General features: G+C 36.8%; 5 protein-coding genes and 1 long non-coding RNA gene across 14 annotated transcripts; 4 read left to right on the forward strand and 2 right to left on the reverse strand.

The window, feature by feature from the left end:
- The first annotated feature begins 2,177 nt into the window (after positions 1-2,177).
- On the forward strand, positions 2,178-36,787 carry LOC121423659 (peroxiredoxin-1-like). The gene is made up of 7 exons (XM_041619075.1): positions 2,178-2,273; positions 4,969-5,103; positions 8,093-8,129; positions 28,182-28,298; positions 30,433-30,555; positions 31,877-32,007; positions 34,626-36,787. Exons 2-7 carry the CDS (start codon positions 4,995-4,997, stop codon positions 34,706-34,708), a joined length of 600 nt encoding a protein of 199 aa, XP_041475009.1. The 5' UTR covers positions 2,178-2,273; positions 4,969-4,994; the 3' UTR covers positions 34,709-36,787.
- Positions 36,788-42,070: 5,283 nt separating this feature from the next.
- On the reverse strand, positions 42,071-54,014 carry LOC121423720. Of its 5 annotated transcripts, none has more exons than XM_041619154.1 (10): positions 53,917-54,014; positions 51,828-52,076; positions 50,092-50,276; positions 49,273-49,340; positions 48,909-49,004; positions 47,888-48,163; positions 47,180-47,339; positions 46,063-46,267; positions 45,479-45,652; positions 42,071-44,097 (listed from the first exon to the last, which is right to left on the reverse strand). In XM_041619154.1, the coding sequence occupies exons 2-10, from the start codon at positions 51,903-51,905 to the stop codon at positions 42,586-42,588; spliced, it is 2,754 nt and encodes a 917-aa protein (XP_041475088.1). In that variant the 5' UTR covers positions 51,906-52,076; positions 53,917-54,014; the 3' UTR covers positions 42,071-42,585. The 5 variants fall into 5 exon arrangements, with proteins under 5 accessions (XP_041475088.1, XP_041475089.1, XP_041475090.1 ...); XM_041619155.1 differs by lacking the exon at positions 53,917-54,014 and adding an exon at positions 53,702-53,903; XM_041619156.1 differs by lacking the exon at positions 53,917-54,014 and adding an exon at positions 53,580-53,903 and having other exon boundaries at positions 46,063-46,264.
- Positions 54,015-56,813: 2,799 nt separating this feature from the next.
- Positions 56,814-80,972, forward strand: LOC121423592 (mitogen-activated protein kinase kinase kinase 1-like). Of its 3 annotated transcripts, none has more exons than XM_041618964.1 (18): positions 56,814-57,542; positions 65,520-65,658; positions 67,104-67,274; positions 68,378-68,446; positions 68,889-69,101; positions 70,377-70,493; positions 70,629-70,792; positions 71,263-71,375; positions 71,907-72,115; positions 72,599-72,850; positions 73,317-73,438; positions 73,764-73,855; positions 74,250-75,193; positions 75,801-75,959; positions 76,368-76,662; positions 77,387-77,529; positions 78,007-78,138; positions 78,745-80,972. In XM_041618964.1, exons 1-18 carry the CDS (start codon positions 57,277-57,279, stop codon positions 78,895-78,897), a joined length of 3,753 nt encoding a protein of 1,250 aa, XP_041474898.1. In that variant the 5' UTR covers positions 56,814-57,276; the 3' UTR covers positions 78,898-80,972. The 3 variants fall into 3 exon arrangements, with proteins under 3 accessions (XP_041474898.1, XP_041474901.1, XP_041474899.1); XM_041618967.1 differs by lacking the exon at positions 56,814-57,542 and adding an exon at positions 61,310-61,578; XM_041618965.1 differs by lacking the exon at positions 56,814-57,542 and adding an exon at positions 64,744-64,942.
- Positions 80,973-84,599: 3,627 nt separating this feature from the next.
- Positions 84,600-114,254, reverse strand: LOC121423570 (NAD kinase 2, mitochondrial-like). 2 transcript variants are annotated; one of them, XM_041618931.1, is made up of 11 exons: positions 113,793-114,254; positions 112,394-112,482; positions 110,109-110,360; positions 109,122-109,346; positions 107,846-107,941; positions 107,228-107,283; positions 105,862-106,039; positions 103,152-103,254; positions 102,314-102,413; positions 101,549-101,629; positions 100,649-101,100 (listed from the first exon to the last, which is right to left on the reverse strand). In XM_041618931.1, exons 1-11 carry the CDS (start codon positions 114,186-114,188, stop codon positions 101,036-101,038), a joined length of 1,641 nt encoding a protein of 546 aa, XP_041474865.1. In that variant the 5' UTR covers positions 114,189-114,254; the 3' UTR covers positions 100,649-101,035. The 2 variants fall into 2 exon arrangements, with proteins under 2 accessions (XP_041474866.1, XP_041474865.1); XM_041618932.1 differs by lacking the exons at positions 100,649-101,100; positions 101,549-101,629; positions 102,314-102,413; positions 103,152-103,254 and adding an exon at positions 84,600-85,578.
- Positions 89,930-92,987, forward strand: LOC121423572 (trichohyalin-like). 2 transcript variants are annotated; one of them, XM_041618934.1, is made up of 3 exons: positions 89,930-90,058; positions 91,158-91,445; positions 91,920-92,987. In XM_041618934.1, exons 2-3 carry the CDS (start codon positions 91,164-91,166, stop codon positions 92,454-92,456), a joined length of 819 nt encoding a protein of 272 aa, XP_041474868.1. In that variant the 5' UTR covers positions 89,930-90,058; positions 91,158-91,163; the 3' UTR covers positions 92,457-92,987. The 2 variants fall into 2 exon arrangements, with proteins under 2 accessions (XP_041474868.1, XP_041474867.1); XM_041618933.1 differs by having other exon boundaries at positions 89,930-90,054.
- LOC121423573 lies at positions 93,661-94,941 on the forward strand. The gene is made up of 2 exons (XR_005971296.1): positions 93,661-93,788; positions 94,255-94,941. It is a non-coding gene; the product is annotated as an uncharacterized LOC121423573 (long non-coding RNA).
- Positions 114,255-121,896: the final 7,642 nt, after the last annotated feature.

A 121,896-nucleotide genomic window follows, 5' to 3' on the forward strand; every position in this document is an offset into this window, starting at 1 on the left:
GTCTTCCCCTCACATTATTTCATTCACTCGTCTTCCTCCTCTCATTTTCCTCTTCTTTTTTCTTCTGTCTTCTTCTTTTCCTTTTTTCTTTCTTCTTTCTCTCTCTCTTTTTTGGCTCTGCCAATTCTTTCTGGGGGGGGGGCACACCAAATCTCAGGGGGGGGGGGACGTGCACCCAGGCCCCCCTTTTCTTTTTTCTTGCGTAAGAAGGGCAATTTTTCAGTGCTTCAAGAAGTGGGGGTCCCTTCTCCCCCCCCCTCCAGGATCGCCGTCCCTGCAATGACGTCACCTTTCTGTCACCTCCGACATAACGTATTCTTTATGGTGCCGCCCCTGGTGCCGCCCACGGAATAGAATATTCTGTTCAACTAAGCAGATAGCCACTGGTTCCACTGAATCACGGGCGTAAATCCTAGAGGATGGGGCCGGGATACACCCCTCACTTTTCGGAGAGGGGGGATGGCATGTATAATCATCTTATATACCCCCCACTTTTCAAGACAGAAACGATGCATGGATTTATCTTTAAATGCGGTCAAGGTGTTTAAATTTGCCCCGAAATTTGCATTCTAAAAATCTAATCTTTCAAGATTTTTGCCATGACAAATCCCCGCGTCCCCAAAATGTTGAATTTTCAAATCAATATATTGCTATCACCCCCCCCCCACTGTACCGGATTTAGGCAGTGAACTTTCTTTTTATGTTTCAGTATGTCTTGAGGCTTGTCAAATATAAATCAGTCAATCATCCACTTTCAAAGATCAAACAGTCAGTCAATCAATCTATCAATCAATAACAAACAATCAATCTATCACTAAATCAACAGCCCTAAATCATAATTATATCTGGTTTTACGGCTTCAGTATACAGCACCGTTAATCGCGTCCGATACAAATCCGAGTAACCGTCCGGGGAGTCCGGGGGATTGACCCTACATGAAGCCCATCAAATTCTCCTGCCCCGCTTGCTACCAAAATCGACTGTGATTATCATAATTTTTATTACTTGATAAAAACTTTCATTTTCTTTGAAAATAACTGTAAAGAAAAGGTCTGGAAAAGTCAGACAAGCATGCAGGTAAGGGAAAAATTGTGAAAACTCGGGCTAAACGATCAAGGGGACATTAAAGCCAGGGGTAGGGCTACAAACCCTAGGAAAGGTGATATCCCATGCAGATGACTGACATTTTAATAAATATTATGTCAAGCCATTAAAAAAAGCAACTTTGAGCAAAGCAACCATGCTCACCAGAAGCCGGACTTTTTTTTCATTTTTATTGCTGAAAGTTTAAAGTATTTGTTGAAAAAATTTGTAATTTATTAAACGCTTCCCTATTTTAATAATTTATTGATTGATTAATCAATTGACTATTCATTTATTTATTGACTCATTTATTTTTCTTTATTTTCGATATTTATTCATTTAATTTTATTTCTTTTTCTCATTCTTCTTTTCTTCTGCTTTTTCTTGTTCTTGTTCTTCTTCTTTTTTTTCTTTTTCCTTCTCTATCTGTTTCTGCTTCTAATTCTTCTTCTTCAAGTTTCATTATCTTCATCTTCTATATGCTTCGTCTAAATCAAGCAGTCAATCAACCGAATTCAAAATAATTTTTGAGGGATTCGTTTAAAAAAAAAGAATCGTATTTGAGGTTTCTAATCTTTCGCTATTCTTATTTGTGGCTTCATACATAAAATACATCAGTCTGTTTTTATCAATTGATTTTCATTCATTTCATAGTATAGTCGCATGTTCATTATAAGAAAAAAAAATGCTTTCCGAATGAGCTCTATATAATTCTACAAAAAACAACAACAATGAATGTATTGAATCAATCAACTACAAAAAACAACAACAATGAATGAATTGAATCAATCAAACCCTTTAAATAAGCTTTCGTATGTTTATTTTTGGAAATATGTTGAATATAAATAATTTAAATTCTGTTCAAGGTCTCTTGATATTCATTTGTCGTTGTATTTTGTCAATCAATCAACTTTTATTGAACAATGAATGAGAGAAGTCTAGCGCCATCTACTGGTATACTACAATTTTGTGGACGTGCTCGCTGATATGCTGCATGCATTGATTGCTGGGCAAACAGACGAAATTGCCAAGCGCTCGGCATCCCATCGCTACTACATCACCCACCGCGCCGCTCGCCGCCCGGCGGCCGTATATATATTTAGAACGAGAATTTTCATTCCGACTTCATTCGAGCACTGCTGCAGGGCTGAAGAAAGTAACAACAGTCTTACATTTCTTCTTTTGAAACCGTGAGTACCGGTATTCTACTTTTCTATGTTTAAACGGCTGGTAAAATTCAATCTTCAAGAAGATAAAAATTGAGGAATGGATGGTGACTTGGGCATTTGATTAAAAAACGCGAAGTTTGTTTGTGAGAGGGTGAACGAAAAGTTGACTCATTTCAATTTTTACTTGCATAAGATGTGTGTTGCACGTGGGTGACAATGCCGGGTTGTCGTGTTTCAAGTGCATTCGGGCATTATTTTTCTTTGTTGGGTCCAATTCATGTTCTTTTGTGTGAGGCATAACGTTAGATTTCATGGGATTCCGATGCATTTTAAATTCAGAATTTGATTTTTTTCTAGATCTACATTTACTACCAACGTTAGCAGAGATGCCAAGTTCAAAAAAATGTTATGTTTGAGATTTTCATGACTCAACGTCTCTGTGCGCGCGAGGCCAGTACGTTGCGAAAAGGCGCGCGCGCTCATGAGATATGGGCTTCAAAACCATGCGATGCACGCACGCGATTCATCATATCACGTACTAGCTGTGCGCTGACTGCACTCTCGATTCGTCTCGCGTGCCGGGCTAGACGCGAAGGCGGTCGGCCAGTCGTATAATCTGGTGAATAATGCTACTTTTTCTCTTTTTTTTCTGTCGGGTCCCGATGCGTGAGAAAAATGGGTGCCATGCGTGAGATCGTGAGACGGACCCTGAATGCGTGAGTCTCACGCACAATGCGTGAGACATGGAAGCTCTGCGTTAGAGCAGCTGGCAGCCGTCTGTTTAATTTTGAGCCGTTGAGGATTTAAAAAAAAGATAAAAAAAAAATTCTTTTACACAGACGGCCCACTATGGTGCAGCCACCGGGGTTAACGATGCAAAATCCCCCCGACGGGGCTCATCGATTTTTGTCTTTATTCCACAAAAATATAGAATATGAAGCACGTTTGTCAATTTGAGGATCCACATCCATGCACATAGGCCCAGTAAGAACAACAAGACTTTTTAATCGTCCATAACTTGCTTATTTCATAACCGATTTTGATGAAACTTTTTTAAAATTGTTCCTCTCGTTTTACTCTTTCCAATAAGATTGCTTCTCTTCTTGGGTTTTGGTTTCCTTTAAAGACAAGCAGACTAAGGCAATTGGCATCTGTGATGCGTGGTTTGTGCCTGAGCCTGTGGTCTGTGGAAAGATAACTCAGTTTTTATTTTTATTTTTGATACAAGTAGTTTTTTTATTTTGATTATTATTATTTCTTGTTCGGGGGGTGGGGGGGGATCACATGTACTGCTTGTGCTAGTCCATTGCCATTGCTGTATTGCTGTTGAGTCATGCATTTTCAGATCCTGCCCCTTTCTAAATGCCAAATACATAGGCCCGATACCATAGCCATCAGTGTTTCAAATCTTCCAGAAATTTTGGAATTTTTGAAAAACTTTCCAGGAAAGGTTCTGGAAATGAAAAAATTCCAGGAAATTGTGGGAAATCTGAAAATTACAATTAAACAATTACATGTCTAGCAACTTTTAATATTCATGTTATATTCATTGTTAACCTCAATACGTAGCTCAAAGTTTCTCGCGCGGAGCATTCATTGTAATTTTGTTCCTATTTTTAAAGAGGGCGTGAACAAAAATATGCTAAATTCCTTGATTTGTGTCGCATGGATCAATTTAGGCTTGTAGTATTATTGCCCATTTTTTTTAAATCCTACTTGCAAATTCCAGGAAATGTCAATGAATTTCGGGAAATTTATTTTGGATCTGTGGAAACACTGGCCATCATGTACAAATTGTCCATTATTCTTACTGAATTTCACCTTTTCACCTTGAGGGGAACATCAATTATGTCGCCCGCAACAGAATCATATTGGCCCGAGTCTTTAGACGAGGGCAATTATGGTCCTTTTAAGGGCGACATATTTGATGTTTCCCGAAAGAAGAGGCAGTCAATATTATTATTATTACCTATAACTATAAGGCTGTACAACATGTAATTCAATCTACTACATGTATTTTGAACAATTTATATGCCTGTTTGCTTATCACTACTTCTGATTTCAGGTTTTTCACTATCTTAGCGAAGTAACCCTTGATAAGCACTCGTGACGTAATTGTTACTTTGCAGTCGCGCATCATGCATGGCGCCCACATACACTCAACGTGTAAAAATCTTGGGTACACTGGCTGCGCTGCGCATTATCTACAATGCATTGGTTTATATACTGGTTCTAGTCAGATTTCTGAAATACTGAAATTAGCGATCGAAATTGGCTCTTATTGCGCAAGCGCACCTTTTTAGCAGAAATATGGCCAATATTGCCATCTACAGGATTTCTATGGGCAAAGCCCGGGGAGGGCAACATGGCAAATGTTTACCTCGTCGGTCTCGGATTGAAAGTAGTGAGCAAAATATGACTTTTATTCATCTCCTAAAATGCCTCGTGTAATCAAGAATATTTAGAAAGTCAATATTTTACAATCTGCATACATGTACGGCAGGATGATAATATTGGCAGAATATTATTTCTGGTTGCAGATAAAAAGTAGCCCTTCAAATGAAAGAATTCACCCCCAAATATAGCAATATCCCCAAAATGACAAAAATAGCCCCTTAAACAAAATTCTTCCCCAGGCCCAATGTCTTGACTTTGTTGTGTTTAATTGGCTTTACACTGTGACCATACCAATCTTTTTTTTCAATCTCATTCACAGGAAAGAAGCTGTAATATAAATCAAAGATGGCAGGTAAGGCACGTGTACAAGATCCAGCTCCTTACTTTGAGGGTACAGCAGTCAGCGCAGGCCCGGATAGTGACTTTGTCACAATCAAATTATCAGATTACAAAGGTAACTAACAATTAATTCCAATTCTTGAGTTAGTTCAGAGCCTTTTTTTTCCCGCAATATCAATTCATGTTTTGAAGTTACTGCATTGTTATGTGGGTATTCGACTTGCCAAGTGGCGGCATATTGTCAGATTATTACAGGTAACAACTAATTCTGGTTTTTGTTACCTTCCCTAAAATGAAAAAAAAATAGCCCTCAAAATTCTGCAATCTACCCAATGTGGAAAAAAAGATAGCCCCTAAAATTAACAAAATGCTAATTATTTCCTATCCTGTTTGGAATGTTACTTTTTCATTTGAAAGAGTTCAAACCAGAACCAAGATGGAGTCATCGGTCAAGGAAAAACAATGAACTTTTGTTTTACCCACGATTCCCTATAACTCTGTCTTTTGGTCTCGAGCCTAGTGCACATTATGCGATCTGATGTGACATGATTTTTTTTAATAAATGGTATTTTGCCTTAAAATGAAACTTCCAAGAAGTGAAATTCTTTCATCTAAAGTTGGGCGAAATGTTGGGAATATTGAAGTCATAATTTTGATTCGCGGCAAGCCCTGTGGTCTGAGTAAAGTCGGCTTCAAATCGCAGCCAATGAAGACGTCATTACGATTTGGATTTGAATTTGCTTTTATTCCTATAGGGAGACTTGAACTAGACTAATTTTTATTTCAGTAATCCTACCAACCACTATTCTGAACTCTGATGGCTACGATTTCATCGGTTGGAATATTCATATAAAATGTTATTACAATTTCTTTGTAATTCTGATCCAAATGTATTGCATAGTGTGCGCCAGGCTTTATACAGTCCTTTTCTCTTCAAGCAGAGAAAAGGAGCTCAAGAGCATATCCGTTAAAAATCAATGGTTGTATTCTTGGATTATCCTAGCATATATTGTATATTACACATAGATTGACAAAGGTTTGTTGACTAACGTCTCGCCAGAATGTGGTCCCCTGTCCCATTTAAGTCCCGCATCAACCACCAACTGAAATTGCCATACATAGATCTTTGAGAGTGGAGAGGGTTTATTCCTTATAAAATCTTAAGAAAATATGGAAATTGGAGACTTATGCGTGTTTTTTGGCTATAGGCCTGTAGATGAAAAAAGAAATTTCAGCATTTATTTCGCAATGTGCTCCACAACTTTTTAAGACTGCTACATAAGAATCTTTTGTGGAGCAGATATTTTCATAGGACTGTACAGAATCTAGTTTTAAAGTTTTTTTTCAAACATATGTCATTGAATCTGGCAAAATTAATCCCTGTAGCCCTTAGAACTTCCCAAACAATTTAGAAAATAATTTATGATATTTGCATATACTGCATCAATTGCTTGTTGCAGAAAAAGTACCCCTTGAAATGAAAGAAATAGCCCAAAATTCAGCATTCACCCCAATGTGAATGAAAAAAATAGCCCCTAAAAAATGAAAACGATTTTCATCCTGGACTGATACCTTGTATCACTTCAAAAGATGCCTCTATTTGAAATTGAAACTACCTTCCTGGAGAAGAATGTCCTACAGTTTTGGTGTATTTATTTTCAGTGTGAGAGATGAAAGTATCGTACAAGAAATGTGAACTTTGACTTTAGTCCCATTGCTGTTATGTTTGATAACATGAAAATATCTAGAGTTTACAGAACTTTTTTACAGGTGTTTTTTGTGGGTACCACTCTTTTCTTTTGTAATGTAGTTTCATCCCCCAAAAGCTGACAAGAAAGAAAATATAATAAAGGTTACCACCCCCAAATTGGTCCAAATTTCCCTTATTGCTCTCCTACATAACATTATTATGTTCCACTTACATTATCACTTGCAAGTAGTGCTGTTGTCGGGAACAAAAATCCATGTCGACATGTCGCTTAAAAATTAATCCCGACATCGACAATGTCGACATGAAAAAGGGACCGTAATTTAGCCTAGGCTCCCTAACAAAAAAAATCATTCGATCGTGGAACATAACACTCTCAATCAAACGTATTCACCTTGACACGAAGAATATCCCCACACTAGATCTAGATCTATATAATACAGGCTCAGTTCGGGAAAACATATTTTCACTAAGCTAGACTGAATTCACTTTCAAAATCACCGATTTAATCCACATCTTTTTCTGGAGAATCAAGTTTTGTACCACGATCCGGTCTCGAAAGCATTGCGCAATAACACTCGGAGCCAATTTGAGAATCACCAATTACAATAGTGATCATTGCGTATTACACACTGGTACACGTGCTCCAAACGCAAGCTCCTCAAATTGACAGTAAAAAATAATGAAAATCGACCGATAATTTCAGTATCACTTCCGCGGCGATCCGTGCAACGATCTCCAAACGAAGGAAGGGAAGTTTTCTGTGACTTCGTGATTTGAATTAAGCGCTCAATTGCGGCGGTCACAAGTTTGACAAAAACGTTTATGTGAAAAGTAATGCATTGAGGAGCAACGTATTATCAAGCACGGTGAATAGCCATGGATACATACATATGGATGGGTACGTGAATGCTACTACGGCTACGCTACGCTCGCGATCGTCGAGGGGCGCGGCGCGGCAGCTCGATCGGGCAGGCCAGCCCACACTCGACTCAGGCACTGACGTATTTCTGCTGCCGCGCAGCTCGCAGGTATTCTTTTTTCATTTAATGTGCCGCTTTGTAGCTGAATAAACCTTTTAATCGCGCCACTTACTGTGGATAAAAGCTTCCAACTTTTCAGCTAAGCTTTATACTCGTGACTATAGCCTTAGGCTAGACCCCTTTTTATTTTATGTTTGCATGTCGATGTGGGTGCGTGCATGTCGACATGTCGGAAACATTGAAAATCCTTCGTATGTCGACATCAATGTCGATATGAGGCCTATCGACAACAGCACTACTTGCAAGGATAACAAATATCAAAAGTTTTCTTCACAAGAATTTATATAATGAAAAAATCAACATGTATGCTTTATGTTTTGTTATATAGACATGTTTTTTTTTTTCTTTTTCAGGAAAATACCTTGTTTTCTTCTTCTATCCATTGGATTTGTAAGTATATTAGATTTTTCTCTTGTTTCATATGAACATTTTCTGGGGTAAAATAAAGTGCTGTTTTCTAAAACATTCCACATGTACGGCTCTATTCATGATTATTGCAATCGTTGCAACAAATGATATTGAAGTGAATCATTTTATAACTATGAATTGAATCGGACATTGCATTTTTGACTATTATATATTTTGAAAAATTAATTTTAAAGATCAATTGTTTTTTTTTCAATACTGTCAAATTGTTGCGAATAAGTTTAGTCCCTTGCGGTCTTTGGTTGACATTTTGAACTCGCTTTTTACCAGGGCAGTCAGGAAAGGATTGTTGAGATGTGATGGTCAGTCAGGATTACAGGATGCATGCCTGACATACCTACCCCAGAGAGGGGTCCATACATGTCCGTTTTGACTACTACCATGATACAAACAGGCGTATGAATGTGTCATAATGCTTTGATTGTAATTCCCAAGTCACTTGGAGAGCATCATGAAACAAACTGATTGTGATTTTCACTGACTATGGTATTGTTATAAGCTACTAATATCCTTGCTTCTGATTGGCTCAGAGACATTTTGTCAGTAAATGTTACTATCTGTTTCATGAGATGCTCTCCTGCTTTCTGCCTTGTGTTTTAAAGGAGAACTGAACTCCATGGAGATCAATGCAATGTGATTGATCTCCATCCTTGGGAAGCAACCCTGGATAATTTCAGTAGTTGTGATCTTGAGATGATGCTGTACAGACTACCTGAGTGGATGTGTTGAATTGGCTTTACAGTTGGGTGTTTGCAGATAGAGAAAAATGACAAGTGGGTGGGGCAGACAAGAATGAAAAATCTGAAAAACTGAATGGGCTTGCTGATTTGATATTGATAATGATATTGAAGTGCTGTAAACAAAAAGTATTTTTGCTGCATGAAATTTTCAATGTTTTATTGCATTAAATTCGTGTTAATGCTTTTTGTCTTTGTAAGGTTCATAAAATAACAGTATTTGTGAATTTTCATTTTGAAAAGATCAATACATTTTTATTAGCTCATCCGGCCCGAAGGGCCAGATGTCAATGAACGTAGTATTGTATCTTTATATGAATGGTGTTTTTTTGTGACTAATTTAATAGTTTATAGTAGTTTTCAAAGTCAACACTGCTGCTATATCGAATCGCGTGATGCAGGTGAGACTGCCAGAGGCATTCCACCTGTTTTTCTTCCATCTGGTAGAGCTTCATGAGGTTCACTGAATTTCTACACAGAATTTTGAAATTTGAAGTAGAAAATTATACTAATTTATTCGAAATTCATAAATTATGGAAGATGCCTCTTTTTTATTTGTTGACTGAATTTCAAAATGCTTCGTCTTCATCATTTCAAGTCTGTTTTCAATTCTGTTTACTTTATATGATAGCATTAGGTGGGGGATTCAAAACTTCTACACAGAATTCTGAAACTTATTAAATATGCTATATGTGTATTTTTAAAAATTCACATAAAATGCTTCTATTAATTGTTGACCGATTTGATTTTTTTTCTTCCATCTGGTAGAACTTCATGAGGTTCACCAAAACTTTAACAAAGCATTTTGAAATTTTGTTTAGTAGATTATTTATGCTAATTTATGCGAAATTTATTCATAAATCACAAAGAATGTTTTTCTTCATTTGTTGATCAATTTCAATTTTGTTTGCTTTATATGATAGCTCAAGGTGGTGAGGCAAAATTTCAACACAGAATTTTGAAACTCATTAAATATGCTAACTTATTCATATATTTTCAAAACTCACTAAAAAATAATTATTCATTTGTTGATTGATTTTGATTATTTTTGTTCCATCTGAGAGCTATATGAGGTTCACCAAGGTTCTACATGGAGTTTAGAAATTTTGATTAGAAAATGATTTCTGCTTAATTTATATGAAATTTTTTCATAGATCACAAAAAATGCTTAGAACTATGTAATTTCTTCATCAATTTCAATTCTATATTCTCAATTTATGTCACCAATATAATTTGCTACAGTGTCAACTGGGCTGAAATTAAAATTGTGTTTAATTTTGTTGCGAAATGCCGGATGAGCTCCACATCATTGATGTGCTCGTCCTCTTTGTCAATGGAAAGTTGTCATGTCACAGAATGCATACTGTTGATCTTTTTTTTTGGTGGGGGGGGGGGTGAGGGGCCTCTTGTTTGTGGCTTTACATCCTTGACAAATGCCATACTCTACATCGTTACTCTGCCAAGACAAGGCCTGATATCGCATATGTTCACTGAAAACTGGGAATTTTGCACTTTTCCTGACCTTGTACGTGTACACGTCTGCATCTGTACATGTAGATGATACATGAAATAACTCGTGCATTAATTTTGAGACCATATTGTAAAAGAAGACCATGTTTTATTTTGTCATTTTATATTGCTTTGCTCATTTGAAGCACATTGTTTTGAGTTGTTGCAGGTACATCACGAATAGAATTTAAACAAATAACAGCATGTATTTTTTTTGCTATTGACAATTTGTATTTCTGATTTGTAATCTCTTTTCTTTTCCATTGCTAAGAAAGAATTTTATTTGTATTTTGGGAGGTAATTTTTTGTATTTTATTCCTTTCACTCCCCAACAGCATCAGATATCAATCTGTAAAAATATATATATGAATAAATGGAGCAGATTCTCTTTGATAAATTTAATTTTATTATGCTTCTGTACACTCTTTTCATGAAAACTATTTTTTGTGTAATTTTGAACAGATCTTGCTTTGAAAAAATATATTCTTGCTTGCACCAGGATTTTGATTTACTATTTAATCCAAATTACACAAAGATGTTTAATAGGAGATTCTTAAAATTCTGAAATGAATACTCTAAGAAATATTCATTCAAATTTCCTTTTAAGACTCTTCCCTTACACCTGTATGCGTACAACACCCAGTAGCATTAATATGTCCCTTCTCTGCCAATAATTTGGTTATGGTTTTAGTGCCTCACTTTCTTTCACCTAGACACGTACATGTACGTGTGCTTTGGAAGGAGGTATACACCCCTCGTTAATAACCTCAGCTATTGGATTAGAAATGGTATTAAACCCCCTTTGAGGGATGAGTTCATACTCGCGAGAGTTGGGAACGTATCTATAGAAATCTCAGTGGAAATCGTTGTCTTGGCAACTTAAATTGCATCGGGCATGCTCAAACATCAATTCTTGTAAATGCATCTTCTTTTAATAGATATGTTCATACTGGAGGAATGGGGATGGGAATTTTCCTGGTGGAAAATGGACATCTATATCGTGTACATGTAGTATCCAGGCATCCTTGATTTGTATCAGGCATTTTTTAGGTTTGTTTTGTATTGAGGTAAATGCAATCTCTTCCTAGTTGTGATCAGACTTGATGAATAGGAACACGCTCTCCTGAAAATCATGGAAATCACAGTTTTATATTTTGGCAACCTACATTACATGTGTAGATTGTATCCAGCATGTTTAAACTTTATTTGGGGGGTATTCTCTATTTATTTGCTGTTCGTAAATTTGGTTCAGGGGAGCTTTTTTTAAAAAAAAAAAGAGTAGTCTGTGATTGTCACTGACTTTGTTATAAGCTACCAAAATCCTTGCATCTGATTGGCTAACAACAAATTTTCAGTGAAAATGAAATGACGAGATCACATGGTTCGTGAAACATTCCCTAAACTTCAGACATGTCATTAGAAATGCATCTTTTAATGTAGGACCATTATCCTTGGAAATCTTGATAGAAATGGAGATAATCTTGGGAACCTTTATCGTGTAAAAGCACATTTACAGCTTTATAGGCATCGATATTTAATAGTGTGCTTCATTTCTGAGATGCGTTCAGACTGGTACTACATGTAGTTCAGACAAAATTCATATAATAGAGAACACCTTTAAAATTTGTGGAAAATTTTATAGCTTGGCAACCTTGATTAGTTGATTTGTATCGAGCATGATTGAAAGCTTTTAGTATATTCATCCAAATGCATCAGCAGTATCATATCTGCATGGCATTGATATCGTTCAAGCTGAGATTGCCAATTTGAGTTTCTAATTCTAAAGTTTTCTTTCACAGTGTAGAGATGATAATTGGTTTATTTGCATCCATTCACAAATTCTAGAGAGCATTTCATGGAATATTTTGTCAGTGATTTTTTTTTACAGAGAAACTGGTATAAGCTTCTGAAATCTTTGCATCTGATTGGTCAAGGGCAAATTCAGTACTGACAAGATTTGATGAAACACTGCCTTGGAACACAAACATCCATTCGTCATGAGGTTGATGTCTGTTTGTACAGTGTACATTACAAAGTGAAATGTACCTGCAATTATTTGCTGAAAAAATATTGTGAAAATTAATTACTTTGATTGATAGTATCTTTATGTATACGTGAAGGAGTGTTTCTGTATTTGCCAGTGCTATTGGTCTTCATATGAATATTAATCCTTACCATATACTGTAGGAGCTGTTATTTTCGCGAGGGTTTTATTTTCGCGGATTTCGCGAATTGCCGATCGGCCGCGAATTTAACAACACGCGAAAATATTGACACATTTCTTAGTCAGCGCCAATGCCCCCAACAGCAAAGCTTTGCTATAGAAAACATCCTACATGGTGAGAAAATGGAGATATGCACCTCTATATGTACAAAAAATAGGCTTAGAAAGTACAGTTAGTGATTCAAAAAGTTAGCTACAATTTCACTTTTTTTAATTTCTCAAACAAAATCAGGGCCTAAACTATTTTCTAACATTACTTTATCAATATTTATACACTCACTGTAATATTAAAATGTATTTTCCATGAAACAATTTGATTTTATTGTCATCTGATTGACTCTATACACACGTATTGGTAGCTATTTGCATACTCATTAATATTCATAAGTCACATGACCAGAATTTTGAAGGTAAACATTCTGTTCACAAAATTCCACAATTTTGCACTTTTTACCAACTTTTTGAAAAATGAATCGAACCAAACACAAATTCAAAAGATTGCTTAACCCTATAGATCCTGTGGCATGATGAATTTTTAGATCTAAAGGTTAAAAAAGTGAAATTTAAGCCACTTTTTCCACAATTTGTAACTGTTTTTACAGGGACATATTTATGTACAAAAGACATATCAGCATGGTGACTTTGAGGAGTGTAGATTTGCACATGAATTGCACTAGTTTTACTTCTTTGAAATGCTGTGGAAATGTATCGTACATCTTCCGATCGCGAATTTAACAACCCGCGAAAATGTCGGGACCCCCGCGATTCGCGAAAAATTCTGTACGCGAAAATAACAGCTTTTACAGTATTAGTGTCATCTCTAATGACTTTTTCAATTAAGTTTTTGCATGGGAGGATCGTTTTCACCATCACCACAATATTATTTGCAATTATACCATTTCCTCACCATCATGATTATTCTTATATCTTTCCATGGCACGCATCACCTCTATTTTGACCACCGCTCTTGTCACCAACACCAAATTATTATGTTCTTTGTAATAATCATCATTTTCGTCACTATCATCATCACCAACATAACTTTAATCACCATCATCATTTTTTCATTTTCATTTTCAGCATCGTCATGTAGTGATCACCATCATCCTTATCATTTTTTTTCTTCAACACCAAATCATCATTACCACCACTGTCTTCACCACTTACCCGCCACCAACAAATATTCATAATCCCCACCTTGATCACACTACCGTCATCGAAACGTATTTAATGTACCAGTGAGAACCCACTTCATGTGCATATTTCTTTGAGTGATTGGGGGCATGGCTGTGAACTGCAACTGTTCCTCAGGCCCTGCAGCTTTGACGATCTCACAATAGCTGCATCTTCCTTCAATGAAAAGCCTATTCACAATATTTCTGGAGCAAGTAAATTAACGAAGAAGGCAGGCTCTATGCAGTGTTAGATCCTGTAGGGAGGGGGGGGATGCCCCTTTTCTACGAAATAGACAGACATGGTGTCTTGACTTTTCTACAGTGCCCCTTCCCTTTAACCAACTGCTTCACCCTTTTTTTGCATGTCAGATTTTTTCAAGCAGAAGTTGCTTTCTCACATTTTAGAGTGACCCTTGTGAGAGATTCTAATCCCCCTCTTTTCTGAAATCCTGGATCCACTTGTGTTTTAAGGGTCCATCCTGTTTAAATAAGTGGCAGCAAATTTTGACATTAGCTCTTGCACAATGTAAACCTATCCTTGGGAGATGATGTGGAGTGGTGGATAGGCAGCATGCATAGAAATGTGTAATTTTGTAAATGTGAAACATATGCCTGTATCAGGAAAAAAAATACAAAAATACTCAAGAAAATTAAATAAGAACTAATGTGGAGTTGAGGAAAATTATTTCAAATAATCTAATTACACAAATTTGTGTGCAACTTGTTATAGAGTGATTAAAATACATTGTTGGATAAGCTACCGACATAATTGTTCAATTGGGGAGTGAGAGAAATATATACCAAAGATTTCTGAAAAATATATTCTTTCATAGAATAGCCCAGTTCTTGCATTTGATTTCACATAGCTAAAGTGCTGTTCTTGATTGGATTTTATCAAATCTTTGTTAAGAATATTTCTCTAGTTTTCTGATTTTACAGAAACTGACTCGATTTGGGGGATGAATTTCTCCTCTTGGGGGCTCTTTTCACAGATTTGGGCAACCTCCATATGTATTACACAGGGATGGAAGAAGAGGCAGGCTTTGCTTCTCTAGTACATTTTCTTGCATAAAAAAACTAATTCAATAAAGATGCTGGGGTATGATGTACTTTGGGCTTTGAATGACAAAATAAATGTACAATCACTGCATGATAACCGACATATTATCTGCTCATATGGGCATCTTGTGTCCCACGTACTTTAATACTCTACATTAAGCCTGAGTCACATCGATTATTTTGAAAACCGGTGTTCGACAGCTCTAATTCGATCGAACATCGATGCATCGAATATTGAAGGCGGGGAATTTTTGCGTCGATGCGATGCGCTTTGCATATGCACTATACGCACTGACGGTCTGCGCTGGCGTTGGCCGGGTGAGCGTTGCACAAGCAGATGACAGAGCAAAGTTCGTTTGTATTTCCCATGATCACAAAACACACAAAAAAGGCCGGGGACCAAAGCAGAATTCTTCCCAAAATATCTTCAACAATGATATTTGCAGATGACAACATATAAGTTTAAAATGAAACAATAATAAAGACATGAATCACGCAGAGTCGATCCGAATGATTTTCGGTCAACTAGCATTCGCAGTCCATTCACCAGCCCCGTCTGCAGCTCCGTACACTCACTCTCCCGAAACGACAGGCGTGCTTGACGTCAGCGCCAGCAAACAAGTGCAATCAACGGAGAGCGCTGTAACTTGCCTGAGATTGTGTAGTTGGATCCAAAATGAGCTCCAAATAAATTTATGGGAATAAATACGTAATTTTCTCTGGATGGTCATTTGAATTGCTATTCAATGCTGATATAACGATTGTGAGGAAAGATTGTGGAATATGAGTTATGACGATGTTCGAGAATTAATCCTGATATGACAATCCAGTTTTTTAGACGCAATTGAGCATGCGATCAAAATAAATACGAATGGTTCGAATCGAGCCCTAAATTCATCTAAATTAATACGATTTAACAAGATTTTATGGTCATACTAAGAATATTGACGATGTCAGCAAAGTATGTTATGTTCATATGGAAGAATTAATACTGGGATTATTTCTATGATTCCATTTCTGGACGTCTCCTCCAAGCTCCGAGAAAATAAGCACAATGCGCATGCGTGTTCGATGACGTATGACATATTTTCCCATTCATGAAATCAGAGCCCAAAGTTGGGCACAAACTAGCTTCAAATTGATGGGAAAAAATCAAACGCAATTTTCTCTGTTTTGTCATGTAAAATGTTATTATATGGTGATATTACGAACTTGAACAGAGTTTTTGCATGTAGACAATGTTCGAGAATCAATCCTGACGTGATGATTATTTTTTTTAGACAAGTGCACTAGCTCGACTCATTAATTTTGTCAAGTCGATCGTCATGAGATGTCCGCCATTGAAAATTGAAACGAAATACAAACATTTCACATCAAGCTCTAAATTCATATTAATGATTATCATATGCAAATTATTGTTAAATATTACGATTAAATAATGTTCTATGGTCATGATATTAATATTGTTCATGAAAGCAAGATTTATTTTATGTTGATCGCGTCAATTTCCGGCCATTTAAAGAACAGTACTGCGCATGCACGATCGATGGCCATGACTTCCATTCATGAATTCATCGTGCATAAATTATCTCGGCACGAGCAGACGAGTAAGACTCGAACTATGATCGAAATAAACTTCAAATTAATGGTGAATAGCATCATAATTACTCAATCGGTTTCATTTTGGGGGCAATAGAAATCAAGTAAGTGGTAGTAAAGTTGGACATTTCTGATATTTTGATGATTGTGTAAACCAAACGAATCGGCCGGCCGACGTTTTTTTTTTTTTTTCGATGCACCGATTTTGCAAAATCTGCACCGGTGTTCGATGACATCGATCGAACACCGATTTTAAAATCGATTCGACTCAGGAGACAGGTATGATGATGATGACAAACTGCTGAATTTGAAGTGATTTTGGAAGTGCCATCAATGACAGAGGAGTGCGTGGTGATTAATCGAATGAGAGATATATGCAAGGAAAGATGAAGAGAGGGATAGGCTGGGAGAGATGGGTAGATACATGGATGGATAGATAGGTAGATAGATAGATGAATAGATAAAGGAGAAAGTGGGGTGAATGGGAGAGAGAGGAAGAAAAGGGTGGCAATCAAGGAGAGAGAAAGAGAAAGAGTGTGTGTATGTTTTAGAGAAAGAAAGAGTAAAAGAGAGGGAAGGGTTTGGGAAGGGGAGGGACAAGAAGGGAAAGTAAAAGGGAAGCGCTCATAATTAGAAAGAGACATATTGGGAGCAAAAAAAAATTAATCAAAAATAGGCATTATGCTATTTTCTTTTAAGAACACGACTAATAAACAAAAGAGTGAAAGGGGTATTTTGAATCGGAGGAAGCGGAAAGGATTAATAATTGGTCTGAAATGATCTGAGTGCTGTACATAAAATATACTGTATATCATAAAATCACCCACTGTTTTCTATAAAAGTCAAGAATGAGATATAGATTAATAAGTAGCACACCCTCTGTGTGAATAATGTTTTTTTTAATGTGAAGGCCATTGAATCAATTATGGTGGAATCTTCGGCTAGATCTCTTCAGGCTCTTTTCAATTTATAATATTGAAGCATTTCTTATGCTGAATCATTGTAAGACGAATGAGATGAAGCTGTACATGTATGCACAGTGTCAAGCCATTGCACCCCATTAAAAATAATTGTGAAAAACAAATCAGCAAGCCAAAATTAATTCATTGAATCTCTGATGTTAATGAAGGATCTTCTTCCAAAGTCAATATTAGATGAAGACATTCTGTAAAAAATGTTATTGATTGCGTTTGCAATATGTGAAATACACCATGTAAACTAATGAATCTGATAGTTCCATTTGAAGATGGGGGTGGGGGGGGGGGGCAGCTAGAGAGGGCACTTCATAAATTATTCAAGAAATCAAAATAAAACAGAGAAGGGGGGGGGGGTATCATCACATGATAGCGACATTGCACTGAAATTTCTCTCAATCCCACATCTGATTCTGTTTTTTCCTTCAAAACAATTATTTGTTCACTATTCATTTATTTTTGCCACCAGGGTTTTAATGTGAGCGTTTGTTAGTCAGAATACATTATATAGTACAGATGCTTGTACCATGTCATTCCACAGCCTAATTTCATGCTGGAATTGGGTTACAGTAATGCAATAAAATCCCAGACATTTTGCGTCAGAACTGAGAACTATAGTGGTATGCGTACGACTAATGCATGTTGAATGCCAATAAAAACAGGGAACTCTTTTAAACTAAGTACAGGTAGTACTCAAATGCTTTCTTGCTTTTGATTGTAAACCAAACCATTCGAGTATCAATAAAGCAGTGAATGAATTTACTACTTTATAACAGTGCTACAAGCCTACATGTAAAGTACATCTTTACTTTGCCACTACTAAAATCAATTCATCTAAATTAGAGTCTTTGGTCTTTGTAGGAAATGTTTTATCAATGGGAAGTGAGCTTGCTTTCTATGTCTGGACCATAACATTTCCTTATCAACCCGATTTCCTTATTTCTGTATAATATGAGCTCTCTTTTTATCTTGTAGTGCATAGGCCTACATGTACATACATGTATAGATGCACATTCAAAGCTGAAAACCTCTTTTTTGGCATGGATTTTCAGTGGTATTTTCAAATATTCTTGACACAGTTCAAATATATGTGGGCAATTCACCATAATATTGAAAAAGTATTCATTGCGAGTGGAAGGATTAAATTGTTAAATGAAAGCTCTTGAATGACAATGATTATACATTAATTTTATATTTTTTCAGAACTGAACTTGACCTTAAAACTAAAAAAGTGTATACAGTCCATAATGGCAGGTCAAGAGTATGGATGAAATCTTGGATTATCAGATTACACCTGTGAGGTATCCAAGGTTAATTTAATTTTTATATATGATCTACACCTGCATGTACTTAGGGCAAGTACATGTATGCACTTTTATGGTGCCCTTCAGCATCCAATATGAAAATAAAATATTGGCCATGGAATACATGATGTGAAGTTGAAATGCTCTATTCACTATAGGACACAGAGGCCGCATTTGAAGGTTAAAAATAATTTCGAGAACTTGTCAGAGAAAAATCAGACAAACTTTGTTAGGATACAGATTGGATGTTTAAAGGCCACCGCACACCTTACGACTGTTTGCGATCCGATTTTGGAACAAAGAGCATTTTGCTCATTTTCTGAAAATGTGAATGGAACATATCATTTTATTTGAGGTTGAAATCAATTGAAAGAATACTAAAATAACCATTTTGAAAGATTGCAAGCCTTTATTTTGGAGCAAAAGCCAAATTAGTTTCAAATGGTAGCCAATTTTGCTATGACGTCATTATGACTAGACATTAAAAGTCAGGTCCACCTCAGAAAAATGTTGATTTGAATCATTAGAGAAAAATCAGACAAGCACAATGCTGAAAATTTCATCAAAATCGGATGTAAAATAAAAAAGTTATGACATTTCATTGTTTCGCTTATTTTTAACAAAATAGTTGTATGAACGAGCCAGTTACATCCAAATGAGAGAGTTGATGATGTCACTCACTATTTCTTTTGTTTTTATTGTTTGAATTATACAATATTTCAATTTTTACAAAATTGGTGATTAGGACCTTGCCTGCAGCACAAAATGTTAAAATAATGGAATTCCATGTATTTAGGGAGGAACAATACTTCATTTCACATGACAATGATGAGAAAATAAAAACATTTCATATTTCATATAATCAAATACAAAAGAAATAGTGAGTGAGTGATGTCATCAGTTCCCTCATTTGCATACCGACCAAGATGTGCATATTAAACTGTTTGTGAAATTAAGCAAAACTTTAAAATGTCATAACTTTCTTATTTTACATCCGTTTTTGATGAAATTTTCAGTGTTATGCTTGTTGAATTTTTCTCTTTTTATTCAAATCAAGTTTTTGTTGGGGTGGACTTGTCCTTTAAATTTGCTTTTATCCTACAAATGATGATGACATAGTCACAGATTTGAACAAAGGTATTCGTACGATGATTTAGAACATTACACAATGAGATACCGGTATTCCAAGTCTCAATATTAGCATCAAATTCTACTACATTTTATTCTGAAATCTGGTCGCAGACCACTCGTAAGGTGTGCGGTCGCCTTAACACAACACAGTTTCTGCAAATATATGTACATGAAAGTAAGTTTATATAAACTTTTGGGAAAAGATGAAATGATTTGATAGTACAGTATTCTTTTAAAAGAGAAATAGCCTTGCTACTGATCAGTATTACATTATAACTATGATAAACAGTAAATCTATTTCAAAACCCCCTTTTGGGGTGGAAAGTAGAGGTTGGGCAAATATTGAACAACTTGACAGTGTGTTTTAGGGGGGATTTAGTTTGATAAATCTCCACCAACCTCTTGGACAAGTATTTTTCAGCTTGAATTTGGACTTCTATGAAGATTGTACATTCCATGAGATGTACATGTTTCTTTGGGTAAACTGTGATGTAGATCTTGATTAGATATGAAATGATTATAATTTCTATTGGGTCTCATCGATTATGTCCTCCCTTCTCTTGTATGTTTGGTATCATGAACGGAAGGTCCAATAGGCCTTATACATATTTCATAATTTCATAGCGCCCTCTCTCATAGGATATAGGAATATGTGTAAATGGAGTTGTCAGAGATGCGCCAGTTGCAGATCAACCGTGCATGCAAGACAATAGGTCCAGCCTCAGATGGTGGTGCGATGATGTCATTGCATATTATAGGTCTATATTTATCATCTCAGCACTGATCCACAGGATCTATGTGTAAGTCGGTCTAAGCCCAGATTTACTCTACATGCAGATCCAGATTTAGGTCTGTATGTGTGTTGTGACTAGAATAATCATGTTTGGGTGTACGCAGAAACATTTTCCAACATCAGCTCTAATACTCCGTAATAATTATCAACAAGTTGAACAATAATTTTGAGTGAAAGAGAGGCTTTTACAATCATATTGTTACTAGGCATTCGTAGATACAGATCAAGTCAGCTAAATGTACGACTTAAATATGTGTAGCTAAAAGTTTTTAGCTAAAACCAATCACTATGAAATGATGGGAGCTATTAAACTGAAATAAATAAAAGCTGAAAATCATTGACATATATTAAGTGGGAAAAAAACATGTCAACCCAACAGAATACCATACTTATTTTGCCCATAAATAGCAATTACTCACTTGCCTCCAGGGTCATTTGACACATATGTTTTACTCTTAATTTTTAGCAACCACAATCAAGCAGCTGATGAGAATGTCACTATGAAGGATTTCAGTGTTGTATGTTGCAGTGGTTGTTTCCATTTATAAATTGGGTGTCTGTTTTGTTGGATCTGTCAGAAACTTCAAGTCCATATTGTGATCATTGCTACAAGTGAATGTTTAAAGATAAATACCGGTTCTGGTAGCGATCTCAAATTACCACACAAGTGTTTATTATTTGCTTGGCGTCACCTGTGCCTGGGAGGCGAAAAAGTGAACTGAATCACTGTGACCCACAGGTCTCTCTCCCCGATATAACTGTTTGTATATACGAGTGGCTCTGAAAGAAAATGCATAATATTAATTGCTGAGAAATGAGCAAAATAAGCATGGAATTCCATCAAATGTCTGGTATTTTTCCGAGCAATATTAATACGCTGTCCCACATATGGTTTCCTGTGTTAGTGATCATCAGAATTAGCAGTTTTGGGATAAGGTTTCATGATTTCACAAAGATACATGTAATACCCTTTTCATAAACCCATCCTCCAATTAGCCGCCTAAGAGTAATGCGGATAATTCAATAAAAATTGCGTTCATAAACTCCGAAAATAAGCCGCATTATTTTTACGAGCGCCCGTCCTGAAAAAGGCGGATAATCGCCATGACAACTGGACACGCCCCCTCCGATGCGGTTGTGTTGGAAAAGGGTGACCTTGTGACCGCACCATGGCAATTAGCCGCATTATTTGGAAATGCGTTCATAAACTCAAAATCTTATCCCGATGCCGCTATTATGCGGATAATAGCAGCATCAGAGTAATGCGGATAACTCTTGTCCTCCTCCAATTTTACGACCAAATTATGCTGCTATTAGCCGCCTAATTCATTTTAATTGGGTTTATGAAAGGGGTATAAGTTTAAATTAATGTACCAGGGACAATTACCCTTGATTTTAAAGACTTTTCCTGAAATAATTTTTTGCTGCAACTAAACTATCTTTTACCTTTAAATGGTAAACTCAACTGTGTTTAAACTGAACATCGTCAAATACTTCAGTTGAGTTGAGGCCTGATATGGTTGCTTGATATTCAGACATTCAATTTCATGGCAGGTGTACTTATAGTGACAATCTCACTGTAGTTTTAATGAGCTCACATTGTCACCCAGCGGCATGGATTGTCACAATTTAAATTGATTGATCAAATCAAGGCACTTACCAGTGGTAAGCTACTTGTACGTCTAATTCAAGAAAGAGTGTATTTTCACAGCTTCTTCAAAATTCTAGTTTTCACTCAGACAAGGTTTTTCTGAAAATGGCAGTGCCATTTTCACATAAACTGACCAGACAAGACCTTTTAATTTCAAGAATCAATATTTTATGTCCATTTTTGTCCTCTGCTCCTTTGTCATGGTAGTGATGGAGGCAAAATATGGTGCAGGGCTTGTCTTTTTGGTCAATTGAGATGACCTCCAAGCATTGTCTTCAACACCTGAAACTGTCTAGGGTGGGGATATCCTTCATACCTCAAGCATTCATATCAGCGTATAGGTGAAGGGGGGGGGGGGGGGATGTGAACAAAAGGCCTACCAAAATCAGATGTCATGGGTGGGGATATCATATCGCAAGCATTCATATCAGGGTATGGGGGGGGGGGGTGGTGAACAAAGGTCCTACCAAAATCGACAGTAAATTTATGTATTCTGCTTGTGGGACCATCACATATTGTACAAATTTACCTGAGGACTGTGTCATAAAGCTGTTCATAAACTACACATGACTTTACACATGATTGGTGACTATTTGGATAAATGTTTTGTACCCAAAATTACCATTGGTTTTGATTTCGCTCCTAAGAAAGGGTTATCATCAGCACATGAAGTTGTTTGCAACTTACAAATAACTTTATGAAACCCCCACCTGGGGCCTGTTGCATGAAACTTTTCATAAATAAAAAAAGGCAAATAAAGGAAACTGGCAAACCAAATTATGTCATTGATAATAACACATTGGAAAAAAACTCTGACAACAAAAAAAATCCAGAGTTTTTTTTATGCAACAGGTCCATGGTCTAACATCAGTGCACATACACCCTTCTTATTTGAACCTACTTTTCACTACCAGTATCACTGAGGCTATCTAGTTCAATTTCCGTGATGGCCGTCATACGAGAAATAATTGAAAAGTGCTGATTAAAATGAGAGAATCAGACATTAATCCACCAAATTAAAATAATTGCAATGAGGATATGTGTATGTGCCTTGGCAAGGACATTTTGTTTTTCAATTAGGTTTTTTTTTTCAGATCATTTTTTGAATGTGAGCTTTGGTGGCAATTTGTGAGTGACTTGCATTATGATTACTGAAATTAAAATTTCAAACTCATGTGGAATGAAAAATTATGAAATTATGATAGGCATTGCATCTGTTTCATTGACAAATGGATAGGACTTCGTAAAAATGTGTTCTATCTTTCGTGCATCTTGCAGATATATGTGCTGATTTTGTCCAGATAATAATGATAATAGCTGGATTTATATAGTGCTTTTTGCCTGAGGATACAAGCACTTGCTCTTATTACTCGGCTTTAGCTCGAGCTACAAAATGTACCATCACTGGTGCTCAGTGCATGCAAGGAATTAATCCTGCCGCGTACCCATTCACCTCACCTGGGTCGAGTGTGGATGAATTTCTTGCTGAAGGAAAACAAGCCATGGCTAGGATCAAACCCACAACCCTCTGTTTGAAAGGCGAGAGTCAGAACCAATAGACCATGACGCGCCCACTAATGTGGGCAATGTAATTTGATGTAATTTGAAAAAAAATAAATGGTCATATCCTTTTATTTTCTATATATACCTTGGAGAGAAAATAAGGCTAGAGAGAAAAAAATGTGACAAATGGCCTACATGTACATTACATTATAAAGTGAATATTTAACTTTCCTGAAAAGCAGATAAAATTGAGTATGATTAGATTACATGTATTTCCTCTAAAAATGTAAAAATTCATATTGAATGATTTCCAAGTGATATGATGAAAAGTAGGGAATGTGCTAATTACCAACCCTGAATTTCTTACCTTCAATTTCAAGAAAAAAAACTTAGGGCAAACCACATTGCTATAGGGGGCATGAGTTGTTCAGATGGGGGAAATTAAAAAAAAGGATACCTACCAAGGCCAATAACATGATTTTAGCCAGTCAGCAGGGCATCTATAGCTCTGGACCTTGGTGGCCTTCAATTATTGAATTGTCAAAAGTAAGTTGCAAAAAAAGAAAAAAATCTATATTAGGATACAATATTTAATATCACTGCTGCTATAGTATTTTGAATGGTGTAATGCAGTTAAGACTGCCAGGGGTGTTCCATTTGATTCAATTATTATTCATTTATTTTTCTGAAGGAAATGGCAATCTTTGAGTGATTTCCATTGAGAATGGAAATTGAAATGAATCCGCCAAGCAAGATTGGCTTGGGAATGGGTTGGCTTTTTCTCCTATGAAGGTTTTGTAATGCTTGACTTCCACCAGACAGTGTATCGTTTCATCACTGTGTTTACCCATTTGTGGTGGTGATTATTTGTTCACTTTATTGGTAACTTGGATTAATAAAGAAAAAGGATTCCTCTCTGATTCAGAGTGAGATTAAAAATATGAATCCCCTGCCCTTAAAGGGATCGTTTTCACTTTGTGAGCAGCCGATTTAAAGGGATGGTCCAGGCTGAAAGTATTTATAGCTTAATGAATAGGGTAGAATTCACTGAGCAAAATGCCGAAAATGTCATAAAAATCGGATAAAAATAACAAAGTTATTGAATTTTAAAGTTGATCAATATTTTGTGAAAACAGTGGTCATGAATATTCATTAGGTGGGCTGATGATGTCACATCTCCACTTCTAAATTGTATTTTATTATATGAAATTTGGTTTATTCAATTTCAACTAGAAAATTGGATTGACAACTGATGTACATGTAGTGCATTAGATATTTATTACTGCAACTTATTTCATTATAAGGGAGACATATTCACACAAGTATGAAATAATGATAAAAATATGATTTTATGTAATAACATAAGAAAACGGGAAAGTGGAGATGTGACATCATCAGCCCACCTAATGAATATTCATGACCACTGTTTTCACAAAATATTGCTAAACTTAAAACTTCAATAACTTTATTATTTGTTATCCAATTTTGATGAAATTTTCGGCATTTTGCTCAGTGAGTTCTACTCTATGTATTAACCCTTTGAACCCAGAACTATTAGGGGCGGCCGTGACCTATACCCTGAATTATTTGCACATAAATGACTTATAAATCTACCACATTCACACAATCCCCCATGATTTCAAGACCCAACTAGTACCCGGACCGAGCCAGCTTAAGTTGTTTGGCTTCTCGTAGACCTAGTCTACAAACAGAAATATCAAATTTAGTGTCTGTTTTGGGCTCAAAATCATTTTTTTCACCAAAGTCAGATATACCAATTGCTTCCCCATAGTAAGCATGTGACTCGCCGCGTATTACACCGTGTGTTACCGCACATATGACACAAGCAACCACAAAAAAGTGGCATATTTTGGCCATTTAAGAAGCTAAGTCCTTCCGAAATCATTGCCGATATTGACTGAAATTATCGACTAAATATTCCTACACATACTAGAAAGATGACATCATTTCAGAAGATCACCTGATATCTAGAATCCATGCTTTCGAAGTCACATGGCTGTAGGCCAGTATTCCGGCCTATGGGGTATTTGCGCGTTTACGGTTCAAAGGGTTAAGATATAAATATTTTCAGCCCAGACCATCCCTTTAAAAAATTCTCAAACTGAGATGAAACATGTGTATGAGTGCCTGTGTTTGTCCTCAAAGACCATGAAGCAGACCACCATATAGGATGAAAAACTCAAATTTAGATAAAGAAGCAATTCATTAGCCTGATTTTGAGAACTGTCTGGTAGATGGGTTAAGCTTATGACCAGTTTTCTCCAATTCAAATAGTGCGTTGGCTGTGTTGACTGCCGTCTGCTGTGTGTATCTCCTATACGTACACTATTATTAGCTGTGCTGTACATTCACTGTACACTTTGTACACACTACAGTAGGTCATGTTGTGTTCATATAAAGTTCATTTGAGAGCTTTCGTTTTCTGAGACGAGCCATGTGGACGTACGAGATTAAGGGATTTTGGGAGCACTGCGCATGCGCGAAGTATTCTGTGACGAGCCTTCTCGTTCACTGCCCAAATCTGTGACTCGTATTTGAAGGTTTTGACGTTCGCTGTCATAGTGCTCGAACGAGTGCTTGTTCGTGCATGATGACGTCATCCAAGCTTAGCAAATATGAATGAAGCCGCATCAACACTAGACTTTCGTTGATTCAGCAAGGCTGGTAAACTGCAAATTACTGCTTGTTACCAGCTTTTCCACTACATTTAGTGTGTCCTGTTTTCAGACACTACATATCCGATAGGTAATTGATGTTCTATTTAAAAAAAAATGGGTTTTTTTTTCTGGGGGGGGGGGGTTGCGCAAGAGTGCAAGTGTTGCACCCTCAGTCGCCCCACTGGTTCGTAGGGTGATGCTGCGCCTGACTCTCCGGCCGAGCATCGGCCCACGGCCCGCTCGCTATCACGCTGGTATATGCTGTGGTCTGGTACGGGCCCAGTACGGGTACGTCGATTAAGTCGAAACTGTTTTCATCAATGTACGAACGTGATACTGAACGAGCGGTGTCACCACTTCCGGTGAACTAGGAATACATTGCAGTCGCAGACAATCGAAATCTCTCTATTGTGCACAGATTCGCTGTATACACAGTCATTGAAACCAACCCCCAATTATTTTCAAACTTTGGTTTACATCTCCAAAGTTTTAACTTTAAGATAGTTCCTGTAGATAGGCTTGAAACTTTTGGGATGGTATTTTTACACCATAAGCCTAATGTTTATCCCATTTTTAAGAACCAAAATGAGATTTAAGAACCAATATGAGAATTTTTAAAATCAGAACAAAGTGAATTGATCTCTTCAAGATCTAATGGTATTTGTCCATTTTAAAAAGCAGAGTGTGCTATTCATAGCTGAATGTGAAGTTCCGAAATAATGGTGATCAGACCAGGACCCTGTCTTGGGCTAATGCAGGCCTTGTCAATGGACGCGAAATAACTTTGCCATTTTCTTCTTGTCTAGATATGACTTTATAAATATACATAGAAAAGCTTTTAAAAAAAATATAGATTACCTGAACACATGACAGAGGGCGAGGCTGAAGCTGACAACATATGGCCTTAATGTTGTCAAACTTTGCACACATGACAGAGGCCAGGGCCCCGTCTTACAAATAGTTACTATTGATCCGATCAATCTCAAGTTTATGGAAATCCATCAATGTTTTTTTTTCTCTAGGAAATTTACTCATTATCCTCTGAAAACAAAGAGAAACATACTGTATTGTCAACAAAACAGTGAATATATGAATTATGGTCATTCATAAAGAATATTTTGAACACACATGTATTTTAGATGTTGATGTGGCTTGGGTTTCCACAGTTGCGATTGATCGGATCAATCGTAACTCTTCATAAGATAGCCTGGTTATCATTACGCAACATTTCCATCTAAAAAAAAAAATGCCAGTAGTTGCAGTAAACACTGATTTCATGAGAAAGTCTGTAAAACCAGGCTTAATTGTCAGTATACACTGTATCATTGAGGATCTAGATACAGTTACATAAACTGAACTTTGTGAAATCTTGAAATCTACGCTGAAAAATGTTCACACTGAAGATCGCCAACACAGACAGGCACACGTGGGACAGTGTATTATTATTGCTGGAATAAAGACCTGACGGAAGTGACTGAATCCCCGCTTATTTTGCTTATTTCTCAGCAATTACACAATTTCTTCCAGAATCCTTTGGCACATATTTTTTATTCATAGAAACAGACACTTGGGTGGTCATTATATTAGATTCTGTAAAAAGTAATTTTGAGATCGTTAACAGAACTGGAATTTATCTTTAATGATTTCTTTGCACATCTCTTCTTTGTTCTTTTCTGCAGCACGTTTGTATGCCCGACTGAGATCCTTGCTTTCAGCGACAGGTCAGATGAATTCAGGAAAATCGGATGTGAGGTCCTCGCTGCATCCTGCGACTCTCACTTCTGTCATTTAGCATGGTGAGTATGCATGATATCTGAATCTACCCAGGCTGTGTCAAGTCTATGCATCACACAAAACAAAGTAAAAGAACATTCTTTAAGGAAAAAAAAATATGTAAGCTCCCCCCCCCCCAAATTAAACACATGAAGGCCTAGTTATCACTGGGGCGGTTGAGATAGGTTCAAACCAAAGTCAGCTAGTGTTAAAATACCCTATCTCTGAAATCGATTGCAATTGAGATTAAGATTGATTTGAGTGTTTTGTAACGCTTTTTAGAGTGATGGGTTTATATGGCCCCTTTAACCCTTATTACAAAGCCCTGTTTAAGATTACAAGTAATTTTGATCTACTTCAATTGTGTTTTCAAATTCTATTCTTTTTTTATGGATAATAAATGTCTCAAGAAAACTGTCCAAGAGTCAAACCATATTTTACTTAATTGGAACAGAAATAATATCACGAAGTTGTGATTTCATTTAGACATTGCTTTGTCAATGCCAAGGGTAGGTGCTAGTTGTAATCAATATTTCATTATCATTTTGAAAAAAATGTACTTGGTGACTTCACACCTGCCTAGTCCATAATTTTTTTTTTATGTCCCTGCAGACGAAGTCCCGATGGGGCATTAAGCGTTTCCTCTTTCTGTCCGTCCGTCTGTCCCCCACTTGGTTTCTGCGCAATATCTCGAAAAATTTTCAATTGATTTAAAGAAAATTTGGTGTGTAGGTAGATGACACCAAAATACAGGCTAAGTTCGAATTTGGAGTCTGCAGGTCAAAGGTCACAGCTCATTATATATGTGAGTTGGTTCAAAGGTCTAAATTTGTTCATTATACATGTATATATGCATCTTGGTTTCTGCATGATATTAAGTTCAGTCATATTAAATGAATTTCTGATCCTGTTAAGCGGGGGTATCTGTGTCATTTTGGATACTTCAAATTTCTAGTTTTCAATTATGGAAGCGTAGTCCCTGTATTGTCCTAAAAATACCTTCAAATTTGCAGGCGTATGGAATTAGGAGAACATTCAGAGGGATTCCTCCAACCAATGTCTAGGGACTTTTGTTTATGAAAGTGAATTGAAAATACAAATGTGCATCCCTATTGGGTATTAAAACAGTTCTGTTGCTGGCTCGTATACCACGAGAACTGAAGGGACAAGGGACTTGACTGCAAAATACATGTAAATTATCAGGTATTTTGAATGCTGAAAAAGTTCTCGGATAACTCACCTTCTGATCAAGTGGGTATGAAAACACATTTTGAAGCCTGAAAAGACCGGTTCTGAGATACTTGCTCAGCGCCAATTGCTCCGCTCTAAATCCCACACAATAATCTAATGACCAACTTCATCCCTAGGTTTGACAATATACCTATCCTAAACCTAACGTAAAACCCTATTGCAACCCTAACCCTACATCGTAGACAAATTAAGCCTGGAGCAATTGTCGTAGGAGCAAATGTCGTGTCTCCGTAGAGACTGCTGTGCATGTAATTAATGGGTATTTTTCCAATACGGGCAGGTGTGAAAATACCTTAACAGGTCTCTGTAGTTACCAGATGGTCCATTGTCACCAGGTACATGTAGACATGTGGTGGAGCTCAAATATTTGCTTTCAGATAGAGACATGCAGTGTCATAGTTGCCTTGCAGTATTGATTTTTACTATTTTTACTATTCGGTGCCTTCAGTTTTTCAACTTTAAAAAGCCTATTAACTTTTATTTAAAGTTCTAAACAAAAAGATAGAAAGAACTATGACATTTTAACCGAAATCTATTTATTTTAAGATTCTAAGAAAAGTTGAGTTATTGAGATAATTATGGCTACTTACATGCAGTAGATCTTATTTTCACTACTGAAAATATGTTTTGGGCATAATTCCCCCCCACCTTCAATCAGCAGAACAATTTGTACAAAAATAAAAAAAAATTAATAGATTACAAAATTTAAAAAAAAGGACAGGAAAGAAGAAATTTAGCCCATGGGCCAGGCCTGGCTCACAGAATTCTAAAATTGTATCATATCTTCCATCAAAGGCAAGTTATGTGCATTGAACTGCCTTTCACATTCACTTCAAGACAGTTCCCTCAAAGTCACCTTAATGTTGTTATTTGATTTTTCTCATGTTTCTTTATCATTTTATTCAGGACTAATACTTCAAAGAAGATGGGTGGAGTTGGTGAACTCAAGATCCCCCTTCTCTCTGATATGAATGGTGCCATTGCCAGAGACTATGGAATCATGCTTGAGAAGGAGGGAGTCTCACTCAGGTATGTATTGCGTGGAGCATTGTGGCCCAGTGGATTAGTCTCCGGACTCTGAAACAGAGGGTCGTGGGTTTGAATCCCAACCATGGCGTGATTTCCTTCAGCAAGAAATTGATCCACAATGTGCTGCACTCAACCCAGGTGAGGTAAATGGGTACCTGGCAGGAATTTATTCCTTGAAACGCAGCGCGCGTAACAGCTGCACTGCTAAAGCCAGGGTAATTATGCTGCATATATACTGTAGAGCGCTTAGAGACTTCTGACAAAATAAGTATTAAGCGCTATATAAGCAAGTATAATTATAGGCACTAGTGAATGGGCGGGGGGGGGGGGGGTGGGGTTGGGGGTGGCACTAGACCCCAGAAAGAACTATGAGCAAGGGGAAAAATAGAAAACAGAAAGAAAAGGGAAGGAAATGGGTGATATATCATTTTTCTGAACAATGTGTCAAAATCTATCATATAATTAGATGTTCATTTTTAAAGGGCAACAATTTTGCTTGATTGCTTTGGTCGCTTTTGACATTTTAGAAAAATGGCTGATTTTTATGCTTCGTGACGCCAGACCCCAGAAAGAACTATGAGCAAGGGGAAAAGTAGAAAACAGAAAGAAAAGGGAAGGAAATGGGTGATATATCATTTTTCTGAACATTGTGTCAAAATCTCTTATAAAATTAGATTTTCATTTTCAAATTAGGGCAACAATTTTGCTTGATTGCTTTGCTTGCATGTGACATTTTAGAAAAATGGCCGATTTGTATGCTCGGTGATCCTATGGATCCACAGTACAATCAAGCACTATTGAGGAGGTGCGATAGCTCAGTCGGTAGATCAAGAGTTTTGTATTTTGGTGACCTGGGTTCGATTCACACGTGGTGCGCAAGTGCCCTTTGGTAAGGCATTTAATTCCTTATTAATAGGTCCCTTGGAAAGGACCTAAATTACAGTAGCTGCAGTAAAACACTGATTTCGTGAGAAAGTCTGTAAAACCAAGGTCAAGTATTACGGTACTATATCATCGTCGATATAGATCTGGTACAGTTACATAAACTGCACTTTGTGAAATCATAAAATCTAAGCTGAAAAACAATCACACTGAAGATCGCCAACACAGATAGGCACATGTGGGACGTATTATATTGCTGGAAAAAAGACCTGATGGAAGTGCCCGAATCCACGCTTTTGTTTGCGTACTGCTTTCATAGCAGTCAGGTAAAATAATCACTACCAAATTACCTAATCTCTATGCCTTGTGTAAGAGACCCCCTCCCTTTTCCCCTGGATGCATTATGTCATGGTTTTTACCCTATCGCCTTTTATTACAGAGGCCTGTTTATCATTGACGATAAGGGCATCCTGCGTCAGATTACAATCAACGATCTCCCGGTCGGTCGCTCTGTTGATGAGGTTCTTCGTCTGGTCCAAGCTTTCCAGTTCACGGACAAACACGGAGAAGGTAAGGACAAAGGAACAACAGAGGGGGCCATTTCACATCAGATTTATCTTTGTATTTCATCGTCTGATTGATGTTTTTTAAAGGACAAGTCCACCCCAACAGAAAGTTGATTTGAATAAAAAGAGAAAAATCCAACAAGCATAACACTGAAAATTTCATCAAAATCGGATGTAAAGTAAGAAAGTTATGACATTTTAAAATTGCGCTTACTTTCACAAAACAGTAATATGCATCCTGGCTGGTATGCAATTGAGGAGACCTAGACGTCATCCACTCACTATTTCTTTTCTTTTTTTTCATAAAGAAATATTTTATTTTTCTCATTGTCAAGTGATACAATGATTAATTCCTCCCTGAACATGTGAAATTATCATTAATACAATATGGTTCAGTCAAGATGGTCCTTATTGTCAAATCTATGAAAAGTAAAATATTGTTCAATTCAAACAATATAAAACAAAAGAAATAGTGAGTGATGGACATCATGGACTGACTCACCTAGTTGTGCATTTAACTGTTTTGTGAAAAATAAGCGAAACTTTAAAATGTCATAACTTTCTTATTTTACGTCCGATTTTGATGAAATTTTCAGCACTATGCTAGTTTGATATTTCTGTTTATTCAAGTGAGCATTTTTCTGGGGTAGACTTGACCTTTAAGCATTTTTATTGGAATGTAGTTAAAAATCCATCTTTGTGAAGCATCTTTGAGGAAAAATAGAAAAGAAAATAGATCTCTTTTCTTTTATCTCATAGCAGTAACAAAAAAAGTTTTCAGGTTCAAAATTTGAAATTTAGAGTAAAATTATTTGATTTTCGTACATTCACTGTAAAAACACCAGAAATTTATTTGTGAGCATTTTCACATTTTGTTCACCCATGTTGTCAAGTTAGCAGCAGTTTAGTAAATCTGTCACAAGAGACACAAAGGATGATGATTAGTGACTGCAATTTTCAACAACATATTAAAGACCGTATGTTGTTTTCCATGGAGAAGCAATCATGATCTATAAACAGAGTTAGAGTTGTTATTCTGTTATTCCAGAAAATATGCCATATTGCATCATAATTAGTAAAAAACTATGCAGTGCAAAAGATTTTTTTTATTCCAACAAAGTAAACAGAAAATTACAGACAAATTGAAATATATTTAAGAAAGAATGTGTTGATCTATAGAAAGAGAGAGAAAAAAAGAAAGCAGGACTGAAGAGTACATGCAGTTTATGTGCCAATGATGTATATGCTGTGTGTTATGGGTCAAAAGAAGCAGTATAGTTTTTCATGGCATTTTTTTTTTGTCTTAAATCAAATTCTTATTTTTTTCTTGTTTGTTTCCTGTGGAAGCCATCAACACATTGACTTGTTGGTCATGTTGAATTGAAGGGCTTCAGCATCAAAGCATAATTAGTGAAAAAATATTAATGAGAATATGTAGTTAATCATGGAAAGGGGACAGGATATTTTGGATGGTTTCTTGTTCAAAACAAGAAAAAGAGGCTGTTTCATGGTTCCACTTTTTTTCTTTTGCATCCAATCTTTTTATTATTTACAATTCAGAGGCAATTATTTTTTTTGTGTCTGATGTCATTCCTGTTGGCTTGAAGAGTTTCATGTTGAGATCATAATTTCAACTTATTATTTAAAAAAAAACAATTTCATGTTGAGATCATAATTTCAACTTATTATTTAAAAAAAAACCAATATGTTGTGAAAATCAAGGTATATCAAGGCTCCTTTTTCAAAAAAAAAAAAAAAGAAGAACATATTTTTCATGGCAGTCAAGTCCTTTTTCTGTTTTTTTCTTTTTTTTTTGGGGGGGGGGGATGATGAAAGATAATTCATGATTTCTGTGAAGTTATTTTTACACATTTCAAGGCTCAATTGTTTATGTGTAATTTTATTCAGATTAAGGGATAAAAAAAATTAAAGTTGCTGAATTGATTGAATTAATGTTCTGAATTAATTAAAGTAATAAACCAGATTATTTCAAACTGGAAAAGATGCAATTAGTCTGATGAGCTTTGCATTATATTTATTTCTTTGAGACAAAAATATGAACTAATGATGAAAAAATAATTAGTTTTAAATATATTTCACAAGAGTCATTGATGATAGAGACATCAAGATTTTTTCTGATGATTTCTTTTTCGAGGGGGGGGTGATGGAAGTTTAATGAATTATTTCTGCAAAGGAACTTTACACATTTCAAGGCTCTATTGTTTACATCATAGTTACGTTTGATGTCTAGTTGCTGAAGTTATCTTAAATTAGATTTTTTTTCCAAGCTAAGAAAGATGCAATTGGTTTAATGAGCTTTGTGTGATGTCTTTCAAGACAAATATCTAAAGAATAATAAAAAAAAAAAACCCTTCACATGTAGTGTAATAACCCGTGACTGACAAAAGTTTGAAGTTAGCAAGACATTCTATGCTCTTTATTGTTCAAATCAAGATATTTTATTTCTAGAATGACGAGTTTCAAATATATTAAGTTCAAAACAAATTTGCGTTCTCTCATTATTTTGTTGGTAGAAATGAATCTTTCTCAGTGTGGCCATTATCAATAGGGATATCTAATCAGGGCTTTTTTCCCCCTTTCATTTTGTTTCTTTTCTTTCAGTTTGTCCTGCCGGTTGGAAACCTGGTGATGATACTATCAAGCCTGATGTCAAAGAGAGCAAGGAGTTCTTTGGAAAGAAATAATTCAGCAATCCCCATTCCCCCTCTTTTTTTCTCCTTCCAACCACACCCCTATTATTACAATGGTTTCATCCATTCTCTGTAACAATGTTTGACATACTCGACCAAAATACATTTGATAAAGGGTTTGCAGAATATTTTGTTGCTGCCTTCACATCGATCATCTGATGGAGTAAATTGTTGTGTACTCTGAATATGTCACATATGAAGTATATTTAGTAATTGCATGACTAAATAACACAAAATCCTGATATTGATTTGTAATAAGAAGGAAATCACACTAAAATCCTGAAAATAAAACTTTTGGATGTCCTAACTAAAAAATATTATGAATGCATACACGCAAGTCAATCTCTGAGATGTTAGAGAGAATGGGAGACTCCATTGTTATTGTAGGGGAGTGAATGCATTCACTGTGCTTTCTACAGAGCACAGTTGAATAATGGAAGTTGGACAAGTCAAGAAAATACTAAAGCATTATTTAGAGACAAATATACACCTTGGAATTCTAAGAAATTATTTGGGCAAGTATTGTAAATTTTGGGTAAATTTCATTGTGAGGAAAGTGTGAATCTGTGTCGACATTTGATCGTGTTCTTATTGCGAACAAAATCTGGCATAAACCAGCTTGTGTATTGGTTGTAGATGAAGACTGGTGTACTATAATTCATTGCAATGGAAAGTTGTTTTTTGTGTCTTAAAAAAAAAATCGAGTTTAGAAAGTTAATTTGTATACTTGGTGTTCTAAGTCATCGAGCAGTATTGTTTTAATTTGTGAGTTTTGTTTTCTTCTTCAAGTGAGCTTTTAGTAAAACAAAAACATCATTGAAGTTCCTCAATCTACTATGTGTAGGAATGCATGTTTGAATTGTACTATTTTGTTTGTATAGCTAAGCTTAATATTTTATTTATGTGCTGATATGTGTCATATGTTGCCCTTGACTGAATATTTGATATCAGAAAAACAAGAGGTTATATACTACGAAAGAAGAAAAACAGCAGCTCTGAAAATTTTGTATTCCAGCCATTTTATGTGTTGACTTGTACAATCCCATTTTTACCTCGTATTCCTCTTGTGTTAGGAATTAAAGCCCATCAGACTTTTTTTTATTTAATCCAGGACATTAAAATGCTCCTTGTATACAATTATGTCCAATACTTTATTCTCTTTAATATTTTTAATGAAATATAATATATCAAAACCATAACAGAATACTGTACTTTGACATGAAATGTCTGCATTTACATACATGTACATGTATCTACGGTATGTATATGTATCTACGGTATGTTCAAACAACACTAAAGCAATTCCAAGAAAGTATATTGTCAAAGATAGCTTGTAGGTATTTTTGTCTCTATTTTACTACACATGTACCTCAATCCTTGTAACCGCATATATGTGTTAAGTCAATGAGCTTATGTGTGCCAGGTATCAGTTCTATGCATGTTGGAAATTATTGTTAATATCTTTTATGTTTCAAGGACAATTGTGACTCTCAAACTTAGAACTGAGAGAGAAAACCTGTTGGAACTGTAAACGCTTTGAGAAAATAAGTTCTGATATGCTGTATAAACTGCATCTTTAGTGCAGGAATCCCACAAGTATTTTTTTTAATTTCCTCACAATCTCACTTAAATGAAGCAGTGGTGAATGCAGAAAGGCGGCTGTCAAGGACGTACTGCTCAAGATACATTGTGCCTTGAAAGCACAATTTTATTATGGTTTTTATCAAAAGATAATGTAGATTATGAAGAAAGATCTTCCCTTATTCTAAACCCTTCAAAAATTAGCTTTCTAAAGCACACAACCAATTCATGAGCACACAATTTTTAAGTTCCCCATGAATTTGCCTGTATTCATCATGCATACACTGTATTATGGTACTATAAAGAACATCTTTATTTGGTTGAAGTTTTACAGATTAGAAATGTGCCATGTGGGATGCAGCTAACATATCATTAACCTTGGTGTTTCGAAAGTACTTTTTGTACTCATGGTCTCTGATGTTTTAGCCTACATCGTTGAAAGAGAAAAGTTCCCATGCATAATATGTGTGTGAAAGAATAAATGTTTGATTAGCAACTTAGAAAAGCTATTTTTGTTGATTTTTTTAAAATGATTACTTGCTTGTTTTGATATCTGTGCATGTTGACCTTGAGCTGTTTCTTAAAGTGTTCCATCAAGTCATGCTTAAGATTATGAGTGGTAATTGATGGTATCTATGATGATGATGATGATAATGGTGATGGTAATGATGGTGCTGTTGATGATGGTGGTGTTGGTGGTGATGATGATGATGATGTCGATGATGATGATGGTGGTGTGGTGATGATGATGGTGGTGGTGGTGATGGTGATGATGATAATGGTGGTGGTGATGATGATGGTGATGATGATGGTGTGGTGATGATGATGGTGGTGATGATGATGGTGTGGTGATGATGATGGTGGTGGTGGTGATGGTGATGATGATAATGGTGGTGGTGGTGGTGATGATGATGGTGTGATGATGATGGTGGTGATGATGATGATGATGATGATAATGGTGATGGTAATGATGGTGCTGTTGATGATGGTGGTGTTGGTGGTGATGATGATGATGATGTCGATGATGATGATGGTGGTGTGGTGATGATGATGGTGGTGGTGGTGATGGTGATGATAATGGTGGTGGTGGTGGTGATGATGATGGTGATGATGATGGTGTGGTGATGATGATGGTGGTGATGATGATGGTGGTGGTGATGGTGATGATAATGGTGGTGGTGGTGGTGATGATGATGGTGATGATGATGGTGTGGTGATGATGATGGTGGTGATGATGATGGTGGTGGTGATGGTGGTGGTGGTGATGACGATGATGATGATGATAATGGTGATGGTAATGATGGTCCTGCTGATGGTGTTGGTGGTGGTGATGATTGTGATGATGATGGTGATGATAAAATTGGAAGTTGATAGTGACAATGATGAATGATGATTAGTGATTATGTTAACGATTGTGATAATTATGACACCTGCTGGGGATGGCGATCTATCTTATTTTTTATGGTAGTGGTGATAATGGTAATGACTTGATGGTTGTGATGGTTATGGTGGTGCCTTAGGGACGATGATTACTATAATTTATTATTCTGGTGTCGATGATGACAAAGATGATTTTGGTGATAGTGGCAATGATGGTGGTGGTGAAAAGAATGAAAGTGATAATTGTTTAGGATGTCTTGTAACATTTTCCAAATTCATAATTTTGTGCCATATTCTCGTCCAAATTAGTTCCCACTATTTATCTATAATCAAAGAGAAACATAGTTTATCTATCACCATGTACCACCCTTTCATTTTGACAAGGGAAATAATAAATGTTTCTCAGAAAATGCCAAGTATAAAAAGTAACCTTTTCCCAACTCTACTCTCCCATTTGGATTCAATTAAATTTGTTACGGAAATAATTACCTGTATTGGAAATCTGAAGATCAAGTGGTGGTGATGTTTTTACGTGATTGCTATTACATGTAAAGAGAAAGCATGAATGCTTGTAAGCAAGCAACCAGAGGACAGATGGCTCAAAGTCCTCTCCGAGAGACCTGGTAATTAGGATAAATGCCTTACCAAAGCGCACCAAGTGGGAATCGGACCCGAATCAGTGGAATCCAATACCACTGCTCTACCAACTGAGCTATCACCCCTCCAAGTCAAACTAAATACCTCCCCTCACCACAGCTCAATCATTATCTTCATAACATACTGATCTAAAGACCCTATCACAAACACCATAATGAGTCATCAGGACTGGATGTAAAATAATCAAGTTTCAACATTCAAACCTTTTTGCTTCTTTTACATGCTCATTGGTGTTAAGATACCCCCCTTCCTTCTTTCAAACTCCCTATGTCAAGCTACCCCTTTTCTTCTCACCAGCTTGTCTTCTTTCTTGCTTCCTCTACCCCACACCTCCCCCCATCTTTTAATCTCATTTTCTCTTCCCCCTCTCTCTCATTTTCTCTCTCACACTCCAAATCTGTTACACTGCCAATGTACTACATCTCTTATGGTTGTATTGTACCAATATTCATCAATGTCGATGATCATATACATTTAATTTATGTATTGCTATTTCTTGTCTGCCATTTTATATATGTATATACATTGTTGTTTATTGTGCAGGGCCCTCAGTGATAGCAGTTTGTCATCTGAAGTGTCTACCCTGTTCCAAGAAAACTGGAAATGAATAAGCCAATGAGAGTAGATGATGTCGCACATTCACATATTCTATATTATATTGGTACGAAATAAAAAAAATAATAATTAAACAAAATTTCTCCAATAATGTAAAACTGAGCTTGATTCCACATGGCATACTTATCAAAATAAATATATTTTTTGTGATTAATAATGAAGACCTTATTTATCCTCAAATTAATAACAAAATGGAACATTTCATTCAATTAGAAATAAAAGGAATAGTGAGCTCATTCGCACTCGGGAAAAGATGTGCAGACAATTGATTTGTGAAAATATGAGATAATTTTTAAATTATAAATATTTCTTATTTCACATCAGATTTCGATGAAATTTTCAGTGCTATTTGTTCAGATCGACTTGATGTTGGAATGGACTTGGCCCATAACTTATGTTTGTATCAAAAAATCTCTTAATGTTTGTAATTATGTAATGAATTGCTTGCTTCAAGTTAAAGGGTCACAAATATTTAATTTCATAGCAAACTGAAGAAAAAGAAAGCAGACACGATATAGATACAAAATGAATAATGCTCATAGCATTTTAATGAAAATAAACATTCCATTGAATTGCAATGGATATTTAAATAGATTGTTTTCTTCAAATTTACAATTAATCTTTACATTAGAAATTGTGAATACATACTTGCATAATTTGTGAAAAAGCGCTTTAGATATAAAATAGGGAATTAAAAATTAATTTTATAAAACGGGGAGAGGGGAAATTCATAAGATTTTGACGTACCTACTTTTCTCATAGTTGAATTAAATGATGCACAGCAAAGATGAAATTATATTTTGATTCCCAAGGCTGTTTTATGAAGTTCTTTGTCAATTGATTATAGCTGTTACATGTTTTTGGGTGCTAAAACAGATTATAAAACATTTCAAACTCTAATATTTGATAAATTTGATGTTAAGTATATTGGAGACTCATCTAACTTTCCAATCTTATAAAAAAGTGATGACTCTCTGTAAAAATTCATATTTTACATTTGAGGAAATCAAGATCTCCCTCTCTGGTTTTTATCTTTCTTTAAAATAGGCCCTCCAAACTCTTATCTAAAAGTTAAAAAAAAATTATACCCTGGAATTTTCAGCCACTTACACCCTTGAGAAATTCTTATTTTGGTGGGGATCATGATACCGCCCCCTTAAAAAAATGTAAAATTGCAAAATACATCCACTTAAACATTTAAAATTAGACATTAATTTCATAACAAAATTATTTTTAAGGACAAATACATAGGCCTAATCATGTAATGTAGTTCTTCGCTGGACGCTGGCATAGCCATAAGCACTTTTGAAAAGAATTCTCATCAGTAATAAATAAAACAAGATATTCATGGATTAAAATGTTGTTCTCCACAATCGTTGAATGCAAAGTTTACTCTTTGTCAAAAATTCTGTTAGAGACAAAACATTCAGTCTTAAAGATAGGGGTATCTAATTTAGGACAGGAAGACATCCGGGCAAAAAGTAAAGCCACATGTCAATTTCCAAACAGCTATATGGTACAGCACCTTTGATGGTGGGAGCCATTGGCAAATCAACAAATTTTATGATCATGATCCACATCATTGATATTTCTGTCAAAAACATTCAAAAATGCAGACAACACATCTGCTGAAATAAGTGAGTTTTGAGGGACGATTGGGAGACTGAAATAGATATAAAGCAGATGGATAATTCAATGACATAGAATATTACTTGTACTCCAGTTTGTTCAAATGAGTGTATGTACAATTCACTTCATATATAAATTTACAAGATTAAAAAAAATCAATGATTTACTGTACATGTATATGATATATTTCATCAAAATGGACGGATTTCATTAGCACTGCAATTTTTGGTCTTTGATATAATGTCATCACATGAGGTACACCTAATAACAATCAACACAAATATACCCATCATCATTAATCAAACAGAAAATGCAATTTTAAGAGCAGGATTGTTGTTTTCTGAGCAATGGCATACACAGTATCATCATATCAAGCAATATCAGGGATGAGTTAAGATTGTAAAAAATGGAAAACTGCTTGTTTCTGATAGAATGAAAGGAATACTGAATTTCTACCGACTGGGGCCGTTTCATAAAGCTATTCATAAGTTAAGAACAACTTAAGGAACGACTGGTGATCCTTTCTTACACGCTAAACCATCGCCAATGAATATATCTTATACCATAAAAAAAGGATCACCAGTCGTGCGTAAAGTCGCTCTTAACTTACTAAAAGCTTTATGAAACACCCACCTAGTGGGTTATTTCATAAGGCTGTTTGTAAGTTATGACTTTACGCAACTGGTGATCCTTTTTTGTGCCAAATGATGTATCCCTGTGACTTAGAACCTAAGAACATGTCCCAGTTATGTGTATATTTACAAACAGCTTCATGAAAACACCAATCTGAACTTTAGAGATGAAAAAGAAGTCACTATCTGGGGGCCCTTTCATAAGGAGTTACAACTGTTGTAACTTTGCCATTATGGCAACTACCATGGTAGCCTTGATTTTGACTGGCTGATGAGCCCCGTTGCCATGGTAGTTGCCATTATGGAAAAGTTACAACAGTTGCAACTCTTTATGAAATGGGGCCCATCTTACAAAGAGTTGCGATTGATCTGATCAATCGCAACTATGGAAAGCCAGGAAAGTCAACTAATAAAAAACATGTTTGTTCAAAATTTGTTCTAGATACGAATGTATATCCATAAATTCATTGATTTCTTGGCAATTTGGTGTGTTCTCGTTTGTTTACAAAGACATTTCATAAATTTCCTGTAGAAAAATTATGACACTGATGGGTTTCCATAGAGTTACGATTGATTGGATCAATCTCTTTGTAAGACGGGGGCCCAGAAGTGACAAATATTCACTGTTGGCCCTGCACCATGCCTGAGAGCACCCAACAGCTAGACCACATGGGTGGGGTGGCCTGGCATAGCAGCATGGAGACCAAGTCTGTGCAAGTACCTAATATAGATCAACCAAAACTATGGAAAGCCAACAATGCCAACAGGTAAAATGCATATTTTGTTCAAAATATTTTCAGATTATGATATATATACTCGTACATTCATCATTTTCTTGACAACAAAGCATAGAGCTATGGTATACAAAAAAAAATTATGACGCTGATGGATTTCCATATGGTTGAGATTGATTGGATCAATCACAACTCTTTGTAAGACAGGACCCTAATGAATGAATGACTAATTGGCTTATAAAGCTATGACCATTGCTATCCGATCGAGAGGATTGCAATTATGATTGAATTGGCAGCAGAATCAGTGATTTGTGAGTTACTAAACTGCCTTCAAAATGAAATATTTGCATTTCCTACATTAGAAAACATATCACCCCCCCCACCAAAAATGGATCAATACAAAGCATAATACATGTAACTCTGGTGAACACCTTTCGTGGGTAAAATGCATTAAAATAGCAGTTTCTTCTCCATTCCATTTCCTTTTCCTCATTTAAATCTAAACTGCCCCTGTCTGAAAATGGATACTTTGTGAACTGTTTTAATAGACAAAGGTTCAACCAATATAAAAAGATGAGTTCATACAGATCAAATGTTCTTAACAATGTACAAAGCATAAAATAGGAAACAAGAAACCATCCCTTCAAACAGCAGGTGCTGGAGATTTCATCTCCCGCAGATCCTGTTCCGTTTCAGCTTGTGACTTCTGCAAGTCTGCCTTAATCTTGGCTCTCAGTTCGTTCAGCTCTTCAGCAGCCTCTCCCGACATCTTACCGGAGGCGGTCAGATCTGGGCGGTTGTCAGCATGAACAAACTCTCCCGAGTGAAGACTGCCCTCCGCTGACCCAGGGTGATGAGGATCCCTTGGGGTGGAGATTGGCGAGGTGTATGGTACAAATGGCTCGTCGACTTCGTCGGAGAACTTGACGGTGCGCTTCTTGCCGGCAGAGCGAGGGGGCGTGATCCCAAGGGAATCAAGACCATCGTGTCTGTTGATGACGATCTCTTTGGATGGTGTAGGCGAGCTTACTTCAGTGACTCCAGGGCCATGATCACCACTCTCTGCTACCTGGCCACCCTCATCGAAGGACGATTCCTTCCAATCTTCCTCACCCAAAGATGCTCTGCGGAATGAAGACGTTGAGGACAGAGGATCCATGTCAGAGAGAGAGTTTCTATCGGAGTCAGTTGGAGTCATCGGGGCTGTCGGAATATTGATGACAGAGTGATCAGCCGAGACATGAGACATTGCAGAGAGGGCAGCAGACATGACACGCTTGGCTTCAGGAGAACAGGTGCACTTGGTGCCGTCTTCATGATAGTGGGCTTTCTCTTGGTGAGGATCTCCCCGATGCACATTCATACTGTCTACTGATCCTCCTTCATCCATGCTACTTATGGAGGGATCTCTGTTTCCAAACTGTCCCTGGGTAAAGTCTGAGATCTGTGCTATCATTCCTACATCACGATCCTGGCCATCACCTGGTTTCAAGATCTGTTGCGAGATCTTGATGTACTCAGCATCACCTTCTTGTGGACCTGTACTGATGCTGGACACCTTGGTACGAGGAAGGTGCCCTGGTCTGGCCAGGTTGGGTCTTGGACTGTGGGCATTTCTTGGGGTCACCTTCTGGTCAAACGAGTACTTAATCCTGCTGGAGGCACTAGACAGTGCCCTCTGTGAGCCAGCAGATCTGGCTCCTAGTCTCTGACTGGTACTGTCTATAGGTGGTTGTATCCTTTGTGATCCTGCAGATCGGATCATGCTTCTAGGAGGTGCCGTCAACTGTGCATCGTTTGAACGAGCTTGTCTCATACCAGGCATCGCACTTGCAACTTGCCGGACGTATGGCTTCTCCGCACGAGAGCTTATCTGCGTTACACCTATAATATCTGTCGATCCCTGGGGTCTAGCTGATGCAGGCTTCTCTACAGTAAGTCCTGATGCTTCACTTTCCTTGCCAATGCTGCATATGGATGCTGCCTCCCGCACATCCTCAGCAACCCTTCTAGGACTGACACTTTCCAAGATTGCATCATCCTCTTCATTGTCTTCCGAGTCTGCTTCCATACTGACCGATCTTAGTTTCTCCTTCAGAAGGTTCTCATAGTCAGCATCGGTTAGTTCTCTGTACTCGCTATCAGCTCTATCAATCTGTGTTCAAGAAAATGCAAAAATATGAATCAGCGAGTTTTACTCCTAATTTTTTCATTTCTCTCTCTAAATAAAGCCTGAAGAAATTGTCACCAGAGCAAATTTTGTTTCCCCAGTCAGGAAGGTTTTAAATCCTCTCAAATGATGTCTCAGATACAGCGGAATGTTCTAATTTATTGCCTAAATATCAAGTATTGTCTTAGAAGTTTTCCTTCATCGGATATTTCATTGTTAAAGTGCACAATGGGATTAGATCCACTTGGTCGGACTCCACTTCGTTAAATGAAAATTTGGTACATGTACAGTTTATCAAATCATATAAGCTATTAAAGTTGTGTTAGACCCCTGGGGAGCCACTTCCATTCACGAGTGGACACCATGCGCGACCATGAGATCTCAAAAAGCACCCTAAACACGTATTTTCCATATTCTGAAAATGCACCCCTTAACAAGTATTGGCGTGTGAAGCTCTACCCTTAACAAGTATTGGAAACAAAACGATACTATTGGCAAGTATTCCCTGAATTGGACCCCTAACCAAGTACAGCGATATTAACATGTGACATCGGACGTCGGTTTTACCTTTACCAACATCATTGGGTTTAGTACAGCCCAACTCGTGCAAATCGTACTCTGAACACGTAGTGTTTACTCCTGGGGCAAAAAACACATCCTTTATAAAAAAAATTCAGTCTTGATTTTTTATACCCTTAACACGTAGCTTTCCTAGCGAAATAGATACCTTTTTTCATTATTTTACTGTTTTTGACACCCTCATTACGCTACGTACGTACCCTAACTTGAAAAAGACATCCTTTATACATGTTTTTTGGGTTGCCCATTGTATCCACTCGTCAATGTAAGTGGCCCCCCCCTCCCCCGGTTAGACCAAGTGGATGTAAGATGTCTACTTTCAATTTGGTCTACAGTAAAGCACTAAATAAATGCCAAATTCCACATGGTCTAATCCAAATTTGCCTACAACCAGTTTGTTTATTAATCATATAGTCTAATTATATTGACTTCAATTTCCAGTTAGTTTATATCCATTTTGTGCAATATGCAATTGGTCTCTACAAATGTTTTAAGAACCAAATTTCACAACACGTAGACGACATGGAAATGACATCATCTTTGAATTATACTACATTGCAATTAAACCAAGTTGTATTAAACTACCAGGTAAGTGATGGTTAGACCAAACAGTAATTAACTTAAGTGACAGTAGACCATGATGTTTTACCCATGATAGTGTTAGATGATCCGAGAATTGAACCATCTGCTAATAGACCAACAGGGGTTTGCCATAATGATAGATGATCTGATAATTTGACTATAATATTGTGGACCAAGTGATTTCAAGCCACTCTAGCATTCATACCTGATCAATGGTGACATGGGTGATCCTGTTATTGAGGCTCTGAGCTCCGTCGATGCCGATCTTAGATCTGCTCTGTTGGTTGATGCGGTACTTGCCAAGCTTGATGCCGCGCTGTGGTTTGCTGCCGTCCTTCATCAGGGGATGAAACACCACAGGATGACGTTCTGAGAGGTCCTACAGACAAAAACAAATCCAGAGCATTTTATGAATAGACGTTTCAGTGATCTCACTGACTAATGTTATAAGCTACTGAAATCCTTGCATATGGTTGGCCGAGTGCAAATTAATGGGTAAAAATCAATGAACATCTGAGAATATGACTGTTGGTTGGTATCCCTTTTTCCCTCAAAAGAGTGGACAAGAGAGAGAAAAAAAGGAAGAGAGAAAGACAGAGTTAGAGCGAGAGAGAACAGGAAAGCAAGAGAGAGAAAAAGAGTAATGAAGAGAGAAAGACAGACAGAGTTCGAGCAAGAGATAAGAAGTGCAGAAGAGAGCAAAAGAAAGATAGAGCAAAGAGAGGAAAGGGAAAGAAGGAGAGAGGGGAGGGGAGAGAGGAGCACAGAAGGTTTTCTTGTTCAACTTACAGGTTTTGCAGGTGGAGTGCTTGCTTCAATCAATTCCATGACCTTGACATTAGGCTTAGCAACTTGTTCTGTCCAGGATAGCGGTACCAGGTCCTCGGCTGCTCTGGTCCTGACCTTCCCTTCAGTCTCTTTCTGGAACGGCACTGGACTTGGCGCCCTCGCCCGAGCTTCCCGAAAGATGTCTTCCACCGTCTGGTCCTTGCTGCTAGAAGAACGTGGATGAATAAGATCAAAATATGAACAAACCTGAAATAATGTCTATCGTGGGATTTGGGGATTATTTGATCAATATAGAATAAAAAAAAATAACCAAAAACAACAACAGCAACAACAACAAAATAACATTACCGCCACGCAGAACTCCCAAAGCAAATAAAAATGGTATGTACGACAGTGGTAATAATTAGATAGACAGCATTTCATACAGGAGTATGTAGTTAATTTACAAAGACACATGGGGAAATGATATCAAAAGAGGAACTGAGAGTTGCCAACATATTTGTTCTGAATTCTGAATGGTTAAGGCTCACCAATATGGGCCAGTTGTACTGCCAACAGAACAGTCTATTAGACAGGACCACACTACACTGATCCTGTCTGTCTAGTCCATTCTTATTTTCAGATACGCTAGACTACACAGAATACAATAAACAATAGAGTAGTAAAAACCATCGTAAATAATGCTAATGGATTCTCACTTTATTATCCATCAATAGCAGTCAAGTTTTAGAAAAGTATAAAAACCCTTTTAAAATCAAAATGAGAATAACAAAATTTCAAGGATGAAAATAGCTGACTATATGTTGAATGTAATGAGAACTATCACAACCATGCACAACATTGCAAAAATATAAAATATGAAGGCCCTAACTTAGGTGATGTTACACCCGAAATCGAATTCCTTCAATTTAAATGAACTCTGCAAAAAAGAGCTCCCTGAAAAACTCCACTAAATGTCAAAACCTGAAAAAGTAAAAATTTTCAGATACATTGTTTTGCCATGTGACGGCCGTGAGGGTGTCTGAACAGCGTGGTAGCCAATGTAATATGGTACTTATAAGAGAAAGAGACAGACTGACAGACAGAAAGAGAGTGAGAGTTCAAAGGTCAAACTCACGTTGTATCTGGGTCATTCTTCCACTTCTTAACCCTGAGGCTGTCTGACTGCAGGGTGCCGTTGACTCCAACCCGCACCTTGTTGCCTTTCTTAAGTTGAGTTGCTACGCTGGCTCCTACTCGGCTCTCGATGCTGTAGAATTCATCCTTGGGTACCTTGCCTGTCATAGCAATGAAATAAGAATTCAACTTGTGAATAAGTTCAGTGCAATGTTTTCATTTTCTTTTTCAAAGAGCAAATTACTACTACTACTACTACTTCTACTACTACTACTACTACTACTACTACTACTACTACTACCTTTACTTCTACTACCTTTACTACTACTACTACAACAACTAATTATATTACTACTGCAACTACTATTCAATTTAATTAAATTAAATTTTATTTGGCAAATTAAAACAATCAAGTTACAAAATAAACAAATACATAAGAATGAGCCAGGACCTCTGTAAAAGCATCCTGTGCTTATATTTGAGGCCCTAAATGACAAATAAGAAATACAATAATGCAGTACTTGCCACTACTACCACTACTATTAATTCTACTACTATTACTGCTGCTGCTGCTATTACTCTTACTATCAATGTGATTATTCTAATTAAAAAAATCTAAAGAAAGTTTTTCACAAGTGGAATTGCCACACTCTCTCGCTCTACCGACCCTGCACCTTTCTCTTCCATTATCACTTCCCTAGTTTCTCACCTGTAAAGGCTTCTATGACCCCTTCCGACTCCTCGTTTTCTCCAGCGAAGCTCAGCCACTGTCCCGCGAACGAGTCATACCGCTTCAGGTTCTGACTATGAGCCTTGCGCGCCTTCTCGCGTTGTTTCTTATCATCCTCCTCCCACCACTCTCGTATCTCCTGGGTAACGCTCTTGAAGCCCATGTTCTTGATGGAACCGTCTGGTTTCATCTTGACCAGCATGAATCCTGATGGGTGGGGAGGCTTCCGGGACGGGGTGCGCTGATTCCGGTTCCCTGGTTTGAGAGTAACATAAAATATATCAAATATGTATTGAATGGAGGGTATCTCTAACTACAAATTTTAGCCATTAATACGAGGAGCCTGTTTCATAAAGGACTTACAACTGTTGTAACTTTGCCATTATGGCAACTACCATTAGGCCAACTACCATGGTAACATAGCTCAGCAGCCAATCAAAATCCAGCTTTCCAAGGCAATTGCCATAATTGTAAAGCAACTATAGTTGTAGCTCTTTATGAAACGGGCCCCTGATGATTTTAGATTGAATCTTTCACCCAATTTAAGTTCTATGATAATAATAGGCATTTATATAGCGCCATCTATCTAGAAATATTCTATTCCAAGGCGCACAAGAAAAGAAAGAATGAGAAAGTTTGGATGAGTGTCAAAGTGCCAATAACTAATACTGTTAGAAAAGATAAGATTTCAGTTTGGATTTAAAGGTCTCCGGTGATTGTATAATTCTTAAATTTAATGGCAAATTATTCCAGAGAGAAGGTGCTGAGGCAGAGAAAGCCTGCGCACCATATGCTACACCTGTCTTGGGAGTCTTAAGAAGTTGCTGGTGTGATGATCTCAGGCTTCTAGCTGGTGCATACGCTCTTTCATTTTATTTGACAATGAATTGAGTGCTTTACAATGAATAATCTTTAGTTTAAATCTACCAAAACTAAATACACACTTTTAAAAAGAGATAAGATATTGTAATGTGTCCTAAGGTTAACTTTGATCATTTACCTGTTGTGTGAGGTCTGCTGTTGTTATTGTTGATTCTATTATTGACCTGAGGCTGCAGATCATGTAAAGAGTCAGGGGCAGTCTGAGGTCGATTGTCTGTGTGAAAGAAAAACAGAGAAAATTAATAAAAGTGCAAAATTCAATGAAAAGCTAAAACTTAATGGAAATACTTTTTTCTTCAATAAATCTAATTGAAGCCAGGGCAGTGCCTGGACATTTCTTAAAGTATTTTTGTAAACCATTATCTTCTGTTTTATATTTTATTTACATCCCTTTCCTATTGTCTTAGAGCAAAAAAGGGGGTTAATCATTCATACAGTAAATTGTTAAATGAAAACCATGTAAAAAAATGATTAATATTTACCTAAACTGCTGTATGGTCTATTCTCCACAGAAGACTCTGGGCGGCTCCATGCATCCAATGTTGATGCCCTAATACACGATCAAAACAAATATAAGTGATATTTAAAATGAACAGACTGTATGATAGCTAAAGCTCCATGTAAATCAGTCACTTGAAATCAATACTGCCATCTATGTTCAGGGGAATGTTTCATATAGCAAGCTTCTTGTTTGTGATTTTCACTGAAAAATACTTAAAACCAATTAGATACCTTTCATATTGAAGCCATGGTGACTGATGGGGGGCCATTTTGGACCTTTTGAAGAGGGTAGGAAGCTCTAAATAGCAATCAGACCCCCCCCCCCCCCGATTATCGTGTCACTAAAAAGTCCACAATAGAATAAGAGACATTGATTTACTAAATCCATCCAAAAGTATTAAGTCTGTTTTGTCATGTTTTTGGTTTCCTTTGTTTTGTTTGCACCTGCACTCAGCGAATGTCATTGTGGTTTTTCCTTTGTATTCTTTCCAGGGGTGCCAAAGACAAATGGCTCCAGCGGAGGGAAAAAGTTCGTGAGCCTGCCTGGAAATTTCATGGGCCAGCTTTGACATTTGTTATTTTATTCATTTATTTACTTATAATTCATTCATTCGTTTGTTTGTTCATTCATCCATTATTTTTTTGGAGGGGGTGGGTGGGAGCTAAATTGCCCTGAGGACCAGTCCAAGTCTATATTTAACAATAAAATCTAAAAAGGCTGATTCAGCCTTCAGTCTTTGAAAGCGTGAAAACAAATAGCTCAACACATGTAGTTTTTTTTCTGTTGGCAACCAAAATACCTGAATGTCTTCTGGTAAGTGTTCCTGATCTGCTGGCTCTGATCTGAGATGATGGCGTTGGCGGACTTGGTGTTGATGGCCCTCGTTTCAGGGAAGTCCAGATTGATCAGCGAACCCATCACACTTGACGTCTGCTGAGGCGCATGGTAACGGTACTTCCCGTTCACGTCGCCGAGGCTGCGTTTCTGAGGATAAAAAAAAAATTATGTAAAGCATTTCTACATGTGGGTACATGTATAAAAACTATTGAAAAATTGTCATGAACATGTATAGGCAGGTTGAAGTTCTAACGTAACTTGGATAAATATAACGGGCGTATACTTATATCTACATCTTTTTAACATCAAGAAAAAATATGTATAATTGAAAGAAGATTTGAACATAACACAGTCAGAATATGCAATATATGCATGAATGCATGGTGAAAGCAGCCATAACTCTCATTACAGCACATTTAAACACATATTCCAGATGTTATACAAATGTTGTACAACATATTGAAGCAGAACCAGCATTTTCATCTACAATTAACTATAAACTAAGTTTGCAGAAACATTACAATATACCAGACCTGAATACAGATATTGATCTTTTTTTAAACCTCCAATAATGATTTTTTTTTCAACAACAATAGCAGCAAGTCATCTGACAAGAAAATTTTCAATCTTAAAAAGAAACAAGGAAAGAAACCACAGTAATCAGTTGAACGCACACAGAGAATGGATAGAGGCTCTTTGCATGTCACTTTGCTTCAAACTTTGAAAGGCTTGTTAGATGCTATTATTTTCTTACATAAGATTTCTTTGAATGTAACACAACTGTTTGTCCCTGTATACAAACAAGATTCAGCCACAATTTTTCTCCGATATACACTGATGAAGGGCACACTTTGCTTGGTCTATAAACCATTTGGCATAATCAATTATTGAAATCTACACATAGTCTAATTTCATTTTATCTACCACAACCATTTCGTCTATTACTTGCAAGGACCATACATTAAGTTTTCCCACATCAAAATTCAAGGATTAGAATATCGAGTATTATATGATTTTGAATATAAGATTAATTAAGAAACCTTTCTGTATAGATGATCTGCTCAAGGAGATTACTTATCCTTAATCCCTGTTAGTGGTCTTTAAATATAAAGACTCTTTTATAGAGGCCTATATGTTTCACTGTACCTTACTACATGTATCTTGCCTGACAACACCATCAATTTTACTTTATTTGGGTCCATCTCCACTTTATTTTCATCAGTATTTTCAACTCAATATAGTGATATTGACTAATAGAACATAGTACAAGAAGCTTATAATTTCAAATAAAGAGGAAATTCCTAAGTGTAGTGCAAATCCTTTGGTTAATAATAGCAAAATTTGAAGTTAATTTGCATTCAGTTGCAAATCAACTCTCTTGAAACTTCCTATTCCATTTCTTTTTGGAGCTTACTAGTAAGTTGGTCACATTTGCTCAACGGCGGCCGTACAGCGAGTTGAAAACAGCCATTTTATCAATTTTAATTCAAACCATCTCTATGCAATTGGTACAAAAAATGTTAAAATGGCTGTTTTCGACTCGCCGTACGGCTGCCGTAGAGCAAATGTCACCAAGGTAATACCGGTACTGTTTTCTTGATTCTCAATGGAACCATGGATCCTACATTGAGGTTTCTTGCAATGCCTCACACCAAATGTCATCAGTTTTACCACATCAAATAATGTACTCATACAAACCTTTCCATGTTTCCGGATGAGCTGCCTGTTCTTCAAATTGACATAATCATACACAAAGAGACTTTTATCCTCCATCATTTTTTTGTCAGGTTAGTCCATTTTTAAACACGCGAACTGATGAGGGTGATCCATTTTTCTAGACTAGGACATGACCCAGTTCTTTATTTCTCAGCCAGAATGTGGCATCTTTTTGCCATTAAGTTTACAGGAGGAAGGAATGTTCAGTCCTGAGATGACAAGCCCAACTTCCTGTGAATGTGAAGGGGTAAAAAAAACATTTTTATCAATATCATACATGTAGGCCTAATTTCAAATTTGGAGACTACATTGACAGATACAGACAGAGGTTAGCTAAGGAGTATTACATCTTTCACAAAATGAAAAATCAAAGTGAAACAATAGGCCTGACCCTTGAACTGCTTTGTTATTGTAATAATTATTTATAATCATAAATTTTAGTATTTGTTAAATAATAATTTCTATCTATAAATTGTTCTTCAAACTGCATTTTGTAACATCACTAATCGAAGGTACGTCATAACGAAGCGGTTCAAAGGTCAGGCCTATTGTATTTGCTTTGTTGACAAACGGATCGAGGGATCTACACGAGATCAGTCTGGTAAAAAACCTCTCATTTTTGCCATTTGTAGTGAAATAATTTTCATCTCTTTATACACATTAGGCGTACAAAGGTTTATAAATAAATAAAATTCAACTGTACAAACCGATTTCACCCTGTAAATGTGGATTTCCTAGGGAAATCCATCCGGGTATGTAGGTGTCTCTTATGGCTGTAATCCTGTATGGACCAAGTTTCAAGGCTCCATGATGAAAGTATATGTCAAAATATTAAAAAATATCATCATGGAGTCCTCAAGGCTAAGTCAAACATATATATACTCTCCACAATGGGGTAGAATGGGGTCGCAATAGCACTCCAAATAAAAGGGTAAAATTACCTCGAATATATGGATGAAGGTCTATCGTGACACAGAATCCTGACATCGAGGCACAAATTTGACCCTCAAAAAAGGGAAAAGTTAGACGTCTATGTCGCGTTCGCTTTGGTATCGATCGGCCATTTTGTTTTCAATTTTGACAGGAGAACGAACAAGACAGAACTTTTCCTTTTTTGAGGGTCCAGTTTGTGCCTCGATATCAGGATTCTGTAACCCTATAGACCTTCATCACCACATATTCGAGGTATTAGTGCATAATTTATTTTTCCCCTATTATTTGGAGTGCTAATTGTGACCCCATTCTACCCCATTTTGGAAAGTATATGTTTCACTAGTCATGCTAGTAATTACACTGACAAGTCCTGGGCTCCGGCCTGCAAAATCTGGCAGGAGCTCCTTGGGTTAGGCCTAGCCAGGGGAACCATTTTTTGTTCAATCTGAAAATGACTGCCCAAGCCAAGTTTTTTTCATAGAAAATCATAGGGCCTACCGGTATATTTCGTTCACATTTTCATGAGATATTTGGCACACTCTAAACTCACAATGACGTATTTATCAACTGAAATTGAAACTAGTGTGAAATAAAAAGAAATTCATGTTAAAATCTTAACTCAAATTGTCAGGTGCGCAGACTTGGAAAACCATCATAAAAATTCATTGGATCAGATTGATTCATACATTTATCTACTAAGTTACGCTTAGGCCTATGTTAAACTATTTTTTTTTAGTGTTACAATTACATGTTACAAATGTTAGTGTTGCACTTCAGAGGCTGGCCTGTAAACTTACCTACCTTACTCGTTTTACTTGCTAACTTGGGAGAGTTAGATCAGATAATCCACCATCATGATCATGACAAAATACAAGGTCTCATATCCATGACTACCATCCACTTTTTATTGCTAAGTTTCTCACCGTAGTTTCTTCTCACTCAAGTTGCATTTTTACTCTTGCTAGCATACCGACGGGCTGGTCGTTCTGAACTTTGACCAGAGAGGGTTTGTGTCCTGGGTTGTGTGGGTACGGTAGCTATACGAATATGTACATGTATTCTTCCATCGAACAATATAACTTACAGACTACGCTACACAATAGAGGATTCTAAATTCGACAAGCACCGGCATACTTACGAGCTTACGGTAGACAGTCGAAGTCTAGTCGGGCATACATAGATCCGCTGGAAGCGAGCTTTGTTGTTGTCACGTCAACGCCAAGCTGCACAGTGGATGTACAGCGCCATGTTGCACCCGTTAATTGCATATCGCGGGGCGATTTCATTCGTAAGAGGGGTGTCTTTTTACTTTGTAAAAGAAAGTCGAATAGTCGTAATGTTGACAGATGGGGGGGGGGGGGGTACTACTTTATTAGTTTAGTTTACTCCAACGATGTTGTAGGACTATGCCTGCTCATGGATCAAAATAGAATATCTAAATGCTGCTCTCCTTCAGACAAAATTAATGTGTCAGGTGTATCGTGGACAGCAAAAAATTCCATGAACAACACAAAATCGAAATAGCTCAATCTTCTCCCCCCCCAAAAAAAATATAAATTCTGGTAACTTTTAAGAAAATGTTAAAATGAAACTACTTAAGTTCCAGACAATTTTGGGGGGAGGGGTAACTTGAAGTAGGATAAGCAATTTCATCAGTGAAATCTGGTGCTAAATATTAGAAAGTCGAAGTTTTGCTAAAACAGGGACCCAATAGAATACGGTCATTGCCATACGCACATTTTGTTCCCATGGGGGCAAGAAGCATATTTTTTTTAAAGGAGTTGTCATGGGGTGCTTTGGCATTTCCTATAGTACAATTGAAGTATTTCATGCGAAGTTTTGAAGAAAATTTTGGAAATTTAAAGTAAAAAAATATAAGTTTTCAATTTGGGGACCCTAGCTCGCTAGTATGGCCTGCCTGTATAGTATGGTGCATCTTTCACGGTACACCTGGCTCAGCAGCCAATCAAGAATTCCTACTTTTAGTAGGCTTATTGTAATGAGCCCGGTCTATTTCTGTTCTGTTTTGAAATTCTTTCAAGATTTAGGCCTATAGAATTGATATAAAAAAGCTCAGTTCTCCCCCCGGAAAAGATATGAAATCATGAATTAGATGCATGTCTCCCATGCAGTCAAGATGTCCCGTATATTTTCACGTATACGTCGATATGTATTTATAACCGATATTAGACACAAACACATATAATTAAAGGCCGAAAGATCTTGGGGCACTTAGCCCCCATAAAAACCCCACGGCCAAGAAAAAAAATATGAGGAGAAAAGGAAATAAAAGGGAAATTGGCTCTGAACTATGTCAAACTCAATCAGAAAAAAAATCAAATAAGAGGTCAGCATTTTCTCTCGCTCGTTCGGACATTTTTTAGATCAGAATTTTGTACTGTATAATGCCATGTTCTACCCGCTCAATATAATTTATGCCCCTCTTCTATATGATCGTGAGATTTGCTCGGAGATCAAGAACAATTTGGAATAATGTAGAATTTACAATGAATGTAATGAGTGATCGAGCAAACTTTATCAACATTATATTTTGTTTAAAAAATCAAGAAAATAGGCCTATGTGCCCTTTGTATGGATCATTGACCGATTTACAAATCTAATTAATTTACATTTTATTTCATTTCTTGGGGTTAATAAAGATTGGCTAAAATTGCCCCCAGCCCCGAATGCCCTACTTTATATGCATATAATAAAAAAAATATATATATTTTAACTTGAGCTCAAGTCCCGCCCCACCAGAGTTGAGTTGATTAGCCAACCAGGGGCGGATCCAGGATTTTCCAAGGGGGGGGGGCACATTTTTCCGAGGAAAATTTGACAAGTTAAAAAAAAAGCTATTCGTAATTCACGTAAAATTTGACAAGCAAAAAAATGAAATAAAATAGCTAGGTCCTCGCTTTCAAGGGGGGCACACTTCTGTCAGAACAGCATATTTGTATTTTTGTAAAATTTATTATCCGTCTCTCAAGGGGATGGGGGCATGGGCCGGATGTGCCCCCTGGATTCGCCATTCAGTAGCCAACGATATAACAATGAAATTTTCATGATCATGGATGTAAAAATAAAATGAAATATGGCATTTTTACTTATTTTTTTCAAACATATTGGTATGCAATGCCAAGGCCCCAGGAACGATTTTGAAAGAGGGGGTGGGGCTGGTTTTGAAAAAAAAAATGACAAACCAAAAAAGGGCTTTGGTTCCAAAATGAAGCCGATTTCGGTCAGAAAAAATTACAAGCAAATAAAAAAAGAAGAAATCAAAAAGATGATTTTGTGATGAAAATTATGGATTTCATTTTTCCAAAACTGGTTCCAGCCGGGTTGCTACCTATGCTGAAAAAACAGAATAGGCCTAAGCACCATCCCCGCTTCCCAGGCCATGCCCATGATCACACACAACTATTTTTTAAAATATTTGTTTGAAATAACTAAAAGCTTATAATTTTTATTCATTAATGAAATAAAATGTGATTATTGTAATTCAGGGCAGAAGAGCTTCTTTGTCATCAAATCTCAGTTAAAAAAAGAACTTTGATATTTATTTGGATATACTTGGAGCCACTGACAAAAAGTACCAAAAAAAGGGGGAGAGAAAGGCCCGGGGGAATTTTGAGAGTCAACAACTGAAAAAAGTGGCCCAAGATTCTCTACCGAAATATCCTGCCGCCCCGAGTGTTTGGCATAATCAGTTCCATCTCATTTCCAACGTATGCATGTTTCTATTGTGAAATTTTTATTGTCTTTCTTTCTTCATTTTACTAAACCTTCATCTTTGTTAGCCCATATGTATCGGGCGTGTATCACATCTTCTCTATCCACATTAACCATTCATGCAAAATAGTCGGCAATAGTCTTCGAGCTGTTTGCTAAAATATTTATTGAATTATTGATTATTGTAATTTTGCCATGAGTCACCGCGGCACCCCTCCCAGATTGGCTTTCATTGGGGTGCGCACTTACCACCCCTTTGCTCAATTTGGAGTTTTCCACCAACAAAAATACTCCGATGATGTCATATACACGCTGCTATTGTTATGGGGAACATTCCCGCTGGTAGCATCTCCACTGCGGTGCTGGCCCACTGACTTTATGCGTAGGCGACACCAGAGTTTTGGACTTTGTTACTGGGTAAACTCCTTGGTAATATTCTCACCACAAAACGATTGATGCAGAAATTTAGTTTGAACAATGCAAAGTCTGACTGAGTATATTGTTATTGTGCTGGCGGGGTCATGAAACCACGTGAATTTTCAGCGCGAAAACTAGAAAAGGATTAAGAAATCTGACTTGAGTTGGACAGGTACAGGTGGTTTCTCCGGATTGTTTTTTTTTTTTTTTACTTTATTAACGTTCATCTCCGATCGATTTTTCGAAGTAAATTTGGATACAGTAAAGACTGGGTAATGGTACAATACAATCTGCTGTAAGATTTTTTCTTTTCTCATCTTGAACTGTTCCTCAAAATTGGATTTATACCATGGAAAAAACGGGAGAACAAAGACCTCACAAGTCGCGATCAAAACGTGGCGAATCTGGATCTGAAAGTACGCGAGAACGGGAAGGCTCAAGTTCTGGATCGGGGGCCATTCGCAAGTCTCGCCGAAGGTCGGGGGAGCGATCACGTTCTCGCAACAGGAGGAGGAGTGGAAGCTCGGGTTCTCAGAAATCACCGACTGATGATGGGGGCTCTGTCGCCAAACATCTCCCGGGAAACTCTACTTCAGTTGAGCCTAAACAAAATGGGTAAGCCTAATTTTTTTTTCATTTAATAAACTTGATATTTCTTATATTATTTATCAATAAATGATTGTTAATAAATAATGTTTTACTGTAGATCTCTGGACAGTCATTACCAGTATTTGCACGTAACACAGTTTACAATAAAGGAAATTCACCATTATTATAATATAATTTATGAACTAAGAAATTTATACACTTTATTCTACAATTTTTATAACAACAATAATTTGTAAAATATGCTTCAATGAAAATCTTAATCAAATACATGTATTAACTTGAAGGTACATGTAGGTTTTATTAATGTAAGGTTTTATTTACAAGTGTATTAAACGTTAGGCATACAATATAGGCTAGCTGAAGAGTATAATTCCAAAGACTAAGAGCTCTCAGTCATGAAGTGGGCTGAAAATATCAGGATAAACTTTCATTTATTTCTTTGTACTTGGGGGAAGTTGAACTGAAGTCATTGGTTTAATTATTATGTATTGTTTTGTTTGGACCCAAAGATGCCCTGCCCCCTCAACAAAGCATGTGTTATCTAGACCAAAAGCTTTGGTCTCTGTTATGTTTGTTGTTCCGCTGAACTCTGTTGGCTTCACTCACCAAATACGAGAGACATTTCAAAAATTGAAAATGTTAAAAAACTCCTCGAAACAGACGGCTGCTGTCTAGTGTTCTCAACTCCTCAAGAGGATTAATTGATCAAATTCTATTGAAGCATGATATACATTGTAACCATGGTAACCCCATAATGTTCAGATAGACTGATAAACCTTGTAAAGGTCAGACCCAATCAGAAAAAGTGCTTTAAAGAGAAATTCCAGTAGTTGCAGTAAACACTGATTTCATGAGAAAGTCTGTAAAACAAAGCTTAATTGTCAGTATATCATCGAGGATCTAGATCTGGTACAGTTACATTAACTGAACGTTGTGAAATCTTGAAATCTACGCTGAAAAATGTTCACACCGAAGATCCCCAACACAGATAAGCGCACGTGGGACAATGTATAATTATTGCTTAGAGCGTCGGGCCCGACGCTCTTCCCGAATCCTGTGCTTATCTGCTGATTTCTCAGCAATTACACAAATTCTTCCAGAATCCTTTGGCACATGCGTTTTATTTATACAGACACTTTGGTGGTCATTTCATTGGATTCTGTACGAACTTATTTTGATATCGTTACCAAAACTAGCATTTACCTTTAAAGTTTTTTGCTTGTTTGTTAACGGTTTTATTAAAGTGTGACAGTGTTGTGCACATGTAGGTCAGAGCATACATGTAACACCTTATCCACTTTCCCTAAAAAAGGGAGTTAAAGCGTGGCCATACAGTAGGCCTATACTCTAATATGGGGCAGTTTGTCTTCTGTTCAACAATGGGCTTTAAACGATCACAAGCATTTCTTGTGATACTGATCTTGTAAACAAGTCTTTAAATCACCAATTTATATCAGCTCACTATCAAGTTTCTGACAAGAGTATTTGTTATGCAAATGCTCCTTGTATTGAGTTCATTGAAGATATGGTCTAGATAAACAGGTCACCTATGTTTGTTAATCTCTCTGAATTAAGTACTCCTTTTTTCCCATTCAGCCCAACAACAATGATAAAACTGTTTCTATTGAAGTAGAAAGATTGTCTGGGCCTTTTTGTTTTCTTGGCAGTTGTATCTGGTGATACTTTTAGTTTTCAAATATATTATTTGATTATTACAGTACTGTACATGTTCATTGTACAAATTTGCCCCTCTTTGGCTTGTGATATTCTTTGTGTGAAAAATTCTTTTAACTTTCATTAGACTGTTTTCTTATTTGGTCATGTGTCATAAGGTCGCCTACTTTTACATGGTGATTTTTGCTATTGCATCTCCTTAAACTTGAAAGTCTCTATTTCCTATCCTATATTTTCTGAAAGGATTTTGCTCAATGAATCCAAATAAGCACTCAGAATTAGCATTTTATGTCAGGCATAAGTGTCATATTGTGTTGAATAGAAAAAGATTAATCATTATTTTAACCTCATACATGTAATTGTGATTATAATACTTTGTATCAGACCCCCTATGACCAATATCATCATATTTCTGAACAGTAAAGAGTCAGATCTTTTTAACAATGTTTAATTTTATTAGGTTTATGGTCAAGAAATTACTTCAAAATCAACAACAACCAAACAAAATAAATAAAGAAATGTAGGCCTATGTATTGTGTGTGCTATTTTGCCTGCATTACCATTACATGGTGGGTATATCTGTTTTGTTCATCTGGGGAGCGTTTCATGAAAGGACTTGTCGGACGTTTTATCCGACAAGTCCTGTTTTATCCGACAGTTACCATAGTAACAGTGCTTCTCAGCCAATCAGAATCAAGGAAAGATGTCAGATCTGACAACTTGTCAGACGAAAATGTTGATGAAATGCCCCCCTGATTTAATGTATAAAATATTAGCTTGAAGATTCTTCACATATTAGTCTGAATATCTCTGACAATTTGACCTTAAGATCTGTAACAAAACTTTCATCCTACAGATTAGCTATTACAGAATACATGTAGTAGAAATAACATTTTCTGGTTTTTACACAAAAACTACATTTTAATTAAAAATAACTGAAGAAAATTTGTGCCAATATGGAAGATTTGTTGTGAAAAGTGAACAATTTCGACAATATTTCTATTTCTTTTACATTTCAATGTTTTTACCTTGTTTTTTTTATGACAATGACGCTGCCAAACTTATTTTTCAATCAAGTATTAAACAGTAAAAAAAAAAGAATGCTCTAGCTTTAATATGATACCAGATTTGTTGTTAGAATTGGAAGTAAAGTTTTACCCAAAATAATGTACATGTAGCACAAAATATTGAGAATCCCCATTGACTTTGTACAGGTTGCACTGCTTTTGGCACCACCCGTAGTGCTCTGTCATTACAGATGTGTGTACATGTACATGTACTGTAACTCAAGTTCTGTTTATCCTAGCCATGAACCTTCTTGAATTTTAGCCAATGAATTCAGCTTCAAAATGATACTAAATTGGTTGACATAGCACATTTGGTTTTTAAAATACCAATGAATATTAACTCAAGAAATTAACCAAAATATGTAAACAGCATCACCCTTTTTTGGTGGGCAACCTCATGACACATGGCCATTTTCAAAAGTAACAAATGTGAAAATATTAAAATCTATATTCTATTTCTCTCTGTTGGATTTTTGTCAAACTACAGTATTACCAACATTAACAATTTCTTTTTTTTCTTCAAATGAACATGCATACATGTATCAAGGTGAATTTCCTCTTTAACTCATTCAAAATATTAAATCTAATGGGCCAAGAAAATGTAAATAGGCCAATAGGCTACATACTAGGCTCAACTTGTACAAAAATTAGAACAGGGAGAGAGAGAGAGAAAACTTTGTTTGCCATCCACTGATCATCCCAAAAGAATTCAAATTTTTATAATAATCATTCACAGTTTGCTTGCTTTAGAAGATACTATATCCCTGCCTGTTCAAGTTCAACTCAGGTGTTTTACAACTAATTATTTGACTATTCAAAAGATGCATTTTCCTACTTGTAACTTAAAATTCCTGCACACAAGGTAAACAAAACGGTGATGTGTCATTCCTCAACGGCTGAGACCAAAGTACATTCAATGACACCCACAATCCTGCTACTGTCAGGTGAAACTCCCATGCTCGAGTGATTTTGTAGGCCTAAATCCACATCTGTGGTACAACTCATTTGAGTTATTACGGTACCTCGACAGGATAATTTGCGGTTGAGTTTTAGATCAGTACACTTGGGCTATTCATAACAGCTGATGACATACCATTTTGTGACGTACATGTACTGTAATGAATACAGTTTAGGCCAAGGCTAGCTTACACACAGGAAAAGTGTCAGTTGTGTTGGATCAGTTGGTGTACTAATGTATTAGTAGTACTTTACGGAAGGCAAATGAACTTTTTCTATGTGAAAATCATTGTAATTTGCACTTGAGGAACCATAAATTTGGATTTATTCTTATTTCATTGTTGGTAAGTTACTGTGCAATTGGATATTTGGTTTAAGTTAGAGTTGAACTTAGTATAATTCTTGGATTATTAGAGAATAGTTTAGGCCTAACTAAACAGTGTTTGTTGGTTGTGTACATGTACTACATGTAGAATTTTGATAGACCTGCATCTTTGTACATGTACATGTAATAGTGATTGCAATTGCATGGGAGCCAATTGAGATTGCATTGTTGTAGTATCAATATTAAAGTAGGTCTACATGTAGATTGTGGATTTTGAAGATAACTTTAGGATCATAAACTGTAGGGGAAGTCGGGTTAAGTTGTGACAGTTTTTGCTTTTTGCATGTTAGAATTGATATGATTAATAATCTTGTCGAAATAAGTACCTTGCCTTGAAATTTAATTCTTCTGAAATATTTTCCACCTATATATAACTTTCTATCCCCACACTGAAAGTCATCGTGACCTTTGAAAAAAACGATGTCAAATGGCTCAACTTGCCCCATATATGGGGTAAGTTTGAGCCACCTTCTGGGGTAAGTTGAGCCACAAAAATTATGTACAAAATGTATGAGGGGAGAACCAGCATGTCAATTTTTTGTTTAAAGTCTTTTCACTTGCTAATTCTCTATAAATACTAACATCCTTTAAAAGGAAAAGAGCAGTCATGTAAATTTGCTCCTTTCAGTCAGCATTTCAATCGACTTTTATGGTTTGTTTGTTTTTTAAGACACATTACCATAGGAATTACCATGGCTCAACTTGCCCCATGCTGTTTGGCTCAACTTACCCCAGTCCGAACTTAGTGCGATAATTTTGTATCCACACATTTATTATGCATCCATCATATAAAAGACTATGACAAGAATGAAGATCCATACCTGGACTAATAATGTTGTTATCATGTCTTTATTATATTTAAAGACGTGTGTGTTTATAAAGCACTTATCTATTTCACACTCTTTTTTACTTTTTTGGCTGAAATTCATATTTTTCCCTCTAAAAAAATACTTTTTGTTTCAGAGTTGAAAACAATATGGTGGGGTTAGGGGTTACATGTATGCTATGGGTCATCAATACATGACACCACCACAATGTCTGACTCGGCTGGTGGCTCAACTTGCCCCTATGCTCAACTTACCCCGCCTTCCCCTACATGTATTTACTTGTACATGTAAGTAGATGATTTTAATAGACGAATACACATGTACATCAAGACTATGTACAGTGTATATCGTCTTACTGGCAGAATGAGAAACATTTGAAAGTCAGTATTTGCATGTAGGTACACTGTATTACCATGGTACTTACTGTAACATGCATGAAAGTCATTAGTGCATAAATGATACCCGATTAGTTAAGATAGACTGATTGATTATCCACACATGAATGCCAAGTAGCATGACTCATCATAACATTGGGGCAGGGTATGTTATCCCTCATCGATGGTAAAGTACTTTCATTATGAGTAATTGTATTGTTGTGCAGTCCAGTAGGTCTACTGCATTTGAATGAAGTAAAGGGTTCCCTTTGTTTTCAAAGTTTCAGCAGAGATGTTATCTACAATGTACATACTACAGTTGAGGCCAAAAGTTTACATACACCCATGGAATTCAGTGAAATTTGTTCGCTTGCCAAACTACCATTTGGTATCAAATGAAAGAGCATAAGACCTAAAGCTCTTTCACATACACTGTAATTTGGATGCCATTGGGATTAAAGTATATTTCAGGTGGATTTTTCTTTGAAGATAAAAAAGTAATATTCATGGATCATGCCAAATGTATTCTATTGTTATTACATGTATATTTTCATACACCATTTCATATAGATGTCAAATAGATCTATGATTTATATTACATTTTCAATCATGATATGTCACCACTGAACAAAAAAGTGTAATTTGAAATGTTTGTGAACTTGAGAAGTAACAGGTACAAATGTTTTTGTCAAGTTTTATTTTTAATTTGTCTAAAATATGAAGATTTTTTTGGAAAAATGACACCTAAATATTTTTTAGCTCCTGACAACAAAGCAATGTGATGAAGGGGCATGACATACATTGTACATGTACTCATTTGTTTGATATCAAGTTTGTCATGATAGCACAAATATTTTATAAGATATACACTACCAATAGTGATTCAAAGAATGGTGACTGGTACTGTAGTAAATTTTATGATGTTTGGCAAGTGTCAACTTTTCTTTCAATTTCCTGGGTGAACTTCTTGCCTCAACTGTAAATGTACTGTAGATCTACATTATACACTAAGGTACAAATCACTTATGCTTTTTATTTTATTGTCAAGTAGTGTTCAAACCTATTTAATTTTCTTAGTTATTATTGTACATATACTACAAGTAGCTGCCTTTTGCCTACATGAAAGAGTCACTACAGAAAACAGAAATAAGTAGACTAATTCATTGCACATGTACTTTCATACAATGTGAGGTTGCCACTAATGTTGGTACACCTTTGCCTTACTTTAATATCTGACCTAAAATTTTATTAATTTTTTTAGATACGCATACATGTAGTATGTACAGACTACAGGCCTGCAGTTGAAGCAATGATGCAAATATTTATCATATTGGCTTAAAGATAAATTTCATTTATTTCAAGCATGTTTGTGAACAAATTGTCCTTGAAAATTGGGATTTTAATGGACAAAACAAGTTGATATCAAGCATAACCTTTGCAGATTTGTGTAAAGGGGGCATGAAAAGAGCAAACTCCCCCTGTAATAATAATACAAAGACACTTTCCTCCTGGGGGTTTTCTAGAAAATTAATCAAAACAACTCGTATTGCCTCCCTGTTAGTCGCTTGCGGTGTGTGATGTCTACGTCATTAATACCTTTAGCACTCCAATTCAAACAACTCAATGCCAGATGTCTCTATTGTTACCGATCGGCACGCGATCAAAATATTGCTAGTGTTTGAAATCAGACCCTAATACCCGAAATGCAGTCACTTTTACAAGCCATGTAGTAATGAATCATGAATGTACATGTATTATTACAGTTTGCATATTTTTTTCCAATAAAAGTGCATGTAATTTCCACTACACTATAATCATGGAAAAATTGTTAAATCAAGTACCCGTACATAAGAATGAGGGACAAATTTCCATAAGTCAAGCTGCCCAAAGAGTCTCATTGGCATATACAATGAAGACTACTATTACTGTACACACAAAGCGGTTTGTTGATTTGATAGGAGTTTACTGGTAGTCATAGCGACCAGAGAATCTATTTTTAGACCTTGGCTGAGGCATACATATTTCTTGATCATATCTGTATGATATGCATGGAACTCTTCAGTAGCTGATTGCTGTTTGCTTGATCGAGAAAGATGTGTAACTCGCAGTTTTCAGGCATGAAGTATGACTTATTCGTCAACGCCTATAATTCTAAACCTTTCGCTGAATGCCTTGTTTTTATCTTATTTTCTCAGTTTTATTAAGCTCAGATGAGTCAATGACTATTCTTTAAATGAATATTATATTCTATAAGATACACATGTAGTTTAAAAAAAAAATTGAATTAACAACCCGTTTCTACAGAATTATTTGATTATATTTTGTGTTTATTTTGACAGGGTACATGTAGTCCTTTCATTTAAAAGAAATGCTCGAATAAGGGGCTGTACAGTATCTTTGTTATGTTTGGTAAAAGTTACTACAACAATTACTTTTTGCTGTATGTAGGGACCTCCCCAATCCATTGATCACACACCCCAAAATGTAAATATTGAGAAAAAAATTCAATCAAATGATAAAAGCAAGAGTACTAGCACGTTTTTATGTATGTGCTTGGGCTTGGCCCATTATTAGACAACAATTTTGTTTTCATAATGATGAAAATTTTCTTTGTAATGGAATGAATTTTTTTCTTCCCTCTGATAATAGAGCAAATTTATTTTTGACCTTCATGTTCACTTTCTGTTGTCAATTTGCAGATCATCGTCAGATAAAGAGATGAGGCGAATGTCAAAACTTGACGACCCCCTGGAGAAGAATGCAATCAGAGAGAAGCTTAGGGCCAAACCAGGGGTGCGGAGAGAGGGAGGTGATACACCAAGGATGAAAGGACCAATGGTAAGGATTCTAAGGAATCAGCCTAGGAGATACATTAGGGTGATCATGGCCGGGGGGGGGGGAATTAGTTTATATACATGTAATGCATAGTGGGTATGTGCCACGGAGGGGACCCCCATTTTTACACTCAAATTTCCGTTCCAAGGCATAGCATTTTTGTCTTATTGAGAAAAAGAACATAGAAAGCCGCTCCAAAGCATAGCATTTTCTTCTTATCAAGAAAAAAGTAGAAAGAAATCTGCTCCAAAGCATCACATATTTTTCGTTATGCCGTTCCGATCGCATTGATATACTACAGTGAGCTGCAAGTTTGGTTAAAAGCGGCTGCAGAGCGTGTTACATTTGGCAGAATCGATGTTTGCATTTATAACTTAATAATAATATCAAAGTATAATAAAGAGTTGCCCTTGAAGTGAATAGAAGATAAAAAAAAATTGCCCTGATATGAAAATATGGCCCCTAAAATTTCAAATAAAATTTGCATGCTGTAAGGAATCAAGTGTCCTGTAATGTAGCTGTATGGTAGCATTTGATTGGTTGGAAAACACAGGTTGTCAGAGCAGCAAAAGGAAATTGGATTATGTAGGTCCTGTGATACAGAAAACTGAAATTGATTGTGAAAATCAAAGTAAAACGAAACAAAATATGTAACTATTATTTTAGAGGAAAAGGGATAAGGATAAATTTTAGTGAGCAGGTGCTCTGTTACGTCAGAGATCGAAGGCTTAAATCATCAGAGAGAGGTGTTCTATACATTGTGAGATAAAGACTAGGAAATGATGCATGTCCTGTTTCTACTGACTGCAGCTGGAAAGAAGGAAATAATGAGATAATTGTGTAGCATAACTGTTTTTTTATAATATATATGACATAAATGACTGTTCGTAAAGATTTGCTTCCGTAGCAAAACTAATTAGTCAAATAATTTTGTGTCCTGACTCATTTGAGGCTATTCTTTTAAATTAAACAGTATTCACTTCGCGTTTATGCAATATATTGAAAATTATATGCGTTGTTTATTTTTAATTGGTTATTATTAATTTTGTTATAATATTTAGTTATTATACTGTACCATGTTTAAAATCATAAACATCGGAAAGGATTATGAAATCTTTGAAATTTTATGATAATGAATGATAGTTGATAACATTTCCAAAAAATATTTTGCGATATAAGTTTGAAAAGGAATTTTGCGTAGCATAATACAGTACTCGGTTTGAATAATGTATTGTATCCTAGCATTAAAAGGTCTGAAAATATAAAAAAGAAAGTGCGCAATATATGCTTTGCTTCATAATGTACATGTATACAAGAGTGAAAAAATATGTCATTTTCTTTTGAATTTTGTTAATTTGGTTTTAAGCAAAGAAAATGAAATACGTGTACATCTGCAGAAAAATGCAGACAGGTATTACATTCGAAACATTTCCTTCTTGAATCAACAGGTTGCAAGACCACTTTCATCACCATCACCAGTAGAAGGGTCTTCATCAGCCTCTTCAACCCCACCACCACCACCCGTATCATCGTCATCAACAAGGAGACCAAGGTCATTGCTACCTCAGAGATCACAGTCACCGTCATCACATAGCAAGGAGTCACCATTCACAAAACAGGTAAAGGAGGAAGATGGGGAGGAGGGGATGAGGTAGGGGGTGGAAGGGTGGAGCGGATGGGATAAGGTGGGGGGAGAGAAGGAGTAGGGGGGGGGCAGAGGGGAAAGGTGATCATAGTCACCATCATCACATGGCAAGGAGTCACCATTCACAAAACAGGTAAAGGAGGAACAGGAAAGAGGTACAGTGTAGATGAAGGGAGGGGGAGGGAGGAAGGATGGATGGGATAAGGGGGGGGGGGAGGAGAGGGGGCAGGCAGAGGGGAAAGGTGATCACAGTCACCATCATCACATAGTAAGAAGTCACCATTCACAAAACAGGTAAAGGAGGAGGATGGGGAAAGAGGGGAGATGAAGGGAGGGGGAGGGAGGAAGGATGGAATAAGGGGGGGGGGGGAGAGGGGGCAGGCAGAGGGGAAAGGTGATCACAGTCACCATCATCACATAGTAAGAAGTCACCATTCACAAAACAGGTAAAGGAGGAGGATGGGAAAAGAGGGGAGATGAAGGGAGGGGGAGGGAGGAAGGATGGAATAAGGGGGGGGGGGAGAGGGGGCAGGCAGAGGGGAAAGGTGATCACAGTCACCATCATCACATAGTAAGAAGTCACCATTCACAAAACAGGTAAAGGAGGAGGATGGGGAAAGAGGGGAGATGAAGGGAGGAAGAGGGAGAGAAGGAGGATGGAGGGGAAGAAGATGGATTGGTAAGGGAGGGAGGGAGTTGAGATGGAGAGAGAGGATAGGGAGTGAGAAAGTGAAAGGGAAGAGAAGGAGTAGGGGGAGAGGGAAGAAGAGAAATGGGAGAAGAGGTAGAATGAGGGGTGAAGAGGAGAAAGTATGGGAGAAGGAGGATGGGGAGGAAGAAGAAAGAATGGGGAGTAGAATGGGGGGGGGGGGGGGGAGGAACAAGGTGAAGGGGATTGAAGGACAAGGGAGGAGGGAAAGGGATGTGGTGATGGATTAAGGGGGGGGGGGTGGAAGTGGGAGCATCTATAGAATGACAGAGAGAAGAGATATGGAGTGAGAGATGGAAAGTGAAAGAGGAGACTAATAGACCCAACCCTGTTCATTGTAGTAATTTGAGATGATCAATTCGCTGCAGGTTGTAAACAGAGTTGCTTCTCCTACTTCACCCAGACTTCCAAGACACAGGGGATATGTTTCTCCCTCGGTAAGTTCGTGGTTTCTTTTTACTTGATATTCTTTGTTTGAAGAATGTCTGTTGCACTTTGCATTTTCTTTAAAAAATGGTTTAATAGTTGTCTGTATTCGTTATTTTTCTAATCTGTATCATTTTCTCTTTGCTTTATTTATTTTAGTTTTCTTATCTCTCATTATGTTCTTCATTTTTGCATGATTTCCTGGATTATCTCCCATGATGGCTTCTCTTGTCACAGATGAATATAAGAGAAGATGCAGCTTTTTTTCATTTTTTTCGTAAGAAAAATAATCATTTTGAAATTACACTAGAATCCAAGACAATGTCGAAACTTGTCTTTTCAAAGATTAATTTTTTAACATATATATGATACAAGATTGATTGAGAGTATCATAGCAAAAACTTGTCTGATTTTAATCAGATTAATTAAAACATATTATTTTTTTCATTCAAGGGTTCTCGACCAGGCTCTCCTACAAGTGGCCACAGGAGGGCGCCATCACCAAACAACGACTGCTTATTCACACTCGCAGTTGGTGTTCTGAAGAAACGTGTAGAGAGGGCGCTCCATGCGAGGTTATTCCTTCTCACTCAGAACGGTCCTAACTCATTCCTCATCGGTGGAGATTCACCAGATCACAAATACAAGGTCACAATCGGCTCACAGGTATGTAACTTATTAGTTTTTAATTCATTTCATGAATTTGAAGCCTTAATTGATCAGATATCAATCCTCAAATTGGCAACAGCCATGTTTTTTTCTATTTTTGTTCCTTAACATAGAATTTGAAAATATATCTCTATGAAAGTTGTAAATTTGCCAGTTTTGGCAAGGCAAAGCAGATTTTGACATTTACATCATGTTGCAAATTTTTGCTAAGTTCCACAGTTTATATAGAGGCAGAAATGAGAGGAAATTTTAAAAAAATATTCTAATGACTGTATGGCTTCTAAAGTTCTAAGTCTCACGATTCTAGGAATTGTAAAAAGCAGAAATAACAAAAAAAATCTATTTAAGGATGTTAAAGTTGACTTTATGGCTTCTAGGTGCTACCACAATTTTAATAACAATAATGAGAAATGAAACGCATCTTTTTTAGGATGATAAAGTGACTCTATGGCTTCTCATCCCATGATTTTAATAAAAATGAATAAAAAGCCCTCTTTTTTAGGGCAGGGAAGCAGCTCTATGGCTTCCCACATTGATTACAGTCCCTGTGGAGGTCAGTCAGGATTATAATCAGATCAATTTTGTTATTAATTCCATATCGCACTGGGCGTGATACACATCAGCTTTAATTAATTTTGTGTGCTGCTTTTCTCGCAGGCCCGGTTGAGCCTCAAGGGCAATTTAGTGCAATTTAGAGTCGCTGCGTACACAGGTGACGCAGTGCAAACACCTACTGCGGACTAGTCATTTTCTTTGTCGCAGATATGAAATTTGGAGCATTTCTTCCTTTTGCTTTCCTGTGCGTCATGGATTACTGTACCAAGTCCCTTTTCACTCTAATTTAGAGTAATAAGTAATGGTTTGTGTGATTAATGTATTGTCATAATAGGAGTGTTGACGTGAACATTTAAGTCAACAAATGTTATTTCTATGCTTGACATTGAAGGCTGTGATTCAGTGTCAGTCTTGTCCAATTATAATGAAATTAAAGCTATATGTAAGGTAGATGTACATTTTGAAATATGCATATTCTTCCCAAATATATTTGAAATTCCCATTTCAAAATGACAAAATATGTTCATTTTTAGTCGTATTTATATTCATATAGACCAATATATTTTTACCTTGGGGAAAAGCTATCCTGGTAAAGGGACATTTGCACTGCAAGGTCAGATCCAGAATTAATAAAGATAATTATTCCAGAATACAGGCAGATATGAGACATTCTAGTGTTTTGTCAACCAATTTGAAAAATTTCTTTATCCCTCTCAGAATTGCAACTGTGGAAAAGGGCCCTTCTGTGTTCACCTGCTGTTTGTGATGCTGCGAGTTTTCAAAGTGGCTGAAGATGACAATTTATTGTGGAACAGGACCCTAAAAAATTATGAGGTAAGCATCATTTTTGAATCTTTGTCCATATTTTCTGTTATTATTTTTGTGATTCCATTTAATTGGTATTGAGGATTGGAATTTAATACCTGTATTTTTGTTGAGAAATCATTTCTTTAATTTATGTGTCCTCAGGTTGAATTGTTATTTGCAAAATACGAAGCCATGAAGAAGAAGAAATTAAAGCAGTCGCCGAGCCAATCAAGCCAAAGGTCACGGAGGTCATCCCAAAGTCCATCTACCTCTCATCTTCCCAGACCAAGTTCTCCGTGCCCATCTACAGGCAGCAGCGACCAAAGGTAAAGAACTTAGAGAGGTGACTTGGGCCCTGTAACACCAAGTCTAGCAATTGATTGCAGAGCATATTTTGATAAGGGGCCCCTCTCACAAGCTCTGCTTCTATGTGGTCCCAAACCTATCATGTTTTCTCATTTCTTGTTAAACTATGTAATATGTCTCTCGTTTTGATTGGTTTAAATAAACTTGAACTTGAACTTCATTTATTTAATTCATGACAAACATGTATGGTGATGATGATAACATGCAACATTTATATAGTGATTAATACAACTGTTTTAAACATGGCATACTATCTTCTTTGTTTACATGGCTACCAGGATCTAGCTCTCGAGGGTCAATGAATTCCTTCCCACCGGGTGTCCTCTTACTTCACCTGGGTAGAGAGTAGCAAATGTAGGCAAATGCTTTGCAAAAAAAGATGCGAGTGGTGCGGTTTTTAATGATTTAGGTTTGACCTTTGACCTTACAGGGAAGATGAAGACCTGTGTCCTATTTGCCTGTTGGATATGGTGGAGGGGGAGAGTCTGGTGGAATGCAAGAACGGTTGCCACAACAAGCTACACCACCACTGTGTTGCAGTATGTAAGTACCTCACCAACATATCCTACCACATTGCCCTTTTCCTCCTCTCTCTTCACCATATGTTGATGAGAAATGATGTGGAAGTCCTTTCCGATTTTTCATGTGTCTGGTGAGATTGCTAAAATTAGGGGTTTTGCATATTCTGCAAATCATTTTTCTCTCACATCCAAATCACATTCTGTCCTCATATATGATAACAGAGAATGCCTGGCAATCTCGTACCAAGTAACCATTCCTTCCTCAAGAATATCCCACCTTTTTTTGGAGGGGGGGGGGTGTAAGAGATACGTCACATGGATAGAATATTTTGCTAATTTACAGATTTTCCTTAGTAGCTATTGTCTGAAAAGAAAATGTCCTTGGGTGTGTTTCATCAAACAAAAAGCCAGTCATTTCCTCTGACAAATTCGCTCTGAGCCAATCAGATGCAAGGATTTTAATAGCTTATAACAACAGTTTCATGAAATGCTCCCCTGGATCGTGTAATTACCCTCATCACCTCTCAATATGTTGTGACTTTTTTTTCTCTAGGGGAAGGAGAGTGTCAGAGGCAGCAGGAGACTATGGTTTGCCCCCTCTGCCGAGCCGTCTGGGCCGATTGCACCCGCGAAGACCAGGAAGCGGGGGCGCCATCCACCGCCCATTCCTCCGCAGAGCAGGGACCGGTAGAAGAGGAGGCAGGTGTCTTGGAAAGCAGTAGACTTCAGACTTACCAACAGAAGAAAGAGAGATGGAAAGAGGTAGTTATCGAAGTTTGGGTTATTTCAAGTTCGGTGTTTGTCTTGGTGTCAATGTTGGTGTTGAATATTTTATTGCTTCCCTTAGCTCCAAAACTTATTCAAAGTTTGTAAAACTGATCAAGATCACATTGTTAACATCCCAACAAAGGGTGCGTGACTTTTCGGGACCATCTTCATTTTACGTTTGGTTTTATAATTGTGTAAAAATTGACCTAACACCAACACTAAAAGGTCAACACCATACTTGAAATCACCCATTGATGATGAAAATCAAGGGTCATTGCATAACCATTTTAGTAATTTTGTCATCGAGTGGTAACTACCATAGTTATAATACTCACCAGCCAATCAAAATCAAGAATCCATGGAAATCACCATTAGATGGCAATTTGTATTCTCCAGTTATCTTTTTATTCAAGAATTGAATTAAAAATTGTATTTCTGAATTTGAGATAACCCCTTTTACACCATCATTATTTCCAGGCGTTTGATGACAGCCTTGTCGAGGGCATGTTCTCCCGCGACTGGGGAATCCGTGAGAACACCCTCCACTCCCTGAGCCAGCAGCTGTCGTCCAAGCTGAAAGACGACCGGGACAGCAGAGGGAACGAACCCCACGACGTTGAGATGTGTGAACAGTGTTTCCAAGGAGATGTGATCACCATGGAGTCTGGCTTTGATATGGTGGCCATGGCGTGCTCTGATCCAGTCTACAAAGTGTATGTGGCAGCATTGGTGAGTAAGAACCAGTAATCATCTTTAACTCCATCCTCTAATCTGGGGAGGAGGGGGTAGTTGTTTCGTAGAGATAAAACAAAGTCATACTTAAGAGCAAATGTGCACATGTTATTCACTTCAATGAAATTTCTGGATATTCAGTAGCGCACATCTTGCGAGTATGATCTACCAAATACCATGAAGTACTACTACACGTAACTGGGAATTTAGGTGTGATTAATAGCGAGACTTAAATCTTTGTGAAACACCCCTTGTTTGTATAAATGAGTGATGTGTCCACATTAGTAGCATTTTCTTGTCTCTGAACTTTAATAACATTAAGTGAACACAGCAACATCTTTGAATATATTCACCCTATGTTATGTAAACTTGGCTTGGTATACAGAGAAGTTTCTCAATGATGTGTTTGTTAAAATATTGATCATCTTCGACTGATGTTTTACCCCTATTTTATTTCACACAGCGAGTACTACGAACACTCTTGATGTGTTCACACTGTAGTACCGAGGAGCAGCAAGCCCAGCTGAGATTGTGGTTACAGCCTGTCATGTCTGCCATCTTGGTCAAAAGTGCAGATGGCAACAGGTAAGATACTTTCGATTGAAGTTAAAACGGAGAAATGTACTTCAATTGAAATATAGTCTGCTCAGAGAAAGATGAAATATGTCTTTGAAAATTTGAACTGATATTTCATAGATTTGTCTATTACAAGATACCATACAAATGTATATTCACTATAGAGTAGAGTCTGCTTAAATTAACATGCCATGTTAAAGTCAAATAATTGGCTAAGTCAGTATTTACATTAACTATGTTGAATTTTCGGCTGAATTTCTGTGGTCCCAAAAGATTAGATTCACCTGTATTTATGGACTAATTCTTATTCGCTTCTGACTGCTTTCCCCAACAGACGCACAGCTCAGTTATCGGTGTCGGCCATGTTTGAACTTGCCAGAGGAGATTCTGGAGAGCTTGCAGTCAGCAAAGAACTCTCTTGCTCAAGTAAGTTGCACTTTTGTACTTTTGTACAGATTGTAAGAATTGCGGTGATGTTAGACTGAATGGACTTTTATTTAGGTTTACTGCATATAGTTTAGGAATGGCATTGTCCCTCTGTTTGCAAATATATTGGAGATTGATTGTATTTCGATAGCTTTTAAGAAGGATTTTTTTTACCAGAATAGAAGTAAATGGTAAATGAGCTCTAGGTTATAACTTATTACCTGTAACATAATTTCATTAGAAAGATTCTAATTTTTGCCTTAATAAATATTGCCATGCTGCTTCACTGGCTCATATCAACTATCAAATCATCTGAAAACAATGTATTGATTTAAAGATTTGTATGTTTTTCAAAGATACAAACTTACTTGTAATTTTTTATTTGACACAACAGATTGTATAGGACTTGGCAGTCTGGATTATATCCTGTCGTGTCTCATCAGTGACATCCAGATCACTGTGAGTGAATCATCAAAGCACATTTTAGGATGTCTCTGTGTTCTAGAGAGAGTCTTCTCCGACTTCCCGGAGCGCTTTGTCATCACTGACAATGGTTCTGAAGTGGAGAAGGACAGCAAGATCGAGTGTTTGGTCTCCATAGCGACCTGTGTCTCCTCCTACCTCAATAGCAGCCATTCTAGGATGTGCAAGATCGCCAAGAAGATATCGGTCATAGTGGCGAAGATCTTGGTAGCGGATGCCTCAGGGTTTGCCAGGATTTGCGACATGATGAGGACGTTGGAATCGCGGGAGGTTGGAAGCAGGATGATGCGCCGCCTCCAGAAGATCCTTGACGAGTATGAAGGTGCACAGGATGCAGCGAGGGAGAGAGAAGATGCTGCTGTGCATGGTGATGATGAAGGAGGGATGGTTGATGATGAGAGAGACAGGAGACAGAACGGGATGCGATCCCAGAATGTACCTTGTGCCACAGAAAACACCGATGGATCCTCAAGAAGAGATGAAAATGCAAGGACCCCATCGAGACCTTCGCTACAAGACAATGCAAGAGATTGCTTTCAAAATAGAACTCCCAGCAGTGAACCATCAACCGTCAGCGACCTCTCTGACATATCGGCTTCTCCGACCACACCGTGCGATAACCCCATCTCCTTCAAGTCCGAAGTGGCCTCGTCACCGAAGAAGAGAATGGCCGCATTCAGCTTCCCGCTGCCGGGTGTTGGCTCCAAGAACTGCAAGGATGAGGTTGAGGCAGAAGAAGCTGAGGCTTTAGCCATTGCCATGGAAGCATCCATGCATACTCAAGGTGCACTACCTTGTGTCCCGGGTCTCAGGACCGAGAAGGCTGGAGACGTCATCATCAAGATTGATCATAAGGTAAATGAAAATTTTCTCGCAATTCTACAAAAGTTATTTGAAGAGAACTTGATATATGGTATCTTAAAGAGCGAAGCCAGGAATATGAAAAGGAGAAAGGTGAAACGTAAATATATTTGCAAAATTAAATGCTGTTTAGGAATGTCATGAAACTCTCTAGACATGGAGTGAATTTTAGTATGTGTAGAGTTAGTCCACATTATGTGGTGTATTACACACTTAATTCAAGTTGTCCCAATGAGCCACAATTTTTCAGGAAAGCCTTTTCATTTGATGTCGATCGTTGTCTTTATCATTTCTTAGATTAGAATCAGAAAGTGTTGATGTACATGCAGTTCAAGCAAGTAAAATATTGTGGAATAGTGAAATCTAGCAGAATACCCAAGTGCACTGATTTAGTGATGGCTCTGTGGTTGAGTGCCTTCTTCATGAACAGGAGGTCAGGGGGTTTGATCCCTGGCTTAGTCATATGAAAGACTTTAAAAAAACGGGATCTTCTACCTTGTCAAGCACAAAATGTATGAGAATGGAGAAGCGTAACATGTTGTGCAAGGCTTGGCTATCCTGGGTATTTAAAAATCATATTTTTTTATTTCCTCATGTGTAGAACTCGTCAGAGGAGACTGATGGTGTGGTTAGTCCAAGATCAAAGCAATACATGGAGTCTGTCAACTGGACGAAGGGCGCTATCTTGGGTACCGGTGCCTTCTCATCATGCTACATGGCGAGGGACGTCAAGACAGGAACATTAATGGCTGTAAAACAGGTAGGTACAAAGACCAAAATCCAATTTAGGGACTACTTTTCATGCTTTGTTTTGGAATGCTTTCCAATTATGGCTGAAGCATTCAATGAAAGGAAGTAAGATTGAAGGAAACAGGGGTTGATTACTTTATGGAATTACCAATCTATGTAACCCAAGAACCTGTTCCTCCCTGCCAATGTTTATTTCCTTGGAATTCTGTCAAATTATGGCTTGAGCAGTCAGCGAAGTATAAATGGAGAAAATGGGGGTGGATGTGCCAAAAATGTTGATGATTGTATTGAATTGCCTGTTATCAGTTCTTAGCAGTCACATTCATCCCAACTCTCTTATTCTTTTTGTATTCTTTCTATTAGCATCAAACCTGTTCTAACTGCCCTCTTTGCTGATATCTTTCTCCTTTCCTCCCAGATCTCATTCTGTCGGAACAACGCCGAGGATCAGGAAGAGACTATGGAGGAGATCATCAAAGAGATCAAGCTCATGGCGACCTTTGACCACCCTCACATTGTTCGCCTCATGGGGGCGACACAGCACGACGGTCACTTCAACGTCTTTGTGGAATGGATGCCGGGTGGAGCAGTGTCCACACTACTTAGGGACTTTGGTGCCTTCAGTAATGCCGTGACCGTGAAGTACATACATCAGGTTTGTCTCGGACTGGCGTATCTCCATGACAACAAGGTCATCCATCGTGACCTCAAAGGTGAGTGCCATATTTTGTAATTAACAATAATAAGGATATAGGGTATTTATATTGCGCACATATCCACCTTGTTAGGTGCTCAAGGCGCTCCTATATTACCCGGCTAAGCTAGGCGTTCATAGCGCACACAGCTTTTTAAGGAATTACTTCCTACCGGTACCCATTTTCCTCACCTGGGTTGAGTGCAGCACATTGTGGATCAGTTTCTTGCTGAAGGAAATCACGCCATGGCTGGGATTCGAACCCATGACCCTCTGTTTCAAAGTCCCAAGACTAATCCACTGGGCCACAATGCTCCACGTTAACATGCTATGCTTTGAATTCTAATGTTTTTTGATTCTTTACTGTAGTCATGTCATTGACATCTTTTATGAATGAATGTGGAAAATATACCTAATAAACTTTATGAAGCTTCATATAGTAATTTATATACTGTGTATTCCTAATTAACATTTTTTATGTTTAAATTTTGTAATTCACATTTTGTGCAGTTTAAATTTTGAATATTGAATTTTCGTTAACATTTGTCATGTGCATTTGATTAAATCATACCAATGAATGAAGATATTGAATTAGTCAATCAGTGATTGTAAAAACAAAGATAGTATGATCACCATACCTGTTCACACATACACAAACAACAGTGTAGATAGGCTGCTGAGGGCCTGATAACACAGAACATATCTTCTTATTGACATATCATTTATCCTTTATTCTGGTTCAGGGGCCAACTTGCTAATGGATAGCACCGGCCACCACCTGAGGATAGCAGACCTGGGCACTGCAGCCAAGATGAATGCCGACATTACACGCACTGATGAATTCAAAGGTCAATTCCTAGGCACCATCTCCTTCATGGCTCCCGAGGTGATTATTTCATTCTTTTGTCTTCAAACTGAACGATAATGAAACAATTATGGATTTTCTTGCTTATATGAGTTTGAATTCTTCTCCAGGTTTTAATTAACTTCATCAAGAAATTTATTAAAATTGACTGCTTTTTGCCTAGTTGAGGTGAAAAGGTACCCAGTAGGATTTTTTTATTCAATGTTTTAGTAATAATATGATTCCAAGTAGAAAGTGAAGTAGAGTATGTCCTTCATATATGAATATTGATAAACTGTTGAAAACTTACTGGTATCCAGCATAGATGTAGTGTTTATGATCTACAGTGTAAATGAAATGATATAGTGTACTATGTATAGCATTTTTAAATGCCTTATTTGTTATTATTATTACCGTAAAGTGGCATGCATGCAGTCAAGTTGGCAGAAATAAATAAGTATGAATTTGTTTAGGTAAAGGTGGACTAATAACAAGTATTATGTTGTGTTTTTTGGCTAGGTATTGAGAGGGGAGCCGTATGGTCGAAGCTGTGATATCTGGAGCGTCGGGTGCTGTATCATCGAGATGTGTACGACTAAACCACCATGGAACGATGCAGCGATATCCAACCATTATCAACTTCTATTCAAGGTATGCCTTCTATTTTCTCCATCCTTTTTTTGAGCCGAGACAGGCCAGTTAGGTTTGGGTGTGTTGATTGTGATTACATAGAATGGGAGGAGCAGAATGGTATTTTTTTCAGATATCAAGCATAAAAGTATAGAGAAATAGCAGTGTGTGAATACCAGAAGTACTATTACCTGTCTGATGTCCTAGACTTGTAGTGTAAAATAACTGGGGGCTGAGGGCAGCAATAACCCCCCCCCCCCAACTTGAAAATGTAATTGAAATATGAGGCACCATCAAATATTATTTCTGCGCATGGCTCATTGAAATCTCTGAACACTACAGGTGGGTTTCCAAGTTGCCCCCACAAAAGAAATTATGTTTATTTTTTGCTTTCCTAAAGTGTGTTTTATTGAATGTAGCCCTGTGATTTAAGCAAAGAAAGTAAGAGAAATTGATTTATTTTTTCTTTTAAATTGATGTTTTTGGGGTATTCATATAAGAGCTAAGATCTGTAAGAAATGAAAATAAATGATATGAAACGAATGAGACTTGTGTTGTCACTTTCCTTGTACACATGTGTGAGCTTTTCAGTTGACATTCATTAAATTTCCATCTCTTTTCTTTCAGATTGCAAGTGCCAATGGACCTCCTCCAATCCCAGAATCATTGTCTCCGGCCCTCCGTGATATCGCTCTTCGTTGCCTTGAAGCTGCACCAAAAGCTCGACCTGGCATCATGGAGCTTTTGAAGCATGCAGCCTTTACTCAGATCAATAGATGAGATTCTTGCAGTCTGGAGTTCGATGTTCATTCAGTTTGAGGGTCTTTGTCTCACCCTTGCTGATATTGCTCTTTGTTGCTCAGAGGCCACATCATCCGCTTTGCTGGGTATCATGGAACTTCCAAAGTATCCTGCATTCATAGAGATGGAGAAACTTTTTTTCTTTAAGACCTGTGGATCCTGTATCTATGGATTTTCATTTCTCTATAAAAACAAACAAGGACAGCACCCAAGACGGCCTCAGTCCCTGAAGTAAAATCGTGGAGATTATGTATTCTTATATGGGAATACCCAAAGTATGAAAGATACTTCAGGCTTATATTCAGCTTTGGAGATCTTAGAAATTAACTTCTCGTTTCTTGAATACATTAGGATACAAGATAGCCATTGGCAAAGGTTTCTAAGTTTGATGTTCCCCCCAAAAGTTGAATATTTGCCCAAATCAAGGCAGTTTTCAAACCAGATTATGCAAATCATACCTCTTCTAAGTAAATTTCAGTCAAACAAAGTTCTATGGTCCAAAAGAATTATATCCTTGTGTTCGAACTGTTGAGATGTGATGCGATGCGTGAATCAAATGGCACCATGGATGCTACTAGTTCGGTGCAAGTAACGGAAAATGATATATTTTTATACACAATTATTTCTTTTAACCACTTCAGTGACTATAGTAAAGATAGTCATGTTTATAATACTTGAATTTTTAGTGCAATTCTGTGCACAGATGAATTCAAGTCATATACTTAAAGAATTGCAAGTGTTTCAGGTTACAGGAAATAAGGGTTCATCCTTCCCTTTTAACATCATTTTTGATATTTTTATTATCATTAATTATTTTTGGCTTGATAAAAAGCCCATTTATCAGCCATAGATGCTGATAATAAGATAATGACTCAGAAGTACTTAAATATTTTTATACTCTTTTGAAGAGTGCCTGAATTACCTGTTCTAAATGAAATACATGTACAACAGATGAACCTTTCTTGATTTAAAACGTGTGTGTCCTTTCATGTAGCAATATTTTGAAGCCAATTTTTAAACTAGTGTGTGATTAAAATCATTGAGACATTTCTGCCTTAATAAAAAATTGTCATGAAAATAACTGCCAAATGTGCCCAAATGAAGACCTTTATAATTATATTTATATTTATTTTTTTTTTTGGGGGGGAGGGAGGGGGGTGTTAACATGAATATATATTTTTCTTTTTCCTTCTTATTAATCCAGTCTCTGTAATTGAATGTGTTGAATAAAAGTAAGCATGAAAATATTGCTCTAAGAGTATAAAAAATTATTAAAAAACATTTCAAATCATATTCATTGCAAGAGGATTAACTAAAGAAATCCAGCCAAGTCTGTATTCACTTTATAATACTTTTTAATCCATTGATAAGAAGACATTCCCTTTAAAATATATGTATTAAGTGCCACTAATCCCAGACAAGTGCCTAAGTGTCTCTATTGTACTGACAGGTGTCTATTTTATTTCCATTTTATGTATGGTACTGCCCCCAAATTGGATTGGTATGTACAACTGGGTTCTGAAAGATTTTACTCATATTCTTTGAATAATTTATGAACCCAATTTTATATATATTGCTGCAAGCTATTTTTACTCGACAGTTTTGAGACAAGTATTTTTCTATCTTGCCTCGTTATGTAACTTTTTTAATGTCAAGCTTTGATGCTTATAAATCATTGATTGTTATGTTTATAGCTTTATGAATACATGTATAGCATGTTTAAATTTTTACTCAGATTTAATTTTGTATTTTTACAAAAGAATTTTACTATGCCCAATTAACGGGCGTCTCTCTGGAGTTCAAGTCATACCCCAGACTTACCCGATGTTTATAACTGTACATTTTGTGTGAAATTTCCTGAAATGAGTGTATTGTCTGCCTATGTCTGAAGCTTTGCACTGCTTCTGACAAAGCATATGACGACATAGCAGCACACGGTCAATACACCTGCATTTTCATCATTTGTATATTATGGTGCCTATTATTGTATATAAGAGATATTGTATATATTGTGTTATTTTGTAATAAAACACCAAGTGATATTGTGATAAGTATACATTATTGTTTTGTATGTGATTGATTTATGTTTTGATATCAGAGAGAAAGAGAGAGAGAGAGAGAATGGAAAGTGGTGGTGGTAATTACTAGTAAAAGAGACTGGAATTTTTTTACTAATGGATATCCAACCCCAAATGAAAGAGAATACATGTATGTGAGTGTCAAAAAAAGTGACCGAGTCCCAAATTTGGTTGTTTTTTCTGAATGTCTGGTAAGGGTGAAGTTGTAGACCTTTCCGGCAGGTTGTCAAAATTATCACGTATTTAACTATTGTCTGTATTGTTGCTGACTGGCCAGTCAACATGCATGGAGACTATGCAGCTTTGATGTGAACAACCAGGAGAAAAAATTGCTTCAAAATTTATTGAAGCAATTTTTTTTAGCCCAGTAGCCGAAATATTGCATCATTTATTATAAGTAGCTTTGAACTGTAATTGCAGATTTATGATACAGGCCCCAGACTTTCTCAATAAATGAAATCTCCATGAATTGGTGCACTTGACCCTGTTGCAAACATATCTCAAGAAATTAAGTTCAAGTCCCTGAGATGTTTTCTGATTTGTTGAAAATCAAGATGATTTAAATTTTCAAAGATAAGTTTGATTCAACTTTTTGTAATAGGCTCCAGATCAAATTGCAAAAAACTCGCATGTAGATGTTAAATGACATTTTTTACATGTACATTGTATGCTCCAACAAAATGCTATTATTTTAAACTTCTTAAGACCTGGTGTGACAATGCTCAGCCAAAAAATCATTTTTTTTTGTAAAAAGTTACCCCAGGTCAAAATAATCAAATGTTTTATCTAGAGTTGTGTGGAAAATCCAAAGATATTATTGGACATGACATATTCGACATGACATCATAAAATCATGAAATCAAACACGAGTTGTGACATCATAAGATAATTTAGATGTCACAAGTTTGTCCATGTAATTTCAAACTTGTTACTTACAAGTGTAATTTGCAATTTGTTGCATACACATATTAAAAATGACAAATCAGGACAGAAGAAATAATGCTTTTGCAACATGATTTAATCCAACTATTGTCATGCAGAAAATATTACATCACTCATGATTTCTTACCATACACATATAATTTTTAGAGTCTTGTAGACCAAAGGCAGGATATTTGCAAAAATGTGACCAAATGAAGGGCTAAGCTCTGATGCACAACTTATCAATGAAAAAAAATCTGGGGAGTCTCAATCAAATTCCAGGATTTCAGAAGTTTAAATCTGAACATTTTTGGGGTGCAATATCATCCACTTTGGATGCATCACTTTTGCATTAAAACCTAGACAGCTGACATGAATTAAAGGGGAAGTTCACCCTGACAAAAAGTTTATTGTAAAAATAGCAGAAAAAATTATAAAAAAATATTGCCGAAGGTTTGAGAAAAATTCATCAAATAATTAAAAAGTTATTCGAATTTCAATTTGATTTGTGACGTCATATGCGAGCAGCATTCCTACATAGCGAATGGTAAAAAATCAATGAAATGTCATTTTCTCAGAAAATTGAAAATGGTTTTCACTGTACCTTTTGTGTATCAATAGACAAACCATTTCACACCCGATAATGAATAGAAAACAAAATTAAGTCATCAGGAACTATATAAAATTTGAAATTCCTGCATTTTATATTACATAACACATGGGGCAGCTGCTCGTTTATGACGTCACAAATCCAAAACTTTGAACTCTAATAACTTTCTTACTCTTTAACGGATTTTCCTCAAACCTTCATCAATATTTTTTACTATTTTTTCTGCTATTTTTACAACAAAGTTTTCTTCAGGGTGAACTTCCCCTTAAATATTCTTTCAAAGAGAATAAGATCTCTTACTCAGGCTTGCAACATACTGGCTATGATAGTGATGTAAAAATAGTAAGATGTTGCCTCTTCACCTGTGCAAGGGATTTTTCACAAAGATTCTTATACAATTCATACTGCCAACCCGTTTTGCAAATAACAGATAATGCACAGGTTTAAATTTGTGACGTAAGTGGCGATGCAGGCATCTCGGGTATTCATAATGTGATAACACTTGGTGAAGGCACCTCGTGCTTGTATATATCCTTTAATGGTGTGCTCCATTGCCATTATTACACATTCACAACTACATTGGAAGCCATTAATTGAACCTTCATTTTATAGTAATGGGCTTATCTGTCAGTCACTTTGTGAAAACAGGGGCCAGTAACGATGACTTGTTGATTCACAATACTTCCAAATTAAACAGAGTGCCATACACAAATGGCTGGTCCAAGCATGAATATCTGTGAGAGTTATCATAAAAAATTGTTTTCCATAGATTTCCTACAAGATATTAAAGGATGCAAGCCTTGATAAAAGAATAGCAGCATCATGAGACATGAAAAATTTATTTGAGTGGAAAGACACTAATGTTAACTATTCTGCAGCAGAACTGTGTATATAATATGGTTCAAGGAAATACCTGTATAATATTTTATACCATCTGAGGCAAAATATTAATATCGTAAAGCCTGTAGTATTTTATTGAAATAATGATTGAGTATACAATACTGCACATAAGGAACAGTTTGCATCTTTGGATATCAACAGATGTCATTACATTCACTGACTTTTTTGATTCTGCACAGGGTAATTTTTTTATTTCCCAGAATTTTCATAAAATATCAAGCTTGTATCAACCCTTCTATCCTGAATGTGTACTCTTCAAAAGCTGACCCCAAATAGAGGTGCTCCTAATACAGTAAATCTTTTTTTTAAAGATATTCACGTGAAATAACAGTTAAAACAAATAAATGTTTCAATTATTTCCTTAAAAAAAGAAAAACGGCTTTTTATTTTCCCATAAGTACTTTTGTAGAAAAGAAGGAGCAAAGTAAACAGAAAATATGAGCTGTCACCTTGCTCTAACTGTCATCCCATTTGATTGGAATCTGCAGCAAAGAATGGCAGCCAATATTAAACAGTAACTAAAAATATGAAGAAAAAAGACACTTAATAAAGCACAAATGTACATGTAAGAATAAGATATGAAATTATAGTCTTAACTTTGGCATAAGCATAAACCCACTGTATGGACATCATACAAATTAACCCACTATATGGAAATCATACAAATAAACCAACTGTATGGAAATCATACAAATGATGACACACGGACCCTGGCTTAAAAAGAAATACGAGTGATCCAATCATTACTAACTATGGAAAACCAGCCATACCACAATCTTTAAAGGAAAAGAAAGTACTTGCAGCAAACAATTATTTAGTGAGAGTCTTTCACCTAAAGTTTAATTGTCAAAATATTATTAGGGGTGGGGTGTTTCACAAAGATTTATGTATGATTTAGAGTTGCACTTAAATGCAGTTGCGTGCGGTATAAAAGACATGACCACATTGGTCAGATCATGCTAAGAGGACACACACAACTGATCAATAAGATTGCGTGTTGCATATCATGTAGGCGTCGTCATTGAAGTGCAACTGGAGTCACACAGTACTTAAATCTTTGTGAAATACCTCCCTGACTCCTGGAGAGAAATTCTTTTGAGGCAAAAGAAGGTTGATACCTATATTATATCTCTAAGTCTAGCTTATTCTGAGCTCTTTGAGATACAAGATACAAGGTTTTATCAGCCCACCATATGCTTGGAGAAAAAGAATTATGGCATGGTTGGCTTTCCAGAATTGGGATTAATTGGATCAACACATTCCTTTTTAAGATGGGGGCCCCATTGTATCAATGTATCCCAGTAAATACATACAGCAACAACAAAATCCCCTTGTACTACCATACATATGGCATCATACATCCACTTTGTAGTGCATTGTTTAAATGGATGGGCAGTTATACTGACTCCAGTAATGATCAATTTGATCATATAACGTGTCGCATTGAGTCATATGGCTCAGATACCTGATATTGATAGTGATGTTTGGTAGTTCATATAAGGCCACTGCTGGAAGAAAAGCAAATCTTAAAAATAAGATATATGTTGAACCTGTTCACAAAGACTGCATGACGGAGACAAGAAAATATGTCTCTAAAAGCAAGTGATCTTTATTAATAGGTTCCTATAATAATGATTCAAGTAAAACCAAACCTGTGTTACTTATAGACAGGTGGTTCTTCTATACATGTAGGCACTGAAGCAGGTTTGACTGAACTTGTCCATTTCCCTCTATAAACATTGAATTGTGAAGTATACATCTCTGTTCATAAGTATATTTTCAGGAGGGATAATGCTAATGCCTTTTGCCCCGACTGAAACTCGATTCCATTATTGTAGAATGACAACACCTACTACTGGGTGAACACCATGATGGCGTCAGCTTCCCCATGGAAGTTAACTCTCGGATCTTTAAGCCCATCATCACTGTCTTTGATTGTCCAGATCAGCATTTACTTCAATACAATTCTATAGGCAGGATCTTCAGGTACTTCTTCGGGTAGTTCTCTGTCATCAATCAACCAACTCAATGGTATTTAGAGCATCTTTCTCGTTGATTTCCATCGTCGCGATTGCACCGTCGTTGAAGATGAAAGAAGATCCGGCGTCAATGACCAAAGAGGCATCCCAGCATCGAGACCTCATGACAATCCTGAAATAAAAAATAACACAGGAGGACAGGAATTAAACTGAAAATTTGATATTAATGCATGAAAATTCATGCTACTGCACATCTTACGATTGGTCTGCGACCCAATTTTGGAATAAAATGAAAGCTGAATGTGAATATTGAGACATGGAACATTTTACTGTAGAGAGTTTTAAATCATCATACGAATATGTTAAAGTCTGTGACTGTTACCATTCTTATAAGAACAAAAGCAAATTGATCATCTAGCTGTAATGAAGTCATGGCATATACAAATCAAAACCAATTACTCCACAATGAGTCTTGCAATCTTTCAAAATTGTTATATTACTACTCTCATCATTAATATGAACCTCAAATAAAATATACTCTTCATTCACATTTTCAGAAAATACGCAAAGTACGATTTGTTCCAAAATCGCATTGTGACGATTTGTAAGACCTCAAGGTACCAGTCAATTAGGGAAACATTGATAATGTATGTCAGTGTGTAGGCTATTTTTTCCTAAATCGTTTATTAAAAAAATTAGAAGATGTATTGAGCCAATGATCACATAACATAAGGATTGTATAAGCACATAATTTGTTCTTAAATGAAACACGAAACATTTGTGGTATGGCATACATGTTAAAGGTATGAGTTTGCTTAACGCAACACTACAGTTATATTGCAGTATTGTGCCTTGGGGCACCTTTGTATTTTCAAACTAAGCATTAAAAAAAGAAAGAGTACTGGAAAATTCATTGACCGCTGTTCGTATATACAGGGTTGGGGCAACACCACTTTTTTGTGTTCCCAATGAATTGTTAGCTTATCCTGAAAATGTTTGGTGTTTTGATGTTCCAATGTGGTCTTGCTAGAAGACAGTTGTGTATGTCATTGCTTGATGCAGAAATAAAAATATTGAACCTCAAGTATTAGTGATGGTGTGACTAAATGTTGAAGTCCAGATTCTATCTTTTTTGGGGTATGTACCAATTTAGTGTGTAATCTAAAATGATAATTTTCAGTTGAAAATGTCTATTTAAAAGATAAACTTAGTTAATAACAATTAAATGGCCGTGATTGATAAAGCAACATTTGTTTATTCAAAAGAGGAACACCTCTGGCAGTCTCGCCTGCATTATGCTATTCAATACAGCAACAGTGCTGATTTTGAAAACAGCTATATAATTATTCACAAAAGAAAACATTCATATGATAATAAAATGATATTTCCATTGACCGAAAATGACCTTTGCCCATGATCATGTGACCTAGATGTGTGCAAAACAATCAGTTATACTTGATTAATACCCTCATGTCTATGCTTTATATGAACTTGATCCATAAACTTTCCGAGTTACGATGCCAATTCAACAAATACCCCCAACACGGCCAGAGTTCATTGACCTAAACGACCTTTGATCTTGGTCATATGTTCCTGAAACACACACAGGATATTCATGGATACATGGTCACTCTCATGTCCAAGTTTCATGAACTAGATCCATAAACTTTTAAAGTTATGACAATTCTACAAATACCCACAACATAACCAAAGTTCATTGACCCTAAATGACCTTTGACCTTAGACATGTGACCTGAAACTCGCACAAGATACTTGTTCAGAGATACTTGATTGCTCTTATATGTCCAAGTTTCATGAACTAGATCCCATAAATTTCAAAGTTTTGACAATTCCACAAGTACCCCCATCATGGCCAAAGTTTGTTGACCCTAAATGACCTTTGACCTTGGTCATGTGACATACTTGCACCAGAAATTGCAGGGATACATGGTTGCTCTTTCATGTCTTATGTATAAGTTTCACAAACTAGCTAGAAACTTTTAAAGTTATGACAATTTCACAAATACCTCAAACATGGTCAACTTTCACTGGCCCTAAGTGACCTTTGACCTTGGTCTGTGACATGAAACCCAGGCAGGATCTTCAGAGATCCATTACCCTTATATTCAGGCATGAACTAACGTTAGGTCCATATACTTTATAGTATGACATTTCAAAAACTTTACCTTGCTATCCCCCGACATGGTCTAAGTTCATTGACCCTATGACCTTTGACCTTGTTCATATATGACCTGAAACTCACGATGTTCAGTATACCCAGTCATTGTGTGTCCGGACGATCAATGCGAGAAAGTCATTACGAAAAAAAATACAAGCAAAGTTTCATCAATTTTTAGTACAAAATGTTAGAAAATATTATAGAGAACAAAATAGAAGATAATTGCAACATGTATTCATATTTTTAGTGTAATCCAAAGACAAAGTTCAAGTTCAAGTTCATTTATTTCTTTCCACAACCAAAATACAATGCATACATGTACGATATCAATAAGGTTAAAAGAAAAAACACAAGAGGAATAAAAGCTTATGGACAATGAGCTAAAAAGATATCGAAAATATGGGAAAGAGGTGGTCTGTATAGAAGCAACGCTTGTTAAGCACAGATCACCTTTGATACAACAACAAAATATGTATGATACAATACAGTGCGTCCCAGAATAAACGAAACCGAGATTTAGCGATCATTTATCATAACTTAATCATAAATATAATAGACAAATGACCTACCAATTTAAAGCTTAGAATCTCCTCTTTCATCTGATATTACTTAAGTTATTTCTTATTCACGCATGAGTGAGCAAAAACAATTTGAAAAAAGGATACCAAAAACTCATTTGGCGGGGGGTATCCGGGTTTCAAAAAGAAAACCACATTTCTGAAAAGTTCAATATCTGCTCTTTAAATTGGTACCAAAATTACAGAAAATGGTCAAGAAATAAAAAAGTTCTGGTCATTTGAAATAAGGCTTGTATTTCCATAATTTCATGAGATAAACGTGTTTTCACCGGTTTCCTACAAAAGCTTTCGCATCGTGAACAAAAGATTTAATGCATGGCTGATCGTCAACAAAACAGAGTGTCGAGAGAGTTTGAAAGCCAGCCTGGAGAACTTCTTCATTTTATGAAATTATTGAAATTCAAGCCTTATTTCAAATGACCAGAACTTTGTTATTTCGTGACCATTTTCTGTAATTTTGGTATCAAATTAAAGAGGAGATATTGAACTTTTCAAAAATGTGGTTTTCTTTTTGAAACCCAGATACCCCCCGCCAAGTGAGTTTTTGATATCCTTTCTTCAAATTGCATTTGCTCACTCATGCGTGAATGAAAATTAATCTAAGTAATATCAGATGAAAGAGGAGATTCTAAGCTTTAAATTGGTGGGTCATTTGTCTATTTTATTTATGATTAAGTAATGATAAATGATCGCTAAATCTCGGTTTCGTTTTTTCTGGGACGCACTGTATAATTAAAAGTCTGCATTGGAAAAAAAAGCAGATAAGCAAGAAAAAAAAGTACATATACATATATATACAGTAGTAACATAAAAAAGAACAACTAACTAGAGTAGGGTAGAGGAAGGTAAGTACACACGACAAAACAGGGGCGGGGGGGGGGGTACTAAACCAGTTGTCTGTAGTAAGTATAAATGAATAAATAACAGATCTAGCATTAATACTTAAATATCGCTATGAGGATTTTTTTAGTTAGACACTCAGAATCAAGAGTTGAAGAGGAGTTTAGGCCTACAGAGGTTATATATATATATAAGTCTAAAATTATACATCATTTACATTACATATATAAATCCAAGAAAAGAAAAAAAACAGTCTATAAATAATCCATATACTTGTAGTAGGATATAGAAACAGAAGAAAAAGAAAATAATATCAATAATGCAGCACGACAAAAAAAGAAGGCTTCAAAACATAAAGTGTCCGGACACCCGACCCCCCATCCTTATACTTGAATACCATCAAGTTTCATGAACTAGGTCGATCCATATACTTTCTATCTTGCATGGTCAATGTTGACGACGCTGCCGCCGCCGTCGGAAAAGCGGCGCCTAGGCTAGTCTCGCTCTGCTATGCAGGCGAGCTAGGCAATAATACAGTAATGGGATAGGAAATGAATAGAGACTTCAACCTCAGCACACCACCGCTACGTGCCATGTCTATGTTTTTTTTTTCTGAAAAAGTGGTAACTAAAAGTCAGAAATCATTCTTTCCATAGTTACCGGAATGTGTCAGAAATAACGGGCAGGAAGTATGCACCTTTTCATCAAAAGATTAGCTTTGAAAACATATGATAATGTCATGTAACTTAATCGAGGGTCGCCGATGTTTTGGGCGATGTCCGGGCCAATTTTGTAACGGTGGATCAAATTTCATATCATCGCGTACGTGAGATAGAAGGGGCCGGGGGGCGCGGGCAGGGAGAGACCGGACATCGACAAGATCAAGAACATCGCTGTATTAGCTCAGACGTACGGCGCATGTAAGCAGCAGCGCCACGGCCGGCCGCCACGTGCATATCACATTCGACTCTTCTGACGGCCGATCATCCATTCCAGCAAATTAGTGTAACGGTGGATTTGATTTCTAAGAAGTTTCCCTTTTCAAAGCGACGTAAGTAAGGAGATTCAATTATGAAATCAGTTGAAACTTATCTTCAAATGCAGCACCATTGTCATGCAGAAAGTGTTTTTATGTAAAAAAAAAAATATCGCTAACATTTCAGAATCTTTTACTACAGCCCCACATACATCTTCTCGTGTAATTAAAGAAAAATGTGGGGATTCAAAAATGTAATCAAGACATCGCCGTTTATTCCATTCCAGATTTGCTAAGCGGCCCCAAAGAAAATGTTTTTATAACTGGAATTCGGTGCAGGCATGTTTTGAATGTTAGCTAACATGTTTTAATTGTAATTTAGTTCATTTTTTACACCAAAAATATGTTAATTTGATATGGACTGAACTGAGAGGACTCATAAACTGCTCTACTACTAGGCCCTGCTACCCTTGGCTAGCCTAGCATTTTAGAACCAGTGTCACTACGTACGGCCCGGGAGGCGGGCAATTGCCCCCCTTTTTTTGCTTGTTAACAAATTTGAATTTGCAATAAAAACTGAGAATTTAGAACGAGTGGTGGCAAGACTTTCATATGTCCCCTCCAGCTCCACTAAAATTTAAAAAAAAATATGGAGAAGGCTAATCAAGAATTATATATCTAAGAGATTTAGGAAGGAAAAGTTGGAAGTTGGATACATACCAAAATATGGCTTTATTCTGTCAAAATCTTGAGTGTGTGTAATTCCCAATGGCATCGGTTTATTTAGTCAGAATAAATACCCAATACTCTTGGAGAGTACACTAGTCATAATATCGGTTGGAAACCGTTATGAAACCAATGGCTTTCAACAAATCCCGCTAAGCTCAGTGAGTACGGCGACAGACTGGAGATTCCTTGATAGCAGTGAGAGGTTGGAATCCAAGCTCCATTATCATGATTATTTTTCTCTCTCATTTTTTAAGTTTTTATATGTATTGTTGGGATAGGGGGTAGGTGTTTGTTTTATTAGAATGCAAAAGCATGTGTGTTATTTTCAATGCCAATTTTTATTGCAATATATCCAGAATTTTTAAAAACATGTATACAAGTGAACAAAAGAAACGTAACACAGTCAAGTTTGTTTCATAATAATTTACTTTTCAATTTTCATAATTCAGATAAGCATGGGACCCATTCCACCTCTTCGGATAAAGTTGTGGTCAAGAGGGAGTACTAATGATGAGGCTTCTAGCTCGACTGCCACAGCTCGCTCAACGGAGAAAAAAGTGCATTGGAGAACTCGTATGAGAGAACGCAAGCCAGAGAAATATGCAGAGTTGAGGAAGCATGAGCAGAAATACAAACGTCATCGAGATGCCACTTTGAAAGGGGAGAAGCTGGAAAGGGAGCTAACACGAGAACGAGTGAGGCGGTTCAGGGACAGGCAGAGAGCGGAACATGCCACGGTAAAAAAAAAAATCAAAGAGTCAGAAAGCAAATTTGAATTTGCAATAAAAACTTAGAATTTAGAACCAGTGGCAGCACCCCAGGGGGCAATTTCTTTTTTTTTGCTTGTCAGCTGATCTTGGAGGGAAGGCCCCCCCACAACACACATAGTAGGTGTGCTTTGTGCATGATGATGATGCATGGCCATATTTCAATTAACGGTAATTCTCAGCTGTAGTTCTGGTTACCTTCCCAAAAATTTTCCTATGGTGTTGAATGTTGATAAACTTTTCAGCACTGATTTTTCTTTATATTTTCTCATTTTTTCTCCATTTTGTGTGTTTAAATTGGATTTTGATTTATTTATTTGTTAAGATAGGGGGGGGGGGTGTTTTTTATCAGAAAGAAAAATCATGTGTGATTATTTTCAGTGTCAATTTTTATTGCAATATATATAGATTTTAAGGATTGATTTTTCAATTTTTATAATTCAGATAAGCATGGGACCTCTTCCACCTCTTCGGATAAAGTTGCAGTCAAGAGGGAGTACAAATGATGAGGCTTCTAATTCGACTGCCACAGCTCGCTCAAAGGAGAAAAAAGTGCATTGGAGAACTCACATGAGAGAACGCAAGCCAGAGAAATATGCAGAGTTGAGGAAGCATGAGCAGATATACAAACGTCATCGAGATGCCACTTTGGAAGGGGAGAAGCTAGAAAGGGAAAGGGAGCTAACACGAGAACGAGTGAGGCGGTTCAGGGAGAGGCAGAGAGCGGAACGTGCCATGGTAAAAAAAAACAACCAACCAAAATCAAAGAGTCAGAAAGCAAAAGAGAAAAGGCAGCAAGAAAAGTGGAGAATGGAAAAAAGAAAACAAAGGGAGACATGGTCCGCAGAGAAGAGGAAAGAGTACAATATGAAGCAAAGGACAAAAAGAATCAAAGACAAAGAAGAACTGCAAGAATTTAGCAGAAAGAAGTTGCTTGAAGAACAGAGAAAGCACAAAAATAAAGAAAAAGAACAGAGATAAGAGGAGGAAGACTTGAAAAAAGAAGGCAACAGGCTGCAGATGCTGAGAAAACACTGCAAGAGGAAGAATGTCAGCAAATGCAAAAAAAAAAATGACACACCTCATCGCTCTCACGAAGCCAAGCGAAATATCTCTCTCGGACTCGCTAAAAACTGTCACCAAATGCCACCATCTTCGCTAACACCATATGTGATCTTGTCATTCACTCCACCTCGTAAAGATGGAAAGCCTTTCAAGATAAAGGCATCAAGCTTAGCAAGACAGAGACATAGCATTATCATAGCAAATGTGGCTCTGGAATTGAAGGATGATTGTAAGAAACGTGACAAAAATGAGACTTATACGATGTGGGTTGGCTTCATCACTGCAGTCTGAAAATGCTTAATAAGCAGCATCTTGCAAAAATACATTCAGTGTTACACCCAAGCTGTTGGCAAACTTGGAGAAACAAGAGAAGTACAGTAATCCATTCAGCATACCCAATGAGGTGAAGGTCATGGTTAGATCATTTTATGAAGATGAGGCAACCCAGTTACCCAACAAGAAAAATGTCAGCAAAAAGACTATGCGATCAACTGCTGTGTTAGAGAGGCCTGTCTCATCATTGTTCAAATAATTCCAGCAGGCTAATTCAGAAGTTAAAATTTAAGAAGTCTTTTCATGCTATGCCCAAAGCACATTAAGCCCATGCGGTTTATCACATTGAGGGGCTGCTTGTGTGAATGGTGTCAAAACATACACTTCAAAGTGATCATGATCAATGCTTTCTTCGATATCGCCCACGCAGAGCTCCCAACAGATCACCATTTCTTTGGTGCAAGGCACGGATAGGGGCCTTCCGATGGAGAAAGTGCTGTAGTGAAACAGAAAGCCTCAATGGCAGTTTGTACTTGCAACTGTAAGAATACTTTGTTACTATATATATTTGCCAAAGAGGAACTAACTTGCAATGATGGCCATTGCATGCCATTTAGGAGAGAATTCTTCTGCATTCCTTTGAGTGAGATCAACCATGAAAGACCAGGCCCAGTCAAAGCTGTCAAAAACTCATGGAAAATTGCCTGTGTGAAGAATGGTGGAAGTCCATTAGAGTTGTTCCACAGGACACTGTCATGCTTTTGTATTCCTTACATGACAACAAATGGACATTGTTTGAACAAGGTTTATGTGAGCAAGTGGACCTCAACTCGGCTTCTACTCCCAGTGGGTGAAAGAACAATCCTGGTGCCATGCAGACCTCATCAACCGCTGACACATCGCAGTTGGCATCAGTGAGTACTACCACCTCAGGAACCTCACCAGATGAACTTCCTGAGGAAGCTGTATCAGAAGGTAATTTTTTTTTCTATCAATCTTTATTGATCAAAGTAAAAAATACAATATAAATCAAACAAATCAACAAGCTTACAGAGCAGCACTTAAGTATGTATAAGTTTGTAGAGACAGTAACATGAGACAAATTAAATATCAAATCTCCATTTTTAAAATGTACAGGTAATTTTCCATTTTTCTTCACCAACAAATATTCAATATCTTAATAATACCTTTGAAACAAGCTTTGAATTCCACAATATTTTGGGTTTGTTATTAAATTTACAAAAGAGAACATAGTATTTGAAAGCAAGGAAAAGTAATGTTAAAAAATTATCACCTTGAATCAGAAGGTAAATTATGATATTGCAGATGTGAATGTCATTAAAACCTTGTTTAAAACAATTTAATATTGAATTTATGAACTATGAAATGACAAATTCTATTTGCTAAAAAATACAATGTTCATTATACTTTTATCTTTCAGAAAACCTGTCTTCTGGACCTGCAGTGCATGAGACTTTGTTACAGTGAGGGTTCGTATGTATCATGCAAGGAAGAACAGATCTGATGCATTGTTCATTGCCCAAGTAATTAGTCCCCTTTTATGAAAAATATCAGACCAATTTTACATTAATGTCAAGACATGTAAAGATGGAAATGATTTAATAAATAAAATATCATGGAAACAATCCAGCAAGTTTTGTTAATGAATTTATTTATATCTTAATTTCAATAGCTTAAAAATAGTCAAACTTCCAAATATTATTTCTCTAAAATAACTAAAGGTAGCCTTTGTGGAAGGTGGAAATGTGTGCCTTCAGTACATGAAGAGACAATCTGGTGACCTGTACTTCTCGCCCGATGGTGAGGCACAATTCTACCTCCATCCAATTTGTGACATTGACAGAATCTCTCCCAACCTGCAACAGTTGTAATTGGGTCACGGGTCTTCTTGAAGTTCATAAACTGAGTTGTAACCTGCATGCAGAGAGAAATATTGCATGTTAATTCTCAGTCAGGTTTAGAGTAAGACTTTTTATTGCATTTACCAGTAAGAAGTTTGCCAAAGAGTTTTTTCAACCACAGGAAAAGTTGCAGTTTTATTTTTGAACATTTATTAGAATAGCTTTATAGTACATGTCTTGCTTACAACTGCTACATTGAGCATCTTCAAAAACTTAGATATATATTACGGTGGTAAGTTTTTTTTGTATTCATTTTGGCCACTAAGTACTTTACAATTGTCTTTCTTGCATGCTGACACTTAATATCTTATCCAATGCAAAGAAGTTCAAGTGATGACGTGATTATATTTCAATTAATGTTCATTTCTACACAACCATTTTCTAGGACATGATGTCCATGTATAAACTGAGGTAAAACAAAATAGACTAATCAAATCAACCATGTACTGCCCATGTCTTTCATGCCAACTTGTTTTGTCTTGAAATACCTTAGCTTGGAAGAACTAAACTAGTACCTTTTTCTCCATTTTTTTTCCACTTGGGTAATGTGTCAAAGGTATCAATTTATAATTGTGTTTGGAAAAAAACCTGTCACCTGTTGCTATGCATTTAAGAAGCTTTCCTGTAGATATTGTATTTCTACACTTGAGTATAAAGTTTAGTAAACTTGCATTAGGTGTGTTGATAATAGAGAAATATGTCAAATATCCAAGTTGGATATGACCATTACAAGGACATGATGTCCCTGTAATGGCAGTATAAAAATTGAAAAGTTATTTTTGTCAAACATCAATCATCTAGTAGGCCTACTTTATTGTTGTGTTCTTACTCTCCTTTGTTTTCCATGTCGAAAACAGTAATGTGAAAGAGAATTATAGTAAATTGCTGTACACATCTAATATACTGCTCAGACAAAGCCATGAAATCTAGATGTCTACAGATATAAAAAAAGACATAGTGGCGAAAAGTAACCTTTTTACTTTACATGAGTTCATGTTTTATTTGATGCGTTTTGCTCTAATTGTGTAATAAATTATTTGATATATAAACTGTCTTTTTTTAACTTACCGAAATAAAGGAAGTGGTTTCTGTGCTGTTTATACCATCATTATAAAGACGTGATGTCCATGATACGGTGGAAATACACATTGAAGAGTCCAGTTTAACAAGCAAACTTTGTCTAACTGCATCATAGTGTTCTGCTGCCATCTGTTAACTACTTACTATATTTTGTTTCCCATGTTAAAAACTACTTCAACTGATAAGAATTAAAGTTTAACAATATGTATACTGATCTAGATACCAGGTTATAGAGAGAAAAGAAAATGTGTAATGAAAAAAAAAGCCATTTTGCCATACATTATTTATTCATGTTTTCACTTAGACGCATCTTGCCTATACATGTAGATGTACATACAATATTGTATATTCATGTATCAGAACATTTATATATCATTATTAGTAGGGGTTTCAGGTGATACTCTATTCTTGGTGATAGATGAATAATCTGTTTACAGATGGAAAAGTCATTCTTATTATTCTCTTTGTTTTAGTGATGGCACCATTTGTTAGCACTCTTTGTACTGAAAATAATGAAGTATACATTTTTTTTCAATGCCACTTTCTCAGGGTAGCAGCATGCAAACAATATGAAATTTCACTGATGTGATCAGAATTGATTGGAGATTATAATACTTCTGTTGATTCTTAATTAGTCATATCATTATGCTAATTTATGCAAATCATCTATGTAATTAAAATATTAATACAGAAATAACCTGTTCTGGAGGTTAGTCATCAAAATACTTTTGGATTACAATTATTATGGTTGCGATACGAAAGTTCTCCATCTATCTGAAAAATTTGTATTCTTATGTTATGTATTGTTTTGGTTAATATCTTATGTTTTTCTTTGTTTAAGTGAAATGAATTTATTAAGCAAGATAAAATAATTAACATTTTTATGACAATAACTTGTTCATATCTTTGTTTTTGTTTCTTTTATATCATTTATCCAGGTATTCAAGACAGAGTCCTATGCCTTTGTTTTTTATTGTTTTATGAACTTTCTTTGTATTTCATTGTTTTTTTTTCAGTTATTTTCAATTTGTTTTTGTTTGTTTTTGGAAGATAAAAACACAAATTGATAGATTGCAATTATATAAGTGCATTCACTCTCTCACAAACACACACCCTACTTCCACCCCACATCTACAGACACACACAGGCACCCACACACGCTCATTAGCTTCCCTTGTAATAGTTTAAGCTACAAAAAAATGCAGTTTAAGCATAATATAAACATCTTCCAATCTAACACAAAAAGGACACACACACAGTATATATATATACATATATCAAACTGACAAAAACAGAGTTCAGTGTTCTGTTGATTTTATTTATATTTTAATCCATGCTCCAACATGTGAATGGATATACAATTTAATTATTTGGTTCATTTTGATATTTGCATACTTGCATGATTCTTTTAAAAATCACATTTTGTTTCCTGAATCAGAGACTTTTTGTTTTCAATAGCTTCCTCTAAAACACCCACTGTTTGTTGCACTTATCTTTGTTTTATTATGTGTTGCTTTCAAAACTGATATACATTTACCATTTCAAACTTTTCATTAAAATCTGGTTATCCTTTTTTTGCCTAGTTTGTTTCTCATTATCATAAATTGATTTCTGTTTTTATTACTGTAAACATGAACAACATTATATCAATCTGGGGCCTGTTGCATAAGAAATTTTATCTGAGAAAACTCCGGTAAAAACTGAAAACTAAGGTTAGTCTGATTTCTGCCATTGACTTTAACAAAGGGCAAAAACTCTGGTAAAAATAACCCAAGTTTTCTCAGGTAAAAAGTTTTAAGCAACAGGCCCAAGAACTATCAATTTCCAGTTTAGTTCCATATATATTTGCAAAACTAATCTTTCACAATCAACTCATTCTTATTAAGATCTTTCAGAAGATTGTACTCTTTCAGTTCTTCCTCATCCTCGTAATCAATTGTAAAAAGGGTCTTCAAATTGTCGCTCTTCTTGGAACTAATACCTGTAACATGCCATGAACCCACACTTATACTTTTGCCAATGAGCAATTCTCGTCTTTCAAGGAATTTCTGAAGATTTTGCTTCGATGTGCTAGTCGCTCTCTTCTGCTTCTCTGCTTCAATCTTATTCCAGTTTCTCCTTCTGTTCTTGGAAGCTTTTGCTTGTACTGGACTCTTGCACAGGAAGAACTGACAGTGGATCAGTTGATGGTGTAGTGTGGAGGATATTGTGGATGACTATATTTACAAGGTTTGTTGTAATTTCTTGTTTTGAGTAGGGCTTGCCTTGGTGAGTCAGCTGATAGAGCTCTTTAGGTCCTTGACATTTGAGAACCTTTTGCATGAAGCACAGTTGAGTGTAGATTATGCGCCGTATTTGCTCATCTGTCTTTGACTTTTCAAGAGTGCCCAACTTGTACAATATTTGCTGCTCTGTTGTCCAAACACCCCCTAGCTCTACGACTTCATTGACCAGAGCAGCAGTTGATTTCATTTTTTTTCTTCCAGATCTTTTTCTGATGAGCTTTCTGGAGATCTTTCCATTTCTTCTCTTTGATTTCCTTCTTCCTCTCCATATATTTTGCCAAGACATCATCCGAGCACTGTCTAGCTGCCGTCATGTATTGGCTTCGCTGTTCATGGGTAAGCGAGTCAAGCCATTCAGGGGTTTTATTATTTGTCCACATGATGATGGTTTCAAGAGTTATCAGACAGGCTGATGGCTTCTTTCGAATGAGAAGGTCTAGTTATGCAAAGTCGCGTTCCCCTATCATGTTTGTACTTGGGACATTCTTGTAGGCATCTGCCACTTCAGGACTCACATCCCAGTATTTCCCACCAGGTAACTGGTCTTTGCACTGACGCTGGAGGATCAACAGAACAGCACAAGAAATCAGTTCTAAAGCTTGGATTGTGAGAGTCTCTGATTCTGCATCGCATGGCTCAAGCAGTTTCTGGGCCACTTCGTCAGATGTGTCAATGCGGAAGGGACTGTCCCCTGTCAAGAAGGAGGATGCATCTTCTTTCCATTCCAATAGTTTGACTTGTAGCTTGTGAAGAGGGGTATTTGTGGCAAAGATGTTGGTGGCACTCTTTATTATATTCCACAGAGGTTTGATGGCTGAGATGTAAAACAGACCGAGAGCCCGCAATTCTGCTACAAAGATTTTTTCGTTGGCATCCTCCTCGACTGCTAGTAGCAGATTGTTCTTGTGTTCCAGCATAGACAGGAAGTCTACGATGTGTGGGATATGTATATACAGTGATGCTGCACCTTCAAATATAATATTAGCTCGATTGCCAATGAAGTCAACTAGGTGGTTTGTGGAGCCACAAGCATTTGTCAGGTATGCAAAAAATGCATCCTCAACTCCAGACTTGTCACAACCACGGTGATGAAATGCTTTGCTCGCGATGCGGATAAGTCGGGTGACACCTGATTCGGAGTTCTGTAGTGTGTGTGCATGCTTCCCTGCAGTAGAAATGTCTTCAAATGATTTAAGGACTTTGTCAACTTCGTCTGCGAAATTCACCAATGGATGCATCTTGCAGTAGAATTTACCAAAGTCCCTGATGCAACATTTGACACCTTCTGGCATGGCACCCCATTCCTTAACTACACGGGGCAAGAGGTCTTGTCGGATAGCATCAAGTCGCTCATTAAATTGTGGCATGGTTGGACCCTGGTCAGTCATTGTTGATTTAATTGTTGTCATCAACTCCTCATATATGGTACTATCTGCCCTTCCTTGTAGCTCCCCAAGGGTAGATGCCAAGTGTCAAATTTTTTCTTGAAAAGCTTCAACAGCATCGGTATCGCCTGCTGCCATCTCAACCATTGCAATAGTCCGTGAGCTGCCATCAGAGAGAGTCACTTGGAAATTCTGATACTTGCGATGGTGTTTAGTAGTGCCATCCCCATGAATGCAGTTTCCAATAGCATCTTCAGGTCGATTTGCATTCATTGCCAAAGCAACTTCAATGGAAGCTAAGCGATTAGCCTCCAGAGACAGCCTGGAACGTGTCCCTGCAGATGGAAGCCGGCTGACTGTTTTACCCGTCAGATTTTTTAGGACTGCCCTAATTACTTTGTTTACTTTATTCATCGAGACATTCATTGATGGCAGCTCCATTACAGTCCTCCTTATACTATCTATGTATCTGCCATTTTCAAATGACTTTATCTCATCTTCATCCAGAGAGAGGAGTTGTTCCAATTCCTGAACCCTCTGTTGCAGAAATTTCACACGTTTCTGGATAGCATCCTTGTCAGTATCATCAGCATGGGTGCTCTTTCTTGTCTTTTTATGTTTTTCGTACCACATTTTCTGATACATTTATCGGCGGCTGTCATGTTTAAGTGAGGATTCAATTTCCATCTGTTCAGCGGTTTCCTTTGCTTTGGACAATTGTTCCTGGCTTATTTTTAGTTCTTCTTTCAAGTCTTTTACGAACCGTTCTAGTGCAAAGTTTTCACTTTCAAGCTCCTTGAAGGAGAAAGAATTAAGAGGAGGGATGAATGTGTGAAGGACCTTCACACGTTCATCCCTCCTCTTAATTCTTTTGTTTACATTTCTTGTGTTTAGATGTGAAAGCTTCTCCTGGCAACTCACTAGTTTCTTTTCCAGAGCATCGACATGCTTTTCCTTTTCTGCATACTTCATTTTATACTCCTTCAACTGATGAATAGCTGGATCAAATTCTGAATTGATCTTTGCCAGTACACCAAGTAAGGCAGAATACTTCTCCTCGAGATCACGCAAGTCTGCTTTCAACTTAACTGTTGCTTCCTCCTTCCCAACATGCTCTGTAACTTCTTGTTGGAGATAGCTCAACTGTGTTGCATGTTCTTGGACAGTTGTCTTTAATTCTTCAGTTTCAGCTTCCTTATTTGATAATTTTCGTTTTATTCCTCTGCTTTCACCTGGGATAACTCTTGTCTTGGTTTCATTTTTCTAGGTGTGTCTGGTGTACGAGGTGAATTACTCCTAACAAATTCAAATACTTCGTCTTCCAGTGCAGAGTCCCTGATTTTTGACTGCCCCCTTAACATTACGTTTGATTCTTTTATGCTTCTCAACTAATTTGTATGTATACTACTAATAGGGACCTGTACATCACAAGTAATTTCTCTTAGATCTATTCCCTTTTTGACAATCCCTGTGCATGACATTTTACATTCTTTGGATAAATAATTATATACTTCAAGAACAAGTCCATTCTTAACTGGATGTACTGTTGGTCAATTCTGTGATCCACTAAGGTGGTGCTTCTTAAGTCCTGCAGCAATAGCGTAGGGTCCAATGTCTGGATACAAGAAATGGAATAAAAGAAAGAATGAAAAACAATTATGAGTTTTTGTTTTCTTCTGCGTGAGTTACAAATATATGGAAAACAATCATGAGCGAGAAATCTTAAGTTTTGGAAGTGTTGTGGAAGTGCCGTGGCGGTCTAGGGCACCTGACTAGCACATGAAATTCTGGAGTTCGATCCCCGGCCACGGAACTTATGCCCTTGAGCAAGGCATTTATTCAACTTTGCTCTTTTATCATACATTAAAATAAATGGAAATGCTATCAGCATTGCTTGAAACAGCATGTGTGTGTATTTGTTTAAAAAAATAATTAAAAAAAAAATCTAAAGTGTTTTGATTTCTTTATTACATAACATATTCTCGTGCACATTTTACAAATTACTAAATTCTTTAAATAGAAAAAAGTAGCTTTTATAAATTGCTCCTTACAAATAAACTCACCATTTGAAGTATCTTCTTGCAAAACAGATGTTGACGGAGTCTGTTCACTTGCACTCAGGGATGAACCAGACAGTGTATCCTCTGTAACAAAGGAAAAATAAAGTAAAGTATTCTAGCAGTATATACAAAGTTCAGCTTCATCCCTTGCAAGTCAAACCAAATTGCAATTGTTCCATGAATATATATATTCAAAACCAGAAAACACTAACACATATCAAGTACCTTAAATTAATAAAACAAAAAATAAAATATGCTGTGTATTCTGATGAACTGATTCATTCAACTTGATAAGAGATGGAAGTTCTTAAAATTCTTTAAAAAATTTTTGACAGCAAAAAAAAAACCCACTTCAAAATGAAAATCAAAATTAAAATCTCATGTACTGATAAAAAAAAAATAAAGAAAAAAATTCCACATTTTCTGCTAATTTTTGCTTAAAATTTAGAGCACGAGTTTCTTTATGCAAGGTGGGAGAGCAAGAGAAAGGGCCTGTGTACACGTACAGGCGCCGCGGAACGGTTTTCAAAGTGGGGGGCTGACCATGCATAAAATCACAATGATATGGTCATTTTTACGTTTTTGTACACTATTTTGGAAAAAAGTGGGGGGCTGAAGCCCCCAGCCCACCCCCCCCGGTTCCGCGGCCCTGTATAGACTCCGGCAATTAAAATTACACGGGGGGGGGGGGAGGAAGGGAGTTGGCAGCCCAGAATATCTGCACTTAAGTCACTTTGGGGAAGGGGGAATTTTTTTTTAAAAGCTCACCAAGACTGCAAGCAGATGATGGAGAAGCTCTCGCCTTCATATGATCATTACCTGAATCACCTTGAACACCTCCTTGTTGACTTGTCTGAAAACTTTCTTCCTGAATAGGGGAAAAATTCAAATGATGTACTCAATATATAAGTATGGCATTAACTCTACAATGAATTTAGGAACTAATGTGCTTTCAAACCAGCGTCCAATAAAATTAAAGCAGTTCCACCACCCACAGTAGTGGCATGTTGCTGCTGGAATGGCTGGACATGGGGATGCTTGCGTTAATTTTGAAAGACACCGGTGCAAAAGCACTCTGACAGTAACAGCTCAGCTCCATTTTAATATTTGTGATGAAGTAAAAGAGACAAAATGTTAGGCCTTAGATTAAGGTTACAGGAAACTCGTTTAAATCAAATGAGATACATTCACAGACACAGTCAGTCTCACACTCGCTCAGAATCTCACAATTTACAGATCATCAATTTAATGACATTCAGAGAGAGACAGACTTTTCAGCTATTTTATAAGTCTGAGTTAGAAACAGAGTCAGATAAACTCTAATTAGAATAACCAAATATCGGCCAGTCTAAATTTGTACATTACGAGCATAAAATGAAAAGAAAACAAAATCTTTATATCCTTGTCGATAGTCTACAACTTCCAAGCACTACAAATTACGATCATCAAAATACAACACAAAAATACATTCGTGGGACAACACATAATGACATATCAACGAGTCGACGAGAGTGATGAAAAACATTCCCAAACTGAAGATCGTTTTGCAGGAAAATATTCTTAAGGAAATCGAACATAGAATAAAATAATGAATATATCTACTCACATTTTTAGGTTCGCCTTCCATTATGGAAGCAGAAAATTGTTCGAAACAAGCGATTTCCAAATCAATTTCTAGGAATATCTTGATCTTGTTGACGATTCGGTGGCTGAATGTACCATTATGATAGGTGGGTCCAGAAGTGAAAATAGAGAAAACAACAAGCTATATACCGAATAAATGAATACGTATTATATAAAAAGCTAAAATTATATAATATTAAGGATATAATAAAATTGTTTTATGTCCAAAAAATAATTTCCATGAAATAAATATCCTGTTTGATATATGTAGAATCCCTCTGGAATCAAAATCACCCCTTCAAATAATCGACTCGCCCTTGCAGCAAAATGTAGATCGTCTGAGCGATCCCTTCATTTTCTGTGATTTTTTTTAGTTTGACATGGTCGCTCAAAAGTCGGATTCCGTGTTCTCCATGAATAATTTAGGTAACATAACTCATATTTTTGGAATCATGAGATGCTAGATTTTTGTTTTCATATGGTTTAATGATATTTCAGTGAGAAATAAGGTAGTAAATTTGATTTTACTTTTGTTTTCTTGAAACTATCCAAAATCAACTTAACTACCACCGATGTGGAGAGATTTTCGATGTTAACTTATTCATTGTTTAAAATAAAATAAAGCTGTAACAAAGCCCGGAAAAGTGTCGAAAAGACACAGTCAAAACGAGTTTTTCCCTGTCGATGTGATTTGGAGTGCCACGAGAAGCTTGGTTGGGGATAGTGTGTAGCGTGCCGAGCCTGGCTGCTACAGCACAGGTTTCATATTCGCATCGTGTGTGTGTGTTTCTCACAGTACATCGGACATGCAGTGAGAGTTTTTGTCGAGGTGATTACGTCACCTTACGTCATCGGAATGAAACCCCTATTATTAGACAGTTCTGCACTATTATACCACCATTTCGGGGAAATGATGTCCATGGAACAGAGGTATGTACATTTCAAATATTCACATTTTAAAGTAATCAAAGATTTGGAGATCATAACATGGCTCTGTTTAGACAGAAATGTTTCAAGAAAGTGTAATTTGGTATGAAATGACCATTGGTAGACCTTACTTACAGGCCGGAATTCACAATGGTGGTTTTGAAAACCCAATGTTGAGTCCATGGTTTATGCAGATTTTTTGTGCAAATTATGCTTCTATTGCCATGTATATTAAAAAATGCTTTTGTCACAGTGCGCAAAATTGATGTCTGTTGCCATGGTTATCCACGCTATTTTATTTATGAGTCCACTCTTCAAAAAGTGGACTCGTGTATAAAATAGCACATCTAACCATGGTTACATAAGTCAATTTGGCGCGCTGTGACAAAAGCGTGCATCAGCATTGGACATTTTTTGTGCACGTGCCTGATACGCGCTAAATTGAGCGTAATTTATACAGGAAATCTGTATAAACCATGTACTCAACCGTGGGTTTTCAAAATCACCTTTGTGAATTCGGGCCATAATGCTCCATATTATACCTCTGTTACAGAGATGAGATGTTCATGTAAAGGTGGTAACACAAAATGGAAGGTTAGGCGAGTAAAAGTAGTAGTATATTCCATTCTGTAGAGGCATGATTTCTCTCAACTACCTCACTCTACATGCCATCATATATTGAAGTTTCATGACTGGTGTGACAAAGAGAACACAGAACCTGGCACTGGTATACACACTGAAGTTCCATCCATTGATGTAAAATCTTTCATAAAACATCATGTTGGGAAGGGAATAATGTGACTAACAATGTTGTTAGCAAAATGTTTATTAGGAGTAATAACGATCAACTCCCTTTAATTTTACAGTGGGAGAGTTATAGTCTTAGCAAGGATGATGTCCGTGTAATGGTGGTATTTTGTTGAATCTTGTTTCTTAGTGTTCCCAAATATGCAGGGTGGTATGAAGCGCCTGGAGTGGATCAAGTTGAAGAAATGTCCCATGAAGCTTAGAATTAATAAAACATTTCATTTATTTACACTTCTATTTGTTTTACCCCGATGTCACAATTTTTGCCCCAACCCCATGGAATGACCCATATGCCATTGAACAGATAATACTTAGCTAAAATATTTACTGTTTTTTTTTAAGGCTAGCCTGTGGATTTAGAATCATATTTTATTTCTATTTTAATTTTTTTTATTTCATTTCCAGGTACACATTATACTCGTAACAATAGTCAAATTCATTACATTGAAAATAATCATCATACAATATACATGTACAATATCAAATTAAAAAAAAAACACTAAAAAACAGGAAAGAACAACAGCTAATGCCTGGGGATTATCAAAAGAAATCAAGTTTCTGTTAAAAGACTCACATTAGCTGGTGCTAAAAAAGAACACTGAAAATTAAAAACTAGAACATTAAAATACAGTTCAACAAATAACAATGACATTTTAAGGCATAATTTGCTAATGCAGGTTTAGAAGGAAAGGAAGGAAGGAAGAAAGAGAGAAAGAAAAGGAGAAATGAAAGCAAAGTAAGAAGAGAAGGTAACAGTTTGAATGGAAATAGAGATAGAATTAGTAGAGGGGGTGTGGTGGCAGAATTACTGATATGCATTAAAAAAAATAATTGATGGCTAGAATGAAGAAATTGCAATGTTTGAATTACAAAATGTTTCAAATGCCTTCTCGATTGGTGGCATGTTACGCAAGAGCTCTCGAAGAGCATCAAGAAAGAAAAAAAGAAAGATCACTTACTTCCTTGCAAAGCCCCTCGGCATGTCAGACTGGTAGACTCTGTTTGTCACCGGATCTCTGACTGTGTATGCCATACGAGGGTCTGCACCATCAAACAAGAGAGAGGAATTAAACCGGTCTGCTATCCTCTCCACAGTGCTATCCTCTGTGGCTAGATTGCTGCCTGTTTCTTCATTCGCTGAAAAATAACAAAAATATCAACAAATGAAACGGAATCATCTCCTAGTACATGTTCGCAGATGTAAATGAAAATATAATTATAATAAATGAGATAAATTTATATTCTTCTGTACCTGTACTGAGCCATCAAAATGTCAGATCTTGACACATCACGCTAACTTGAAGAGAATGCTACATGGCGAGTGGCTCATGGTATTACTAATTGAAATTTTGTTTGTTTTTGAAAGCGTGTAGGACAATCAGGTTACTACGTCTGCAGGGAGTTGATTCCCATCGAATATGGTTGCGTTGAAACAAAGTCATGGAAGGCACTTGCTTTGTTCTTGTCGTAAGATCAAATTGTGGGGCAATTTTTCTCAAAACGATTGGGGAACATTGAAAACTAAAAAACAGTTATACGAAAATAGATTTTGAAAAAATAGGAAAATAATAAAAAAGAGAATAATGAAATCGGAAGTAATTCTTACTTCTTGGGTCAAATAATATATAGTTTAGTGACCGATCATAGAGCAGACTTTTGATCATACACATTGTAGGAATCGGCCCCACAATCAGTCACAAAGCATTGTGTTATAGGGCCCTGAAGGATATCAATGCATTAGTGGAGCGTTGTGGCCCAGTGGATTAGTCTTCCGACTATGAAACAGAGGGTCGTGGGTTCGAATCCCAGCCATGGCGTAATTTCCTTCAGCAAGAAACTGATCCACAATGTGCTGCACTCAACCCAGGTGAGGTAAATGGGTACCGGTAGGAAGTAATTCCTTAAGAAGCTGTGTGCGCTATGAACGCCTAGCTTAGCCGGGTAATATAGGAGCGCCTTGAGCACTTAACAAGGTGGATATGTGCGCAATATAAATATCCTATATTATTATTATTATTAATGCTCACACCAACCTCAACTATATGGAAATCCATCCTTATCATAATTTTTCTAAAGGAACTTTGCACAATGTCCTCTGTAAACAAAGAGAAGCACACTGAACTAGCAAGACATTGACAGCTGTATGAGTATACATCATACCTGGAAAACATCTAAAACAAATTTGCATTTTAGATGATGTTGCTGGCCGTCCATAGTTGTGGTTGATCTGATCAATTGTAACTCTTTGTAAGACGGGGCTCTGGGCATATATTGCCACCCTTTGAAATAATGATAGGTAATTAGGTACATGTAAACAATACTTACTGATTTTTAGAATGTCTTTTACGCTTTGGCAAGAAAGCTTGTTGATGTTGAAAGACCTTATATGACAATTAGAAAAAAAAAACATATAAATAGAAAATGTATAATTCTTTGGAAAGAATACATATATGTGTTTATCATTTGGAAATGTATAGGTCTTGTGTGCGAAGTATAAAGTTTTTGCTAATACTGCTTTTCCAATTGAGAATTACAATAGGTCTATGCTAAGCAATATAAAGATAATGATGAAAACAGAGCCTTGTATGCCAAGGTATTTTGACCCTAAATCTCCCGGGGTATTTTGATTCTTGTCCTTCCCTTAAGATCTCGGCCGCCGATCGCGTGAGCGATGCAAAAATTTGCACGCTGGTAGTGTGCGATGTAATCTACAAGGCTGTATGGTAAAATTTTCCAAAATAATGAGATTTTATTTTATGCTAATTTATGCATAAATCATACTTTTTGCTCACATAAAAGTCCAAAGGATTTCATTGATATCTAGATCTTGACTTGAATGAAGGTTTCGCAGGAAGAAAAAGTATGAGGAAATGGCCTGTCATAGGTACGTCAAAATACACTGGCTACATTGTGCGGGTATTGCAGCCCTACAAGCGTACTCACCATGACGATGATCCTGTTCCTGTTGAAACGGTCACCCCTGAACTCTTCTGTTTCTCCATCGGACCATCATCCACTGACATCTCATAGTAAGACATTCTGAATACAAATGTACAGATTTGGTATTCATAACAATTAATGAATTAATTAATTAACTACTTTAAATTAATGGTCTGCTTTCTGTTCACGACATTCAAAATCAGTGGAGTGTAGCACCATGATAGAGAGAGAATGTGCAAGCAAACAATATACAACTCCCAAGAATGTACTGTAATCTGATTGGTCCAAATCAGATCACATGACATTCAGCGAATTGCACTATTGCATCCAAAATGCACTATCCTGCACTCTGACGTCATACCAAAAGTACTATCCTGCACTCTGATGTCAGAGTGCAGGATAGTACGAGGTCTGGAATTATCTAGAATTTAGATCAAATACAGCATTTGGGGCAACTCAGTAACATGGGGGTTGCATAAAACAAACAGGGCACGCATCCTTGTGCATAGAGGACCTAAATAATGAACTCTGTGCTCGACTAGCCAAATGGATATACCGCACTCGGTCCTGCGGACCTTGGCTCCATCGGCTCTTCTCGCACATTGTTCATTATTTGGCCCTGCATGCATGCGCTTACGTGCATTATTTATATACTATCCCTCAACTATCCTTATAGAAGATGTTAATTGAGGGGGAATCATTATCATGAATCTTAAAGGGGGGGGGGGTGAGCTGACCAACGATGGATGAGATTCTAATTGACTGTGTGTTGTAAAAAGCTACTCTTCAAATACACCTATTGATCTGCGATAACTATAGTACATACAGTGAATAAAATTTGTATATGATTTTATTCCTGGAAAGAAAAAATGTTTTTGAGAGGAAAAGGTAGCCATTTTGCTTTTTTTTGTAATATAATTATTATATGGCCAGATATGAGTAGTTGAGGACTTGAGACGAGTCTATGAAGGATGCTGGTTTGTATGCCCTTTAATGGTTCCATGACATTTGCTCTGGCGACAATTGCTCCGGTGAAAAATCCGCACGCTTAAAAACATAAAACCTAAACTCCAAAACTATATGAACCCTAATCCTTATCTTTACATTATTCTAAGCCAAAATTCAATTCCAATCCTCACCCCAACCTCTGAGATATTAAGACCAGAGCAAATGTCGCAGGAGCAAATGTCGTGTCACCCCTTTAATATGTCAGGCACTCTTAGGCTTGCACGGAACAATGTGATAGGGCCTTAACATCATATTGGAAAAAAAAACATACCTGGAAGACAATGACTCTCCGATGAAGATCTCGTTGAGTGCTCTAACAGGCAATACTCGGGGTCCCTTGACCATGCAATCAAGTCCCTGATGCATGCGCCTCTCCTGCTGGCTGTGTGTATGATAGTGCTCTGGAAAACTCAGCTCAAGCTCATGGAGATCGATGGGATCTTTGTTCACCATGCAGCCATCAACAGTCACTCGTATCCTCTGACGTCTCATCCACCTACAAGGTACAGCATGCAGAGCAAACGGGGAGTTTGAGCTTTGATTTGAAAGTACGGGGGCTTCCGGAGCTCGCTTCAAACGAGGAACAACAAAACTGTAGGGGGTTAGTTGGAACATGGGTTAAGTTGAATCATTGTAATTTTCTTTAACGCCTATAAAGTAAATTTGTGCAAAACTGCCCTCAATTTATTGTCATTGATAATACAGCAGTTGTATTATTGATAACAACAAATTGAGGGGAGTATTGCATAAATTTACTTTACAGGTGTTCAAGAAAATTACAATGATTCAACTTACCCCATGTTCCAACTAACCCCGGTCTCTCCTACTTTGTTGTCTCTTATTAGACAAACTGCAACACTGATATGAAATATAGTTTGTGATAGTAAAATGACTTAATTTACATACATATTTACCATATTTATCAGTTCAGAATCCCTATGTAAGAAGAATTAAGAGAAAACAAAAGTAACTATTGTTTTACCTTACTATTGGAAATTTGAGCTTAAGCCTCGGCACAAGAAGTTGTGCCTTGCATCCTCTTGCAAAAGGCACTAATCCAGCTATTATCATCATTATCTGTATGTTTATTTATTCATCTATTCATTTAGTTATTTATTTATTTATTAATTAAGTAATCAATCAGTAAATTAATCCATCTAATTATATCTCAGCGCTTTATAGATATTATCCTGGTTATCAGATTCTGGCTTTCCTGTACATAAGGTGCACCCTTTCTACACTCCCTGGGGAGTATTACCTGAAATCACCAGACAGTATCCTCTTCAATGCATCTTCAAATAGGAAGGTATATCTGTTAGGTAGACACAAGTGACCCTCTGATCCCTGAGGATCGGTATTGACCCCTATCACCGGCGTCTGGTCCAAAACTTTACTTGCAGCGAGGAGGAATGTTCCATCTCCTCCCATCGACACGATGAGGTCCGCCCACCTGACCGCATCATCATTGAAGTGGTAGCGATCAACTGTTCTTGTCTCTAAACCAAGTTTTCTGAATTGGATCAAATAAAAATGAATTCAATGAAAACCAAGTAAATTTAATATCACACAGCTGAACACAAATTATCTTCGAATTGCAAATGACTGGCAAAGATCCAGGCAGTGAACCCATTATACACATATTTTTATTTTTCAAATTTGTAAAACTATATATTGTTCTCAATGACTGGAATAGACATAGACACTAAACCCATTAAACACACATTTTCTTCAAATTGGTAAAAATCTATGGCATATATGGCATTGTTCAAGGGTGGGGGCTACGGCAGCCATACGGTGAGTAAAAAACAGCTGTTTTAACATTTTGTTTGTACCAGCTACATATAGGTGGTTTTAACAAAAATGAATAAAACAGCTGTTTTCAACTCGCCGTACGGCCGCCGTAGAACAAAGTGACCAAGGTATCACATTGTCTATACCTTGATTTTAAATGATAGAGCAAACAATACCACTAAAATAAACCTGGGAGCCTGGGACTCTGTGTAATGCTGTATAGTGTTTACATTCTCTAAGAGAACCTTTTCAACATGGCCTGCTTTCATTGAAAATTAATTTAGATCTCACATTTTGCAAAGGAAATTATCAAGACAAGACAAAAAACAAAGATACAAAAAAAAACTATTAATCACAAGTTCCACTTTAATTGGTGATAAAATATTCAAATTAATAGAAATGACCAGTTCATTTACTCGCTGATTGAAAAATACTAAGATGACACTCTAAGGTTCGCACCTCCATCTGAAAGGCCGATCTAATCTTTCTGGATTTTCAGAAGGCATTCGATAGAGTACCCCCATCAACTTTTGCAAATCAAACTCGACTACTATGGGATAAGTGGAGATACTCTGTTATGGATCATGGCACTTCTATCGAACAGACAACAGGCAGTAGTAGTGATTAGTGAATGGATCACAATCAAGTTGGAAAGACGTCACATCAGGCAATCCACAGGGCTCTGTCTTTCGCCCTGCCCTTTTCCTGCTATACATGAATGACATTCACACAAATATCAAATCCACTACTTGCCTATTATTAAGTTCTGCTCACTACATATGTAGACGAGATCATCCTCTTAAAGGGATGGTCCAGGCTAGAGATATTTATATCTCAATACTGGCAAAGAGTAAAATTCACAAAAAATAATGCTGAAAATTTGATCAAAATTGGATAACATTAACAAATAACAAATTTATTGAATTTTAAAGATTTGCATTATTTCGGTGAAACAGTTCGAGGCAGGTCTTTATGAATATTCATAAGATGTGCTGATGATGTCATGTCTCCACTTGTTCTTTTGTATTCTATTACATGATGAAATTAGGTTTATTCAAAATTTTTCTACCAAGACCTAAAACAATTGGATTGACAACTGATTAAGTGCATTAGTTATTTATTGTCACAACTAATTTTATCAAAATGGAGACACATCATTTACACATGTATGAAAAACTGAAACCTTTATGATTTCATATTATAACACAAGAAAAGGGAAAGTGGGGATGTGACATCATCACCTAATGAATATTCATGATGAAGTGCATAAAACTGTTCTCACAAAATATTCATAAACTTTAAGTCAATAACTTTGTTATTTGTTATGTGATTTTAATAATTTTTTTTAGTATTTTGCTCAGTGAATTTTACTCCATTTATTTGGATATAAATATTTTCAGCCCGGACCATCCCTTTACGCTCACCATACCTGATGCTTCCATATATGCTTTCAAATACTCTATCCTCGTGCTGTGAGAATCTGGAACAGACTTCCCTATGTAGCTACATGTATCAACACACCTTCGCTCACTACTTTCAAGGTGGTTGCCTTCCCAATTATCAGAAGTTTGCTGCCACCTGTTGGACTTCAGTTATTATAAACCAAATGGTCATGTTTTTAATTGCACCCTCCACTTTTTACTGTTAATCTCCAACGTCACTGTTAACTATTGACTGCACATGCACCCATCCCAGTTTAGCTTCCAGTATGAGCTGCAAAAGGGATTATCATTTCTTCAAGAAAATACTTACGTTAGAATGTCTTTGCACCTCTCTGTATTGTCTGTGTGAACTCTGTGACGATCCTTCAGAAAATCAAGGTCTGATCCTCTTTCCATCAGCTGAAATAAATACATTTACAAATAAAATGATAAAATCACCCCAACATCAACTCATCTTGTTAAAAGCATAACATTCTCTTATCTTTTATAAAAGAAAAAGAAATGAAGCATGGGTACTGATTTTAGGCCAGTCCAAAATGATGTTAATTGTAAACCTTGATTTGACAAGATTGAGTACACTAAAGACTTAAGAATTTCATCATCATCATCGGATACAGGAAGGAGGCGGTGGCCAGTAATTTCCTGTCACTCCATCTGTGATTTTAGACTGGTGAATATATTACTATACCCATGAGAGGAGTGGAAATCATGGAAGATCAAAGCGATGATCCCAATAATATTTATTTATAATTTCATGCCACTTCCTTTTGAAGTCATGCACTAAAAAAAATTATACACAAGTTACATAATCTTACCATACCAGCCTACATATACGTTCAATTAAATTCATAGGCCTATCCTTTTCCTTTGGAAGAGCTGTGCATAAGATGAGCTTTAAGCCCCTTTTTGTATGCACACCTCTTCCAAAGAAAAAGTCGCAGCCATATAATTTAATACATAAGAACTTTTTACTTTCTAGAGTTTTATATTTGACAAAATTATTCAACCTATTGAAATAGAAAAATGGAAGAGATGATTACCTAACGTGAACATAGAGTGAGATCTAAATCTAGGCCATATTAGACAAAAAGCTTTGGTCTCTGTTATGTTGGTTGTTCCGCTGAACTCTGTTGGCTCCACTCACCAAATACAGAGACCGAAGTTCTAGCTCGATCTGTTCAGGGACTCAATGGCCATATGTTTATGTAAAGTTCGGATAAAACAGGAAAGTGAAGTTGTGCCACAGCCGAAATAAGTCAGTTTTTTCCCCTTTAAGGTTTATTTTTCCCTGCTTTGGTGCATTTCAGGCCAAGATGGAATAATAATCTTCATTTTGGTACATTGTACACTTTTTTATATATAATTTTATGAAATAAAGACAAACATCGATGAGCCCCGTCAGGGGAATTTTGCATTTTTAAGTTTTAACCCCCTAATTGGCTTCACGATAGTAAGCCGTCTGTGTGCGAGGAGAAATAATTTTTTCAAAAATGTTTAAAAAACGATGGCTGCCAGCTGTCTAAGACTAAGGCCATAGAGGTCTAACTTTATATGTTTTCCAAAATGATCTGTGAGTTTTACGATAAATTTAGATCTCGCGCTTTAGAGATAGACAAACCTCTCTTCCATTCTATGTTTTAAAAAAATTGATATCATATATTCCACATAGGATAACACTTTAAAATTTATTAAAAGCTTTTTGTCATTACCCTTTGTCTGATTCGTTCTTCTGTCTCGACTCCACCGAAGCGCTGTTTCTCAAACATGTATCTTGTCGTTTTGGGAACAACAAGAACCTTTGAAACAGGAAATTTATTGGAAGATGAGTACGATCTAATGCTCTGTCTCCTAAAATTTTGTTTGAACTCACGAAAAATCATTGAACGGCTGTCATTTTGATATGGCTTTGCCTTTGTTCTACTCCCAAAATCGCACGTAGTCGATGTTGTTGTACTCCGTGTAATTATCGCCACCAGCGGGTAGGTAGAAGCTCCGACCCCTGTACTTCTGGCGGCTTCCAATACGTGCAACCGCTGAAACTTTGTCCAAACCAGCTGCCCTCTCGGTAGATGTAGTTTGGCTTGAAAACAAGGCAGGCTTGCCATGTTTGACCACGCAGTTCAGTTTACAACTATGTATTCATGTAAATTTTCAATAATGAACCAAAAAAATCAAAATTTCCTTTTTGAATGAGATTCCCAAATAATAAGTTGACCAAGTCCACGGAAAACAGAGTTCAATTCAGTTGCGGCTCGCACATTTTGGTGGTCTTGTTCTCAGTCGCTAGCTTCTACACTGCACAAGCGAGCAGGGGTCGGGGGGGGGGGGGGGGTACGGTGCAATCTGCAGGCACATGCACAGACGACCCTGATGGGGATGAAACCTTGATCAACAAGTGGGTCTTCGCACAAGACTAGCACTAATGGACAAGTGGTAGTCATTGACAGGGATCAATAAGGATTGTGTATTCAGACCACTTTCCCTGATAGCAGATCTATATATAGGGGGGGTTATTTGGTGGGCTTTATTTTTCTGTTGACATTCAAACTTGGCCAATATTATTGTCCATTTTTTAATCAAAATAAAAAACATGACAAGTCCACCCCAAAAAAAATTTTCTATAAAACAGAAAAAATCCAACAAGCATACCGAGCAAGCATATAAAACTGAAAATTTCATCAAATTGGATGTGATGTAAGAAATTTATGACCTTATAAAGTTTTGCTAAATTTTGATCACAAAACAGTAATATATGCATCCTGGTCGGTAAGCAAATAGGAGACTGATGATGTCATCCACTCACTATTTCTTTTGCACAGGCCCTATGAAATATATGAAATATTCTAATTTTCTCCTCAAGTGAAACTAAGATTGATACCTCCCTGAATATGTGGATTAGCATTGTTCATAATACATGTATATGGTTCTGTCAAATGTGTAAAAAATGAAATATTGTATATAATTCAAACATTAAAAACAAAAGAAATAGTGAGTGACATCATCGACTTGACTCATTTGCATGTCACTGCATGAGTTGTGCATATTACTGTTTTGTGAAAAATAAGCGAAGCTTTATTTGCCATAACTTTCTTATTTTACATCTGATTTTGATGAAATTTTCATTGTTATGCTAGTTTGATTATCTCTTTTATTCCAATCAGTATTTTTCTGGGGTGGACTTGACCTTTAAGGGATAAAAGGGTATCACTAATAATTCTAGTATAGAATGGAAATAACATGGGCCTCTGGCTATCTGGGCCTCCCTGAACAAGAGGTGGGAGGGAGGTGATGATTGCAACACATTTCAAATAATTGGATATGGGCCATCCCTTTCCTTTTCTTTATTTTAAGGATGATAGAGTGAAATATTTGAATTGTTTCTATATATAAACAAGTTTATCGATCTCCATGTGTGTTTAACAAACAATAGTTTCCTTTTTTAAACTGCTCAAGTTCAAACTTCAGAATACATCAGATAAGATCGTAATTATGACTATATAGTATCAAATGATGAATCATACAAGAAAAATCTTTATATAGTACATCAGCTGTCCCTCTGTTCTATTTGTCTTGTTTCGAATCGAGTATTTGTAAATCAATTATGCTTTGTTTGTATTTCTAATTCGGTTTAAGTTTATCATTCATACCCCCAGGCCTAATTGTTTAATTCATAATCATGATGATACACTAGATTCAATCTAGTGTATCATAATTATGACTTGAATAAGTATAGTATAGTATACTTATAGTATAGTATAAGTATAGTATACTATAGTATAAGTATAGTATACTATAGTATAAGTATAGTATACTATAGTATATATATAGTATATAAGTATAGGCCTGGAGGTATTAGATTGGGAGTAAACTACATGAATTTAAAAGTGTGTTACATGTAGGAAAATGCAAGGACAAAGAAAGCATGAACTGTGAAATAATTAAGACCCTCTCAAATTCTTTCTGCTTACTCCACTGTGTTTCTTGTCCGAAGTTTCAATTATAAATCACTGCAGGCTTTATTGCCGCTTCCTGCATGGCTATAATCTCTTCCATCCTACTTTTATGTTAATTTTTTTACCCTAATCTATAGCCCTTTCCCCGATCGGATCTCTATGTTCATTAATATGTCTGAATTATTTTCCCCAAATTTTCAACTCAAGTTAGGTCAACCATTTGTGATAGGTCCATGGGTCAACTCACTGGCTCCTGTACGGGCTCCTGTACCTGTCTGAATACTCATCCTCTAGCTGTAACCCCCCCCCCCTTTCTTAATACGATATCAGGTATATTATCTCTCTCAATACGATTTCAGACTTATTTGTATATTCTCTCTCTTTCTCTCTCTCCTTTCTTCAATCCCTGTTAATAGGATTTCAGACATATATTTTCTCTCCCTCTTCCAGGCATAAATATATTCTCTCTCTCTCTCTCTCCCCTTACGATTTTATGTTTATATATTCTCTCTTGACACGATTTCATGCATTTTTTTACATATTTTCTCTCTCTCTCACACACTTCCCCTCCCTCTTTTGTCTTGTCATCTCCCCCCCGGCCCCTCTTTTCAATGCCAACCTCTCTTTGTACTCTAACATGCTTCTCTCCCTCCCTTCCTCTTTCCCCTTCTCCCCTCTACAGGGCCCTGGTAACAATTTATTACTGAGGGTGCTGATGTAAATTTGAAAAAAAAGTTCTTGCTACCAAATGGAATTTATTTGGGGTCCAAAGCAATTTGAAAAGCACAAAAAAGGGGTTCCCTACAAAATGAAGATCATTTTGGTTACATTTTTAAACACCTAGAAAATCTGGGGGTGCTGCCTATGGAGAATAATACACACAGCACCCTAGCTGTTTCCCAGGGCCATGCCCCTCTTGACCGATCCCCATTAAGAACCACAAATGGGGATGCATAACCAGAGAATGAGGTGTTTGGTAAAGCAAAGATGATTGTGTAAAAACCCCATTCCCCCACATGAATTACATCAATATTTTTACTTTTCGTAGTTTGGTTAATGCGTTCCGTTTATCTCTCCCATTTTCTCTGACTCTTCAGCATCCTCTCTGATTATTCCTCTTTTATAAAGACGTTCGTAAGTTAAGAGCGACTTTAAGAACAACTGTTGATACTCTCTTATGCGTTAAACTATGGCCAATGAACATACCATGTACCACAAGAAAGGATCACCAGTCATTCTTAAAGTCGCTCTTAACTTATGAACAGTTTTATGAAACACCCACCGGGTTTTTTTTTCCGCGAAGCTGTTCGAAAGTTTCGAGCGACTTTAAGAACGACTGGTGAACCTTTCTCAATAATCACCAATGAACATTTAATGGTAAATATTATTTACCACAAGAAACGATTGGCGGTTGTTCTTAAAGTTACTCTTAGCTTACGAACAGCTTCATGAAATGGTCTCAGCCATACCCCCTCTCTTTATAATTATAAGATCTATGGCTCTGTCTCTCCCTCCATACCCATTTCATGCCCCCCATTCTCCCCTCACCATCTTGTCCCTTCCCCCATGAGAACCCCCAAGGAGGAAGCAGACCAAGAAGCATGGACAGAGAATGATTTGACCTGTAAAAGCAGAGACAATCAGACCCCCACAACTATAGGAATTTACCATTTTTTAATCAAAGTCCAATTTAACACCCAAACAACGATTAGCACCAGCAACTGACATCAATTTTTACTGATAGTACAAAATATCTAGATTTGATTTTTTTTATAAATTGATATTTGCTGCTAGCAGATCACCCCTGGTGTTCATTTACAGAGAAACACACAAGACAAAGCTGATAGTGTATGTTTATTTTCTATCTTGTCAGTCTTTATTCTTCAATCAAACTTCTGAAATAATACTATTTTTCACAAAAAATCTATTACAAAGACATGACATAAATAAATCATAATATTTTTGATTAAAAAAATATTCCAAAAGTCACGAGATATAAATCACATACATACAGACATTGGATATTCTATTGTTACATATATGAATAATTGTAAAAGAATTTTAAAAGGCAATTACATTTATCTATTAGTTATTTCCCTTTAAGGATAGCCAAGAATTGTAAAGAACATTCCAGGATGTCTTTTTATTATGCAGGCCTTGCCTATTTAAAGGCCAAGGAGTTTTATTGTTGAATAAGGAAAAGCCAAACAATAGAATTGTATTGGTAGTGGAAATGAATAGGCTTAGGTATTTTGTTTACACTGTTGATTTCAATGAGGTCATTCAAGAGTGTTCTGGATTTTGACTGCTCCTGAAAGGAGAAAGTTCTTTTGGAAGAAGGTGCTAGAACCTTCTATGGTGGTGACATTTTTTAGAAGCTTCTAGATTAGTTGAAACTTAGTATAAATAGCTGCAGTTTCTTTAATCACATCATCACACCATCACATCATATGAGAGCAGGAGATCACATCACATCATATGAGATCACTTCACCAGATCAGATCAGAGCAGTTTATGCATCAATGAACTGTTTGCAGTTATTTTGAGAGAGAAATTATCAGTTCTCATCAACATCATCAACCTGTTCAATGAACACGTTTCAACCCATGGATTGCTGAAATTGACTGTTAATCATCATCAACATCGTCTTCACGGACATTTCAACTCGTTACAGTGACTGTTATTATTCATCGGACTTCAACATCAGTTTCATCATCACCATCATTGTGAATTTTCGCCAGTCAACTGGGATTTTATCATTTGGATTATTACTTGGATATAGTATCATCACTTCGGGATTTTACATCGGACACTTCAAGAGATTTATGTAAGATCATTATTTGTTTTATTTATGTATAATTATTTCCTGTAATAAAAAAAGAGGAAATTAATCTCAATTTCTGATTGTTATTTGTTGCAGTATCGTAACAAATAATTTTGGGGGCTTGTCCGGGAAACGAAAACCAAATTTGTATAAGCCAATTTGAAACAAAAGCCAATTTGAATTGGAAACATTTTGGAAATTTTTGGAAAGTTCTAGAATATACTGTACTGTGTTATTACGTGCTTGTATTTGTGTATATTCACTATGGCTACATTTGATGTTGAAGAATTTCTTGCAAAGACAGAATTGTCATATGATCATTTGAAGTCACTGAAGAAAGATGATTTGATAACAGTTTGTGATCATTTGGGTGTATCTCTAGCCCCAGGTTTAAAGAAGGCAGAGATAATTGACTTGTTAGCTAGTCACATGAAGCTTACAGAGGAATCTGAAACTTCTATCAATATTTCAGATGATGCTCAGATCCAACTAGCAAATATTGAATTGGAAAAGGAGAAAATCAACCTTGAAAAGGAGAAAATAAACATTGAAAAGGAAAGAATCAGAGAAAACATTGAAATGGAGAAAATGAGATTGGAGTACCAGTTAAAGTTGAAAGAAATGGAGTTAGCTCATGCAAATACTAATACTAACTCTGTTAAAGATAAATCTCCCCAAGGCTTTGATGTGGCGAAAAATATTCGCCTTGTGCCAAAATTTGATGAAGAGGGAGTTGATACATATTTTGTGTCATTTGAAAAAGTGGCCAAGAGACTGAATTGGCCCAAGGAATACTGGACTCTTCTCCTCCAAAGTGTTTTTGTTGGAAAGGCTGCAAAAGTCTATTCTTCGCTCTCTGAAACGCAATCATGTGACTATGCTACAGTGAAAGAAACAATTCTCAATGCATATGAGTTGGTACCAGAAGCGTACAGACATAAATTTAGGAACATGCAAAGACAAACAGGCCAGACGTATGTTGAATTTGCTAGGGAACAAGAAATGATGTTCGATAAGTGGTACAGATCACTGAAAGTTGACAAAGATTTTGTTCACCTTAGGGAAGTTGTCCTCCTAGAAGAATTCAAAAAGAGTCTTCCTTTTGGCATTAAATCTCACTTAGATGACCATAGAGTTACTGAAGTCAGTAAAGCAGCCATAGTAGCTGATGAATTTGAGGTCACACATAAAGGTAGTGGAGATAGGCCTCCTTTCAAGAATTATTGGAAAAAGAAAGGTAAAGGGTCATTTAAATCCCACAATAAACCTAGTGAGGGAAAATATGCAAGCAAGGACAAAGACGCTAACAAGAATCAGGCTAGTGGGGGCACAGAATCAACCAAAAGGTCTGAGAGTCGTAGTTCCAAAATTTGTACTCATTGTCATAAATCGGGACATTTGAAAGAATCATGTTGGAAATTGGTTGGAATGCCAACCAAAACTAAGAAAGACATGGGTTTTGTCAAGCAAACAAGTGTTCCCTCGATGGAGTTTGTTCCATCAGAGCCCAATCAAGATGTTGAGAGTGTTTCTCTGGTATTTGCTGATAAAGTCAAACAGGTTGATGAAACTTTTAGAAGTTTTTTGCATGATGGTGAAGTATCCCCTTGTTCGACTGGTGCTGCTGGTAGGTCAGTGGTGATCCTTAGGGATACAGGGGCTGCACAGTCCCTGATGGTGCCAGGGGATTCGGCTCTTCCTCCGGAGAGTTCAGAGAACGCCAACGTCTTAGTTCAAGGTATTGGCCCAAATTTCATGTCGGTTCCTTTGCATAAGGTCGACTTAAAGTGTGACCTAGTTAGTGGTCCTGTGACTGTTGGTGTCGTTCCAGAATTACCCATGAAAGGTGTTGATTTCTTGTTAGGTAACGACTTGGCTGGAGATAAAGTTGTTGCATCTCCAGTGGTTTCGGAAAAGCCCGTTGAGGTAGCTGAAACTGAATTGTTGCAGGAAGATTTTCCTGGGATTTTCCCGGATTGTGTTGTTACTAGGTCTCAGACTCGTAGAGCTGAAAAGGATGATGCGGAATCTGCTGATGTAGAGGAGAGTACTGATGTCTGGTTAGCTGAAACCTTTTTCAAGGATTTGAATGGGGATAGTGTTGAAGGCTCTGTTGCTAACAATGGTAGTTTGTTTAGTAAATCCTCCCTTGTACAGGCACAACAGGCAGACCCAGAATTAAAAAGCTTGTCACAGAAAGCATGTTCTGAGGCTGAGGCTGATAAGGTTCCTGAGTGCTTTTATGTCAAAGATGACATTTTGATGAGGAAATGGAGACCTCCCCGGAGACCAGCTGATGAAGATTGGTGTATAATTCACCAGGTTGTAGTTCCTCCTTGTTACCGCACAGATATTCTGAAAATGGCTCATGAGTTACCTATGGCAGGTCATGTCGGTATTCGGAAGACAGAAGATAGAATTATGAGGCATTTCTATTGGCCTAAGATGCACAAAGATGTTGTGCATTTCTGTAAGACATGTCATACATGTCAGATTATTGGTAAGGCACAGCCTTCTATCAAGCCTGCTCCATTAATACCCATTCCTGCATTTGATGAACCTTTTACTAGGGTTCTTGTTGATTGTGTCGGACCCTTACCCAGAACGAGGTCGGGTCACAGATTTCTCCTGACGATTATGGACTTGTCTACACGGTTTCCAGAGGCGATACCTTTGAGAAGTATCACTGCAAAGACAGTGGTGCAGGCGTTAGTGCAGTTTTTCACTAGGTACGGTCTGCCGAAGGAAATTCAATCTGATCAAGGGTCAAATTTCATGTCAGGAATATTTCAGCAAGTTATGAAGGAGTTGGGAATAAAGCAGATCAAGTCCTCTGCTTATCACCCACAGTCCCAAGGAGCGTTAGAACGCTATCATCAGACTTTGAAGACCATGATTAGGGCTTATTGTGAAGACTATCCCGATGACTGGGATAAAGGGATCTCATTCCTACTGTTTGCAACTAGGGATTCCCCGAATGAGTCCACAGGTTTCAGTCCATTTGAATTGGTCTATGGTCATGAGGTTAGGGGTCCC

The sequence above is a fragment of the Lytechinus variegatus genome, chromosome 11 (genome assembly GCF_018143015.1).
Source record: "Lytechinus variegatus isolate NC3 chromosome 11, Lvar_3.0, whole genome shotgun sequence".
NCBI classification, from domain to species: domain Eukaryota; kingdom Metazoa; phylum Echinodermata; class Echinoidea; order Temnopleuroida; family Toxopneustidae; genus Lytechinus; species Lytechinus variegatus.

What these genes read in the sequence shown, in the direction of transcription:
- LOC121423592 (XM_041618964.1), top strand. Translation starts at nt 57,277, where the DNA reads ATGGAAAAAACGGGAGAACAAAGACCTCACAAGTCGCGATCAAAACGT. An exon ending in AAAAGTGCAGATGGCAACAG is followed by an intron (nt 73,439 to 73,763) that starts GTAAGATACTTT and finishes TTTCCCCAACAG; the next exon opens with ACGCACAGCTCAGTTATCGG. An exon ending in TCTCCTTCATGGCTCCCGAG is followed by an intron (nt 77,530 to 78,006) that starts GTGATTATTTCA and finishes TTTTTTGGCTAG; the next exon opens with GTATTGAGAGGGGAGCCGTA.
- LOC121423659 (XM_041619075.1), top strand. Translation starts at nt 4,995, where the DNA reads ATGGCAGGTAAGGCACGTGTACAAGATCCAGCTCCTTACTTTGAGGGT. An exon ending in TTCTTCTATCCATTGGATTT is followed by an intron (nt 8,130 to 28,181) that starts GTAAGTATATTA and finishes TCTTTTCTGCAG; the next exon opens with CACGTTTGTATGCCCGACTG. An exon ending in CACGGACAAACACGGAGAAG is followed by an intron (nt 32,008 to 34,625) that starts GTAAGGACAAAG and finishes CTTTTCTTTCAG; the next exon opens with TTTGTCCTGCCGGTTGGAAA.
- LOC121423570 (XM_041618931.1), bottom strand. Translation starts at nt 114,188, where the DNA reads ATGGCAAGCCTGCCTTGTTTTCAAGCCAAACTACATCTACCGAGAGGG. An exon ending in AGGTGCAAAGACATTCTAAC is followed by an intron (nt 110,361 to 112,393) that starts GTAAGTATTTTC and finishes GATCCAATTCAG; the next exon opens with AAAACTTGGTTTAGAGACAA. An exon ending in GGAACAGGATCATCGTCATG is followed by an intron (nt 107,284 to 107,845) that starts GTGAGTACGCTT and finishes TTGTCATATAAG; the next exon opens with GTCTTTCAACATCAACAAGC.
- LOC121423572 (XM_041618934.1), top strand. Translation starts at nt 91,164, where the DNA reads ATGGGACCCATTCCACCTCTTCGGATAAAGTTGTGGTCAAGAGGGAGT. An exon ending in AGAGAGCGGAACATGCCACG is followed by an intron (nt 91,446 to 91,919) that starts GTAAAAAAAAAA and finishes TTTATAATTCAG; the next exon opens with ATAAGCATGGGACCTCTTCC.
- LOC121423720 (XM_041619154.1), bottom strand. Translation starts at nt 51,905, where the DNA reads ATGATGGAGGATAAAAGTCTCTTTGTGTATGATTATGTCAATTTGAAG. An exon ending in AAGAATGACCCAGATACAAC is followed by an intron (nt 46,268 to 47,179) that starts GTGAGTTTGACC and finishes ACGTTCTTCTAG; the next exon opens with CAGCAAGGACCAGACGGTGG. An exon ending in CCCATGTCACCATTGATCAG is followed by an intron (nt 44,098 to 45,478) that starts GTATGAATGCTA and finishes TCTTGAACACAG; the next exon opens with ATTGATAGAGCTGATAGCGA.